This window comes from Macrosteles quadrilineatus, unplaced genomic scaffold (assembly GCF_028750875.1).
Source record: "Macrosteles quadrilineatus isolate MER2022 unplaced genomic scaffold, UCM_ALF_1.0 Scaffold_1__1_contigs__length_201487025, whole genome shotgun sequence".
NCBI classification, from domain to species: Eukaryota; Metazoa; Arthropoda; class Insecta; order Hemiptera; family Cicadellidae; genus Macrosteles; species Macrosteles quadrilineatus.
In genome coordinates, this window is record NW_026542594.1 from 80,046,360 (window position 1) to 80,163,842 (window position 117,483).

General features: G+C 35.2%; 1 protein-coding gene across 1 annotated transcript; it reads left to right on the forward strand.

The window, feature by feature from the left end:
• Positions 1-20,056: 20,056 nt before the first annotated feature.
• LOC129005637 (protein glass) lies at positions 20,057-115,150 on the forward strand. The gene is made up of 8 exons (XM_054434599.1): positions 20,057-20,121; positions 40,690-40,892; positions 82,149-82,341; positions 102,016-102,183; positions 106,538-106,795; positions 107,428-107,561; positions 111,710-111,814; positions 114,691-115,150. The coding sequence occupies exons 2-8, from the start codon at positions 40,690-40,692 to the stop codon at positions 114,935-114,937; spliced, it is 1,308 nt and encodes a 435-aa protein (XP_054290574.1). The 5' UTR covers positions 20,057-20,121; the 3' UTR covers positions 114,938-115,150.
• The last annotated feature ends 2,333 nt before the right edge of the window (positions 115,151-117,483 follow it).

Genomic DNA, 117,483 nt, shown 5'->3' on the forward strand with positions numbered 1-117,483 from the left:
CGACATTATATAGATCCAATTTACTATGGATCCCAACCGTGCGGACCATTTCCGAACGTTGGGCCAACAATAACAATGTGTGCTTCTTGGGCGGACATCCGGTATGTTAAAAGTTTACTTTTATCAGATAGTCTAAACATTTTGTTTAACTGTTTGGGGAAAAAGTATTTTTTTTTGTTGTGATTTTAAGATATCTTTAATATACGGTACATGCGATAGGCTACTTGAATTATTTTTAAAAGTTTTATTTGTCATGGCCCTAAAACAATTCTTTAAGGAAAAAGAGATTTCTTGTCAAAATATATGTTTTTATATGTGTGGGAAATATATTTTACCCAGCTCGGTTGAAACAAATTACCAAAATATATTTTAAAAACTTAAACAGGCTATTTATAAAATATTTCTATAATATTCTTTAAAAATATTCTTAAAAGCTATGTTTTTTTTGGCAAATAAAATATTTTAAAAATATCTTTTACTAAATTATTATGTCTTTAATATATTAAAAATATTTTTTAAATATATTCAACTGAAAAATAAAAAAATATTTACAAAGTATATTTTTAAGACCATTAAAAAATCATTTTAAAATATTTTAAAACTATTATGTTAACATATTATTCAAAATTTAAAAAATATATTTAAAAAATAATATTATAATATATAAAATATTTTTAGGATGGATATATATTTTAAAAAAAAAATATAAAATAGCCTTATGCTGTCTGGGTTGTATAGATTGCAGGACAGTATTGCAGCACCAACCCATTAATGTACAGATTGTGGGTGGATTTAGATTGTCTTATCCTAAAAACATTGGTAAAACTAGATACGTCGGAATACCACTTTGGGAATATTTGTTCATTCAATCAACTTGAATCGCTAAAAGGACTTAATTAGTAAGAAAATCTTGTTTTCAAAGAAATTTATGTTTGACAGTCGCCATTTAATAAGAAAGTTATAAGTATTAAATAGCAGGGAATATTTATGGATGCATATTTATAAATGTAGAGAACAGCGATTTATTGTTTTATTACAGAGAGACCGCTTTTACTTACTTACTTACTTTTACTTAGAGAAGCTCTTTAGCTTTAACTTGATAACCAAATCAGCAATCACCTAATTTGGCAACTACAATTAGTTTTTCCTACAGTCACCCGACAAAGTTGGCTTCCTTGTACTGTTTATAGTACAGAAAGCTGCTAATTGCTGCATATTTATACTTTGCCGTACGGTTTATACTTTGTCGTACGGTTTATACTTTGCCGCACATCAGGATTCCAACGAAACAACACTAAACAGCGTGGTTCTATTATGCACGTAAAGCGGCCTACACACTACACGTGCATTGCACGCCGTGCCATTTTTTATATCGGCACGACGTGCTTTGCACGGCACATTTTGCCCACACACTTGATCTTCAGTGTAGCCTGCAACGTGCTAAATTACATCGTCTGTTCGTACAAATGAAATGCAGAACACACACATGTTTTAAGAACATTGGACATGATTAATTGATTAATCATTAAAAATAGACACAAGGCAGCAGCACTAAGCCACCTTAGTGCCTAGGTTAGTCCAGACCTTGCACCTCGCTGCCGTACAGATATATGCCGGCAGGGCACTTGGTTCACAATACTGTGGTGGAGGATGTATGCTCTATGATATATTATATAGAGATCTATGACTGCGTCTCAGCTCACGCATCACATACAGCGTGCGATCCATTGTGTTGTAATCTCGATGGTCGTGCCAATTATCAATGATCAATTATCAATTATCAATTATTTAAGGTGGGGACGCCACTATATGCGTATTTAATCTGTGTTGCAAATGGCCAAGACAAAATGCCGTTGATTCACCAGGAAAGTACTATTATAGGGTCAAACCCTGTCAAAAGTGGTTGAACTACTAGCACGTGGCACGGGGACCGCCTACACACTAGCACGTCAGAATGGCGTGCTTTGGCACGGCACGCCAAAAATCAAACTCGTCTTGATTTCCACCGTGCCATGCCAATGCACGCCGTGCTTGCATGGTGTTCACCACACACTTGCACGTTTCGTCAGTTTTTGGCACGACGTGCTTGCACGGCGTGCAATGCACGTGTAGTGTGTAGGCCGCTTAATCCGTGTACGCTTGGAAATAGGTTGGCAACACTTAAATATAATAATACTATGAACAGCTGATTGACTATTATAACTACGATTTAACCTGTCATTTCGTGTTTATAGTTTCGGTATTTCTGAACTTTCTGGACTTTTCTTTTAAACGTTTTTAAAACATTCCTATGATCTTAATAAACAAGAAAATACCTTTTCCTACAGTCACCCGACAAAGTTGGCTTCCTTGTACTGTTTATAGTACAGAAAGCTGCTAATTGCTGCATATTTATACTTTGCCGTACGGTTTATACTTTGCCGCACATCAGGATTCCAACGAAACAACCCAAAACAGCGTGGTTCCATTATGCACGTAATCCGTGTACGCTTGGAAATAGGTTGGCAACACTTAAAGATAATTATACTATGAGCAGCTGATTGACTATTATAACTACGATTTAACCTGTCATTTCGTGTTTATAGTTTCGGTATTTCTGAACTTTCTGAACTTTCTGGACTTTCTGGACTTTTCTTTTAAACGTTTTTAAAACCTTCCTACGATCTTAATAAACAAGAAAATACCTTTTAAGCATTTTTTTTAGGCGCGGAAACCACTTCAAATTACAAAAACATACGGAACTATATTATCAAAACGCGGAGCACATTTCTTGCCGAGGAAAAATAGCGGAGTGATATGGACCGCGGGTACTACTTTCTCTAGGGCACCATTTGTGTTGCCAGCTGAACCTAAAAACGTGTTGCATAGTGTTTGAAAGACTAATTTTTTATATGCTTTATAGTGACTGTAGGAAAAATATAATGTGTAACACGAGTGAAAAAGGCCTTTGCTGCACTCGAGATCATTCCACACTCGCCTGCGGCTCGTGCGTAAACATTGCTCTCGTGTGCAGCAAAGTGCCACTTTCACCACTAGTTACACAAATAACTATTTCCTACAGTTACCTAACAATGTACATGTTCTCTCACTGATTTGAGAAAGCAAAGTGGCCAATTCGCTCATCAGTGAGACAATGTTAACATTGTCTCACTCTAATTACTTTGTCTCACTCCAGATTTGCAACGTGAAGGCACGAAATAGTGAGCGCGTAACATGTAGGCAACGTCGTATGCGCGCGAAATACGTTGGCAGCACTGGCTGTAAATCAGCTGGTCAGCTGGTCAGCTGTTGTACTGTTGTATTTGTCAATTGATTAAATGTTATATTAAAAGTTCACTTCTGTGTAAAAATAGGTTATGTTTCTTCACCAATTTATTTGTTTTATGGTAACTGTAGGAAAAGTATAATGTGCAACTCGAGTTCAAAGTAAAATTGCCTCACTCGAGAAACCATTCCTCACTCGCCTACGGCTCGTGAGTAAGGATTTCTCTCGAGTGAGTCAATTGCTCACTTTTCTCACTAGTTGCACAAATCTATAATATTATATAAAAATCTAATGGTGTCTGTATGTGTATTACTAATAGGTGCAAAAACTACTGAACTAACTGGGCTTAAATTTTACAAAAATATAGTTACCATACCAAGGACCATTATAGGACTATTCACATTTCGATACTAACCGTAGGCTTTGCCCCTTTGGTTTTAAAAGTTCTTAGGTGAACATTTTAAAAGTAAATATTGATTGGTCTCCATGGCTGTGATGAGAACACTAACAATGTTTGTTTACATTTGCTTTGACATTTAAATATAAACAAGAAGAACTGCTAAACTGCATATTTCACTATTTCAGACAGCTGATACAAAGAAATAATATTTTCCATAAATATGAGGTAGGTTTATTTTGATCTAACATTTTATCATGGATTATTTATTCTAAAACTATGTCCATGAATATAGAAAAAAAAAAGATTTTATAACCGTTGCTGTATCAACTCCGGCTCTGCTTTGGATTTTTTAAAGCGTCTTAAGTTAATAATCTTAAGTGAAAATAATGTTATTGATATGTTTTCATGGAAACAGTGTGAAAATTACAATGCATAGATGTTTTGTATGAATTTGGAGGCTACTTTAAATAAATTCAAACTGCTTCACATGTGTTAGATTAACTATAATTTGCACATCACATTGTTTTTTATATGTATATTTAGGTAAATTAAGTTATTGTGTTTTGCTAAACCTATGCTTAAATTAAACTAAGGAATACCATCAATAACTAAATTGTCTTTGATTTTTGTTTTCTAAAATCTATAATACAAAATACTCTTATTTTATCTTAACATAGCTTTCAGTTCAAATTTTATTTTATTTGATAAATTTATTGTTTGTGTTTTGCCACACCACTGATTAAATTAAACCAAGGAAAATATCATAAAACTAAGCAGTACACAGTGTTCTTTTGTTTCTAAAATCAATGAAATATCTGTTACTATGTTTTCCTAATGGTAAGTGTGAAAATGTAAAGGCAATGGACGATGGAACTGATTAAAAGAACTGGTTTGTATATTAAGTTGTTTGTTGATATTTTTGTATAGTAGAATCAGAGATGCAATGAAACATATTCCGTATTTGCTATTACATTTTTTAGTCCTTGATGCTTTGATAATCATATTAGTTTTGTCTGCTGTCTTTAATGCTAAATTATTTGTTTGAAATTTTTTATAGTACCTATGGATATAGTTTCTTTAATATTTCAAAAGACTGTATTGATAAGGCACAGCAATATTTATAAAGTTTATAACAGCTGACTTAGTTTTGCTAATGATTTATTGTGAGTGAAAAAACTGAAGATGAAAGGATTTGTGAATTAATATAAATAAGAGTTTAATATAAAGATATTTAAATTTAATAATTAGTATTTTTGCAACTTCAAAATTGAAATTGAAAATGTCAATAATAAATCAAAAGATTTGTAATTAGGGGAGTTGAAGGTAAATCTGGAAAATCATGTTCAAGTTTTACTCGAAGATTTGGTCAGTTTTTCTCATGTCAGCCTCCACAAGATTTAAAATTAATCAAAACCAAAATGGTGGTATCCACTACTTACCAGATTTAAAAATCATAACTTGAACGTTTCTATTAAGGCTATAAAAGTTGAATTTTTGTTTCTAAAAGCGTTGGCGGATCTGTAACTATTATATGCAAGAGATAATGATTAAAATGTTTCTATTTTGTGTCCTCTTCACGTTGCAAAGCACGGGTACAACAGCTAGTAACTATTAAAGCATTTTTTTAGGTGCGTAAACCACTTCAAATTACAATACCCCCGCCGCAGCAAACCAGCAGACTAAGCGAATTTCCATTTGACTGATTTGATTTACACTGAAATGTCTACTTAAAAATATAACATTTATTCCCGATTTAAATAGAATTAGTTTAACAAGTACTTAGGTTTGCTGCAACAGGGAGTGTAAAACTTTTTTTTTTTGTAAAATGTTAATAGTTAGTAAGAAATAAAAACATTTTCCAAATTTGATCGAAATATGTTCATAAACAAGCAAACTACAACAGTTTACTTATTCTCCATAAGAATAACATGGGAATTTTAAATTTACAATTTTTTGGAATTTTCTCCGTAACCATTAGGCGCATAATAACGCTTCAATATACTAAATAATTTGTTTTTTTAAGCTATACAAAATGGTTTGGAAAGAAATTGCTAAATTTTATGTTTTTTGGGTCAAAAATGGGAAAACCTATTTTTACCCAATAAAACCCCCGTAAATCCCCGTTTCCATGGTCCGATCATGCTGGATCGCGAACTCGTTCGAATAAACGTAGGTTTACACGTTTGTACCAAATTTCATCATAATCGGATCATTTTTGCTCGAGTTATCGTGCTAACGGACACACACACACACACACACACACACACACACATATATATATATATATATGAATTTCAACGGATGGTGTTTTTGGCCTCTAGGGACCTCAAAACGAAAAAAAAAATCGGTCCCGCGTCCAGGTCTTACCATGAGTACTACGGTAATAGCTTATTCCCTAAAAACATTCGCTAAAAACATCCATCGAAATTCGCTAAAAACATACGGAACTATATTCTTAAAACGCGGACACATTTTTTGCCGAGGAAAAATAGCGGAGTGATACGGACCGCGGGTACTACTTTCTCTAGGACACCATTTGTGTTGCCAGCTGAACCTAAAAACGTGTTGTATAGTGTTTGAAAGACTAATTAGTTATATGCTTTGTAGTGACTATAGGAAAAATATAATGTGTAACACGAGTGCAAAAGGACTTTGCTGCACTAAACATTGTTCTCGTGTGCAGCATAGTGCCACTTTGCCCACTAGTTACACAAATAACTATTTCCTACGGTCAACCGACCAAGTGGGCTTCCTTTCACTACTTATAGTACAGAAAGCTGCTAATGGCTGCTTTTACTTACTTTTCGCACAGTGTTTACTTTGTCACACACCAGTATTCCAACCAAACAACACAAAAGAGCGTGCTTTTAATGCACGTAATCCTCGTCCGCTTGGAAATAGGTTGGCAACACTAGATACTACGACTACAATCATCTGGTCCAGTGTTTCCCATTTCGTTCAGTGTTTGGAGTTAACCTAACCTAAAAACGTGTTGTACAGTGTTTGAAAGACTAATTATTATTTATATTATTTATAGTAACTGTAGGAAAAATATAATGTGTAACACAAGTACAAACTGCCTTCACCCACTAGTTACTAAATAACTATTGAAGAAAACAAATTGTTTTTATCACAGGAACCGAATTGTACACGACATGTAACGAATTACTGTAGTCCGTAGGCCTACTGTTGCATATGGAGTGCCCACCCTCTTATTTCAGATGTTACAATAATAACTGAATGTATCCAACCTGTTTGCGCTGTGAATAATGTATTCATATTCAACCCAAACTTGACGCAGTGACGGAGAAAAGTTTCCTGGGAACGGAAGCTCCGGCGGAAGGACGGACACCTAACACCGCAAGGTCCAGTCACTACTTACTAGACAGAGCGGCTCCTGCAGACACACGGCAGAGTCTTTGTCACATTCGAGGATGTGGCAGAGAAAGGAAAAGACATAATTGAGATTGTATTAGATATTACATCTTCGTCACTAACGATACTAGATGTAGTACTAGCCCATAACACATAAAACATTCACAGCTTGTGAGAATATTTGCATGAAATATAAATAAACTTTGAATGAGACCTTAAATTTAAATAATGAAAAAGTTACTGAATAAACAACAGCCATACCTATAGCCTACGGTTATTTTAAAAAATCAATAGCATGTTTGACAAACGTTGTTCAAAAAATAAAATGCTGTATAAAAACTACTACAAAGAGCGTGTGGGAAAATTACAATGATGTAAGTCGACAAACTGTGGACCACCTGCGAGGGGCTTCATGATTCAATCTTTCCGGGTGCGACACCCCTGCACCACGCATCACGCACCAGCTTTTCACTACAAAGGTGTTTGCCCACGGATCAGCACACCTGTGTTTGCGATGCGGCACCACTCCGACAATCATCAGAACGGACGATCTGGAATCTGATACCCTGGCGAAACACGTCAATTTGCATGTCTTTGAGTTTAATGTTCTCTTGCTGATAAAGTTAATCTAAACGATGTTACGTGTAACTGCTTACAAAACCGGTTACACGCGGAATGTTAGTTTTAGCGAATTTCCCTATAGGGAAGTAGGTGGCACGGTAAGACCTAGGCCCGAGACCGATTTCCTTTTTCATTTTGATGTCCCCAGAGGCCAAAAACACTATTTGTTAAAATTTGTATATATGTATATATATATATACCATATATATATATATACGTCCGTGAACGCGATAACTTGAGTCATTGTCCGATTTTGGTGAAATTTGGTTTAAATGTGTAAGGCGGGATAAACTTGAATGAGTTTGCGAACCAGCATGATCGGACAATGGGAACGGTGTTTTACGGGGGCTTTTATGGGGTAAAAAATAGGTTTTCTCTTTTTTGACCCTCAAAACACAAAATTTCCCAATTTCTCTCTAGAACTTTTTAAAGAGCTTAAAATACAAATAATTTAGTAAAAGTTTTTTTGTACAGTAATGGAGAAAATTCAAAAAGTTGTAAATTTTAAATTCCCATGTTATTCTTATGGAGAATATTGTAAAATGCTGTAGTTTGCTTGTTTATGGATAGTACCTGGGGACCGAGCTTTGCTCGGGGAAATCTTTAGTTTACTGTGAAAGCAGTCTTAGTATTGCAGATATATAAATCCCAAACTCCAAACTGCTCGCCTTTACTACTTCCTTCAGCACTCTCTACGTCGTGGACCTGTTTCTCTCCCTTCCCATTGCATGTTAAGATTGCAGATACATTAATGTAATTATACCACAGACAGTTCCCACACTCTGCACTGCTAGCCTTACTACTTCCTTCACTACTTCCTATGAAGCGGACCTGTTTTCCTCCCTTCCCATTGCATTTAAAGATCGCAGATACCTTAATCCAATCGTCATAAACAGTTCCCACACTCCGGACAGCTCGGCTTGACTACTTCCTTCACCACTTCCTACGTCGTGAGCCTGTTTTCCTCCCTCCCCATAGCATTTTAGGATTCCAGATACCTTAATCTAATCGTCACAAACAGTTCCCACACTCCGGAGAGATCGCCTTGACTACTTCCTTCACCACTTCCTACGTCACAGACCTGTTTCCCTCCCTTCCCATAGCATTTTAGGATTGGAAATACCTTAATCTAATCGTCATAAACATTTCCCACACTCGGGCCAGCTCGCCTTGACTGCTTCCTTCACCACTTCCTACGTCGCGGACCTGTTTTCTTCCCTCCCCATAGCATTTTAGAATTGCAGATACCTTAATCTAATCGTCATAAACAGTTCTCACACTCGGAATTCTCGCCTTGACTACTTCCTTCAACACTTCCTACTTCGCGGACCTGTTTTCCTCCCTTCCCATAGCATTTTAGGATTTGAAATACCTTAATCTAATCGTCACAAACAGTTCCCACACTCCGGACTACTCGCCTTGACTACTTCCATCACAACTTCCTACGTCGCGGACCTGTTTCCCTCCCTTCCATAGCATTTTAGGATTGCCAATACCCTTATCTAATCGTCACAAACAGTTCCCACACTCCGGACAGCTCGGCTTGACTACTTCCTTCACCACTTCCTACGTCGCGGACCTGTTTCCCTCCCTTCCTATAGCATTTTAGGATTGCAGATACCCTAATCTTATCGTCATAAACAGTTCCCACACTCCGGACAACTTGCCTTTACCACTTCCTTCATCACTTCCTACGTGATGGACCTGTTTCCCTCTCTTCCCATAGCATTTTATGATTGCAAATACCTTATTCTAATCATCATAAACAGTTCCCACACTCCGGAGAGCTCGCCTTTACTACTTCCTTCACCACTTCCTATGTTGCGGACCTGTTTCCTTCCCTCCCATAACATTTTAGGATTCCAGATACCTTAATCTAATCGTCATAAACAGATCCCACAGTTTGTACTGCTTGCCTTTACTAGCCTACAATGTATCGAGCAATCTTCAGTATAATCTTTGCTCAATAGTAACAAGTGATGCTTTCCCATTTGTACTGTATTTGTAATTTGCTAGTTTACTGTGGGTAGTTGCCTTATTATGAACACATGCTACAACTTCAAGTCTTTTGTTTACTTTTTCCTTGTTATTTAATTCAACCTAAATGGTTACTAAGCAACCCATAAGACTAATGTTAAAAAAATGTGACTTTCAGTTCCTTTTTCTACGTAATTAGATTTTTGTTGGCAGTTCTAACTGCATGAAACTCGTTTTTAGGCCAAAAATAAACTATTTACAAGATTTGAAGAAAATTGTCGGGGCCGTTTTCGAGATCTTTCTGCAAGCAAGCAAGCAAGCAAGCATACATACTGTACAAGCAAACATTGCTCGTATTAGAGTATAGGATATTTTGATCAAACTTGGCAAATTTAATTATTTTATACTAAGCTATTAATATTTTACTAAAAGAAAATACACTTTATTAGTTTCCTAGTAGCAGCAAACCTAGGTACTCATTAAACCTAATGTTATTGAAATAGATTACCACACCGGCTTGCTGCGGTTGTCTTGTCACTGTGACGAGCGTACTGTTGTACTATTGTACAGCGCGGTTTTCCTCAAGTCAACCCACGCTACGGGTGTACCGGCTTGCTGCGGTTGTCTTGTCACTGTGACGAGTGTACTGTTGTACTATTGTACAGCGCGGTTTTCCTCAAGTCAACCCACGCCACGGGTGTACCGGCTTGCTGCGGTGGTCATGTCACTGTGACGAGTGTACTGTTGTACTATTGTACAGCGCGGTTTTCCTCAAGTCAACCCACGCCACGGGTGTACCGGCTTGCTGCGGTGGTCATGTCACTGTGACGAGTGTACTGTTGTACTATTGTACAGCGCGGTTTTCCTCAAGTCAACCCACGCCACGGGTGTACCGGCTTGCTGCGGTGGTCATGTCACTGTGACGAGTGTACTGTTGTACTATTGTACAGCGCGGTTTTCCTCAAGTCAACCCACGCCACGGGTGTACCGGCTTGCTGCGGTGGTCATGTCACTGTGACGAGTGTACTGTTGTACTATTGTACAGCGCGGTTTTCCTCAAGTCAACCCACGCCACGGGTGGTACACATTTATTGTGTACTAACCTACAGCCGGTACGGCTTGCTGCGGTGGTCAAGTCACTGTGACGAGTGTACTGTTGTAATATTGTACAGCGTAGTTTACCTTAGGGCCATGGCAACATTACGGGTGTACAGTGACATGACAACCACAGTAAGCCATCATGCTGTGGTTGTCTTGTCACTGTGACGAGTGTAATGTTATACTATTTTACAGCGTGCGTTTTTCTCAGGTCTACGGGTACACCACGGGTGTACCGGTTTCTGCGGTGGTCTTGCCGCTGTGAAGAGTGTACTGTTGTACAGTTAATTGTACAGCGCGATTTTTCTCAGGTCCACACCACGGGTGTACCGGCTTTCTGCGGTGGTCTTATCGCTGTGACGAGTGTATTGCTGTGCTATTCTACAGCGCAGTTTTCCTCAGGTACACCCACGCCACGGATGTATCGGCTTACTGCGGCGGTCTCGTCGCTGCGACGAGTGTACTATTGTTCTATTGTACATATGTAGAGGAAAACCTATGGCGTGGGTTTACTCAGGTCCACGCCACGGGTGTACCGGCTTGCTGCGGTGGTCTCGTTGCTGTGACGAGTGTACTATCGTACATCGAGGAAAACCTATGGCGTGCGTTTACTCAGGTCCACGCCACGGGTGTACCGGCTTGCTGCGATGGTCTCGTTGCTGTGACGAGTGTACTATCGTACATCGAGGAAAACCTATGGCGTGCGTTTACTCAGGTCCACGCCACGGGTGTACCGGCTTGCTGCGGTGGTCTCGTTGCTGTGACGAGTGTACTATCGTACATCGAGGAAAACCTATGGCATGGGTTTACTCAGGTCCACGCCACGGGTGTACCGGCTTGCTGCGGTGGTCTCGTTGCTGTGACGAGTGTACTATTTTACATCGAGAAAAACCTATGGCATGGGTTTACTCAGGTCCACGCCACGGGTGTACCGGCTTGCTGCGGTGGTCTCGTTGCTGTGACGAGTGTACTATTTTACATCGAGGAAAACCTATGGCATGGGTTTACTCAGGTCCACGCCACGGGTGTACCGGCTTGCTGCGGTGGTCTCGTCGTTGTGACGAGTGTACTTTTGTACATCGAGGAAAACCTATGGCGTGCGTTTACTCAGGTCCACGCCACGGGTGTACCGGCTTGCTGCGGTGGTCTCGTCGTTGTGACGAGTCTACTATTGTACTATTGTACATTGAAAACCTATGGCGTGCGTTTACTCAGGTTCACGCCACGGGTGTACCGGCTTGCTGCGATGGTCTCGTTGCTGTGACGAGTGTACTATCGTACATCGAGGAAAACCTATGGCGTGCGTTTACTCAGGTCCACGCCACGGGTGTACCGGCTTGCTGCGATGGTCTCGTTGCTGTGACGAGTGTACTATCGTACATCGAGGAACGCCTATGGCGTGCGTTTACTCAGGTCCACGCCACGGGTGTACCGGCTTGCTGCGGTGGTCTCGTTGCTGTGACGAGTGTACTATCGTACATCGAGGAAAACCTATGGCGTGCGTTTACTCAGGTCCACGCCACGTGTGTACCGGCTTGCTGCAGTGGTCTCGTTGCTGTGACGAGTGTACTATCGTACATCGAGGAACGCCTATGGCGTGCGTTTACTCAGGTCCACGCCATGGGTGTACCGGCTTGCTGCGATGGTCTCGTTGCTGTGACGAGTGTACTATCGTACATCGAGGAACGCCTATGGCGTGCGTTTACTCAGGTCCACGCCACGGGTGTACCGGCTTGCTGCGGTGGTCTCGTTGCTGTGACGAGTGTACTATCGTACATCGAGGAACGCCTATGGCGTGCGTTTACTCAGGTCCACGCCACGGGTGTACCGGCTTGCTGTGATGGTCTCGTTGCTGTGACGAGTGTACTATCGTACATCGAGGAACACCTATGGCGTGCGTTTACTCAGGTCCACGCCACGGGTGTACCGGCTTGATGCGATGGTCTCGTTGCTGTGACGAGTGTACTATCGTACATCGAGGAACGCCTATGGCGTGCGTTTACTCAGGTCCACGCCACGGGTGTACCGGCTTGCTGCGGTGGTCTCGTCGCCGCGTCGCTGTGATCGCTGTGACGGGTGCGCTGGTCCGCTACACTTCCGACGTAACCTGACTCCCCTCCCCACCCTTTCATAGCAGGACATGGTACATCCTTAATCGATAAGTTATAAGCGTCGTCGGACCCATTCATGGACAGGCGGGAGGAGTCAGAAAACGTCATAATTTAGAGGCATAATTATCGCAAATGGAGTGACTTACCATACGGGGAAGCAATGCATTTATTTTGTAAATCAATAAAATTAAGCCCTTTATCCCCGTACATTATACGACGTTATACAGCCTAACTAGCCAAGACCCCTAGTAAGTTAATCTTCTTAGTCAAAACGAACCTCCAGTACACTTACTTGTCCACTTCAATGGAAAAATTAACTAAATTACATGTAAATTAAGTCCATTATTCTCATTGTAACAGTATCAGCATCAGCCGATAAATGTAGACTACTGATTGTGGTTTAGTTCTAAATTAACCTTTAAGACTCTCATATTTCCACTTGTTTTTTATCTTAACAGTTCGTCGTATTAGTAAATCTGTTCTAGGATATACGCGCTTTTAAAGGGTATAGGTAGTCAACATTGTTTATTTGAAATGAAATTGAAATTGTTCCGGTTCATGTGTCCTTTTATATTTCTTTTGTACTGGTAATGTGGGTATGTGTTCGTGTGTAGTGTATGATTATGTGTTATGGTGCTTTTGTATGAGAGGTTATGTTTAATGTATGATTAAAATTGTATGTGGTCTTGTAATTGGTTATGCTTTCTTACAAGTGACAATTCAAACATGAAATCCATTCTATACAAGGGACAAGAGACATATAGAGAAGTTCCTATGCATTTAAAAAGAATAAAAAACACAAGTATGATATTTAGATTTGTTCAAATTCGTCTCTGATGATATGTCATTTGAGAAACTAGAAACCATAAGATCAATCTGGAAAACTATAATCACAACATGTTTTACTACTTGACTTCATACTGTTTTGATGTCATGCTTAAAGTTACCACAGTTCAAATACAAAGTATACAATGATAATGAATGGAATAAGCGGTGGTTTTACATATTTAATTAAAATACATAATTTATAGTCTCTTTGGAATGCTTATGCAATTTTTAGACTTATGTACTCCTATAAGTCATTTTTTCATAGGCTGTAACTTTACGAGTAGCTTCATAGGAAAAATGTCATGAATAAAAACGTTTTTAAATTGCATGTCCTATCCGAAAACATGATAAAATAATGTAGGGTGTTCCATAAGAAATTTAAAAGTTGGCCACCATGTTGCAAAATGGCAGATGAATTACGAAAAACTAAATTCATATTTTTAACTGCCACAAAAAATTTTGGAATTCAAAGTGTCCTCTTCTTACCGTTTCCAATATCCAAATGATGGCCTCAAGGCTAGCATTGTTTCTTGAAAACCTTTTCTCTCAGCTCGTGTGCATCGCAGGAAAAATATACGCATACTGTTAGAAAGAGATTTTCCTGTAGATATGCATAACCTTTTAATAATTAAATGATGTTCAAAAACAAGCGCAACAAATTAATTTAAAATTAAAAAAAATTACACGGGTCTTATGGGTTGCCATGCTGGTGACGAAATAACAACGAAATATAAACAGAAAATCAAATCAAATGAAAGAAATTCTCTAATCCCATGTTTTATTTACAGCGTGGTTGAAAATAGAGAAATATGTACATACCATAGACCAAGAAGCTGGTGACATGTCGGCAAACGTGGAGGAAACTGACGGTCCTTTTACCGATGACCTTTTTGATATCGTACTTGACAGTGAGCAAGTAATAGCAACCTTGAAAGTAAGACTCGATTCCTTCAACATGAAAGCTATCAGCGATTATGAAATAATAAGTTAAATGGTCTTCCGTCTGAGCAAGTGTTGAAGAATCCACGCAGTTTAGTATAACTGCATGAAGTAATTTAACCTCAATATTTGACGGTAACATTATTTAATGGCAAGATTTTTGGATCTCGTACAACTCTGCCATTCATGGTCAGCAATTTTTATAATTTATAAACCGCTTATAATTAATTAACATTTCAAAGCCTTGATGAATTCAAGTCCCTTAAAATCTAACGTCACTGGAAAACTTAGAACCTTATTTGATGCTATTGACAAACACATCAGGTGTCTACAAAACTTCGGCGAAGATACCAATTCGAATTGCTTTTTTCTCTGATTATGAGGAAACTTCTTAAAGTTATAAAAGTAGAGGAAAGCAACGTAGATATGCTTGATACCACTAATTTATCTAGCATAGTCAGAAATACATTAATCGAAGCTAGAGAAAAGACGCAACTGTTAGTAGGTTTGGGATCAACAAAAACCTCCATCTCTCCATCAGAAAACGGAAACTACCTTTATAACTCTGAAATAGGTAACTTTTTAACTACGCAGGCACTGCAATCGAACGAAAGGAGAACTTCAGTCTGGATTTTCTGCAAAGACGCTCACTGGAACGGCCAGAAGTACAAAACTCTATATTTTTATTGTTTTTATTTATTATATTTGTATAAATATATAAAGTAAGAGTTTTTAGTAATTTAATGTACAATTGTATTGATTACCCATGGTTTTGATACCTTTTTGAATTGATATAAATGTTAATATATTAACATTGTTCTAATGTTTCAATACCCGGAAAAAACGTCTTGCGTCACTTATCGTGTTTTGAAATCAAGGACACAAATTAACGGTTAAAATATGCTTTGCATATGGGCTTGACATTAGAAAATTCCACAGTCATTACATTGGACGAATCATGTTGGTTAACACCAAAAGCACCAAATAAAGAATGCACTATTCAAGTGACAGAGTCCTGTCTAATTTCATTAAACATCAATTTACTTTGATCCATGGCAAATCAATAGAAAAAGTAGTTTGAAATTTAAATAAATATTTCCTATAAACAATACGAAGGAATTTATGAAGTTTATAAACGCACTGGCTACAACGTTGTGTTATCAATACGTATAACGTTTTTCGTCCTAGGACGCTAGGCACGAGCCCGGGATTGTTTTCACATTACTTCAGGCTAGACCTAGAGGTTACGGCATTATCACTTAGATAAATAAAATCCATTGATGATTTGGCGGGATTTGAACCCGGGACCTCAGGGACCGAAGTCCCGCGCTCTAACTACTAGACTAGCTCGGTCCCCCGTATGCATATAACATATAAAACAACATATTACACAATAATTTAACCCTTTAAACACATATTTTACCAAAAAGCGAAGGATAATACCCCCGCTGCACAAAACCTGCATTCTAAGAAAATTTCCGTTTTCCTAATTAGGTTTACACTAAAATATCTCAATAAAAATATCACATTTATTCCATACTAGCTGTGTACCCGTTCTACGCACGGGGATCTTATAATAATCAGTTGAAACCTTCTTAAATAAAGAACAGCAATTGGTTTGCATATTTTCAGATATGCTGGCCAAACTATTTATTATACATAACTTCATTTTATGATGTTTGTTGTTGTTCCGGATCGGTATGACAATCAATAAAAGGTTAAATTACCTGTGTCCGCCGGTCGATCCTAATGTATCCTATTACAGGAGATGCATTTCGGCGAAATTAAATCGCCATCAGCAGTCCTAATATAAGGTCTTGAGCTTCCCCATTAGGTGCGTCTTGGAGTTTTTGAAACACATACACGAACTGTACACTTATATACATGACGAATAAAACATAAATACATGGTAGGCCTACTTTTATTTTTACTATGGACAAATAGACGTGCGTCGGTCGTGTGCCGAGTCTCGACTGAAAACGCTCTTTTAAAAAATGTAAGTTTCCCAGGAATGTACAACACTGATTCAAAGTCTATTTCCCGGTTATCAAAACTCAAGAACAATTTTATACCCAAAGAATCTCTATTTTCATTTACTGTTACCCTACATATTATTGCACTTGCGATTAATTAAATCCGTTATGTAAGGAAAAACGTTTTTAATCTTAGTTGGTTTGGATTTGCTTTCAAAACGTGATCGGAAATGGTTGCGGTATTTGTAATCAACATCCAATGTATACATATCAGTTAGACAGCTAGAAGAAAAATAATCTTGATTTGAACAGCTGTTCGTTATTTCATAGAAGAATATGTGCTAAACATTGGGAGAAAACTTTACAAAAAATCGCACAAAATTGGGTTTTTAAACGTCCGTCATTTTATTTACAAAGTGGTGACGCCATATTTTAATGGCTAAAGACAATCTCGCCAATCCAGTGAATACATTAAAATGATTTGGAACTTGATAGGTACTCTAGTTTTTCAGGAGTAGGCCGCGTAAAATGGCTCTTGGGTCGTAACAGACAGGAAGACAGACAGAAATTTAGATGAGACTTGTTTCGGTTTCTCTAATGTATAAAACGTAAAAATAACCTAAAAGTTTATGATTCTGAGCAATGTACAGACAAAACTCTAATTTTATTTATATAGATTTAAATAACACTAGTTTAACAAGTTTATTTATTTATTGACGGACAAACCATTACATACAGAATACAATTTTTGTGATACAACTATTGAGTTGATGAGTGATGAATAATAACAAAAGTGCAAACAGTAATAACAATAACAAAATGAATAACAATGAAGTAAAAATAAGGACGAAGATAACAATAAAGAGCAATGAGGATAACAAAACATAAAAAGGATTTAACAAATTTAATAAGAGATTGACTTGTCTTATAGTCTTGAAGAAGATATGTCATCTTCACTGACCAAGTGGAAGGGAGCTGATCAATCTTCTGAAACCAGTGGTGCCACTGTTGAAGAAATCGATATCAGGCGGCAGAGAGTTTCCCAGGGCTTGTATGCGAACGATGGCACTGTGCTGTTCGTAGAGCGTAGCATGGTGGGACCTAGCAAACAGCTCCCTCGATCTGGTACCCCCTCCTGGGACGTGGAAACTAATCCGCTCAAGCAACTCCGGACAGAGTATCTCTCCGTTGACCAGTCTATATAGGAACATCAGATCAAAGATTTTCCTTCTAGACACCAGCGTAGGAAGATTCAAAACAGCTGCCAAGGCGCATACTGGAACATCCGCGTAGCGGTATCCAAGGCGAAGACCCACTAGGCGGATAAACCGAGTTTGTATTGACTGGAGTCTTTCCTGAAGATAGTGTTGGTAGAGAGACCACACTACTGAGCAGTATTCTAAGTGTGATCTGACGAGGTGACAATAGAGGGTTTTCAGTGCCAATGGTGACGAAAAGGTTCGTGAATATCGGGTAATGAGACCCAAGTTCTTATTTGCTTTTGCGCTTATATAGAGTACGTGTTTTTCTGGACTCAAGGAAGCAGTGCACATAACACCCAAGTCCTTAATCTCGAAGACTCTGTCGAGGTTGCATCCATTCAAGCGATAGTTGTGGAAAACAGGAGCCAAAGTCCGGTGAAAAGTCATGATGACACATTTTGAAGTGTTCAGAGCCATAGAGTTCTTGGCACACCATCTATTCACAGCAGAAAGACTATCCTGGAGTTCATAGAAGTCATCGATAGATTTGATGGTTGAATACAGCTTGATGTCGTCGGCGAACAAGAGGTGCTTGACATGAATGACTCTGGAGATGTCGTTAATAAAGATATTGAAGAGTACTGGGCCGAGATGTGAGCCCTGGGGGACGCCAGATGTAGCAGAGATCGATCTTGAGGTACAGGAGGCAAACTTCACCACCAGTTTCCGGCCACAGAGGTAAGACGAAAACCAGTCCAACAATGGGCCGTGGATCCCGTGAGACGACAGTTTAGCAAGAAGGTGAGGGTGGCTGACCCTGTACTTAGGTACACTTACTTAGGTACAAGTACTTAGTACAAGTAGTAAGTAATTAAGTAAGTAGTAAGTAAGTAAGTAGTAAGTAATTATAGTAAGTAGTAAGTACTCAGGTACAAGTACTTAGGTTTACTGTGACAGGGAGGGTAAAAACGCGTTTTTAGTCAAATGTTAAATAGTTTAGTATGAAATAAATGTATTTTCCAAATTTGATCAAAATATTTTCATGAACAAGCAAACTAAAACAATTTTTCTTATTCTCCATAAGAATAACATGGGAATTTTAAATTTAAAATTTTTTGAAATTTTCTCCGTAACTTTTAGGCGCATGACAACGCTTCAATATACTAAATTGTTTGTTTTTTGAGCCCTACACAATTGTTTCGAAATAAATTGCTATATTTTATGTTTTAGGGTAAAAAATGGGAAAACCCAATTTTTACCTCATACAACCCCCCCATAAACTCCCTATTGTTCCTATTGTCCGATCATGCTGGTTCGCGAGCTCATTTGAATAAATGTATGTTTACATGTTTGTACTAAATTCCATCGAAATTGGATCATTTTTGCTCGAATTATCGTGCTAACGGACATAAGTATATAAATTTGAACAGGTGGTGTTTTTGGCCTCTTGGGACCTCAAAATGAAAAATTAAATCGGTCCCGGGTCCAGGTCTTACCATGAGTACTACGGTAATAGCTTATTCCCTATATTGGAAATTCACTAAAATTTAATACACTAATTCGTATTCCTTTAAAAGCTAATTTAAATAGTAAAGGGAATGAGACATTTTTTAATATGTCGGTGGAAAATAAACATATGATATTTAGGAACCCCACTCCCTAAAAATCTTATCCCGATGTTCCCATCAGATGGGTATGCGAACTCATTCAAATTTATTTTAACGATACTCACAGTTTTATGGTGTCAGATGCGTTCACAAGTAAATGCCTACGCTATTTTGCGTTAACTCAAAGAAAACTTAAGCCGTTCCCCCAGTGGTTATTAATATGAACTTCCATGACAAAAACACATTGATGAGTTTTCTGAGTTATGAGGACCACCGTTTAGCTTTAAACGGGCATTGCAGTCTCAAACTGGCACTGAGAGACAGACAAGATTTGAATTTTCCTGTCTTAAAAATAAGTTCCTTGTTACGATTATGTAAATTGCAATTTCAAAAACAGTAAAACAATGTCGATGGCTATACACACACATGTCCCAAAGCATGCAGGCGTTTTGTAGACATCATGCACTTTAAATCGAGGTGCGATAGTTTTCTCATTCGTGCATAATGTTTAGTTACAGCAAAAAACCAGATTTTTGAATGAACGACGGGTAGTGTAACTCAAAACTCAACGCTACCCCCACTGTGTGTGTGTGTGTGTGTGTGTGTGTGTGTGTAGAGATCAGCTGACTCTAGGAAGGGTTCGTCAGTCAGTTTCAGTGTGTGAGAGTGCCGCGGTCCGAGCACATGTGCAGGATTACAAACTGTGCCCGACATCCCTGGATAAGGTGAGAACTTCTGTCAAGTACAGCAATGCTTACTGCTTAGTCATATTTCTTTACTTGCTCACTGAAATCATTAACAATTTTTTTCGGTAAAAAATGTTATTAGTTCAAAATATAATTAGGTAAAATAATATGTATGTTTTCTTTCTTGATTGAAGGATGCAATTAACCCATAATTGTCGTATATTTAATGATCTACGAATACATAGGCAACTAATTAGTTCTTCTCGTCCCTTAAAAATTCCTTGAAATTCGAATTTGTTTAAAGATAAGCTGTTTTGGCTGTCTAAAGGGTTGTGATAGTTTCTTGACTGAATGATAATAATTAAAGATCTAGTCAATCTGTTTTGACCAAGTAAAAAAATAAAAACACTGGAAATCTACCAAATAAAAAAAATAAAAAAGTCTCCAAACTTTATCTTTGGTTCTTATCTTTGGTTCTTGGTTGGTTATCTTTGGTATCTTTAGTTCACGTTAACGGCATTTTCCTATTTTCAGTACCTATTCAAAATCTGCATTAATGGTACATCTTGTTCACGTAAATGGCAAGTTAACTTGTAGTATCCAAACTCACACATATTAGACCTATAGTTGGTTCACATAAATGGGATTGCTATTTGGAGTATTTACAAAAAAGGTGCATCAGCCTAGTTCCAGTGACCCTAATTATTCATTTTGTAAATTATGCTCAATGATATTAATCCGATTGTTCTTCTTATTTTCTCTGTACGGTATTTGTAATGTTCTATTTTAGATGATTCGTTGACTAACATATTTTGCGACTCTTGTTTACCTTTCTTATTATCTCGCAAGAAATGCCATAGCGACCTGTTAACCTATAAAACCCATGTTAAATTTCTAAAAGTTGAAATTCACGTAGGGAAGAGCCCTGTGGTCCGATTTGTACCATTCTAGATTTATACCTTCCCATGGTTGGTTACTATCACTGTGCTAAATCTCATGTAGATAACTTCAGCCGTTCAGGAGGAGTAATTGTAAAACAAAATCAGGAGTAGAGTATGAGTGGTAATGATAATGGTGATGATATCTTCAAAAATAATATCATTTTAGGTCTTCACTTACAAAATAAAGATAGGTTAGGTGACTAAGGCGTTATCAACATTTTAAAATGACATTAAATCAAACTAGTGTGTTTAAATAAAGAAGAACCTATATAAGAAATTTGAGTTCTGACAGTTCGTTCTGTATAATAATATTTAAAATCACATAAAAAACTACGTCAGTTAATCAAAATTTTTAAAGAAACGAAAAACATTATTTTAGATTGCTAAAGATAAGGATTAATTGATTAAGATTGATTATACTGAATTACTGGTTGGTTCACAACTTTTTCATTAGTCCGTTTTAATAATTGAACTTCGTTAGTTAAAAGTTAAAAAAGGTAAGTTAATCAAACAAATATTTACACAAATACTAGCGAATTCCCCATTTAGGGAAAATGAAAATTACTTAATAGATTTAGAACAACATGGTTCTCAAGCAGGGTACATCAACAGTCACAGCAGTTATTGAATTTATTCAAAGTAATAAATGCAGTGGATAAGGGAGGGAAAGTAATTGGAATTTTTCTTGATTTTGATAGTGTATTCCATAAAAAGCTTATGGACACTTTATCAGGGCCGGATTTCCCAATAGGCCCAGTAGGCCCGGGCCTATGGGCGCAAGGTACCAGAAGGCGCACGGCCGAGAGTATTTTTTTATACCTAGGCTATCTAAAAATAAAAATAAATAGTCATAGTTGATAAAAAAAACTCCAAAGCATTGTGATTCTGAAGTTCATAAGAAGAAAGAAATGTTATGAAATTTAAACTATATTTTCAGAATTACGCATCAATTTCGTTACAAAATTGGTAACGAACATTGGTTATACGGGAGTAGGCTGTAGGGATGTTGACGTTGACGAGCGCCCAAGGGGTACTCATCGTAATGCCACTGCACTGCCACTATGCTGGGTCGGGCTCGGCACTACTGATCAGAGTGATAAGGGGCGCATGCGTGCTAGACATGACATTGTTACCACCCTCACATCACAAAACAAAAGTTATGGTAACTAATCTTTTGATTAGTTTACAACTATCTGCAGGATCAAGTTAAATATATCATAAGTTTTTTTTTAATATTAAAACAACAATAATTTATTTACCTTTAAAATTAACGAAAAAAATATTAATCTCAGTTTGCATTCGATTTTAGAAAAAATTCAATACCCTCCAAAGAACCATTAATGCTGTCATTTTCTCCTCAGGCCTAAGGATCGGTACGGTTGGCCGGAATATTGCTCTGTTTTGCTTTGGAAATATAACCTAGATGCAGTACGACCATGGATTAAATATATCTCAAGTCGACTTCTCATAACATTGTTAATTCAAAATTTTTCCATGTGTAGTTCATGTTGGTGACACTGGACGTTAGTTTTGACGTAATTTTGTTTCTATTATTTTAGGGTTAGTTCTATAATGTGTGTTTTAATTTCTTGTAATATAAACAGGACACGACCTATTGTTGATGATTAGATCGTTTTATTTTGGATAAACTAGATTTAAACATAGATAAACATACCCCTTAAATAATAAGAATTGTTTTCAGCTAATCCAAAATAATGACAAATCTACTAAAGGAGTAGGCCTACGTATGTTTAATCTATGGTGTCACGTACTGTATGGAGTTCATGTTTTTGGGCCTGGAATAATTGGAATCAATAGCCATGTTTTTTGCAGGAATGCTCGGTGGGTTCAGTTGTTTTGTTTCAGTCCCACCCCCACGGCCACAAACATGAGCAATTATTAAAAAAAAGCATAAAATTCCTAAAAGTGTTTAAGACGGTATTTTGTTAATGCGAAACAAGTCAATTCTAAAAAAAAAACTTGCAATGATTCCAACGAGGAGTGGTATTCAAGCAATTAACTTAGGCCTATGGGCATGATATAGTTTTTAATAAAGGTTTGAAGGAAAGTAACTGTGACCAGACTAGGGGGCGGAAAATTATTTGGGCCTAGGGGCGCAAAAATGCTAAATCCGGCCCTGCACTTTATCAAAATTAGGTATTCATGGCAAAGAATGAAATTGGTTTAGATCCTACAGTACCTCACTCGCAGGCAACAATATGTTGTGACAGAACATTAAAAATCTGATTATTCAAGTAAATATAATTACATTCGAAAATTCAATTCACATGCAGACAGTCCACCATGGAGGTCCGCAGGGGTCGGTCATGGGTCCCTCTTGTTCCTAATATACTTGATGAGTCTGCTAGACTTTATGCCTCTGGGCTTGTCTGTATGCTGATGATACCAATATTACCGTTAATGGAAATTCAAAAGAAATATTGGAGCATCATCATTTGTCAGTCTCTCCATCATAAAACAATTTTTAGATAGCAAAAACTTTCTTTTAAACCCTAAAAAATCTAACATTGTATAATTTTCTACAAAACAAAACAAAAGCAAAATAAATACAGACATTATCTTAAAATTAAATGAAATGAAATGCTTTATTGTCGTTAAAACTAAGTACAAAGTTCATGACAATCGTCAAAAGAAAAAGAAAAAGAAAACAATCAAGATGGCTCTGGCAACTAAAATAACTAATACGCCTAAAACCTAAAACTCTAAACCAAAGTACTCTTCATGTTTCTACAGGCAAGCCTGGATTAGAGTAGTTTTTAAAACTTGTTTAAATTTTGAAACACACAGGTTTTTTATGGATGCAGGCAAGAAATTGTACATTTTTACACCTTGGTACTCTATTTTGAGTGGCTGTATACTTATGCCTTAGTGTAGACGGATTATCTTTAGATCTAGTACAATAGTTGTGAACATCAGATATCTTTTCAAAGTGAGAAATCTTTTCTTTTACATACAACAAACTTGCCAAAACGTACAAGGATGGAAATGTGAGAATGTTAAGACCCACGAAAAAAGGCATACAGTGTGTTCTTCTATTCACACTACAAATTAACCTCACCGCCTTCTTTTGTAAAGTAAAAAGCAACCTGTTAGCATAAAAACTGTTGGCTCACAGTAAGGTACCATAGGACAAATAGCTATGAATGTGGCCATAATATATACAAATAAGGACATCATCTGAAACAGTGGACATAAGTGCTCTTATCATAAATACGTCTTTTATACTTATAGATTATATTATATTTTTATTATATATTATATATGGACGTAGTTTGAAATAGTTTTTAAGGTTAACCACAGACTGCAGGACTTCCAAAGCAAAACTAGAATTTATATTTTGTTTCAATCAAAAACAACAAATTGTTGTAATAGTTAAATTTATTTACCTTACATCGTATTTTACTACATTATCATGTATTTTTGGTTACAGTTCGGTGTGATGAAGTGAATGTTTGAAAGTGATTATTCACAGTGGAGTTACCTGTTAAATTACCATATTATCATGTAATTTACAGTGTGTATAAAAATTCATTTGTAGTGTTTTCTGTTGATTGGTTAACTTTCATATTTTAACTAAATTTAAAATTAAATGCCACCAGTAAGACGAAGAACTGTGAGTGGCTGGAGGGAACGCAAACGTGACCACATGCATCAACCTCCCAATTTGACGGATACAGAGTGGCAGTACCGCCGTGGTGATACATCCAATCTCGGACAAATGAACGTTAAATGTTTACATTGTGGTGGCTTACATTTCTTTGTTGCCATAAATGAAAGGTTCGATTACCTCATTTGCTGAATTCACCATATACGTTCAGGAACTTATCGGAAACTCCCAATCTTAAAACAGGGCTGTGAGGCTTGGATCCAGAAATTATCTGGATAAAATACGTCAATTCAATTCCGCCTTTGCCATGGTCATCTCTGAAGCACATTTTGACGAGAGGGTCACACAGGGGAACTATAATTTCAAGATCCATGACAAGTTTTACCACCGAGTAGGTAATCTAATTCCTCAAGAAGGTCATGATCCTGAATACGCACAGATCTATAAGTACGACGTTGGCACTGGAACCCAACAGCGCATGTAAAACAGTTAAAACAAAGACTGCAATGAAAAATATGCGGGAAATAGGGTCACAATGCAAACCCATTTTCCCAATCTTATAAAACTGTGGCAGTAATTTGTCGGAACGAGAGCTACGTGGAGTCAAGTTAGATTCTTATGTGCATAGTAAGAGACAAAAGAAGTGACTTCCCTCGCCACAATGATGATACATGTATACACGCTAAAGCTGAAAACGGAGCATCACCTGGCCAAATAAATATTTGTTTATTTATGTTTTATTTTCAAAAACTAATTGTGTTAAACGTGAATCCGTTCTAGATACGTCCCCAACCGGAGACTTTGGTTAAGGGCACGTAATTTCAACACGCCTAAAACAGAACATATCGTTGAAATATTTTAACAGTGCTATAGTACGTGTCGTACTTGGTCATTTCGCTTGCTCCATTAGGTCTGAAAAGCTCACTTTACGGTGTGTGGTTAACATCTACGTTCTCACAGAAGGCACCCGCCTACAGTACTTAAGAGATAACCAAAGCAGTATGATAACGGATTTATATTTAAATATTGTAGGCCTGTCGTAGATTATTTTTATAATTTCTTTTCACATTTCTATAATCAGTCATAGAAATTACTTTAGAGTGACTCTATGATTGAGGTTTTGCTGTTTATGTTTTATGTTCTTTATTATTTTATTACTTTGCTCGATTTCGAGCAACAGGTTATCTAGTTTATTTAAAGCCCAATGATCAGGAACAGCTGGGATAAATGGTACAGTTGCATTCCGGTTCTGAATTAAATGGTGGATGTGAAACCAATTTCTACGGCATTTTCAAAGAACCAACGTTGTCTCGTACGCACCTTGACCCCGTTGCAAAGCACGGGTATATCGGCTAGTAATAAAATATTAATCACTTCAACCAAACATTAATTTGACACGTTGATGGCTACTTAAATAAAAAATATGTACTAATTTTCAATATTTTCATGAAATAAGTTAGAAAGAGTTAACTGTTTGAATGAGTTCTAACAGTTTTTTTAGTTTCTGAAGGATATTATCCAGATACAGTAAATTTGGGGGTGAAAAGCTATAAAACTTTTCAATTCTATTTCTCAATTCTCCTTAATATTCAACAATCAAATAACTAGTGTAGAAATGTTTACTAAAAATAAAAAATGGTAACACCTTTTTATTGACGAGTGAAAAAAATGTCTGAAATCCCAATGTATAATGGTTCAGTTTTTCATATAGGCCTACCGGTAGAGATAACCATTTACATACGTTTTTTACAATGAACGAATTAGTTTGGTAATTAGGTACGTCTTTATTAAATGAAAACCACTACTTATTTAATAGGACCTAATACAAATAATTTAATACATATTTTTAGTAAAGCGGTTATGAAGGGAGGTATCTAGAGCCATGATGGTGAGGGATAGGGAGGGAAGAGATTGTTTTAGCTAACCAATGAGCGCCTGCCAAGGGGAGGGGTTGCCACGGAGACAGACAAAATGGCGGGAACCCTGATAACGATCGTCGACGAGCACATGAATCAGGATTGCATATGTACGATTGTAGGGTAGCCTATTTTATTTTGTGTAAGTTCCCTAAAATTATACCATGTTGGAGTTTACTACGTTCAAGTGTACGGTCTTAAGATCTAAAAACAATATGACTACTAAATTGTGATGGATTCTAATGATAGTGTAATTTACCTAATACATTAAATCTTCATTCATTATATGATTGAGACACTTTCCTTTATCTGTTAATAAAACATCAGTCAACATTTAACACCAACACTAACAGCAGTCCACACATCTTACCTTACGCACATCATACAATTTGGAAATAACCAAACGATAAAACTTGATTTTCAACATCCTCTTTTATACAGTGGAATGCATTGTTTAACAACCTTACTCATCAACTTAAGCTAGATACTGGTTTACTCAAATTCAGCAAACATCTGAAAAGCATGTTGGCAACAGAGATCGTGATTCTTTCGTTGAATCTAGTCAGTTGCATTTCTTTTATATTCAACCAAACAGTCCAATTATTTCAGTAAGTTAATTGTTTTTTGTAGGCTACTTATTACTTAAAACAAGAGATTTAGATTTCATTATATTGTGTAGCTCGATTTTTTTTTTCAATACTATATATTTTGGAATTTTGGAATTCATACTCATAACTAATCAAACTTTATTTCAATTTAAAAAAAAAAATGTTAACGATCATAAACCTAACTCAACCAAATTACACAAGAATGTATTTATACTAACTAGAGATCATCCAGTGTTAAAAAATCAAATACTATGTAATGTACAGACTTCTCTATTTTCACCCCACTCTGTAAATAAAACATGTGATTAGAGAATTTCTTCCATTTCTTTTGATTTTCTGTTTATATTCTATTGTCATTTCGTCACCAGCATGGCAACCAATTAGGCCTATGTTAACTTTTTTACAATCTTAAATTCATTTTTGTGTTTATTTTTTAGTCTGTTTTAATTCATATAGGTGTTCTGTACATCTACAGGAACATGTCTTTCTAACGGTATGCGTGCATTTTCCCTGCGATGCACACGAGTTGAGAAAAAAGGTTTTGAAGAAACGTGCTTGCATATTAATTAATATATAGATATAGATATAGATCGAAGTTTTGAAATATAAAATTCTGGACCCTGATGCCATTTGTGATTGGGTTATCAATTAATTATGCTATTTAACCAAATGGCAACGTTAGATATTAGCAATGCCAGGGCAGGGTTTGGAAAATGGACATTCTCATACTTAAAACACAAAAAAATACGAAAAGTGTGTATGGTATAAAATACATAATACCCCCGCCGCAGCAAACCTGCAGACTTAGCGAATTTCCATTTGCCTGATTGGATTTAAACTAAAATGTCTCCTTCAAAATATCACATTTATTCCTTATATAAACAGAATTAGTTTAATGAGTACTTAGGTTTGCTGCAACAGGGAGGGTAAACAAGTTTTTTTATGTAGAATATTAAAAGGTACTGTGGTTTAGTAAGAAATTAATGTATTTTCCAACTTTTATCAAAATATGTTCATAAACAAGGAAACTACAACAGTTGACTTATTCTCCATAAGAATAACATGGGAATTTTAAAATTACAATTTTTTTGAATTTTCTCCGTAACAATTAGGTGCATAATAATGCTTCAATATACTAAATTATTTGTTTTTTTAAGCTCTAAAAATGGTTTAAAAAGAAATTGTGAAATTTTGTGTTTTTAGGGTCAAAAATGGGAAAAACCTATTTTTACCCCATAAAACCCCCCATAAACCTCTGTTCCCATAGTCCGATCATGCTGATTCGCGAACTCATTCAAGTTTATCCCGCCTTACACCTTCAAACCAAATTTTATCAAAATCGGACAAAAATTACTCAAGTTATCGTGCGGATGGACACACACATATATATATATATATATATAGATATATAAAAATTTGAACGAATGGTGTTTTTGGCCTCTGGGGACATCAAAATGAAAAAGTAAATCGGTCCCGGGCTTAGGTCTTACCATGAGACCTACGGTAATAGCTACTTCCCTATAGGGAAATTCGCTAAAAGCACACAAAGATATCTGAAAAACAGTAGTTTGTATGTAATTATCTCCTTGTAAAATATATGGTTATGCTGCTTGCTGTCAATGACCTGTGTAATACAATATGATCGTTTGCACACCAAGAGAAAAACACTGGCTGGTATAATTGTAAATGAGGTTGCTTTATTATTTTTTTAAATTTATTTTACTGCATAACGGCCAAGAGCCAATTTAAAATAAATAACTTATACAAAGATGACGTATTCTAAATTATTTAGTAAATATGAATTATTCGTTGAGATTGACATACAACAACGAATATAACCAATAAACTTACGACGATTAACAAAATAACCTTAAAATAAACTGGATAGTAATGACATTTTGTTGGCATTTTATAAGAGCACAAAAATAGTTGCTTTTCAAGTCAAGAGGTCATGTAGTGACTTTTGTGCAAATGTTGTAGGCCAGAATATACATCCGCAGAGAACAGAGTAAAGTCAAGAATAACCAATTACAAAAGGAATGGATTTTTTTCAGCGATATTTGGATCAGCACTTTTCATCCAAGATTTATAAAATAAAGTTTGACTTCGCAGAGCTCAACATTTGCGTTGGATTTTAGATTATATGTACACAAATACCCCCACCGCAGCAAACCTGCATACTAAGCGAATTTCCATCTACCTGGCTGAAATTACAGTAGGCAAATTATTCCCTTAAAATTGTCAGATTTATTTTCTATTTAAATATCATTAACTTTAAAGAGTACTTAGGTTTGCTGCTACAAGGAAGGAAATAGGTGGATTTTTATTGAAATATTGATAGCTTAGTATGAAGTAAACAACATTTCAACATTTCATTAAAATATGTCCATTGACAAGCAAGCTACAACAGTTAATTTATTCTCCATAAAAATAACATGGTAATTTTAAATTTACACTTTTTTGGGATTTTTCCGTAACCGCTAGGCATACAACAATGCTTCAATATACTAAGTAATTTGTTTTTTGAGCTCTACAAAATTGTTTGGAAAGGAATTGCAAATTTTTTTTGAAAATAATTGATTAGAAAGATAAACAGAGACTAAAGAAACCTCCCCCCCCCCTCCAGTGCTAAGGTACGAATGTCAAAGTATTTTTGCGTTAAGCAGATACATGCCATAGGATACGCCGAGTAGGTCTATGTCTAGCTTTGAAGGAGGTATGCAATGCAGGAGAGTTGGTTTAAAACATCTTTTATATAGGAATATGCGACGGCGCAACACAATACAATACAGATACGCAGATGTGCGGCGGGCTGCTGCAAGCGCCGCGCCGTGTCAGACAGTACTACTGCTAATATATAAACAGTTATTATTACGAGAACTGATATTTCACTCAAGTACTTTGATAAAAACAAAAGATTGCCATAAGTAGTCATTTATTTTGGGCATTTATTGCTCGTCTTCATTTTCTACACATATCAGGTAGTTTTTGTAAATGGATTCAGAAATTTTCCTTAATATTACACTCTTGTCCTTAATATTACACTCCTTAAAATACGAATTGTGTATTTTCTTGTAAAAAGAAAATAAAAACTCTTTTAGGCTTACTACCTGGGGAAATTTGTATACCTCAAATCGTTGCGAACATGCTGATCAATACAACACGACGATAAAGTGTGTTGCCAACATGATACTATCATCAAAAAGATTTCAAATTTTACATTAGGTGGGGAAGTATAGAACGCGCTGTTTAAACTCTGTGGTAAGCCATGTTTTGTTAAGAATGTTTTGTTGATAATAACCAATATACATAAACATTAATTTAACAATATGCTTTATTAGTTCACAACAGCTTTTTAAAATTGTTTGTTTTAACTCTCATTTACATAAGATCAATATTACTCGTATATTTTTGCTATAAAACACCCGTAGTAGCCATCATAGTCAACATTGGCACACTCAAACGTTTCCACATGAAACAAGCATTAATTAAATAGGGTTTAAACCTCACAATAGAATAAGAAGTTTAATTGCACTGTTTAAATCAAACTAGTGGTCGTACAGTGGTTGAAAGTTCGACCAAAAATATGTAATGTACACGCATTGACTATTGGCATATTGACTATTGTTTTACTTAGGCTATTATGGATACTGAAGTAGACATCCCATCTATATGGACCAGCCGTTGCCATTTTATTAGATCTATATATATAACTAGCTGTTTGCCCGTTCTACGTACGGGAATCTTGTAGTAAGTTGAAACCAGAACTTCAGAAAAGGAGTTGGTTTAAACTTTCTTTTTATGTAAATAATTAGAGAGTGAGACCCTGGGGTCCTTTAAAGTTTCGTATTCCTCCATAAGATTAACATAGGAAACACACATTGTTTTGAAGATCCAGCTGTTGTCAGAAATTAAATATTAATAATTAATTGGTCTCCATGGAAGTATGAGAAAATTCACAATGTTTACATTTGCTTTGACATTTAAATGTAAACAACCAGAACTGTCAAATGCATATTTCACAATTTCAGACAGCTGATATAAAAAATAAAACAATTATGCGGTAGGTTTATTTAATCTTAAAGTTTATGATGGATTATTTATTACTAGTGTAAGTGTTGCTCGAAATCGAGCAATTGCAAGGAAGTAAAGTAGTTTTTTACTAGGGTTGCTTTCAGAGAGGTGAAACCCAGTTGAGCGGAGCAAACGTGATTTGATATTTGTATAGTTTTGCTATGGTCAAAGGTCCAAATCCAAATGTTCTTTTCATTTGGTTTTTATGTAGTAATTTGCTAGAATCATTGACTTTATACAAAGTCAATGCTAGAATACTGTAGATGACCATAATTCAATCATTTTTGAAATCGTTTCACTGTTTAACCAACTATTCCAAAAGATAAAAATGATATGGTGCAACACAAATAAACAACCCGATCACCTATCTAACCTACACTCACCTTACACCACCTACACCTACACCTTACCTTCCTAATCTAACCTTACTTCAAAACACTTAATGTAGTCACGAATACTCATAAACCCTGACCTACCTTCCCCACATGCCTAAATTAGATCAGTGTTCAATCTGCGTTTTATTGAAAGTGTAATAACTTACTGCACCGTCGATGTAATTCAACATAATATAACCTGTGAGGTATTATCGGATTAAATATCGATTTCGATGCGGTTCGATATATCGCTTATTAAATCCTGATTTCTAACATTGGCTGTTTCTAATCAGCTGGCAACAGTGGCAACAGAAATAGGTTCCCAAGAAAGTAGTCACCGGTCCGTATCCCTCCGCTCCTTGTTTATGCTCCGCGCATTGAGAAATTAGTTCCGTATATTTTCTCAACTTTCAGTGAATTCCGCGCTTTAAAAAATGTTTTAACGGCATTCTCTTGTTTATTAAAGTCATAGGAATGGTTTAAAAACGTTTAAAAGAAAAGTCTAGAAAGTTCAGAAATACCTTATGATTCTCTTGTTTACATTTTTATTGTAAACAAAAAAACTGTCATGGCTACTTTAGCCCCATAAGCCTAATGTTAAATATTGGAAATTTTAAGTTCGTTTTAAATTGCATAAGCATTATCTAATTGAAATTTGTATGTTTAAAAAGCATCTCACTATTAGTCTAAGTTATTTTGTTAAGTTTGGCTGAAATGAGTTCAGCCGTTATTGAGTGATGTTTCTCTATTTGTTGCATTGAAGTTGATCCCAAAGAGCTTCGCTCGCTTCACTCGCTCCGCTCAAAAAACAAATAACTTATTTAAAAACGAATAAAAGTCATAATTTCCGATGAGTTTAAAAGACTCAACTCATAGATTACGTACCTAACAGTTCCATATAACAAACATTTCTTGTAAATATTTTGTCATTTTTCAAAAGCTGATCTGGTTTTTAGTGAATTCTACAAATGTTTCCCATTTATAGCCGCATTAGGTTGTCCATGTTGATCTTCGTCAATGATAATGTAGTCTCCACGGTACTACCATTTACTTTAGATTATAAAGTCAATGGCACTACCCATTGTCGCCAGTACGTTTAAAAATTTCAGTAATTTTTTATAAAATTTTGTTTACATTACTTAAGAACTGTCTGATTTTCTGCATAACCTCTCTGTCATAATTTCATTTGCTTCAATTGGCATTAATTTGGCTGGTTACTGTTATATCGTAAATTATATTTACCTGATAAAATGCAGAATTGAAAGGCCTAATGTTGTTCAGACGGTGTTTTGTTTCCCTTGAATGTGAATAATGCGAATCCTTCAATGACATTTTTATTAAGGTTTCTTGGTTGTAGTCATATTATTTTAAAATCATTTAACCTTTATGAAAACATATATTTAATGTCCTTGCCGTAACAGTTTAATTCGGCCTCAAAAGGGGTTTCTTTTGCCAATCATCATAAAGTTAAGTCCGTGTTTCCTACAAAATAGTAGCACTTTGGCTAACATCATTGTTCATAGTTTGTGGGAATCTTCATATTGTAGGTGTTCTTCATTATATAGGATGGTAAAGTATTTAAAAAAATCTATTTCTTCTACTTGGTGGCGTTCTATTACTTTCCTATGTTTCCATGGGTAACAAATCGGTTCTTTCAATGATTGCTCAAGAATTACAGTAACCTGTAAATTTATTTTTCTTATTTGGTAAAATATATCAAATTGCCCAGGCTTTCTCGATTTTTTACATTGTAATATGTACGAATGTAAATTAAAATAGTAAATATTTAATTTCAACAAAATCAGTAAATGTACCCAATTAAAAAATAAATAACAGCAATTAAATTATACAGCTGATTAAAATGTAAACAATTATGTTCTTCATAAGGATAACATGGGAACTTTAAAAGCCACTGGGACAGAGCCCAAGGCACTTAAAAAAATTTAAGGCCAGTTTGCAAATCTACGCGATACGCTCTTTCCAATGAGACGTCAATGGATAAAATCGGTTAAGAAATGGCGGAGGAGATCAACCGTCAAACTTCGTGATCACGTATTAATTATATAGATATAGATAAATCTATTTCAATGATTATGAAACAGATTTTTCCCGTTGCGAAGCAAAAATTAATTGTGAGAAGAAGAACATATTTTAATTGTAAACATTCAATTGTGTAAATTAGCTATGTTGTATAAAAAATGTGTATAGTTTTGGATGTTGGTTTGTGTTTAATGATATAAGTTATTAGTTATTGAATTTTTATATTTGGCATATGAGTAAGCCTATGATAAATAACACTATTTCAGAGTTCTGCCAGTTTTTGCTTAACTCTGTCCTGTAGAGTTTAAAGTAGCCTACGGTACTTTATAAAAGCTGAGAGCCTTTTCAAATTCAAATTGTTTATTTGGCCATTAAACATTACATAATAGGCTATGTCAATACATAATTCAATCAAATAAAAATAAAACCATCATCATAGATTGGTTAACAATAAAATCAAATCATGCTTAGTTCAAGTCATATTACAGGCAAAATAAAAAGTTAAATAAATCAGATTTAAAACCATGCACATTTGGAGAAAAAAAAAACCAAAAAGCAGTTAAAAAAAGCACACACCATGCATTACCTAATTACAGGTGGACCCCTGTCTTAAGGAACTCACTAGAGTCAAATAAAGGCGTTTCTAAGAGCCAATTACTTAGAAAGGCTTTGAATTTTGGTAAAGGCAAACGCCTCACTTCAAGAGGCAGATGATTAAAATACTTGCAACCTGTAACAGGAAAACAATTAATTGATTTACTCAGTCTGTGCCTTACAGTGAAAATATCAAACCTATTTCTAGTGTTATGGCTATGTACATGCTGATTTCTAGACAGGTATATTTCATTGGACTTAATTTCTAGGAGACATTGAAAATATATACATTATATACAGTCATGACTTTGTTTTGGATAAACAGTGGTTTGGAGTGCGCGAGATCCTGGGCTCCACTAAGTACCCTCATCGCTTTCTTTTGCAGAACCAGAATTTTGTTGACTTTAGGCGAGTGACCCCAGAGTCTCGTTCCGTAGACAATAATAGAGTGAAAAAAAGCAAAGTAAGCAACACGTATGAAATCTTTTGGCAGGTAAAAGCTCAGTCTTCTCAATAAAAATATAACCCTGTTAAGCCTACAGCACAGCGACTCAATATGATCTCCCCAGTCAAGGTGAGGGTCCAGAGTAAAGCCCAGCAGCTTTACATGGTCAGTGCACTCAGCAGACTTTTCCAAGCTAAAGGTGATTGCCTGAGTCTTAGATTCATTTAGGATCAATTTGTTAACATTGAACCAGGCAGTAGCAGTAGAAAGAAAACCCTCAACTTTGGTTTTTGAGAGCTCCAAGTCAGGATCTTTGGCAAACAATGTAGTGTCATCTGCATAAATAATAACATTACCTGACACTTCATAGTAGAGATAATTAATGGCCACCAAAAACAAGAAAGGGCCCAATATGGAGCCCTGAGGGACACCATGATTTACTGCCAAAGGGGTGGAATTTCTACCATTCCAACATACTATCTGCTGTCTGTTGCTGAGGTAAGATCTGAGTACGTCGAGTGCACCACTCTGCAGGCCATATCTTTCAAGTTTCATAAGAAGAATTGGTGAGAGACACAGTCAAAAGCTCGTGAAAGATCACAGAGCAAGACAGAAGTGTTTTGTTTGGTTTCAAAGCAATCAAGCACAACCTGAAGAAGGGAGTCCACTGCCGAAACAGTGGATCTGCCCTTCCTAAAGCCGTACTGCGCAGGCACAAGCAGGTGATGGACTTCAAAGTACTCATACAGTTGTTCCAGCATAACAGCCTCAAACACCTTTGCCAGAATGGGAATTATAGCTATAGGCCTATAACTAGACAAGTTATCATGAGATCCCTTTTTAAAAACTGGTACAACTCTGGAGATTTTCAAGGCGTCAGGAAATACCCCCTCATACAAACAGGTGTTTATGATGGTAGCCATGGGTGAAGCAATTAGATGAATTATACCCTTAAGTAGTTCAATCGTCATGTCAAAACAATCTTTACTCTTTGACAGTTTGAAGCTATGAACAATGTTTATGATAGCAGTTGGCGTCACAGACCTCCAAGAAAAGTTAAAAGGTACAATTGGGTCTGATTTAAGACTATTTTCTACATTATCGGTACTAGTTGGCGGTACTTGGCGTTAGGGATGTGCTACAACCCCCTATGAGTTCCTCTACAGAATTTACAAAATATTAATTAAACTCTTCGGCTTGGGCAAAGGTTTTGCCACTAACAGTGGGCTTTGATTTGGTGGCTTTAATAAAATCCCAAGCTGCTTTACAAGGATTTGCTGCATTTGAGATAGAAGCAGCCACTGAAGCCTGCTTAGCCTCTTTTACTTTTGTTTTGTAATTTGTTCTTAAATTCTTTAAATAAGGAATTAGAATAGGGTTGTTCTTTGACAGATCACTTACAAATATAACCAAATTCCTTAACCTAGATAGTTCAGGACCAAACCAGTCAGAGGAGTGTGTTTTTCTATTACTATTTACAACACCTGCCTGAGAAGTTTTCCTCTTAAGAGGAATTCACAAGTCAAAGGCATGTTTTATGTTGTCAAATAAACAATGAAAGGCCTCATTAGCAGTAAGGTAGGGCAAAGTCTCGCACCATAAGTCAATATGCGTTGATACCATATCATTGAAATACTGGACATTAGAGGGGTTAAATACTCTAAAACTAACCTCAGGGCTAGAATTGGTGTCTAATAGTCTGTTTTCAGCAATAGTACCACTGGATTCAGTTTCAATGGAAAGGAAGACTAAATGTGCTGGTGATCTGCAATCTGTTCCCGGCTGACAGCTGCTTTGTAGTTCCAGCGATCAAAATTGGAGATAAATGTGTCCAACGAAGCTTTCTCTCTTGTAGGTTCAATTATGGTACAGTAGAGATTATAACTACGGAGTAAATTTAAAAAATCGGTGACCTCGCTTTTTTACGTTGACTTAAATTGTAAGCTTACCTTTTTCCGTCCATGGGCAGTTTGATTGTTAAAAATTAACCCTTTAAACTGGAATAGGACTGTTATGTAAATTGTGAATATTTCCATGAGTTAATAATATTTTAGCCGACTCTTTTAAAATCATCGGAAATTATGACTAAGTTAGTCAAAATTAAGTTAGTCTAAGTTAGTGGAAATTATGATTAAGTTAGTTTTAAACAAGTTATTTGGTTATAAATAACTCCTGTACTTCTTTGCAATTGCTCGATTTCGAGCAACACGTACACTAGTAGGGAATAAGTATGTCTTATTTATGGAAATATTTAAGTAAAAATGTAATCAGACAAGTTGTAATTCGCTTAGTCTGCAGATTTGCAGCGGCGGGGTATTTTAAATCTTTATTAGTTTGGGCAGGATCTTCCATCAAAGTTGGGGTTTCTCCCATAAGATTAACATGGGGGAATCTCAATATTTAATTGGCCACTTTGTCTCCACTAAATTGAGAGTAGGTCTGGGCGTAGAAACTTGGTAGAGGTGTCCAAAGAAAGGTCTCGGCCTGGAGATGAGCCATCAAAAGAAAAACGAGGTAAATTCCCTTAGGCATCTGCCCCAGAAGCCTTTAAAGCTCCCTTCCCAGATTTGTTTACATTATTGCCATATGGATAATTTTTCACTACTTATTAATGAAACAGCTGTTATCTATATGAAATCTATCTATCTATCTATATATTAATAGGCAAGCATGTTTATTTCAAACCTTTTTTCTCAGCTCGTGTGCATCGTAGGGAAAATCTACACATACCGTTAGAAAGCTATATTCCTGTAGGTGTGCAGAGTTCCTTTATAAATTCAAATAGGCTCAAAGATAAGCACAAAAAATGAATTTGAAATTAACAAAAAATGTACATGGGCTTTATGGCTTCATGGGCCATGCTGGTGACGAAACAACAACTAAATATAAACAAAAAATCAAAACAAATGTAAGAAATTCCAATCACATGTTTTATTTAGAGTGTGAGGTGAAAAATCGACAAGTCTGTACAGTGCAATTGGATTTTTTTAGCTAAATGTGGTTAAGGTGTGCTGGAATATCTTTGAAGATGAACCTTTTTAGTGATATCACGTGTTCATTACGTGTCAAATTTTGAGGTTAAATCAAAACAAAAAAACTGGCATAATATGTTCTTGGAATTTGACAATACAATAGTTAAATATACTTACTCTACTTTAATAAAATCCCTTTGTCATTAGATAATATTTACTGTGAAATAGAGACATAATTCCTAACTCCAAATCAACTAATGAATAAATTGTTATTTAATTATTTATTTATTTAATTAAGTGATGGTTGCTTTGAAAATAAGTAATTTAACATGAGCAGATATTAAAATATTAAATCTTCTTGCAAAATTAATGTTGATCATTAAATTAATAGAATAATATAGTTGCTGTGGCTGGGATACATTTAAAATAACTGTTGGGACATAATGATGATTTAAGATTCGGAAAACATTATAGATAGGCCAAGGAAGCAAGTTTCGAGTTTAGTTTAAAAAAATGCAGTGGACTAAATAGTGAATGTTTTCTAATAAATCAGACAATGACATATACTAAATTAATTTATTTGATCTTAAATGTAATTTTTTTCTTAAGTAATACAATATTGTCCCCAATTGACAACATGCCAGTTTGTTTGTATTGATTTGATTTGACCTCAAAAATTTACATTTGAACATTGAACACATGATCGCACCATTGGTGTATATAACCTAACACAATCGATGTTAGTTTATATACATCGATGGATCGCATTCTCCACAGCCTACAGCTAAAAAGGTTCATCCGCAAAGATATTCCACCATGATACCTCAACCACTTCTAGCTAAAAAAATCCAACTGTATATATTTATGGTCGAGTTTTTGACCACTGGACGACCTCTAGCTGTATTTTAAACCACACACATTAATAGAGAGTTTCTGAATTAGCCAAAAATAAGTATTTGCAATGTTATTTCCTTCTTCTTCTTCTTTGATTTTAAAATTTATTTTCTTCTGCATCATGTCATGTTTTGCAATATAACGTGCTATTACGAAATCTGTGGAAAATTCTTAATATCACAGTAACTCTTAAGATTATTTCTTATTGAATTTTCTTTGATCTATATCTGTTTTAAGCAGCTATTTTCATGACAAAAAGGTCATGTTCCTTTTAAAATAGATCTCATCGTCCTTTATGAGATACGTTGGTTATCAACAATGCATGTAAACGTCGCTAATTATGTAGGCTAACACCTATTTTACAGGTATTTGTTTTTTTGAAATGCATCATTGCTATGTCATTTCAAATCAAATCAAATCAAATCAAAATATCTTTATTTTCCTTATATTATGTACCTGTATTTGCATTATTAATTTTGCTGACAATGAAGCCACCCGACAATATGAACGAGGCCCCTAACGTTTAATGAATAAAAGCCAGCATCACTGCAAGTATAGTAACTACACCTAACTTTCCGAAGAGAGAGATTATATTGACAACTTTATGTAATTGATAAAGCTGAGACGGATTGAGATAGTTAAGAAATTATTGAGACAGCTGATATCCGCATGTCAAGTCATTTCAGCCAGTAACCGCACGACCAATTAATTTATCAAAACAATGCTAGAGGGTTATTCATTGGCACAGAAGTACCGTCGTGACGAAGGAAAAAATAAAACTTACACAGCTTAAGGGTGGTAAACATTGCTCTCGTGTGCAGCAAAGGCCTTTTGCACTCGTGTTACACATTATATTTTTCCTCTATAAAGCATATAAATAATTAGTCTTTCAAACACTATACAACACGTTTTTAGGTTCAGCAGGCAACACAAATAGGTCCCCTAGAGAAAGTAGTCACCGGTTCGTATCACTCTGCTATTTTTTCCTCGGCAAGCAATGTGCTCCGTGACTTGAGAAAATAGTGCAATATGTTTTTGTCATTTGAAGTGGTTTCCGTGCCTAAAAAAGGTATTTTCTTGTTTATTAGGATCGTAGGAATGTTTTAAAAACGTTTAAAAGAAAAGTCCAGAAAGTTCATAAATAACGAAACTATATACACGAAATGACAGGTTAAATCGTAGTTATAATAGTCAATCAGCTGCTCATAGTATTACATTGTTGCCAACCTATTTCCAAGCGTATACACGGATTACGTGCATAATAGAACCACGCTGTTTTGTGTTGTTTCGTTGGAATCCTAATGTGCGCCAAAGTATAAACCGTACGACAAAGTATAAATATGCAGCAATTAGCAGCTTTCTGTACTATAAACAGTACAAGGAAGCCAACTTTGTCGGGTGACTGTAGGAAAAATAATTTTGTATATTGAAGTGTTGTTGTATGCTTAATGGTTACGGAGAGGATTAAGACAATTGTAAATTTAAAATAATTCATACTAAACTATCAACATTTCAATAACAAAAAGAATAAACATAGTATAACATTCTGTTTTTGTCCTCTGAGGGCAATAAAAACATCTAAAACCATAGGTCTTACCACGAGACCTGAAGTGATTGCTTATTAATTGCTTGAAGATGTACAGTATATAGTATATTATATATATAAATATATATGTATGTGTGTGAGTGTGATGATGTGATGATATATATATATATATACCCTATATATATATATATATATATATATATATATATATATATATATATACATCATCATGGACGGTGTGTTTTTGAAACCATTTCTATTTTAAATGCTGACAGCCTCTTTTACCGGTGCTCATAATTCCATGAACCTGTCAGGTAATTGACAATAAACCATTTCAAGAATGTGGCTATCTACATCATCAGAAATATGATAATAGTTTTAGCACATTAATATAGGGTTTCTTTAGACACGTTACTACATGGAATGTGAGCGCAAGATGTAGACTGGCGGCCCTTGAACGGATATGATAATACTTTTTGAAATATTTATTTCGGTTGCTGCCCCCACTCATCATTGTGTACAGTTGCCAAGTGATCAAAACACGCCCATTGTATACCTGTGATTTTGTGTGGCAGATGGAGGGCTGCTATGTGCCCAACAACCCGGCGCACTACGGGCTGGAGCCGCACGGGGGGTGTACCGCCCCCGGTGCCGTCTCCGCCATCCCCGCCGCCTCCGCTCAGTCGCTCTGGACCGACGACATGGGATCCTTCTCGCTGCCGCCTCTCGATCTGGACCCGCTACCCAGCCTCTTCCCCTTTAGTCCCAATAACTACAAGTGAGTACTCAGTAGGTCCATTATTGCTATATGTATCCAATGCCCTGTTATTGCATTTATGTATTTTGTTATTGTTCTTTTATCTATTAATTACAATTTTAAGGCTTGAATCGCCAATTAAGGCTCACATTGGCCCCTTTGTTAAGCATCTTACCATCTGACTCATAAAACTCGTCGGGGCGATGTTGAAGGGATTCGCAGCTCGGTAATCCTCTCATTTATTATCTCATGTACTGTATGTCACAGGTCTTTAAGCTCAATGATATACCAAAATGTTAAATTGATGAAACCTTAAAGTTTGTAATTTTAACTTGAATGGTTTATGAAATAAGTTGTTTATGTATCAATAGTTCGTATTTAGCTCGTGTATCGTTAATTACCTAAACCTTTTATCGGACCTATCTATTCTATCTAACTTCATTTGATGTACAGTATTTACAACACCATTTTGGCAATTTTTCAACACCACGGTATAATAACTGCACGCTGAGTAAAAACAAAATAATATTGTAATGCAATTTGATGACAATGAACATATTATTGTAAAGTGTGAAATAAATTGGCCAAATTTGATCAAATTCTAAACAAGCTAACTACAACAGTTTACTTTTTCTCATAGAAAATAACATTGCAATGATAAACGTACGGGTTTTCTCCGTATCTTTTAATCCTTTAATGACACCCTAATTTTGTACAATACAGATAATTTTGTAACAATATATACACAATTACCTGTTTATATAAAAAAAACTCTGCAATGGTTGTAATGAAATTTGGTCATTCATGTTTTAAAATTTGAAAAAATAACCCATTATTTCGAAAATACTTCAAAACCCTACAACACCCCGTTTCCATGAACCGACCTGGCTCGTTTGCAAACTCATACAGCCCTGCACAGTTCACATTTATGGTAAATTTCATCAAAATCGGAACCAAAATTACTTGAGTTTTTCTGTTCAATGGCACACCCACACACACACACACACGCATATATACACGATGAGTCTCGTAATATGTCTACCATTTATTTCAGACAAACCTACATTATATTGTTGGAACACCGATAGTTTACCCTCTAAAGAAACCTAAACGAACGGTTTGTACCAAGTGTTTTCAAAATCGGATCACTTTTGCTCCAGTTTTGTTTTATATATTAGCCTATTAGTCCAGTCAGCAGGTGGTTTTAGATGGAAAAAGGTCGGAAGTTAATGAAACTTGGGGATGTTGTTCAGGGATGATAAATCAACATTTTCCCAAGTTTTGGACCTCGAGGACCATGTTAAATTAGATATTTGGGAAAAACTTCAAACATTTCAATTTTTTTTCTTTTACTTCAATAACTTTTTCTCTTACTTCCTACCGAAAAAGCATACCTTACACTTTTGCAGAGCGTTAAATTTCCTACAATTCTATATTTCAAACATTTTTGTACGATAATTTGTTACCGAGCAATAGTATTTTCATATTAATGTATTTTTTTTTAAATCCAACAAAATATGCAAAAAACAGAACTCCAACTTTTTTTCTATTACACACAAATTATCACGAAATCTTTAAGTAATTATGGTTCCTAGTTATAAGAACCATCCCTGGATACCCCCATATCCCACCTGACCAAGGTGGCTTCCTACACCCATGTTTGGTGCTCCCTGGGCCCCACGGTTTCACACTACCACAATATTACATTATCTTCTACGTATTATAGAAGATTTCACAATTGTAATTGATTAGTATGTATATACCATCACCATCACATCCATCAGTCTGCAAGGTCGTTAGATGTTTATTTTCTGTCTTCACTCATTTTTGCCTTATATACTCTGCCGTGTTGCCACACTGCCGCGCTGTGTAGCTTACATTTATATATTAGTTTTAGTCTCGTTTGGTTGGTAGTCTACCAGAAATGCTCTTCACGCGGGCTATGAAGAGCTATGGAGGACTCACTTGTGGACGCGGAGTAAGCGATTCTGTGCTTTGTGTACATTGGGCACGCTATGTCTTTAACGCATTTGTGACCAAGTAGAATTGTTTGCTGATGTTCGCTCAGAGACAGCTGAGCAGCATTTATACATGATACCAACCCATGTAGTGAGAGACAACATGGGCATTGATAAACTGCTCGCATAGTTGACATTCCCAATTCCCTCACATCCAGGAGATTTATTTGAGCACATGAATCATTGGTCCTGGCGAAGTTGACTGTCACTAAGCCCGGAAGATCGGGAAATCATGCATGAAGAAAATGGTGATGTTCAGAAAATGGTGAGTGAATATTTTGAAGAATTTAAACTTAAACAGAAGGATAGGTTACTCTCTTACTTCCGTTTCATGCTCGTTGAAATTGCTGGTAAATAACTCACTGTCGATCCTCTCACTCTTTTCCATTGTGTCTGCATCGCAAAAAGATCTGAGAAATGTATAAATAAGCTCTTTAAGATTGATCTCGACCCCTTCCCTAAATAAATCATTACCGAGGAAGGAATGCGCAAGGGAACAAAGTCCGTAATGTACACACTCTTCATTAGGCGAGCCTGATGATGTTTGGAGTGTCCAATCGAAATCGATCACCACTTACCATCTTTTTTGTATATTTACCGTCTTGTGAGTAACAGTATAAGCGTAAATATATGTTTTAAGTGTTATAAGACGTTTCTTTTATTTACTTTCTGTAATACTTAATATTATTGATATAAACCACGTGATTAACAATTTCTCTGTTTGTACTTTATCAAAATTGTGGACTTTTATTGATGAGTTAATACATGTTTTAACAGCATATCTATAGAAAACTATCATTCTCTTAAAGCGTTCTCTTCCCGTAGCGGAGCACGGGTATGGCGGCTAGTATACCCATAAGCAAGCAAACTACAACAGTTAACTTATCCATCTATCTATATATCTATCTATCTATCTATCTATACTATTATAAAATCGAGGTTGGGTCTGTAGCTGTCACGACTAAAATACTAAACCGATACAGCAAAACTTAAGCACAAAAATATGCTCCACATGTCTAGGAATATCTTAGACCTAATTCACTTCCCCGAGTTCCTCTCAGGCTACGCCCCTTGGATGTCCAATGTTTTGAGGTGAGTTCCCAAACTATTTAGTGGCTTGCAGGGACATAAGCCTCTAAAAGCTTAAATGAAAAGCAAGTCGTTGTAATATTTAAACAAAATAAGAATCAAATGATCTTTGGGTCACGATAGATATCCCTCTACACCAATCTTTTGTAAAAAAAAACAACAAAAAACAGTCTCTTTGTTTGCTTTGTGTGTTGTTATTTAAAAAAAAGATAATTTAACTTCTTCCAAATGTTATCTGTGCTAAAAGCATAAAAACTTAGACTACAATTTATTTATTCATATTGAAGTTTTCCGGAATCGTTAATCAATTATAACAGGTTGACGTCCACAATTCCTCAGTCTAACTTCCGTTGACTAGTTTCGACTACTAAGTAGTTATTTTCAAAACGAACGTTAAAATATTCGATTCATTGAATGTCGTCAAATTTTCTTAAATACATTAAACACACATACGTAACACGTAGACATTTAACATAGTTGTGCCGGCCGGCACACGTCACTAAACTGGTCGACGATTTTACTGTTCTGTTTACACCACTCCAATCCGCTTATCAGCTGTGCCCCCAGGACTCATGTTTATTTATTTATTTTATTTTTTTACAGCAAACACCATTTTTTACAATCATTTTACATTGTGATTCATGCGACAAGATGCTTATTACATGCTGATAATGTTGTACAGATACATCAGTGATACATGCAAAGATTAAAATGAAAAGATGAAAAACACGTTCAATGAAAATGACATGCAGTTGTGATAACAATTGAAGAGCGAAAGTTGAATTATCTAGGTAATCATAATAATTAAGTAACATGCTCAGCGAATAACAGACTATAACTATAGGTAACAATAACAAATAAAATATATAACATGCTTGGCGATAAATAATCTATAACTAGTTAACAATAATAATTGGCAACAATACTGACAGTGGTGATAGATGCAATACGGAAACGAGTAATAGTGATAACAATAACAGACTAGAAATAGATAACAGTGATAATAAATGAAGTAAGCAACAGTGATAAAATTTATTAAAAAAATAACAAAAGATAGACTCTGATGCAAACAGCAGATAAATCGAAACAACCACCCGCCCCACAATGTGGTTGTGACCCTTTAAAGGCGCCACCAATAACAAAACACAACACTGTTTCATGACCAGAACACTGTAGCGAGGTCATTTTAGTGGAGTAGCCTTCGGACGTCTCGCTTAAATGAAGCTGGTGATGGCCCGAAGAAGTCGAGACGAGAAGACACATATTTGCTGGTTCTCAGGAGTCTAGAGATGCCGTGGTTACGAGCATAGTTAGTCGGCTGGTATCTCCTTGTGAAGACTGCTCTTGATCGAGTGCCCCTGGGAATGGTGAGGTCGATGTCGTTTCATAACTCAGGACAACCAATGATTCTATTTACCAGTTTATACAAGAAGATGATGTCACAGACCCGTCGTCTCACTGGAAGGGGTTGTATATCAAACTGTTGGGCCAGGGCTGTCACTGGTGCTTGCAGGAAGGGGAATCCAAGTTTAAGACCTAGCAGTCTGAGGAAACGTGTCTGGATTCTGTTTAGGATGTCCATGATATGGACACCAACTACTTGATATGGAGACCAAATGACGGAGCAGTATTCTAAAATTGGCCTTGCTAGTGACTTGTACAGGGTGACTAATGTCAAAGGAGATTTAAGGGGTCTCGTAGAGTGGTAGATAAAACCCAGCAGAGAGGATACTCTAGAAGACAAATACACCAAATGTTCAAGTGGGCCAAGTGGGCAAAGTGAGGGAGTGGTAATCACACCAAGATCCTTGATTCTCTGGACCACACTAAGACTGCTGCCATCAAATGCAATAAACATTTTCATGCACCACGCTACTTCGACTGAAGAACATGACCACACATTTCGAGACATTGAGTTCCATAGCATTCAATTTACACCAGGTGCTAATGTTGTTGAGCGAGAGTTGGAGTTCTTTTTGGTTATCTGTCGAAGTGATTTTGTTGAAAACCTTTATGTCATCAGCAAACATAAGGAACTTTGTTGTAATCGAATTGCAGATGTCATTGACGAACAGATTGAACAGCAGTGGGCCAAGGTGAGAGCCTTGAGGCATTCCCGAAGTGACTGAGAAAGGGGGAGACAGGCCTCCGTCACATTTAACAATGAGGATGCGACCTGTGAGGTAACTCTTCATCCAGCAGAGTAATGAGCCACATATGCCATATCCTTCTAGTTTTGCAATCAGCAGTCGATGGTCAATCCTGTCGAAGGCCTTACTGAAGTCCAGATAAACGCAATCTACTTGAGAGTGTTCAGTAAACGCTGTCATTACGGCATTTTGAAAGATAAGGAGGTTGGTACTGGAGGAGCGATTTTGCATGAATCCATGTTGTTCGGTAACAATGTGTTTGCTGAGCTGAAAACTTAAGGAATCAAGAATGAGACTTTTGTAAATCTTGGATAAGGCAGGCTGAATGGCAATAGGTCTGTAATTTCGTACGTTGTTTTGCAGCCAGATTTGAATATGGGGACAACATAACTTTTCTTCAAAGACGAAGGAAAAACACCCACTTGGAGAAGTTTTGCAAAGTAAATATAGAGGTGAGGGGCAAGAATAGGAGCACAGTATTTGAGTGCAGCAGGTGGAATGTCATCCGGTCCAGCACTCTTGTTTGGATCAAGTGCCTCCAACTTACTTTGTACGTCTATAGCTGAAAAGTTGCAGCAGTTTATTGACTGATTCAACCCAAAGTCATAAGTTGGCTGTGGTATGTTGCTCAGGTTGAATACGGATGAGAAAAATCTTGAGAAAAGGTTAAATCTTCCTCCTGCGTCAGTAGCCTCATCGGAATCAAGAAACATGGAAGATGGAAGAGAAGTGGAGCTTTTTTGACAGTTAACATAACACCAGAAGGATTTTATATTTGATGGATTGTTTGCCCTTCTCTTGTTGCTCTTTGTGCTTGTGTCTTTGTGCTCTTGTCGTTCTTTGTTGCTCTTCTCGTTTTTTTTTTAGATATTCAGAGTGACATTGGCTGGTAAGTTGATTGCAGATTCTTCTTATATGTTGAAAGTTGATGTAGTCTTGTTGGGACAGGGATGACTTGTATTTTTTATGCAGAATCTTCTTTTGAATTACCAAACTTCTAAGATGCTTTGAAAACCATAGAGGAAATTTACAACTGTCGACTTTTCTCATGGGCGTGTACTGTTTGATCACAGATTCCAGGTAATTGCAGAAATTGTTAAATTCATCTTCAATGCTCTGGTGATCGGTAAAAGCGGGATAGTTTAGTCGGAGCAGACTATCAAAAACAACACTCATGTCGCAGCGACGGAAATCATGGATGTATGTGGGGCCTTGAGAAATTGGGTGGTCAGTGACCCTGAAGGAGAAAGTCAAAGCAGGGTGGTGTTTATATTCTTGCAGCAATATATCCTCTGCAGTCTTCACCTCAGGACCATCATCAGATGAGAAAACTAAATCAAGGCAAACCCCTCTGTGATTCAGGACTGTGTTGACTTGTGTGAGTCCATGGGATGAAAAGGTGTCCCTGATGTAGCGCGAAGAAGGGGTTAATATCAAAGACTTTGGGTCGGTCCAGTTGGCATCCGGGAAATGGAAATCGCCCATTATGTAAGTTGAAGTTGGATTCTTGGTTAAACTCATAATCTCATCAAAAACGTCACACAGTATGGAGTAGATGGGAGTAGGCTGGCCTGGTGGTATGTAGACGTTACCAATAAGAATTGAAGTTGAAGATAACTTGCATAGCACAAACAAGCATTCAATTTAATTTATAGTAGATATGATTTGTTGACACGAAATATGGTTTCTAACAGCAATTAGAACTCCACCACCACTTGATTTGTTACTAGTGGCATCGGTCCTGTCATATCTGAAGGTAGTATAATCCGAGAGTCCGAGCTCACTGTCATTTATATCAGATGTTAAATTGGTTTCAGTGAGAGATATAATGTCGTATGGACATACTGCCACAGTTCTTGAAGCCTACTTAGATAATAGACCCAGGGATAGGACACACTGGCTGGTCGGCGACATTAACTGCTGCATTTTGCCAAATAAAGTAGACAATCTCTCACAACGCTACTTAGATGTTTTATATGGTTCAGGTTTTATTAGCTGTATCAATTTGCCAACCAGAGTTACAGAAGATACAGAAAGCTGTCTGGATCATTTTTTCACCGACTGTAAAAACACTAACTCCATTAAATCCGCAATTATTCAATGTGCTCTAACGGACCATTTTTTCACAGTTGTTCAAATACAAGGTCCGAAAGATTTCTCAGATGCCACTCCTAATTTACAAGCCAAAACAGAGAAAACGTGTTTAGATTTTTCTATTGCAAACCGCCTTATCTCTGATACGGATTGGTCTGTTATCACGGATGTAAACGACGTCAATGATAATTTAATCTTTTTGCTCATAAGTTACAAGAAATTATTTCAATATCTACTACTAAGAAAACAATTTCATCTAAGGAGTTTAAAATAAAACCTTGGATTACGTCTGGAATTGTCAGATCGATCCGTGTCAGAGATGGGATGAGTAGACGTTTAAAAAATCAACCCTTTAATGCAGTTCTGAAACTACGTTTTAAAAAATACAGAAACACTCTTAGTAAGATAATTGCTTCTGCTAAACTTCTTTATTATCGCAGGAAATTAAGTGAATCTAGGAACGACAACAGAAAATTATGGAACAATATTACTGAAATCATGGGTACAAAAAAGATTAAGGAGGATTTCCCTATCAACCAGTTTCTAGGTAAAAGGAAGTGTACAGGCACAGATGATATAATTGAAGTTGCGAATACTCTTAACGAATATTATGTCAATGTAGGAGCCGACTTAGCCAGTTCTGTCCCCCCTGTGTCAGAACCTATCGTGAGAGATGAGGATTACCGGACGGACTCTACCTTCCAGCTGACGCCTATTTTAGAGGTAGATTTAGTAAAATTGGTCAATAATATGAAAGGTGGCTCTGCCCCAGGTGTAGATGGAATTCCAACTAAATTAATCAAGCAAAACATAAATATACTTAAATCGCCACTTCTTCATATTATAAATATGAGTTTGACATCTGGGGTTTTCCCAGATTTTTTCAAATTAGGGAAAGTAATTCCAATCTACAAGAGTGGACAGAAAAACCAATGTGTGAGTTTCAGACCAATTACATTAACGAGTGTGTTGTCTAAATTATTAGAAAAGTGCGTTAGGGAGCAGCTAGAAAATTATTTGATGGTTAACGACTTTTTATTTGAAAACCAATTTGGCTTTAGGAGGGATAAAAATTTAAATGATGACCTTTTTCTACTCACTAAAAATATTCATGACGCAGTTGGGAGAAATAAGAAACCTCTTTTAGTCTTTATAGATTTGGCCAAAGCTTTTGATACAGTTGACAGGGAAATTTTATTGAACAAATTAAGCTTAATAGGCGTCCGTGGGGCTGCACTGGAGTGGTTTAGAAGTTATTTTAGTAATCGTTTTCAAGTTGTGTCAATTTTGGGCCACTCCAGTGTACCTCAATTGATCGAATTTGGGGTTTTCCAAGGAAGTTCGCTTGGACCTCTGTTGTTCCTCATTTATACAGGGTGACACAAAGGAACCGGACGTTTTTTAAACAGCTGTTCCATTGTTGTCGCACGTGGTAGGAAGATTGAAGTTATGTCATTTGCTTCAGTGAGGCTTGCCATTTTTGTTGAAATGGCTCAGTGGACCCTAGACCATTGCGTTTTCGAATACGATACTTTGGTCCGAAAAGGTGAATCCGTCATCAAATCCAGCGGGAATTTAGTCGACATTTTAATATTGAACGCCATGGAACGGTTCCAAGCCGGAACACGCTATTAAGATGGGTTTCAGGGTTCCGAACAACTGGGAATATAACAAGAAAGAAACCACCAGGCCTTGTTAGAACTTCGAGAACACCCAAAAACATCGCCAGAGTGAGAGCAGCATTGAATGAATGTTTCCTAACAAGGTGATCTCGCTTTGGAGACATACCGTGGCCGCCAAGATCACATGGTTTGTCCATGTCCACTCGTGATTATATCCTTTGGGGGTTTCTTAAGGAGCGTGTTCATGCTCACAAACCACGCACTCTAGAGGATTTGAAGTTTGCAATCACAGAAGATATCAATGACATTGAACAAGACCTCCTGACCCGAGTTTCAGATGATTTTCAGATCAGAATGAACATTTGTAGATAAGTATATGGCCGCCATATGCATGACGTCATTTAAAAAAAATGACTGTTTTGTAACAAATGGCAAATGTTTACGTCACTATGTACAGTATTAAAACCATTTTATTCCTTTTAACTACTGTGTACTACTTATTTAAAAAACGTCCGGTTTCTTTGTGTCACCCTGTATAAATAATCTAGGTAGGGTCTTATTGGACGGTGGAAATCTTTTCCTTTACGCCGACGATTCCGTTTTACTTTTTGAAGGCGACAGCTGGGAGCAAGTGTACCGTGTGGCTGAGCGGGGTCTTCGCACTGTCAAGCAGTGGTTCGACCAGAGTCGGCTCTCAGTCAACATATCCAAAACCAAATATATGCCTGTGTCTGTGAGAGCCGACCACGACCCGGTCGGCCTGCATCTGCGTTTGCACACGTGCGGAAGTGCGAGGCTGTATGAATGCGTGACGTGTGATTGCATTGAGAGAGTATCTGAATATAAATATCTGGGTATCATCTTTGACAACCGCTTAAATGGAATTGCCATATTAATTATGTAAGAAATAAGTTGCGCAAAGTATCTTTTATCTTTTCACGCATCAACAGGATACTTCCCCCCGACTTGATTAGAACTGTGTATTATGCCTATGTACAATCTCTATTGCAATATGGAATCTTAGCTTGGGGTGGTTGTTATCAAAATGTTTTAACGCCACTTGAAATAATTCAAAAATCTATTATCAAGATAGCACTAAAAAAAAATCGCCGTTATCCCTCAAATGTTTTGTTCAATGAATTCAAAGTTCTTAATATACCCCAACTCTTTATAAAAAATATTATTCTGTATATTCATAAAAATGAAAATTTCTTGTTCCGACATATTACACATCAATACCATACTCGATCAACAACTAACCATGGAATTATTACCCCTAGATTAACGAAGTCAATAAACAGCACTTCGTCTTTTTATCTTGCAAACATAATTTATTCCCAACTTCCACTAATTGTAAAATCCCCCCCTCCTTGCAGTCTACGTACATACAAAAAAATTATTGACAAATGGCTACTAAACTATTTCACCTCCATGTACTTATAGATACTACTATCATTTCATCAACAACTGCAGTATATCTATGCCGTTGCGTGCGTGTATGTTTGTGGGTTTTGTGTGTGTGTGCGTGTGTGTGTGCGTGTGTGTGTGGTGTGCCATGGGTACCCCGTTAGGCTGGACCACAGGGACAGTGCAGTGACGGCTTTTTTAATAAGAGCTACCAGCCGCCTGTGGATCCCGGGGCGGGTACTATGGAAGGTAGTGGCTGTGAATGCATGTTGTGGTGAGTGTAGGTTTTTTGTGAGTTTGTGAGGTATGAGTGGTATGTGTGAATGTGTTAGGGCTTTGTGTGTGGAATGCATGTGCCAAGTCTCGGTCAATTCTAATTATGTGTATTTCCTGTAATGGGATAATTTCCTACATTTTTAACGTGCAAACTGAACGCGTGATATATGCGTGCATTAACTTTTCATACACTGTATCGTTTTGTATATATTTATCTTATAAACTAGTTTTTTCTTATTTATCTTTTTCTTGTATACTAATTCTGTGTACAATATGTATATATATAAATTTTCCTTTTTGAATGTAGCCTAAATTATTGTTTTTTGTGCGGATGATTGACTCAATCCCCAACCACAGGCATATAGCCCATTTGGGGATTCATATTTCATAAATCGTTTATGTACCATTCAATCTGATGTTCTGTATTGAAATAATAAAGAATTCATTCATTCATTCATTCATTCTTGTGAAAAGGTTAAGCTTGCTCCTGAGACCGTTGACATTTTGGTAATAGCATGCTAACTGGTTGCGATGATTAAAAACTAAACGTTTTTTGGAGCTTCAACTATGGATGGGACATTGTTCTTGAATTTAATAGTTAGGCTTTTTTCTCCATCAAGTTCTCTTTGCTTCAGTTCATCTTAAAGGGATTTAAGGTAATTCTGTTCCTGAGGTGTTTTATCCCTGCCAATCGATACTGATGAAAATTTTGAATTTGTTCTAGCTGAAGGGTCATGAGGGAACATGGAGAGGATATTCCGGGCTTCGTGGGCATTACGGAACAACTTGAGGGCTCTTGGTACATGTTGCCAACATAGGCCTAATTGTTACAAAAATAATCTAAAACTGTGTTGAATAATTTATTTGACCCATAAGGCTACGGCCACACGGGCGTTTTTTCACGCAAGAACACAGCGTGAAAAAACGCGAGAAATATGGGCAGCATTAAATGTAATGAGGTATGCCACACGGAGTGTGTTTTCACGCAGATTCGGCGCGTCTTCAAAATCGACCGCCGCGGGGCCCGCAGAAGAATGGACTGGGGTGCATTTTTGAAGCTTGTTTTCACGCTCTGTCCCTGGCCACACGGGCGGGACCAACACGCAGCTTTGATCAAGTCGTTCTAGCAAGTTAAAATAAAGATAAATGTATCTAATTTTTTCCAGGATAGCGTAAAATATTTTTGGGTCTAGCCAATTACAGTAGGATCTTAAACATAAGTCGACCTTACTGGACCACTTAATAATTTATTACTAAAAGGAAAGGCATTTAGTTGGACTAAAAAAATGTAAAGAGGCATTTATGTAGTAGAATATTCAAAGATCTGATGAAAATCTTGTCATAAAAATATTTATATTATATTTATTTTTTTATACTAAATGTCAAAATAAAATAATTTTAGTATTGTTTTCCTATCGAAAGCAATATACCATTCATATTTCTTGTTCACTAGTCAGAAACAAGTTACAATTCCGGCCATGAGGAAGATATATAACATAATTACGTGAATTCGTCAATCAAATGCGGGTTCCCATTGCATTTTGCCGCTCCTGGACTTCAACCGGCGTGAGAATAAGCAATATTTTACTGCGTGAAAAAAGCACGTGTGGCATACAACAGAGGGAATTCAAGCAGCGTGAAAATAAGCTACATTTTAGTGTGGCCGTAGCCTTATTGGGTTTTTTCATTAAGCATGTTGTAAAGGCCCGATTTAGTGTCTTGGTACATCTCGAATTCTACGAGTGTGTCTAGCATGAAAGCCTTTCTTACAAAGGTGACATCTCGTGAGTGAGCGGCGTGTGGGTTGAGCGGCGACTCTCAGCACAGAAAACATACTTTTAGTAAATTATATTAAATTATATATTATATTAAATTATAGTAAATTTTCTAAATTATATTATTTTTATTATGCCAAACAATAAAAATAATTTTATAATAAATAGTTTTTCTCTTAGATATAGGCCTACTAGTTTAACAAAAGCAATTAATTGATTTTACTTTGTAAACAAATTTACGACAGAAATTACTAATATAAGTAGGGCCGGGTGAGGTTCATTTGTCCGAGTTTTCAACTGTCCGAGTTTGTTAAAAATTACAAAATATTTGAAAAATCATTTGTCCGAGTTTTTAACTGTCCGAGTTTTGATAAATAACTAATAATAATTAGATAAATCAACTGTCCGAGTTTTCATCTGTCCGAGTTTATTAAATTATTTAAAAAAATATCGAAATATCAAGTGTCCGAGTTTTCAACTGTCCGAGTATGGTTTAAATAATAATAATATTTCGTTAAATCAACTGTCCGAGTTTTCATTTGTCCGAGTTTTTAAATTATTTTAAAAAATATCAAAATATAATTTGTCCGAGTTTTCAACTGTCCGAGTAGGGGCAACATCAAAATGTGACACTGCGCGCCGAGACTAGCGTGGTTAAAGCGCCTGATCAGAAGTCGATGTGAACCTCTTCTGCGAAGAAGTCGGGTATTGTGCGAGCCGCGAGAGTCAACTTAAGAAAAATTATATTATTTTTATTATAAGACTAATTTTACAATTTTTAATTATAAAACTAAACTGTCATCACCAAACACAACCAACCAAACTTGCTGATAATATAATAATGGCGGGGGTATTTTATATTGTCCTATTAGTGTATCTAACAATGTTAGATACAATAAAATAAGTAAGCACATTGATGTAAAGACTTGTCCTAAAACAAATGTAACACTCTGCTCTGACAGCCAGGGTAAAAACATAGCTCACAAAATAGAATCTTACAGCGGTACTAGAATATCTACTTTTGGATACGTTAGAGCAAATACGACTCTCCTACAAGTATTAGACTCAGCATCAATAGTTGAGAAGACCCCTCTTATCATCTTGGGAGGAACTAACGATAGCCTCAAATGTGACTTCTCAGGTATATACCGAGATTTGGAGAGTAAATTAATAGATACCTGCAAATCAAGGTCAGTTTTTCTATGCACTATACCTACTAGGTTCGACTTACCGCTCAATCACCCAGTGAACTTGGATTTATTACAAGTTAACAACCATCTTAGAAGATTGAAAACTAAGATTAATAATCTGTTTCTGATAGACCTGGAGGGGAGCTTCATAGGTTCCACTTTACGAGACACGGACTTCACTTCAACAACCATGGCAAGTCAAAGTTAGCATTTTTACTGATTGAAGCCATTACAAAATGGTATAACAATACTAGTACTGCAGCGGACACCCTCTCTCAAACACGCAAGGAGTCAACTGAGTATTCTCAGTTCAACACCAGTACTACTCAAAGTGAAGTTCGTATTGTCCAAGCAGATATAACAGAATACTTTGAAACATATAGAGATGACCCTGAAACAGCTTTTGCCCACACTATATCAAGGGATTTACATCACCATAGAAATATGACAGCTGGTGTGGCAGTGGCCTTCCGTAAGGCTTTTGGCAGACCCAAACCATCTGATTGCCTGAGTGATTATTTGGCATGCCCAGTACAGGATAATGGTGTGACAGTTTGGAGTCTAATTACCAAATCCACCTACAACAGTAAGCCCTCAGAGCATGAGTACAATGCTGCTTTCGATGAATTGAAGAAACACTTAAAGGAAAGAAATTTCTCCAGATTAGTATGCTCTCCAATGGGCTGCGTAAGGGACAACGTAGATCCCAAGCTTTTTGCCGCCAGGATTATGGACCTTGGAAGAAGTACGGGAGTGTCTATTGTCATTGTAACAAGGGATCAGCCGACAAGAAGAAGACCTTTATGGAAAGGGTTGTCTCACATTGAGTTTGTTAAAACTCTTCAAAACTCCATCAACGAATGCCAGCCTTCTAATATCCTTCCACAGTGCGTTAGCTCAACACCTAAAATAGGTTCTTTGACTGAATATCCTCCAATACCGAATTATGCAATGCGTAGAAGTTCACCAGTGACAGAAGACTTAATCACTACCGCTTCTAACACTGTACCTACCTCCATGCAACCTAAGATGACTGCTGCTCCACCACAACCTGATGTCCCCAAGTTTTCTGACTCTCAAAAATCGCCTGCAACAGCCCATTCCAAGGTAAACGAAATCTACTTCTCTGATCCTGCATCTGGAACTTCTCTAGAACAACCCCTCGAATTCGATGTCAACAACACAAGTCTTGTGTCCAGTGATAATTTGAGTGAAAAAGGCAATCAGTGTTCTAGAAGTGTGAGTGATGAGTCTCTTATTCCTCTTCCATGTAGCTTAAACTTAACTAATGTACCAGATAACCCAAACCATTCTATATCATATCTATCTGAAGCCTCTCTGTTAAAAAACTTGATCCATGTGCCAATGGAAATTACTTAGAGTTAAATAGGCGTAACATTAGTAATTCATCTCTTGGGAAAGTTAATGACACAGCTAAAATAGAAATAAACAATTTAACTATTTTCCACCTAAAAATTTAACACCTACCATCCAGAATTGATTCCTTGTTGATAACTTTAGAAGACAAGACAAGAACAAAAACACAACAACAAACACACACAAGAACAAACTTTTGTTTGTTTTCTTGTTTTCTGGGTACTAAATCCAGATTTAATAGTTTTAAATGAACAAAAAATGACTGTAACAGAGTTATCTCGTCTAAATCTGTCTAATTATCAAATTCACTCCTCATTTTCCAGGAAATTTGCAGGAGGTGGTGGTGTTGTTATCCTTGGTAGAAATGATATAAAACATAAAACTATTAACTTTTCTGTAGAGAATGTAATATGTGAGAAGGAATTTGAATGCTGCTTAGCAGAATATAGATTCAATAAGTTTCGGTTTTTGCTGGTTGCTGTTTACCGTTCCCCCAGCACTAAAATTTGCATTTTCTTGAGAAACTTAACTATTTATTGACTTTATTGATAAAAAGATTTAAAAATATTGTAGTAGTTGGAGATATTAATATAAATGTTCTGGATGTGACAGAAAGTTGTAAGCTTCTTGATGTACTTGAAATGTTCAGCATGAGATATTTGGTTAACTTCCCTACGCGCATTGCATGTTCATCAGAGACTGCATTGGACAACGTTCTCACCAATATTACAGATTATAAGCTAAAAGTAGATGGTATTAATACACAAATTTCTGACCATGATGGATTGCTGGTATTTATTGAATGTGATAATGTCAAAGATGTAAATTCAAGTAAAAATAAACTAAATAAACATATATTAAGAGATGCTAGGGATTTTTCTAAGGATAATTTAGACTTGTTTGTAAAATTAGTGAGTAAAGAAAAGTGCATGCATGTTTATATGGCTACAGTTGAAGAAAAGTATTCTGTTTTTTACAATATTTTTAAGTTCTATTTTGATCAATGTTTCCCTAAATTTAAAAAACGCTGTAAAATCAAATACAACAATTGGATTTCACAAGAGTTAAAAGATGAAAAATCAAAGATTATTAGACTGAGTAAGACTGCTCGGGCTTGTAATGATAAAGATCTTTATGATAAGGTTAAGAGATTAAATAAGGAGTTCAGAAAGAAAATTATACATGCCAAAAGACAGTTTTACGCTAAAAAGGTTAGTAATGCTGAAAATGTATGTAAAGCTACTTGGAAATTACTTAATGCTGAAATCTCAAGTAAGAAAAAGAATGTTAGCAATATTGAAATAGATTTTGATGGAATCTTGTACAGAGACCCTAAAGAGATAAGTTGTATTTTTAATGACTTTTTTAATAGCTATGTTAATTCATCAATTATTCCTCAGCTAGCTCAAAATGATAGTTTGCATGGGGGTGAGACTTGTCCAAGCTTTCAGTGTCCTCCAACGGCTAAATTTAAATTGAATGCTGTATGTGATAATGATATATTAAGTATTCTTAACTCTTCGATAATAAACTATCAACCGGTTACGATGAAATACCTATGACAGTATTACAATATGCTGGCAAACAATTGGTCAAACCACTTGTTCATATAATAAATTCCTCTTTCTTGAGTGGAATTTTCCCTGAAAAATTAAAAGTTACCAAAGTTAGTCCTCTCTATAAAAATGGAGATCCAAAAAATATAACAAATTATCGACCATTATCTTTACTGTCATAATTTTCTAAATTATATGAAAAAGTTGTTTATAACCAATTAGTAACTTATCTAGAAGAAAACCATTTGCATGATGATGAACAACATTGATTCAGACCTGGTAGATCTGTTATAACTGCAGCAGTAGATTTTATCGATTCAATAATAAACTCAGTGGATAAAGGGGATAAAACAGTGGGCATATTTTTGGACCTGACTAAGGCCTTTGACAGTGTCTCACACCAGCTTCTTTTGGGGAAGATCCGAGGTTTGGGTGCCGACAGCAGCCCATTGAAGTGGTTTCGATCCTATTTAACTCAGAGATCTCAGTATGTTGAAATGAAGCAATTAAAAAATAACGTTTTTTCAACCTCCTGCTCAAAGTTATCTATTATTCAACATGGGGTCCCACAGGGTTCGATTTTAGGACCTGTTTTATTTCTTTGTTACATCAAAGGAATGCCCGGGTCATTTCAAAACAATATATTTAATAAAATAAGTTTGTATGCAGACGATGCAAGTTTAAAAGTAAGCAGTACATCTGTTTCCGGTTTGGAATTTAACTCTTTGAATTGCCTAAAATCAATAGATGCTTTCTTAAACTATCATCAATTACTTTTAAATTCCAGTAAAACCAACTTTATGGTATTTTCAACAGGTAAACAAAAAAATCCAATTGATCCAGTGATTAATTTTAAAAATTCTAATCTTAATCAAGTTACTACAACTAAATGTTTGGGCTTAGTTGATGAAAATCTTTCATGGAACTCCCATGTTGACCATGTTGTCAGCAAAATCACATCTGGAATTTATGCAATTTATAGAATGTCTAAATTTTGTTCAGCAAATATTTTGAAAAAGCTTTATTTTGCTTTCATTGAATCCGCAATATTATTTGGCATAAGTGTTTATGGTGGAACATCAAAGAAAAATTTGGACAGAATTTTAATTTTGCAGAAAAGAGCAATAAGACTAATGTTAAATTTAAACTGGGATGTTTCCGTACGTGATCATTTCTTAGCCATGGGTATAATGACTGTGTACGGCATTTATGTTTTCCATACCGTTCTTTTAACTAAAAATCTTTTGTCTGAAAGTATGTTACCTAAACTAGGGGATAATCACGAATATGGCACCCGGCATAGAAACAAAATTGCTGTTGGTGCCCATAGATTGGAATTTTATAACAAAAAACCGTCATGTGCTGGAAGAAAATTTTTGGAAGGGCTTCCAGAGGGGTTGAGGAAAATTGATGATTGTAAAAAATTTAAATCCCAGCTTAAAATATACTTAACACAAAAAGTACTGTATAGTTTTGACGAACAGTACAGCTGATATTATGTTGTAAGTTTAAGTAATTCAAGAATTTTGACGCCATTCAATGTACATACTTGTATGATTTATGAATAAAGTTATTTTCAATTAAATTCAATTCAATTCAATTCAATATTATCAGCAAGTTCGGTTGGTTGTGTTAAGTGATGAGGATTTAATTTTACAATTAATAATTAATTGTAAAATTAGTCTTATATAAAAATAAAATAATTTTTCTTAATTCTACGTGAGGGGCTCTCGCGGCTCGCACAATGCCAGACTCCTTCACAGAAGGGGTTCACATCGACTTCTGAACAGGCGCTTTAGACACGCTAGTCTCGGCGCGCAGTGTCACATTTTGATGTTGCCCCTACTCGGACAGTTGATTTAACGAAATATTATTATTATTTAAACCATACTCGGACAGTTGAAAATTTGGACACTTGATATTTCGATATTATTTAAAATAATTTAATACACTCGGACAAATGAAAACTCGGACAGTTGATTTATCTAATTATTATTAGTTATTTATCAAAACTCGGACAGTTGAAAACTCGGACAAATGATTTTTCAAATATTTTGTAATTTTTAACAAACTCGGACAGTTGAAAACTCGGACAAATGATGTGATCCCGTAGGGCCTATGTTTTCTGTGCTCTCGGGTAGACGAGGGTCAGAAGGGATTAACCGGTTTACAACCCTTCCTGTGAGTGGTTCGGGTATCTTGGGAGGGTTATACTAAACACTTTTTTTCTGAAATGTGGCCGGCTATTAGTGTTAAACCCAAATAACGTGCATTTGATAGGAAAATCAGGTTTTTTTTTGTTATTTACACTAAAACTAAAAGAGATACGAAGTAAGTGTAAATTACAAATTTGTTCAAAATTAAAAAGAAAAACTATAAAATGATGTTTTTGACGTATGTTTCCATTTAAAAATTTTGAACAATGGGCATTTGCAAATTTTCAAAAAACATATTTGTTTAGAATTGTTGTCTTTTCAAAACACCTTTACTTGTAGCATATCAGAGTAAAGCTAATTTCATAACAAGTAAGAAAATTCAACCGGAGAAGGGCTACCTTCTCATTCAACAGGCTATTCTCAAAATTCAACTGGCTGGCTACCTGTGTGAGTAAAAGCATTTCCCCTCCTCTCCCTAAAAAACGTATATTTTATCATGCCCAAGTAGTTGTAATGTCTCTTATATAATCTATGTGTTCAGTTCTCATTTAACACTGTGGTCCCAAAACAATTAATTTCTTTGGTTAATACGTCATTTGAATTATTGATTAAATAAATATTTGTGTTTTATAAAGGGTTATAAATTAGACTAAGTAAAGTGAAATAAAATTTTGTATTTCATTCATGGTGTCAGTTCAATCAGTTTCCTGAGTTTTCTGACATTTGTGAAGCGAGTATACTGAGCTATTTCACGTTATTTGTCATTTTATATTTTTCACGTTTAACGTAATGTTTAATACCACCAAAAGTTTACATTACAAAATTTAGATACGCTCTCATACTGCTTTGTTTATCTCTTATGTACTGTAGGTGGGTGCCCTCTATGAGCACGTAGATGACCACACAAAGTAAACGTAAAGTGAGTTTTTCAGACCTAATGTAGCAAGCTAAATCGCTCTCTTGACGCCAACCAGTACGACACGTACTCTAGCATTGTAACATTATTTCTACGATATGTTCTGTTTTAGGCGTGCTTAAATTAGGGGCCCCTACCAAAGTCTCCGGTTGGAAACATAAGATGGTAAGAAAGTGGATCTATGACGGATCTAGAACGGATAACTTACGTGTTATTAGTAAAAAAAATATAAAAAAATAAAAATAAAATATAATATTTATTTGGTCAGGGTGAGTTGCTCTGTACAGGTAGCATCATTGTAGCGAGAGAAGTCACTTCTTTTAAGAATCTCACTTGACTTGCCTACATTTTGTTGACTAAATGTTCCGTGTCCCGTGTTGTATTTTATGTTTAAATTATTTGATGTTTTTGACGTAAAGCTCCGACGATGTTGCAGTGCAACGAAACATGTCAGCTTTGATCAACATTAGTTGAAATAAGACACAATGTTGGACTATTGACCAGCCTATAAAGTCATTATTCGTAGTCCAGGGGCTATCAGAATGAATAATATCATGCAGTCTGTGGGTAACCATAAAACTATTTCAATCTACCTACATTATTATGTTAAGTTGTACTGTAAACAGAGGGAATTGAGTTTGATTTAATGTCAACAGATAGTGCCACCGTTCCCAAACTTTAGCCCTTAACTGTACTTATGAACTAACTATACTTAAGTGTAGCCCTATACTAATACTCTCGACGCATTTGCACATCTACGTGAAAATACCTTTAATTTGACTCATCAAACGTTAAAATCCGTCAAGCCGTTATCGAGTTATGACTGTGAAAAGAAAACTGCTTACGTTACTGTATATAGATTTGTTTATATGAAGATTTGTTGAATTAGACTTTTGCATTTACTTAAAATGCAATACACTATATAAAGTAATGGTAATACATTAAGAAATCTGCATTTTAATAATCAATAAGTACGATTGAGCTTTGCCTATATGTTTCCTGGTAAGTGTGTTGTAACCGTATCTTATAGTAGATTTAATAAAAACCGAATTATTCTTTTCTGCATTCTCACCCCGTAGCGGAGCACGGGCAGAGCAACTAGTCCGCATATCCTAATATAATATAATACGTGAAGGCGATTTCTACGAAACACTACGCCTCCGTTAAAATTGGACGGACTTTTTACAAACGATGTGTCAACTTTAAGTATTTTTTGTGTAGACGTCCCCTTTCACCAATTCCTGTAATAAAAGTCCTCGGGCTTTGGGACCACCAAAATCAAGATGTATTTCTTATGAAGAAAAGATTTTGTTTACTTAAACAAACAGACGAATAATTTGTACTAGAGGTAGTCCAGTGGTCGAAAACTCGACCAATCCATATTTACCCCAAGCTGTAAATAATACGTGTGATTGGAATACCTTCCATTTGTTTTGATATTATGTTGTTATTTTGTCACCAGCATCGCAATCAATAAGGCCCATGTTGATTTTTTAAATGTTATGTTCATTTTTCGTGCTTATTTTTTTAGCCTATTTCAATTTATAAAGTTATTCTGCACATCTACAGGCAAATATCTTTCTAACAGTATGCGTAAATTTTCCCTGCGATGCATACGAGCTGAGAAAAATGGTTTTAAAGAAATACGCTTGCCTATTAATATACAGCGTTAGTAAAAAGTGTGGACACCACCTGTTATTTTTTTAACGGCCCATACTAGAAAAACTAAACTCGGCACACCATTATGGCATGTTATGAAGTACTTTTTGGGCATAACCGCCACTTGGTGTTTATCCCCAAAATAGGTGATTTTCGGGGAAACTACAAAATTTTAAATACAAAGACCAATCGAGTGACCCCTCATTTTGAAGGGTCTGGTAAAAGAAAACAAACAACGCAAATTAGAGGTCTCTATCTCAGTTCAGTACAAAATGGCAGCCAATTGAAATTCTCATAAGTTCCCAAACCCAAAATGGGGGATTTCGGGAGAAACTCAAACATTTTAAATGATAAGCCCCATCGAGTGACCCCTCATTTTGAAGGTCATAATATAATAAAACGAACAATGCAAACTATAGATCTCTATCTTAACACAGTAAAATATGGCAGTCAATTGAATATAAAATTGCAAGTTATTTCCGATTTCTAAATATTTCAATCAGCTTCCATTTTTTACTGGATTGAGATAGAAACTTCTAGTTTGCGTTGTTGGTTTTCTTTTACCAGGACCTTCAAAATGAGGGGTCACTCGATGGGTCTTTGTATTTGAAATTTTTCCCAAAATCCCCCATTTTGGGGATGTACACCAAATGACGGTTATGCCCAAAAAGTACTTCATAACATGTCATAAAGGTGTGCCGAGTTTAGTTTTTCTAGTATGGGCCGTTAAAAAAATAACAGGGGGTCTCCACACTTTTTACTAACCCTAGATACCTAGATAGATTAGTTGCATACTAAAACAGATTTTCATAGTAAATACTTGATACACACAAGAGCGTTCGTTTTCAGAGTGAGTTCGTTTTCAGTTTCGATAACTGGAGTGGAGTGATTGATTATATTATGGTATCTTTGAAAATTATGACTGTTATTCGTTTTGAAATAACACCAGTAATACTTTGCGATTGCTCGAATTCGAGCAACAGGTACACTAGTATCTATATATTAATAGACAAGCAATAAGCATGTTTCTTTAAAACCTTTTTTTATCAGCTCGTATGCATCGTAGGGAAAATCTACGCATACCTATTGTTAGACTGATATTTTCCGGTAGACGTGCAGAACCCCTTTATAAATTTAAATAGGCTCAAAAATAAGCACAACAAATGTATTTAAAATTTAAAATAATTAACACGAGTCTTATATGCTGATATGCTGGACTGGTGACGAAAACAATTAAATATAATTAACAAAAAATCAAAACAAATTAAATAAATTATTCCAATCACATGTTTTATTTACAATGTGGGGTGAAATTGAGAAGTCTGGACATTGCATATTTTTGGTCAAGTTTTCGACCACTAGATGGCCTCTAGTATATATATTTATATATATATATATATAAGCCGTTTTTTGTTAATCGAACTCTTCCGTTATTATTCTCCCGATTTTAACGTTTGAGGTCTCAAAATAATGGGTTAAACATGTTGTTGTGCCCAATGGTATTAGATTTTTGATAAAGCCGTTAGTAAGGGCGGAGCGGCCCACAAAGTCAGTCTTTTCTCCTGAAGAATAACATGGGAGATAATTTTTTATTTAAAGAAACATAATTATGTTTGTTAGTTGAAAATAGTCAAAGTCTACTAAATAATAATTGCTGTGTAGTTTTGTGATCAAGTTTACTCATAATGGATACCACTACTTACTTTAATTTAATGTTGAGAATAGTAAAATTTAGTTGAGAATAATGATTTATAAAACTTGACTATCTATCTATTCTATATATATAATACGCTAAGCCGATTTTTGTGAACAGAACTCCTCCCTCATTTTTAGACCGATTTTTATGATTAAAGTGTAAAAAAAATGGCCCTGATCTGTAGTTTTGCAAAATGTTTTTCATTTTTTGAAATCTGTATTAGTTTGGGCAGGATCTTCCATCAAAGTTGAGTTTTCACCTATAAGATTAACATGGGGGAATCTAAAAATTTAATTGCAGACGTTGACTCCACTAATTTTAGAGAACGGCTGGGCGTAGAAACTTAGTAGAGGTGTCCAAAGAAAAGTCTTGGTCAGTAGATAAGTTATCAAAAGAAAAACGAAGTAAATTCGCTTAGGGCTCTGCCCCAGAAACCTTTAAAGATCCCTCCACAGATTTGTTAACATTTTGGCCATGTAGATAATGCTTTTTAATGAAACAGCTGTTAATTTTTTAATTGTTTTTTAAACAACACACATTAATTGGGAGTTACTGAATTATCCAAAAGAAGCATTTGCAATATTTTCTGATTTTAAAATTAATTTTCTTTTGTATGATATCATGTTTTGCAATATACAGTATAACGTTCCATGACGAAATCAGTGGTAAATCCTTTTATCACAGTAACTCTTACAATTATTTCTTATTGAACTATCTTATATCTATTTTACTGGTAGGTGTCTGCCCTCTACACAATTTTTGCCTATATTTTATCATATTATTCTAGACAGATTATCATAGGTTCATTAATTATTGTCATACATGTTTTCAATCATTGGAAAAATCTTTGATTGCGTAATATACGATAAAAGATAATACAAGTGCAGAAGGGCACGGTGCCTATTTGAGCCATATCCATATATTGTTAAATTAATGGTAGTTTACAGCAACTGGATAAAACCTTTTACAATATTTATGTCGAAATATATGCAGGATTTAGAAAGTCATTAAGCTGGAAAACTGAATTATACTGCAGCCTTTTCAGAGAGGTTACTTCGATGTATTCAATTAACATAGTGAAAACATAATATGGATATGTATACAAATATAAGAACTTGAACTCTTATAGAGCCTTTGAATGTAATTAGACTAACGAAAAGAATTGTGCATGTTTACTAGCGCTACTCAGCAACAAAAACCATTTAATTTATCTCTAGAATGTATATTCTTAAAGTGCACCGAGCAGCAGCTAAAAAAATCGATGTAGCTTACCTATATATTTACAAAATGCTCAAACTCGCATTGTGGCATTATTTATAATTCGGCTTTTATTTCTCCAACAGAAAATTCATCTACAGAAGAATGTTATTGTGCTCTTACCATGTCTAACAACATCAAAACACAGAAACCTTGCCTAAAATGGTACCTATCTTGACAGATTATTTGCAGTGGTCTATATTACGGACCGTGGCCCATTGGGTTGGTAACATTATTGAAAATAACAGACATTTTGGCTGTAAAAATTGCCTATTGAGTAAATACTATTTAAGCAGCTAATCTCATGACAGAAAGGTTATATCCCTTTTAAACTGGCTATCACCTCATCCTTTATAAGATACGTTTATTAACAATGCATGGAAACTTCAATATTTACGTAACAGCCAATTTGCAGTATTTTTTGCTTTTTGGAAATGCCACATTGCTATGTCATTTGCATAATTTTTTGCTAATGAAGCCGTACGACCATATAAACGAGGAGGCCCCTAACAGTTTACGAATTAAAGCTAACTTCACTTCAAGTATATTCCACTACATCTAACATTCCGTAGAGAGATTATATTGACAACTTTATGTAATTGATAAGGCTTAGACAACTAACTGACACCCCCCATGTGAAGGAATTCCAGCTTTAACAGTACCGGTAACCTCACAACAAATTTCTCAAAACTGTGCTAGAGAGTTATTCATTGGCACAGAAGTACGATGTGAACTGACGCGACGTGACAAAGGAAAAATCAAACTTACACTGTATCGGATATACCTCCCTTTGAAGTTAGAACGTGTCTTCCTAACAAACAGATATTTTCTTTCAAATAAAATCATAGATTAATCTGCATTACACTGATTCAAATGATTTATTAGGCCATTCAGTGCATACAGGACAATAGGCTACGTCAACAATACAATAAATAATAAATAACATGCCAAGCTTCTTCTAGCATTCTTGACTAACAAAATTAAATTAAAAGCTGAAAAAAAACATGCAGGATCTCAATCAATATAAACATACAAAGCAATGCATGCAACTAAAAATAATAAAAAAAATGAAAACTACATGCTGCAAGCCATGCAAGGCAGAGAAAAATAAATAAATTTACATTTTTGTAATACCTCTACTGGACTACTGTGGGTTCAACCCAATAGTAACAAGCTGTGCATTCCAAAACTCTTTTATGGAATAGAAAGGATTGGCAAGCATCCAAGCTTTTAGTGTGGTCGCAGACTTGTTCGGTAAGAGTTGTCTTACAGTTATGGGTAAGGCATTGTAGAACCTTATTCCTGCAACAGGAAAGCAGTTGAGAGTTAAATCTAGTCTAACTCTATCTCTAAAAATATTTTCATTGTTTCTAGTGCTATAATGATGAACATTATTAACCAATGGAAAAGCTGAATCATTGTTCTTAATCTCTAACAGGCATTGGTAAATAAATACATTGTGTACAGGCATTATACCATGCTGAACAAACAGAGGTTTACAATGCTCAAGCTGATGGACTCCACACAAGACCCTGACAGCTTTCTTCTGTAGTTTGAGGACTTTTTGCACTCCAGGGGAGTGACCCCAGAGCCTAGTGCCATACAGAATATGAGCATGGAAAAAAGCAAAGTACGCAAGTCGAACAAATTCAAATGGCATGTCAGCCTTCAACCGTCTGAGCAAATGGATTACACGACTTAGCTTACCACACAGGATTTCAATATGATCGTTCCAATCAAGCTGAGGGTCAAGGGTGAAGCCCAGCAGCTTTACAGTGTTTTCTTTCCTCAGTTCCCTAGAAAGACTGAAAGTGATGTTTTGAGTTTTGGCTTGGTTCAGGCATAATTTATTGTTGCGAAACCAGATAGAAGCTACATCTAATAATTCCTGCACAGCAACTTTAGATACAGAAAAATCTGAGTGACTAGAAAAGAGAGTTGTATCATCTGCATATAGCAGGACATTGCCTGCAACACTGTGATACAAGTCATTGATTGAGATTACAAAAAGGAAGGGACCCATAATAGACCCTTGCGGGACTCCATTGTTCACCATCAGAGGACTGGAAGAGTTACCATTCCAAGTCACAACTTGAGACCTCCCTTCAAGATAAGATTTAATCAATGAGAGAGCATCGCCTCGTACCCCGTACCTTTCGAGCTTTGACAACAGGAGACTATGTGACACACAGTCAAAAGCGCGGGATAGGTCACACATTATAACAGAAGTAGAATTTCTAATCTCTAGACCATTTAAGATTTCTTGAAAAGACAGTCCACAGCCTGAACGGTGGACTTTCCTTATTGGAAGCCAAATTGAGCGGGCACAATAAGGCGATGCCTCTCAAAGTAGCTGTACAGCTGCTCAAACATGACTGCTTCAAGCACCTTACCAAAGATGGGGATGATAGATATTGGTCTGTAACTTACAGTACTGTCCTTTGGTCCCTTTTTGTACACAGGTACAGTCCTACTAATCTTCAGAGCCTCAGGAAAGACTCCTTCTCTCAGAGATTTATTTACAATATCTACAATGATTGGCGCAACTACATAGATACATCTTTTTAAAAGCTCAACAGACATGTTATAAAAATCTTGACTCTTAGAGGATTTAAAGCTACTGACTACTCTAAGCAGCTTATCAACAGTAACAGGTGTCCATGAAAAATTAGTGGGAACAAATGGAACAGAATTAAGGCAATCATAAGGAACAGATGGATCAGGTTTACAAGAGAGGATTAATTCATCAACAGAATCAAGAAAATATGAATTAAACTCATCAGCAGTGCAAAAGTCTTTAGCAGGAACAGTAGTGGGGGTTTTATGCCTATTGATGTAGTTCCAGGCAGCCTTGCATGCATTTGGAGATGTAGCAATGGCAGTAGCAGTAGCAAATTGCTTCGCCTCCCTTACCTTCAAACGATAATGCTTCCTGAGATCACGGAGGTAGGACAGCAATTGTGGGTTACTCTTGCATAAGTCACTGATACCTAGGATAAAGTTCTTAAAGGCAGAGAATGAGCAAGATTCAAAAGATGCAGAGATGAAATCGCGGAAGTGTTTAACAACAAAAGATCCACCAATACGATGTTTAAAGGTTCTTCCAAAGGAAGAGATACCAGATAACATACTAATAATAACTCCGATGACGTACGGTATGGGAAATATGTTATTCATTGAATGATCAACCATACAAACGTAATTAATTTCATTATTGTTTTTACAATTATTACTATTTAAATAGCGCTAAATGCTCAACATATGCATTAAAAAAAATAACTCATCCATCTTCATTCATCTTCAAATCAAATCAAATCAAATCAAATAATCTTTATTCATTTTTTTGTATTTACATGAATACATTGAATAGAGTCACAATTCTTATAACTAATGTCCTTAATTAAAATATGATGGTTACAAATAAAACTTTTTTATGTTGTTGTATGACAATGACACTAATAATTCTTTTTTTTATTTTACATTCCTTGAATTAAAAAAATCTTTACTTGAAAAGATAGGATGAGTCAATAGGTATTCTTTAAGGCGGGTTTTGAAACTGATATATTTTTCTTCACATAGAATATTCTTCGGTAGATTATAAAGAAATTTAGTACCAATAAAAGTTGTTTTATTTCCAAAAATCTGTAATTTATGCGGTTCTACATATCTGTTATTTCTCAAGTTGTATGTATGTGATTTTTTACTGTATTTTTGTGTGTTTAATTTTTTTACATATAAAATGGTTTCAAATATATATAGGTCATAAACCGTCATGATTCCTAATTTGGAAAAATATGGTTTTGTGGATTTTCTCTTTTTTATATTAAAGATAATTCGTAATGCTTTCTTTTGCTGTTTCAGAATTTTTTTAAGGTTTTTATTGCTAGTCCCGCCATATATAGCAATACCATAAGCCATATGCGAGTTGATCAGAGCAAAATAGATTGATTTGAGAGTGTTAATATTGCATACATGAGACATTCGTCTCAAAGCATGTATGCCAGTTGACATTTTATTTACTACATGATCAACATGCTTATCCCAACTCAAATTCTCGTCTAGAATCAATCCAAGGAATTTTGTATGGTTTACTTGAATAATTTTTGATCCATCTAGCTGAACGTTTGGTTGTGATTTTAATCTAGCCTGTTTTGTATTGAATGATAAAAAATTTGATTTATTTGAATTAATTAAAAGATTTTTACTGTTTGAAAATTCACTGACTGATACAAGATTTAAAAATGTTTTAAGCTCTATTTCTTCCTGGGATTCCCCTGTAACTATGATACTGGTATCATCAGCATACAGACATACAGAACCTCCTGCATTTATAGCTTTTGGCAATCCTCTCATGTAACAAAGGAATAATAGAGGGCCTAGGATGGATCCCTGAGGAACCCCGTGTTTTATTGTTTTAAAATCGGAATAATAGTTTTGAGTATAAGTTTATTTACTATTGGGATAATTGAATTTATGTTGAATTTGGACACATTGTTGCCGATTTTTTAAATAAGAAGAAAACCACTTGTGCTCTTTATTATCAATATTCAAACTAGAAAGAACATCAAGCAGCTTATCATGAGTCACACTGTCGAATGCCTTTGAAAAATCAAGGAAGATCCCAATTACTTTTTCATTTTATGTTGATTGAGTTTATAATCGATTCAATAAAGTTTATTCCCGCAGTAATCGTAGATTTACCAGGGCGAAAACCATGTTGTTCATTGTCAAACAACAGATTACTTTCTAAAAAGTTTAGCAGTTGGTTGTACACCACTTTTTCTAAAATCTTTGAAAAAACCGGTAATAATGATACTGGTCTATAGCTCGAAGGTTCGAATGCATCCCCCTTTTTATAGACTGGCACAATTTTAGCAATTTTTAATTTACAAGGAAAATGGCCGGAAATTAAAGAAGAATTAATAATATGGGTTAATGGTTTTGAGATAAGTGGGAATGCCTGTTTAACTACAGCAACTGGAATTTCATCTATACCTGTTGAAAGTTTATTGGTTAAGGACCTTATTATTTTTTCCACATCCCTTTCATCAACCTGCTTGAATTTGAAGTAGCTTGTGGGTTTAGGTGGATCATCAAAATTCAATTGTTGAAGTTTATTGTTGTTGAAGTTTGGAAGAACTAAGTTATCAATTACATTATTTATAAAATAATCATTTATTACATTTCCAACCAAAACAGGATCCGACTCGGGCTTACCATTTGATCTGATTTGCATGTTACTGTTTGGTTTTTTTTTGTTGTTAATCTCAGAATTGATTATTTTCCAAGTTGATCTAATTATATTTGTAGCTTCTGAAATCTTTTTATCAAAATATTTTTTTTTCTCATTTATTAAATCAAACTTTAACTCTTTTTTTAACTGTTTAATTTTGTGTTTAGTGTCATCATTTTTAAATAATCTGTATTGTTTTTCAAGCTCCACAATGTTCAGTTTTTTTCTCTTAATGTCAAGCGATATCCATGGATTGTTGTTGTTAATCTTTTGAGTTTTTAACGTTTTAGGAAAGCTATTTTCAAATGTGTGTAAAAAAATTGAATGGAAGGTGTCATACTTTGTTTCTACTGTTGCTTGGTAAACTTCATGCCAGTTAACTTTTGCCAATAGTGTAAGGAATACGTTTGTATTAGTATCCGAAAAGCTTCTTGTATAAACTTTGTTTAAACAGTTCTTACAACTATTTACATCAACCATTTCAAACAACTGTGCATCATGATCAGAAATACATGTTATAATACCAGATATTTTTAATTTCTTATCCTTAATATTAGTTATAATGTTGTCTATGGCACTTTCTGTTTCTGAGGTAATTCTAGTGTGAAAATCTACTTTGTATTCCATATTATAAGATTTTAGAACATTGACAAAGGATTTGTAGGTTTTATCTTTGTTTAAAACATTAATATTAATATCTCCAGCTATAACAATATTTTTAAAATTTTTACTCAACAGATTACACATTAAATCCAGTTTATCTAAGAAAGTGCGGCTGAAGCAAGTAATTGGGGATCTATACAAACAAACTAATACAAATTTATAGGTATTTACAATAATTTCAGATATGCAACACTCAAACTCCTTTTCAACAATAAGATCTTATATAGCGGGAATTTTAATACTTTTACTTTTTATGCTATCTTTGACTAAAATTAAAACTCCTTCTCCTAGAAAATGTTTTCTCGTGAAAAATGAACATTGTTTATAGTTTTGGATATGTAGGGACAAAATTTCGGATTCAATCATCTTGTGTTCTGATATTGCTACTATATCAGGCTGTATTTCTTCCAAATTAATTTTTATTATATTTAATCGAGAGGACAGATGTTGAACATTCTGATGTAGTATTTTTAAAGTTGTTTGAGAGTTGCTATTTTTAGTATTAACTAAAAAGCTTTGTTTACATGCAGAATCTTTTTCTTTGTCATGATTATTTAGTTTAAATCACAACTCAGAACGCTCACTCCACTGACACTATATTGCCCATGATTTTGAACACTTACACTTGACACAGATGTTGGTGGTGAAGGTACAGTTGAAGTCTGAAGCTCGAGAGGGACTATTCCGTGGGTGGACGTGGGCTTCCTGGACTGTTGCAGGTCTTGGCAACAGCTTGATAGGTTTGGCACTTCGCAGGAACTCGCTGTGGAGTGGACCATCCTCTCCAAGGGGAAGTTTCTGAACTGACAGAAATATTCATTGAAGATGATGCTGGGGTCTGATTATTCGGTTGATTAGCTGAAGGAGTTTGTGGATGCTCTACTCTTGATAGTTGGAGATTGGCTGTGTTAGCTGAGCGTAAAAGGTCTTGAAGTTTATTTTTGAACTCCAAATGTGAGAGACCATTTCTCAGTGACTTATTTTTTGTTGCTTCGTTAATCAGAACAATGTAAACTTCAGCACCTGTGGATCTTTGGAACTGTAAGATATTATTAATAAAATGATTAGGTGTGATCTTATCTCTTGTACAACCCATTGGGGTACATATTAATCTTCTTAGTCCTTTTAGTCTGAAATCCTCTATCAGGTGATTGAAGGACATATCATAGTCTTGTAGAGATGGTTTGGAATTGTAGGTGGGTTTTGTCACAAGGCCATATGTCATAGCCCCCCCCATTCAAGCGCTGACATGCCAGATGATCACTAACTAAATCTGCTTCTGAAGGACTTCCCAGATGAACTTTGAAGACTTTTGCTACACCAGCAGACATGTGTCGATCACTCTCAAAGTCGCGCGAAATACAATGACCAAAAGCATTAGTTCCTTCAGAATGAAATTGTTGTATTATGTCATTCATATTAGCTTCAATAATTTTTATTGGGATGTTGTCCTCTCTAATTGCTGTCTTTTCTTGAAGATTGGAATCATCAGTATCTTTCATGATTGACGGTTTGTTGGAATGTATCCTGATGTTTGGCTGAAGATTTTTCATTATTTTTTATACGATTATATTTTTACCAATATTGTTGAAGTGGATTCCGGATTTCTCAAAGCATTTTCTAGAGAAACCTGTTAGGTCCAGGAAATTTACTCCCTTGAGTATGTGGCAGATTTCATGAACAAATAAGTTATAGTTCATTATGTTTTCATTTATCTGGTCAGAAAGGAGAAGATCGTGCCTAAAAGGAACACTAGCTACAGTCACCTTACAAGGTTTCAAGGATGTTACGAGTGATTTTAATTTTTTGAATAATGACTCAGTTTGTCCATTATAAATATTATTTGCCCCAGCAATAAGTACGACATGGTTGTTTTGCGTACGCACAACATGTTGAGATTTCTCTATGATGCGATCTATCACTGCACCTGGCCTTATAATACTATTAATTTCAATATTTTCATCATACTTGTCTTTCAAAAGCTGGTCAATCCTCCTTCCATGGCTGTCACTTAGAATAGTAATAATTTGCCTTGTTGTTTTTTGTTTGAGACATGTATTTTCTTTTTGCTTCTTCATTAAAGAATCAGTTTTACCTGATGCAACAACTTTGGAGTTATCAATTCCAGTAGGTTCTGACACAATGTCTGTTTGCACCGCAGAGTCAATACAGCTAGGTTGTGGTGTTGAATGAAGGTCTGTCTGGAGAACAAGTGACTGAATAATGCTCTTTGGTGTTGAAAAGTTATTGATCACTATGTAAGCAATAATCACTCTCTTTTGTATACAATCTGTTTCAGACAAGTTAGGGATATTTAGAGTTTTGAAGAAATCTTTGCTTTTATAGTGCTTGAGAATATGCTCAGCAGCATGTAGCATGAAAACACCACAGTCATATGAATTCCTTTGTACTGGTCCTTGAACAGCTAAGATATTAGATTCTTCCGTATTTTGCAAGTACTTCGAGAACTTACTACACACTAGCTTTGCAGTATCTACACTAGAGCTATTTTTAATTGAGTCGTAGTAGTAGTAATTGTTTGATTGCCTTTCATACGCAATTAAACTCCAGTGTGAGCCTTCTACGGTTTGTAACTATCTTTATTTGTAGGATCATACTTAGCGTTGTTAATAGGGACAAGTAGGATGTTTTTTTTCTTTTAGGAGTAAAGGATCCAATATAACGTTGATGTCTTCCAACCCTTTAACTGCCTCCACTAGCACTGGATTCATCAGATAGACATCACCATTATTTCCCATAATATTCATTGTCAAAACTTCAAAGTAAGTAGCAATGGTTTCATCCCATAGCCATGTTTGACCCATAATTTCAAGTTTCTTTTCTTTCTTTTCAACACTTTCTTTTAACAACTGATTTTCTTTTAACAATGATTGATATTTATTCTCCAAATCATTTAAACTTTTCACAGGACAAGTTTTATCTTCCAATGTACTATCTATATTTGTCTTACAGTTCAATAAGGAAATATCATTTTGTACAAATTTTTTTGATACTGCCTTTTTTAGCAGTGCCGGTGACACATTTTTTATTTTTTTAGTTACATTTGCATCTGGTATAGGACTCTTTTTCAGTCCTTGTTTTAATAAATGGGCTAGGTTTTTTGTTATCAAGAGTCATGTTCTTAAACCAAATAATTCAATCAATGAATTGAAACAAGAAACATAAATAATTTGTCAATGGTGACAGTAGTATAGATGTATCTGAGACAAATCGATATGAGGTTTGTTTACATTGGCTTATCAGCATGTGATAAGCCGTCTGCTGGTGTACCTTGATTCCATAAATGAACCTGAGTTGTGGTGGTGGTGGAAGCATACGTCATAAGGTCCAAGTAGAACAGGAAAGTGTCTGCTGAAGTCAAAGATGAGTGCTTCCTTTCTGTCTTCAGTTTTAATATTTATTATTTTGTATCTATAGTTATGTTTTAATTTGTTGAAACTGTGTAATAGCTGTTAACTCGATTGTTGAAATATCTCTTAAGTTGAAAATTGTTTGTGAATTGTGTTTAAACTTGAAAACTTGTATAGTGGAAAAACATGTGCTTTTTGAAAGGAAAAGTGGTAAGCTTTTAAAAGTTAAGTTTTAGATATTATGAGCCAATAAAATACATCAGTGGTTGTTACAGTTCATAAAACTTACTTCAATGTTCTGTATTGCATGCACATTACCGACAATAACTTTAAAAAAACTGAACTTTTTAAAAGAACTTGGGGAGACAATTTAACCAATGTTTATAAACTTGAAATTATATTATGTACCTTCAATCTTTATACATCTTTATTTTTTCACTCACTTTGCACTCATCTTTTAACTGCGATAAATTGAGTGAAATTTTTTAGTGTCCCCCCCCCCCCCACCAAAAGAGGGGATTTGGGGGGCAACTAAAAACTTTCCAATGTAAACCCCTATCAAGTGACACCTTGTTGAAGTGTTTACAAAAACTTAAAGAATGGTGAAAACCAGAGTTCGCTATCCCTTCTCTATCCAAAATGGCAGCCAATATTACCATTACGAACCAATACAGTATTACCATCGATTTTCCACAACATTTGACGGGCTACCATTTTGGATAGAGAAGAGATAGCGACCTCTAGTTTTCACCATTCTTTAAGTGTTTGTAAACACTTTAAAATGAGGTGTCACTTGGTTTTGTGTTGAATTAATTGTTAATTGTGAATTAATTGTGTTATTGTTCTACAATAAAGTTTACCAATTAATTTACGTGTATTTTGTATATTTTATGAAGATATATCAATGGCGACGAGTGATAAAAGTGCAAATGAAACTAGAAAATGAAAACAACAAAGAGGAATCATAAAGTGTCAAATTACAAGGACTTTACATGTGCTGAAAACCAAAGGTTCGTCTATATACGATGCTTTGGGCAGACAAACTCTACTGGATGAAATGTGGAAAAGATTCACTTTGTTACATGAAGAGATTATAACAACTACAGACGATGAAGATGAAATTGAAAGAGAAGAATATTACCGTACAGATGTAGAGGAAACATACGTCGAGGCAAGAGCTTTATTACAACCATTCTTTGTCACTATTAAGCAAACAGAGGTAGAGAGGAATGACTCTAGTGAACGAAATAATCCGCATAAGTTGAACATACCGAATGTAAGTTTCACACCCTACACAGAAAATTAAACCTTTCGGAATTCCCTAATGCGGTTTACAAATTTCTTGGACCTAAAACAAATCACAGAGTCCAAAACCAAAACACAACTGTTTCTTAGTACTCTTACACCCGAAATGCATCAGACATTATGTGATGCGATTGCTCCCGAGGCACCAGGTGACAGATCGTTTGAAGAACTTTCAGATATACTGCAAAACTGTTTGGAACCTACTCCAAGTGTACTTGCTAACCAAAATAGGTTCATCAGTAAAGTTCAAGATACTGAAGAGGGAATTTCTACGTACGCTCGAGAACTAAAACGTTTGGCAATTGTCTGTGACTTTAAGTGTTACAACTGTGAACGTTCAGTTTGTGATATGTTCTTGAAGATGCAATTCATACGCGGATTAAGAGATAATAAAGTGAGAGTTAGGCTTCTTCAAGAAAATGGAAGTACACTATCATTTAAAGAAGTGGTAGAAATGGCCATTTCTATTGAACAGTCCAAACTGGAAAGTTATGCAATAAAACCTAAGTACTCTCATTTCGTTACAGAACAAACTAAGGATGTTAACTATGTGAGCAAACAATCTGGGTTAACAAGAAAGTGTAGAAATGAAATCAAACCACATATTACCTTTCAAGATTTAAGAGGTTGCGAGTGTTAGGGGTTTCTGGTTGGTTGTGATTTTGATGGGTTTCTTGATTTAAGTTTAACGAATTAAAGCTATGTAACAATTGTTCGTGTTCTATTATTGACCTGTTTTCATAAAGGTTTTGTGAATGTTCAGGTTCAGGTTGTGTTTGGTCGTCAGAAGTGTTTATAGTGTCATATGTTGGTTCTTGAAGTATTTTCTTGAATTTTAGCAAATCTCTAAACTGTTCTTTTGTTTTGTCTTCTAGTATGTTGTTAAAGAACAAGTCTGTTAATGCCTCAGCCAAACTAGGATGTCTAAATGCAGTCTTGAAAACATCTTTGGTGAAAGCTAATTTTGTTCTTAGGTTGGCTAGGGTTTCGGTTTCAGGGATGGGTGGGAGTTGTATTTTATATTGACAAGCTAGTTGTAAAGCCTCAGTTGTCAATGTTAACAATTTCAAAATCTAAATCCATAAATTATCTTTTAAGTTTTAGTAATGTGACAAACCTACATAAACTATTGTTACATTTGGTGGTTTTATGAAGGTTATGGGCCTAGCTAAGCTACGTGTTTTTAGTTGAGTTAGTAGCCTATATTGTTTTGTTCATAATATTTAAGTTTTATCTTAAACTAACACCCTGTACATTTTACGATTCGTGAGTCTGATATTAACTTAAGTGACTATAATTGACTATAAATAAACTAAATAATTCACAAGTCATATAATTTGTTTCAAGATAATTTATTAAAATAAATGTAGGATCGTTACTGTTTAGTTAAAATGCAAAGACAGCCTTCGCCGTGCGGCTGCCTCCACCATGCGAGTCCCATGCCTCACTTTAAGTTTAAGTTTCCTAAAATGATTCACTCGCTTAGCTTAGTCAAGAGGTGTTAGGTTAATGAGACATAAGACTGCTTAAGGGTGTTACTCAACGTGTAATGAACAAAAATTTAAATTTAGAAAAACTACAAAAGTTACAAAGTGTAACAACAGCAAAAGAAAACTTTGAAAAGGCAAAAATCAACAATAATAAGATAAATTAATTTACAACGTTAAATTTACAAGAAAAGAAAATCAATTGAAAATATAAAAGAATTAGTTACTGACAAATTACATGACTTGTTTGTTTTACAAAACTTTAGTTATATAATTTATTATTTTTACATACTGTTAATTGTCCCAGAAGCACACACACCGATACACGCACTCCCAAACTCCCGATCTTCTTTCTCCGGTGGCCCGTGGTGATCTCCTCGATTCTTTCCTTCAGATCCTCCAGCTCCAAGAGTCTTGACCCCTCCATCTTCTTCATTAGCCCTTCTCATTGGCTGATTACCGATAGGGTGTGTGGCTTATAGGTTAACGGTGTTTCTTGGAAGTCAGCCCTACCGGTCATCGCCTAGCTCACGTCAGCTGGGAAAGGAATTTGTAAATCGATGCTCATGCTACTGTTCAACTCTGTTCACACCAACTGGTCGACTAAGTGTAATGTGAACAGAGTGTCTGCATAGATGAGCACCGTGGGTACGGGGTTAATCCCCTTTCTTACAAGGTAAATGTTACAGATGCGGCAGTACTCAACATAAAGCTGATACTTGCAAATTTAAAAATGAATTTTGTTGGAAGTGTAACAAGATTGGACACATTGCGAATGTTTGTCTCACACGCATAACAACTTGAAACACCAAAAACAAACCAGCCAAAACAGTGACACGTTTTTCTCTAACGTTTAACCAGAGAGTCCTGGTTATAAGTCAGGAAATGTTTGTAGAAAACATTAAAAAGCAATACCAGGTATGAAACATGATACAATATTTACAGGAAATGTTGATTACTGTTATATACATCGTGAGTATCTCCATGAGTTACACACCGGTAAAACTTTGAGTTGATTCTTTTAAACTCATTGTAAATATGATTGTTTTGAAATAACTCATGTAATACTTTGCAATTGCTCGAATTCGAGCAACATGTACACTAGTAAAATCATTAATCTGCATTACACTGATGAAATCATGGAAGTGTTTAGCTACAAAAGATCCACCAATACGATTATAATACTATTTAAAGGTTCTTCCAAAGGAAGAGATACCAGATTACATTCTAAAAACCCCGATGACGTACAGTATGGGAAATATTTTATTCGTTGAATGATCAACCATATTTGGTAACTAACGCAATAAATATAATTATTGTTTTACACTTATTAATCTTTAAACAATGCTAAATGCTCAAAATGTGTATAATTTCACTCAATATATCACATTTATGGTTAGATGAATTAGCGTAAGCCTTGAATGTAACCGTCGATTTCGACGGGTTTCACATAGTTACTAATTAATACTAAAAATACCCAATTATAACATGTAGAAAACCATATGGAACACTCTCATATCGTTTGATTGTCTCCGTACAAGTCATAGAGCCGGCAGTGAATACAGAGATAGGCCTAGCAATCAGCCCTTGTACTGCTGTGTTTGGCGAACGCCATGTGGGCCTTTACGGTCCGTCCAGAGTGCACGCCGATTCAGATTCAGATTAAGATTTTCGGCGCTTGGTTAATCTGAGTCAGATATTTTGTTGGTGACCACAGCAGAAACAGGAAATACGCCTCGGGTTAAACACGGTTAGCAATGAAACAAGCCAGTCGTTGTTATGGAATTGTGGGATGTAGGCGCCTTAAAATAAGAAAAAAAATAGCTGAACCTAGAAATAATTAGAACACAGATAAAACCATTGTTGTTTGATAGTGAAAGGTATTGTGAATGACATATCAAAAGTCTCCAAAAATATCTTTGGTGGAACACCACCATTTTTCCAAAATGGCGGCCAAATCCAGTTTTTTTTGCTTTTTATTAAAATTCGGACTTTCCAGTCAATATTGGTGAAAAGTCGTAAATATATTTAATGTTCCTCCTGAAATTACCTTTAAAATGATACCAAATACATGTGCCAACAACCAAAAGCAAACCCCGTAGAAATAATAAAATATTTCAAATTATAATATTTTTATACATTAATGTAATAGTTCAAGCAAACTAAAAAAAATAGACTCAGGGATCGTATAAAAAATTGCAAGAGAACTTTTTATGGTTTTATTTTTATTGTTGGGTATGCAGAATAACATACTAAAAGTTGCCAAAAATCAGTCCTCGGGAAACCCTTGAAATAATTATTAAAAATGGCGGTTTTTCCCAACATCGGAATTATTTTGAAAAAAAGGCCACATGCTTTATGGCAAATTTGTCGAGATATTGAGTTAGGATCACCACCAATATTTATTGGGTGGTCAGTACTTCATTTCGATAGTAAACACGTTTTTGGCCGCCATCTTAGATCCGACATATTGGATATAAATATTTTTATATGTAATTATAGTGTTGTGACACAACATTATGAACTAGATTTCCATGCTGATTTCAATGCTGAAATCCGTTTTTAAATACTTTTTTTTTCTTAAAATATATTATAACAAAAACTCTCTACCATTCACTACTTATAATTTGAATACTTATTATTATTATTATTAAATTACACTACTTATTATTAGGGACGTTTCGTACTGTGAATAGGTATGTGTTTAGATTATTTTTCTCAGATTCTTATTGATGCTTGCAGTTTGTTCTAGCATTTAAATATTCAATGATATAAGAGCTTTTATTTTAGCCATTGATAGTTAAAAGCATGCTAGTTAGAGACGAGGTACAAACCCCAACACAATATTAAATTTACCTTTTTTTAAATCAGTTTTTATTAAAGATTTATATCTCGGGTTGTTAATATGTCTCCAAGTTCGTTCTAGTATCAAAGTACTCAGTAAAATGATTGGCTTTAATTTTATTGATCATTAAATGACATCTGACAAATTTAAAACGAATTATGTAGGCCTACCTTCAATGAACCTTAAAAATTATTATTTTTTAATTTGTCTTTAGTTAAAGACATATACAGGGTTAGTAAAAAGTGTGGAGACACCCTGTTATTTTTTTAACGGCCCATTCATACTAGAAAAACTAAACTCGGCACACCATTATGGCATGTTATGAAGTACTTTTTGGGCATAACCGTTACTTAGTGTTCATCCCCAAAATGGGAAATTTTGGGGGAAACTCAAATGTTTTAAACACAAAGACCCATCGAGTGACCCCTCATTTTAAAGGTCCTGGTAAGAGAAAACCAACATCGCAAATTAGAGGTCTCTATCTCAGTTCAGTAAAAAATGGCAGCCAATTGAAATTCTCATAAGTTCCCAAACCCAAAATGGGGGATTTTGGGGGAAACTCAGAAATTTTAAATGATAAGCCCCATCGAGTGATCCCTCATTTTGAAGGTCATAATAAAGGAAAACCAACAACGTAAACTATAGGTCTCTAACTTAAAACAGTAAAATATGGCAGCCAAATGAATATAAAATTGCAAGTTATTTCCGATTTCTAAAGATTTCAATCAGCTTCCATTTTTTACTGGATTGAGATAGAAACCTCTAGTTTGCGTTGTTGGTCTTCTTTTACCGGGACCTTCAAAATGAGGGGTCACTCGATGGGTCTTTGTATTTGAAATGTTTAAGTTTCCCCCAAAATCCCCCATTTTGGGGATGTACTTCATAAGATGTCATAAAGGTGTGCCGAGTTTAGTTTTTCTAGTATGGGCCGTTAAAAAAATAACTGGGGTCTCCACACTTTTTACTAACCCTGTATATCCCCAATTCCAAATAATTTCCAATAAGGAATCCATTGCTAAAATAAAAGTTAATACTTTAACGAATAGCTACAGTATGAGGAGTTTTTCCCGTTTTCACTCTGCACACCCAACACTACAAAATAAAACCATAAAAAGTTTTCTTGAAATTTTTTATACGATCCCTGAGTCTGTTTTTGTACTTTTCTTGGACTATCACATTAATTTATAAAAAATATTATTATTTGAAATATTTTATTATTTCTACGGGGTTTGCTTTTGGTTGTTGGCACATGTATTTGGTATCATTTTAAAGGTAATTTCAGGAGGAACATTAAATGTATTTACGACTTTTCACCAATATTGACTGGAAAGTCAGAATTTCAATAAAAAGCAAAAAACTACTGGATTTGGCCGCCATTTTGGAAAAATGGTGGTGTTCCACCAAAGATATTTTTGGAGACTTTTGATATGTTATTCACAATACCTTTCACTATCAAACTACAATGGTTTCATCTGTGTTCTAATTATTTCTAGGTCAAACCATATATTCAGGGGCCTAATGAGGAATTAACGTGTACAGTAAAATTATAGCGTCTGAAACGGTTATGAAGTTACAGCAGGTGAAAACTGGTGTTCATGATATTAGGCCTACATATCTCTTTTCCTACAGCTAGAAATGATATAGCTTCTTTATATATTGCGTTGAGTGGGAACCACTGAAACATATTATTAAAATTGGACATCGTATTGTAAGAAACTGGTGTAACCGAAGTTTCGGCTTTGCCAATTCTTATATTTTTTAGCGTATTTTCCATTTGACCGAAATGGACTGGAATGGAATTCACTGTATTTATGAATTTGTTTTATATTTAATTTAAATTATTTCATAAATAATTGTAAAATCGTAAGGACAGTGGGTGAGTCTCTCAATAGGAAACACACGCACGTAAAATTGAAATATTCGTGGTCAGTGATCACTGGCCACTTTGTCAGTTGTAAAGAAAGGAGAATTGTAATCAAAGAAACAATGTGCTGAGCTTGGCACCTTCTATTTTGTTTTCTATTATGTGTGGTCTATTCTCCAATCCTGGTAGTTATCGATAGAATGTTCACACTTGCCTAGTTTAAGCATTATTAGTGTTCTTACCAATGGTGTACCAAAGCTATGCTTGGCAGGTCAGACTTTGGGCCTCTGTTTGAGCCCAAGCACGAGCCCAAGCAGCCCCATGATGTCGCTGATGTGCTGCTGTCCCTGAAACACGCTGTGGTACATCCAGGACAAGCCTCGCCCACCTACTACCCCCAGGCACAGTGTGGGGTTGCTCCTAGTCCCACTGCTTCTCTCTCTTACACAGTACACCCTCATCAGGTAGACCCATAGAATCATGAACCAGTCAAAATAATCTAACTAGGCAATGTCATTTTACTCTGTATTGTTTGGATTAACTTAGGTAAGGAAATAACGAATAAATCAATAAATGGATTGGCTATAGAGTTCATAGAAGAGAGCCATATGATGCCAAAATACCATTGCTTAAGGCTTTATTAGGACAATGATGAGCAAAGAATGACTATTGAATGTATAAGATGATATAGTCAATGTTGATAGCTTTGATACTGTGGTCACTGGTTTTTTAGCCTGAAACATATATCTATCTATCTATTCTATCTATCTATCTATTCTATCTATCTATCTATTATATCTATCTATTTATTATATCTATCTATCTATCTATTCTATCTATCTATTTATCTATCCATCTATCTATCAATCAATCAATCAATCTATCTATCTATCTAACCATCTATCTATCTATCTATATATATATACATCTATATACAGTATATATATATATAATACGGTAAGCCGATTTTTGTGAACAGAACTCCTCCCTCACTTTTGGACCGATTTTGATGATTAAAGTGTCAAAAATATGGCCCTGATCTGTAGTTTTGCAAAGTGTTTTTATTTTTTTGAAATCTTTATTAGTTTGGGCTGGATCTTCCATCAAAGTTGAGTTTTCTCCCATAAGATTAACATGGGAGAATCTTAATACTTATTTGGAAACTTTGTGTCCACTAATTTAAGAGAACGACTGGGCGTAGAAACTTGGTAGAGGTGTAAAAAGAAAGGTCTTGGTCTGTAGATGAGTTATCAAAAGAAAAACAAAGTAAGTTCCTTTAGGGCTCTTTTCCAGAAGCCTTTAAAAGATCCCTCCGCAGATTTGTTTACATTTTGACCATATGGATAATACTTTTTAATGAAACAGCTGTTAATTTTTGAGCGGAGCGAGCGAAGCGAGCGAAGCTCTTATACGTCGACTTTTATGCATTTCGTAATACGCAAACTCCTCCTAGACGGCTGAATCAATCGTTTTCAAATTTTGCATGGTGATAAAGACCATACCGGTGAGTGCCAACATCTATATAGCGTTAAAAAAAGTCTCTCAGGAATCCGCCCCACCGGGTCTCAAAGTTTCAATGTAATCCTTATGGAAGCAGTATTTGACACATAAACAACATATGATCAGCTGTTGACTTTTGAATGCAGTCGATAAATAAATAGCTGATAGCATTATTCCACAGTCATTAGAACATAAACGGTGGTATGGATCATAAATATAATCAAATGACGCCACTAGCTTGAGGTCCGTGACGTAGAAAGTGGTGAAGGAAGTAGTAAAGGTGAGCATTCTGGAGTGTGGAAACTGTTTAAGATTATTAGATTTAGGTAGGTATCTGCATTCCTAAACTTCTATGGGAAGGGAGGGAAACGGTGTATGACGTAGGAAGTGGTGAAGGAAGTAGTCAAGGCGAGCTGTCCGTAGTGTGGGAACTGTTTGTGACAATTAGATTAAGGTATCTGCAATCCTAAAATGTTATTGGAAGGGAAGGAAACAGGTCTACGACGTAGGATGTGGTGAAGGAAGTAGTAAAGGCGAGATGTTTGGGGTATGGGATCTGTTACGACCGTTAGATTAAGGTATTTGCAATCCTAAAATGCTATTGGCTATGGGAAGGGAGGAAAACAGGTCCGCGACGTAGAAAGTGGTGAAGGAAATAGTCAAGGCAAGCTGTCCGGAGTGTGGAAACTGTTTATGACTATTAGATTAAGGTATCTACAATCCTAAAATGCTATGGAAAGGGAGGAAAACAGGTCCGCGCGATGTACGAAGTGGTGAAGGAAGTAGTAAAGGCGAGATGTTCGGGGTATGGGATCTATTTATGACCATTAGATTAAGGTATTTGCAATCCTAAAATGCTATGGGAAGGGAGGTAAACAGGTCCGTGACATAGGAAGTGATGAAGGAAGCAGTAAAGGCGAGTTTTTCGGAGTGTGGGAACTGTTTATGACGATTAGATTAAGGTATCTGCAATCCTAAAATGCTATGGAAAGGGAGGGAAACATGTCCGTGACGTAGGAAGTGGTGAAGGAAGTAGTAAAGGCGAGTTGTCCGGAGTGTGGGAACTGTTTATGACGATTAGATTAAGATATCTTGGTATCTACAATCTTAAAATTCTATGGGAAGGAGGGAAACAGGTCTGTGAGGTAAGAAATAATTTGATAATTTGATAATTTATTTATTTATCCTGCCCTGGCTTAGACCGAAGGTCCACTCTTCCGCCAGGACAGGCTCCACAATTTTACAATGTTTTTTTCTAATTACAAACTGTTTAGGTTTAACCACTATTTATAGAAAACACAAATATAACATATTATACTATATTCTGATTTAAAAATAAAATTAAAGTATTCTTCCCTTTACTTTCTAAATAATACAACACTTAATAAAAAGAAAATATCGTTTCAGTTAATGTTCTACTTTACAGATTGTTTTGTTCTTAACTAGTATCGATTCAGCATTAACATTTTTACCTTTTTTGTAAAACTGTTTTCTGATTCTAAACTTTTAATACTATTGTCTAGTCCATTCAAAAGTCTTATTGACGTCACAACAAATGAATTTGTGTATGTTTGAGTCCTATGAATGGGAAATTGTAAGATTTCCTGTCCAAATCTAGTCGTCCTTTGATGAACGTTATGCAATGTTCGATAGTATTCATTTAAGTATTCAGGCTTAGAGTATTTAATTATTTTAAATGCTAAACTCAAAACTCTTAACTCTCTTCTTTCTTTTACTTTGAGCCAACCCAATCTCTTATAAAAAGGTGTAACGTGTTCGTCATACCTCATTCTAAATATGTACCGAATACAAGCGTTCTGTGCCTTTTGTAACTCATTAGTTAGTTCATTATTAATATCACAGTATGACACAATAGCATAATCAATCACAGGGAATACAAGAGTAGAAATCAGTTTTTTTCTTATATCAAAGGAGGGTTGAAACCTGAGTCGTCTAAACTGGTACAGATGTTTATAAATAGTCTTAACAACATGATTTACTTGGCTACTCCATGATAGGTTACTGCATATTCTTAAACCTAAATTAACCACTTCGGACTCCAATCTTAAATCTTGATTGCTTATCTTAATAGGAGATATATTTTCTAATATAATTGAATTTAGTAACCTCTGATTTCCTACAATCATTGACTTACACTTACCTACATTCAAGTTCAAACCATGGTCTCTACACCACATGTTAATAGTTTCTAAATCAGCATTAAGCTTATTTACAGATTCGTTAATCTTAGTTAGCTCACAATGTATGTACAACTGCATATCATCTGCATATAGCATAGTTTGGCAAAACATTATATTATCACTAATTCTGTTTATATATAAACTAAATAACAAAGCAGACAATGTAGAACCTTGTGGAACCCCTACAGAGTTCAACATCCACTGTGATACATTTCCACTACGAGTTTTAATCTGTTGCAATCTATTAGATAAATAGGATTCAAACCATTTAACTGAGTTAACATTAAAATTATATGACTTTAAAATAGCCAACAACAAATCGTGGTTAACACAGTCGAAAGCACGACTGAAATCTAAAAGCGTAAGTACAGTTACACGTCTACAATCTATTGCTTTTCTCATATCATCGGTCACTTTAATAAGAGCCGTTTGGGTACTATAGAACTTTCGGTAACCTGATTGGTATCTAGACATAATATTATTACGATCTACAAAATCTCTTATTTGTGAGTACACTAATTTGTCCAACAGTTTTCCTAATACACATAAAATATTGATTGGACGATAATCTTTACATAGCAACGGATTCTTATTTTTAGGCAAAGGCACAATTAAAGCTTTTTTCCACTCACTAGGATAAACACAACAAGAAATTGAGTAATTGAAAATATGACACACTACATGTTTAATATCATCAAATATCAACTTTATAAATCTAACATGAATGCCATCGGATCCAACGGCATTCGATGATATCTGATTAAGAGCATGTGAAATTTGATCTACAGTAATATTATCAAAAACAAAAGATTCCCTATCTGCCCTCCATTGAGTGGTACACTCATTGATAAGATTATTATTGACTCGATTCTCAATCCCGCAAAAATAGGTATTCAAACCGTCTAAGTTTACAACTGGATCCTGTACAATATTAGCTTGTTTACCAGTTCCATGTGTCTTTAGGGCTGTCCAAATTTGCTTGTTGGTCTTATCAGGACTAAGAATTGAATTTAAATGTCTATTGCGTTCATCTCTAATCATACGCTTAATTCTATTCCTTAATAATCTATAGCTTTCCCAAATGTTTACATTTTTTGACCTTAAGAAGAGGTGAAGGAAGTAGTAAGGTGAGAAGTGTGGAGTTTGGGAACTGGAAACAGTTTGTAGCAGTTAGATTAATGTATCTGCAATGCTGAAATGCTATGAGAAGGGATGGAAGCATGTCCACGACATAGAAAATGGTGAAAGAAGTAGTAAAGGCTAGCAGTGCGGATCGTGGGCAATGTTTGTGACAATTAGATTAACGTATCTAAATACTAAAATGCTATGGAAAGTGATGAAAACAGGTCCACGATGTAGGAAGTGGATTATGAAGTGATGAAGTATGGACATATTGTGAGAACCGTCTGTGGCAGTTAGATTAATGTATCTTCAATCCTAAAATGCTATGAGAAGGGAAGGAAACAGGCCCCACGACGTAGGAAGTGGTGAAGGAAGTGGTAACGGCTGGTAGTGCAGAGTGAAGGAACCGTTTGGGCAGTTAGATAAATGTATTTAATACTAAAATGCTATGGGAAGGGAAGGAAACAAGTCTATGACGTAGGAAATGGTGAAGGAAGTGGTAAGGCTTGCAGTGCATAGTGTGGGAACTGTCTTTGGCAATTACAATGTATCTGCAATCCTAAAATGCTATGGGAAGAGAGGGAAACAGGTCTACGGCGTAGGGGTGGTGAATGAAGTAGTAAAGATGGGCAGAGTTGAGTGTGGGAATGGATTAATGTATCTGCAGTGGTAAAATGCTATGGGAAGAGACTGGTTAAAATGATTATGAAGCACGAATCGTTACATATTTCGATACGTATTCAATCGTTTACAATCTAAATTTACAACTGAGTTGACAACAGCTGAGTTTTACTCCATAGAGGCACAGAAAACGTACTAAGTACGTTTTCTGTTATAGAGGCAAAGAAAACGTACTACTAGTACGTTTTCTGTGATAGAGGCTAAAAACGAATTTTATTTCCTAAAGAGTAAAAATGCTACTTTAGACCCGGAACGCATGCATCAATGACGACTGTTTTTACTGCAGTATGACAAAAACAATATAATATGAACCCTTGATGACTCCGCTCAATTTTGTGGATGCATCTGCGAACGCCACCTAGTTAAATTGTATTCTAAACAACACATTTATTGGGAGCTACTGAATAGTCCAAATGAAGTATTCGGAATGTTATTTTCTGATTTTAAAATTGATTTTCTTCTGTATCATGTTATGCTTTGCAATATAACGTTCCATTACAAAGTCAGTGGGAAATCCTTTTATCACAGTAACTCTTACAATTATTTCTTATTGAACTATCTTATATCTATTTAATTGGTTAGTGTCTGCCTTTTTCACCACTTTTGCCTTTATTTTATCATATTATTCTAGACAGATCATCATAGGTTCATGAGATTATTGTCATACATGTTTTCAATCATTGGAAAAATCTTCGATTATGTAATACAATACAAAATAATAAAAGGGCAGAAGGGCACGGTGCCCATTTGAGCCGTGCCCATATTTTGTTACTAATAGTGGCTTACAGCAACTGGATAAAACATCTTACAATATTTATGTAGAAATATGTGCATGATTTAGAAAGTCATTAAGCTGGAAAACTGCAATATACTGCAGATGTTTCAGAGAGGTTACTTCGATGTATTCAATTAACATAGTGAAAACATAATATAAATATGTATACAAATATAAGAACTTGAACTCTTATAGAGCCTTTGAATGTAATTAGACTAACGAAAAGAGTTGTGCATGTTTACTAGCGCTACTCAGCAACAAAAACCATTTAATTTATCTCTAGAATTTATAGTCTTAAAGTGCACTGAGCAGCAGCTAAAAAAATCGATGTAGCTTACCTATATATTTACAAAATGCTCAAACTCGCATTGTGGCATTATTTATAATTCGGCTTTTATTTCTCCAACAGATAATTCATCTACAGAAGAATGTTATTGTGCTCTTACCATGTCTAACAACATCAAAACACAGAAACCTTGCCTAAAATGGTACCTATCTTGACAGATTATTTGCAGTGGTCTATATTACGGACCGTGGCCCATTGGGTTGGTAACATTATTGAAAATAACAGACATTTTGGCTGTAAAAATTGCCTATTGAGTAAATACTATTTAAGCAGCTACTGTCATTACAGAAAGGTCACATTCCTTTTAAACTAGATCACATCACCCTTTGTAAGATACGTTGTTTAACAATGTATCTAAACGTCAATATTTACGTAACAGCCAATTTACAGTATTTTTTGCTTTTTGGAAATACCACATTGCTATGTCATTTGCATTATTTGTTGCCAATGAAGCCGTACGACCATTTAAACGAGGAGGCCCCTAAAAGTTCAAGAATAAAAGCCAACTTCACTTCAAGTATATTCCACTACACCAAACATTCCATAGAGAGATTATATTGACAACTTTATGTAATTGATAAGCCTGAGACAACTAACTGACATCCCCCATGTCAAGGAGTTCCAGCTTTAACAGTAACCCCACAACAAATTTCTCAAAACTGTGCTAGAGGGTTATTCATTGGCATAGAAGTGCGATATGAACTGACGCGACGTGACGAAGGAAAAATCAAACTTACACCTTAACAGATATACCTCCCTTTGAAGTTAGAACGTGTCTTTCCAACAAACAGATATATATATTTCTAATAAAGTCATAGATTAATCTGCATTACACTGATGAAATCACGGAAGTGTTAACTACAAAAGATCTACCAATACAATTTTAATACTATTTAAAGGTCCTTTCAGAGGAAGAGATACCAGATAACGTACTAATAATACAGTAACTCCGATGATGTACAGTATGGGAAATATTTTATTAATTGAATGATCAACCATATTTTGGAAACTAAACGCAATTAATATCACTATTTTTTTTAAACTTATTACTCTTTAAACAATGCTAAATGCTCAAAATATGTATAATTTCACTCAACTTAGATTAATTAGCGTAAGCCTTGAAAGTAACCGTCGATTTCGACGGGTTTCACCTAGTATATGTATAATACGCTTAGCCGATTTTTGTGAACAGAACTCCTCCCTCATTTTTGGTCCGATTTTGGTGATTAAAGGGTTAAAAAAAACCCCTAATCTGTAGTTTTGCTAAGTTTTTTTTTCATTTTTAAAACGTTTTTATTAGCTCGCTTTCTTGTCCGGTACAAATTTTGCAATCAATTTTATACTAACTTCCCGATGAGCTTGAGACTTGAAACTTGAAACATAGCTCACAAATGGAAGACAATGCAATATTATATCATTTAATTTTCATATTTCCCTTGGGCTACGCCCCACGGGCTTGTTTTTATAAACTCGCTTTCTTGAAAATTTTGATACTTCCCGATGAGCTAGAGACTTGAAACTTGAGACATAGCTCACAAATGGATAACAATGCAATATTATATCATTTAATTTTCATATTTCCCTTGGGCTACGCCCCATGGGCTTGTTTTTATTAGCTCACTTTCCTACAAATTGTGATATCAATTTTAAACGAAGTTCCCGATGAGCTAGAGACTTGAAATTTGAAACATAGCTCACAAGTGGATGACAATGCAATATTATAGCATTTAATTTTCATATTTCCCTTGGGCTACGCCCTACTGGCTTCCAAATTTTTCATGTTTACATTTTGAAAGAATGTAAATATATCAATTAATTAAAGTCAGCTGTAAATACTTAAATTTGACAGTTCAAAAAGCAGAGGTTAAGAGGTACAGGTTCTGCTCCCAAGAGATTCTTTATACAAATAAACATTTCAAAATAAATATAAACAATCTGATTGCAGATATAAAGGTGTTTCTTAATAATGTCATTTGTTATTTATTTAATATTCTATAAAGTAAACAATAAACGATTGATATATTTATAGTTAGTAGGTAGGCCATACATTCAATCTAATACATAATTATATGAAAAGAAACTCAAATAAACCTTAGATTTCCCACATGCATCTGTCCTAATCTGATATAGATGCATGAAATAGATTTAACATCCACACATTAAAAACTAAAAAGTAGAAAATAATTTATAAATAAAAAACTTTTTTAAAACAAAACGTTTTTAAATGCACTAAAAAGTAGAAAATAATTTATAAATATGTGGAGAGTATAAATACTTGTAAGATTTAAAACGAAAAACGTGGGGTGCATGCAGTTGATAATAATACATTAGTTCAATAGGTGAAGGTAATTGTAAATTATCTATTGCATGCACCCCACGTTTTTCGTTTTAAATCTTACAAGTATTTATACTCTCCACATATTTATAAATTATTTTCTACTTTTTAGTGCATTTAAAAACGTTTTGTTTAACAAAAATTTTTTTATTTATAAATTATATTAAATCTTTTTTTAGTTTGGGCAGGATCTTCCATCAAAGTTGGGGTTTCTCCTGTAACTATACAGTACTACAAAAAAGGTTCAGGCCAGAGCCATTTTAATGTGCTTGGATTGTGACATTTATTAATTCGGCTTATATTTCTCTTAACCAACGGATTATTTATCAACAGAAGAAGTACATTGTTATCTTATCGTGTCTAATAACATCCAAACACGGAAACCTTGCCTAAAATAGTACATCTTGACAGATGGTTTGCAGTGGCCTATTACGGACCGTGGCCCACTTTGACGACCTTAAGTGAGATTTTTGAAAATAACACTAAACTTCGACTGTAAAACAAATGTCACATAGATACATTACCATTTAATCAGTTACTGTCATTACAGAAAAGGCATGTTCCTTTTGAACTAGATCTCCTCATCCTTTCTAAGATACGTTGACTAACAACATGCATGTAAACGTCACTATTTACGTAGCAATTTAAAGTATTTGCTTTTTGGAAATACAGCATTTCTTTGTCATTTGCATTATTTGTTTCCAATAAAGTCGCTTGACCATATGAACGAGGTCCCTCATTTCAAGAAAAAAACCAACTTCACTACAAGTATATTCCACTACATCTAACATTTCGAAGAGAGATTATATTGAACACTTTACGTAATTGAACACTTTACGCTGAGACAACAGAACTGACATCCGTATATCATGGAATCAAAATTATGCTAAACAAAATTATTATTGCTAAAATTAGAGGGTTATTCATTGGCAAAGTAGGACGGTATGATGACCGACGTGACGAAGGAAAAATAAAACTTACACAGCTTTAGGGTGGGTCTCCCTTTGAAGTAAGGACGTGCCTTCTCAACAAACAGATATTAAAAAAAAATTAACAGAGCTTTAATCTGCATAAAAGAAGATTTATTCATCAAAAAGAAGAGAAACCAGTTAACATAGGAACAATGATCCCTATGCCGGACGGTATAACAAAATATGTTATTCATTGAATGATCAACCATATTTTGTAACTAACGCAATAGTCACTACCTATTGTTTCAACACTTATTTATTACTCATTAAACAATGCTAAATGATCATATTTTAGATACCTATACAAATGGAAATTTGCTTAGTTGGCAGGTTTGCTGCGGCGGGGGTATTTTTAAATTGCATCTGTTTTGTTTATGTTTTGATTGACAATTCACTTTAAATAAAGCAGCTGATCTGATGATTTGTTCACATTTTAGCTCAAATCAAAGCTGATAAATTATTTTACTAGACTATATGAGTGTTTCTAATGAAAACGACAATATGGTTTAAATCCTTATATACTGTATAATACGTGAAGGCGATTTCTACGAAACACTACTACTGTACTCCGTTAATAATGGATGGATTTTTACAAACGACGTGACAAAATAAAGTATTTTTGTAGAAGACGCAACCATTCACGAATTCATGTAATAAAGGTCCTCGCGGGCTTCGCCCCACAGGGAGCTCAAAATCCCAATTAGTCAGGTTGGGTAGCAGGAAAATATTTCAGTTCTGGCAGAGAGGCTGCAATTTTAGGTGGTTATAGTATACAAGTTTCTGAACCTAAAACCGCCCAGACCCCAATTTTTAAGGACCTCGGTCGTCCGTAATGACGTCATCAAAATGGCGGCCGTAAGAGGATGCTGGGTCCCCATGAATTGGCTATAACGACCGAATGCCTGAACCGATTTTCATGAAATTTGGCACACAAGTGCTTGAATACATTATCTCGGCCTGGGTTGAAAATGGTCAAGTTTCATTAAGTCATTTCAAAATGGCGGCTGTTCAAAACTAAAAAAATATGAGGAAAATAATTGTGAACTGTTTTATACAGTGTAAGTTTTAAATGAGTTCCCCCCTACTTTTTTATACATTTCTTAAGATATCAACTTTGAAACATGTCAGATCTTTGTAGAACCACCTAAAATTGCAGCCTCTCTGCCAGAACTGAAATATTCTGCCACTATTCTAAATACTATACAATCCGATGTGTAACTGACTGGGGATACAAATTCTAGACCACTTCTAGATGAGCTAGAGACTTGAAATTTTCGGTGGTTGTAGGTCTAGTGCCCAAACCACCCATAAAATTCCAAAAAGTCGCGTTTTCAAATTTTAACCCCCCCCGAAATTTCAAATTTCCCCCCCATGTTATTCTTATGGGGAATAAAATTAAAAATGGCTGACTTTCGTGTTCCCATCTGAACCACTTAGAAACGTGCTAGAGACTTTTGCGTAGTATTGTAGTATGGGACCTTACATTACCGGTGAAATTCCCAAAAGTCCCATTTTCAACCCCCCCAAAAATCCAAAATGGCGGACCTCTGAAAACGAAAAAACACTTTTTCTTTCAACCGGATGTAGCTCGAAAACGGTAAGAGCTAGAAAAGATTTGAAAGTATATTCAGGAACAGGAATTAAATTTTATACAAAACCCTCTTAGGCGTTTTCCAAAAATCGGACTCCTTCAGCTTCAAAAAACGGCCTACTTTCAAAATTTTGTAAATTTCATTCGAATTTTTTACGGTTTTCGCTATTTTTTCATATTTAAATAATTTCTTTTTGAAGATATTATTAATGCTCTGTATTCTTCTTGATTTACTTTATATTTTACTCATTTAATGTTTTTTTGTATCTTTACTCCTTAACCCCCAAAACTTAGGTTTGTTGACAAAATTTAAAGATTTTTACAACTTTTACAAGCCCCATGTTATTCTTATGGAGAATAACATTGAAAAATGCCGACTTTAGTATGCTCATCTGAACCACTTAGAAACGTGCTAGAGACTTGAAACTTGGTAGTATTGTAGTATGGGATATTACATTACCGGTGAAATTCCCAAAAGTCCCATTTTCAAATTTTAACCCCCCCTAAAAATCCAAAATGGCGGACCTCTGAAAACGAAAAAAACACTTTTTTTTCAACCGGATGTAGCTCGAAAACGGTAAGAGCTAGAAAAGATTTGAAAGGATCATAGCGAAAGGAAATTAAATTTTCTACAAAACCCTCATCGGCGTTTTCCGGAAATCACACTCCTTAACCTTCAATAAACGCCCTACTTTCAAAATTTAGTAAATTTCTTTGCAATTTTTTACGGTTTTCGCTATTTTTTCTTACTTAAATAATTCTTTTTTGCAGATATTGTTAGTGCTCTGTGTTCCCCTTAATTTACTTTAAATTTTACTCATTTAATGTTTTTTGTATCCTCACTCCTTAACCCCCAAAACTTAGGTTTAATGTCAAAATTTAAAGGATTTTTACCACTTTTACAAGCCCCATGTTATTCTTATGGAGAATAACATTGAAAATGGTAGACTTTGGTGTGCTCATCTGAACCGTTTAGAAACGTGCTAGAGACTTGAAACTTGGTATTATTGTAGTAGGGGATCTTATATTAATAATGATGAAATTTGCAAAAGTCCCATTTTCAAATTTTAACCCCGCCAAAAATCCAAAATGGTGGACCTCTAAAAACGATAAAACAAGTTTTTTTCAAACGGATATAGCTCGAAAACAGTCTCTGAAAACGACAAAACACGTTTTTTTCAATCGGCTATAGTTCGAAAACTGTAAGAGCTAGAAAAGATTTGAAAGATTTTTCATGAACAGGAATTAAATTTTCTACAAAACCCTTTTAAGCGGTACCCGAAAATCGCATTCCTTCAGCTTCAAAAAACGCCCTACTTTCAAAATTTGGTAAATTTCTATAAAATTTTTACCGGTTTTCGCAATTTTTTTTACTTGAATAATTTATTTTTGCAAATATTATTATTGCTTTTCTCTTACTTTGCTTTAAATTTTACTCATTAATTTTTTTTTCGTAACTTTACTCCTTGACCCCCAAAACTACGAGCCCAATGTTATTATTATGGAGAATTACATTGAAATTTAATGACTTTGTTATGGTCATCAGAATCGTTTAGAATCGTGCTAGAGACTTGTAATTTGGCAGTATTGTAGTATGGGATACTAAGTTAAGGGTGAAATTTGCAAAAGTCACATTTTAAAATTTTTAACTCCCCAAAAATCCAAAATATCTAAAGACGATACAACACGTTTTTTACGTCTATAACTAAAAAGCAATAGGAGCTAGCCAAGATTTGAATGGATATTCATGTTTAGGAATTTAATTTTCTAGAAAACCCTTACACGTGTTTTCCGAAAATTTCTCCCCTTCACCCCTAAAAAACGTCCTACTTTCAGAAATTGGTATTTTTCAAATTTTTAACGGTTTTCGCTATTTTTACATACTTAAATAATCACTTTTTGCAAATGTTATTAATGCTTTGTATTTTCCTTGGCTTAATTTCGGTTTTAATCATACATGTTTTTTCGTAACTTTACTCCTTGACCCCCAAAACTTAAGTTTAATATCAAAATTTAAAAGGTTTCACCAGTTTCACGAGGTAATAATAGACTCTTTACCTTTTCTGTATGCACAAGGTTATTAAAACTATACAAAGTTTACTGTATTAGAGCTAACACCAAGGTATGAATATAATAAGGACCATTTAAAAAGTCCCCCCTCTCGAAATCCCCCTTATATCTATCCTATAGCCACCACAGATTCATCGGTCTAAATCACGTTTACCAATTTCTAGATTAGCTAAAAATCCTGAAATTTGCACCCTGTCCCCCTGTGGCACATTTGTACTTACAAAATTTTACCCCCAATTTTCGCTACTTTTCCCAATCTAAGTAAATTCTTTTTGCAAACATTATTAATATTTTGTATATACTCTGGTTTACTTAAAGTTTAATCCCCCTATCGTATTTCCAACCCCCCCCCTCCCGATTATTATATCCTCCCCCGCCCCAATGTTATTCTTACAGGTGCGTAAGTCTAAATCACGTTTACCCATTTCTACATTAACTGGATGTCTGAAATTTGGCCCGATTGTAGGTCTTGCGCCCTGTCCCCCGTGGCTCATTTACCCCCAACCAAAAAAGGGGGCCTGGAGCCGAAGGCGAGTATGCAGCTATACGACCCCACTAAATCTAGGTATTTACTCAGGGGAGGTATAGAAGAGGCTACGATGACAGCTGTGGGCTTCTTATTAGCTGAGGGAACGCCATTACGGTAACAAAACGGTCGGTAGCCATCGGCTTCAGCGGTCTAATGGTTAGCGTACCGGTCTGATATACTGTAGTTCCCGGGTTCGAATCCTGTTGGTAGCATTACCTTTTTGACCAAGATTTTTTTATTATCAGCAAGTTTGGTTGGTTTGGTTCGGTTATTACAGTTTAATTTTATTATTAAGTCATTATACAATTTTAATTGAGCAAATTCTAGTTTTATTTAATAAAAAGAATTATTTTTCCGATTACTAAACTTTTGTTATGTTATTTCTTTATCAGCAAGTTTGGTTAGTTCGGAAAGGTTATGATAGTTTAATTTTATAATTAAAAAATTATGAAATTGAATTTGAGACATTTATAATTTTATTTTATGAACAGAACTATTTTTGCGATTAGTAAACCTTCATTGCCAAAGTGCTCTCTACTACAGCGCTGTTCACGGAGGAATTTTGAACTAAATGCCTCATTCGTACCTCCCCTAAGTCAGACCCTAAAATCTATTTCGTATGAAGAAAAGATTTTGTTTACTTAAACAAACGAATAATTTTGTATTAATTACAGCTGTTCATAGTAAACACATGATACACAAAAGAGTGTTCGTTTTCAGAGTGAGTTCGTTTTCAGTTTTGATAACTGTAGTGGAGTGATTGATTACACATTATCTTTGAGTTTATTTTTAAGTAATTGTTAATTATGATTGTTATTCGTTTTGAAATAATGCCTGGATACTTTGCAATTGCTCAAATTCGAGCAACAGGTGCACTAGTTTATAGCGAATAGTAGAGTAAATGGTATATATGGTTTCATGTGTGTTTTGGTTTTGTAATTAATTTATTGATTTTAATTTCATTATTATTTTGTTAGTGTTGTGTTTATCATGTTTTAAATTTTTTTTGGGGATATATTCATAAAGATGAACAAACAATCAAACTTATATACATTTTATTGACTGGAATTTATCAACAGTAAATACCATGGTAAATGTTAGTGGCAATATTTTACAAAACACAAGAAAATGACCTTACGAGTAGGACCTATGTATTCAACGGTCAAGTTCATCACAGAATTGGAATAACACCTAACAGTCACTACGGTCAAGTTTATTTTTATGATTCAGAAGAGGCAAGTAATATACGCCGCCCAATAAGAGAAAATAAAAATCCTTATCCAAATCTAATGCAAGTTATCTAACCTATTTAAAAAATAGATCCATTTAAAAACATTGGGTCAGGTATCAAGAGAAAATCCACTTGAACAACGTGAGAATATGCGGATGCATGGCATATAATCTGACAGACAACAAAATAAAATACGATTGACCAGCTTCCAATGATCAGCTATATTCAAATCAGATTATAGCTGCCTAGTTAGTAACCCAGCGGTTGTGGTATACCTAAAAATGAAATGAAGCTCCTGAAATGGTTGATGGCACCCCACTGTTTATCCGATGGCCTACCATTTACTTTTCCCGTCTGGAGAAAAGAGTGCTGAAAGAAATAAAGTGACCCAAGAATTTGCTTCACGCAGATTTTCGGAAAGGCAACAATTAATTGTCTACAGTTCTTTATACTGTAAAAGCTTTGTTGCAATATACAAAAGGCGAATACGAATATACAGAAGGCAAAATACGAATTTTGCACTCAGACCTTCACTTTCACCCATATAAAATAGCAATCGTCCAACAACTTCAGCAAAATTTGTCGAATAGAGCGCTCAGACATGCCATGAGCAGCAGCTTGTCCACGCGCCGGGCAATGCGGGCTCGTTAGCACAGTTTGTCGCACTCGCTCCACGTTCTCCGGCGTCCTCACTGACCTTGGACGGCCTGTAGGCCTACGTTTTGCAGTTGATCCTGTGGATCTAAAGGTATCCGATTGTGTTTCGGGATGGGATAGGTTCCCCACGAGCCACATTAAAATGCCTACGAAACTTACGTTGCTATCAACAACAAAATCGCCATTTTTAAAATACGCCTCAACGACAAACGCGCGATGTATACCGGTCCACTGCTCTATGGCGACTAAAATTGTCACACTTGGCCTTGAGAATGAGCCGCTCCCCACCACCCTCCTCCACTTGGCTGCCGGACGGTACTCGCTTGAAAACCGTCAGATATTTCTGCCGCTCCCTGTATTACAGACATGTTCATTTGAATTTTAGGAGAATGAATGTTTAGGCATTCATTAGAAGTAATCAGTCAACAATGAGAACAGAAATGTGCGTAAACTTTCACGGCACAGATATATTTAAACTCAATTTCTATCCAGTTTTCAGATAACTATAATAATCTTCCTGCAATTTACTTGAATTCAAGCAGCAAGTTTTCCTCAACGTTGTGTTTTTTACTATGCGGCTCATTGAACCGCACGGGTTTCCTAGTTAATCATTAATACCCCAATGAGAATGACCAAGGAGACTTCGTACCCATTAATCCACTGTTTTTTTTTATCTGGATCGAATTGGTATGTAGTAAATACATATTTGGACCTTGTTAAAAATTATACCAATTTTTCTTAAGGCGTTGCATATTACTGATGATCAAACAGTTTTGTTATGTTAATGAATTATTCCAACGGAGATCAATTGTTAGCTAACCCCCCCCCCCCTCTTAAGATAGCAGCACCCTTCTAATTTAACCCTAGTCCACTAACAAATACGAAACCTAAAATGTCTGATTGTGTATGGCCACATGGTTCATTTCATGTAACCAGTAAAGGCGTAGTGCATTTTGAAAAAAAGCTGCAAGCCTCCGCCACTGGCCACATCTATATATCTAATTCCGTAAGCCCAAAATTTTACGATGAAATTTTAAGCGAATGGGAGGCCGTAAAGCTGGGAGAGGTCTCATTTTAAAGTTCTGGGCATGAAATTTTGGGGAAAATTATTCATTTTTCTTAATGCACCAAAAGGTTGTTACCTTACGGAATAAAATAATTCATACATTTAAATAGCATGGGAATCTAATTTTATGTATTTTTATTTAGTGTAAACACAACACACACAGCTATGATTAAATAAATTCTAAAAATTATAACCATACCTGAATGTGCATTATTTTGTTATTGTAAAATGCTTAGTAAAGTAGTAAGCAACACAAAGTGAAAATTAGAAAAAATATTTTGAACAAACAGTTTGATAGGCCTACTTTTAAACTTAATACTTTACAATGGATTGTTCTTTTGCACAGTAATAATGTATAATGTCGGAAGACCATCAAGCAGAGGTAGGCCACCACGCACAGGTATTGTTGGCACGATATTGGAAGAAGAATAAAATGATCATCAGATGAACATGAAGTTATTTCTGTGTATATATTACTACTGTACTTTTAAATGAGATAGCATTACACAGCGTAGGACCAATGAACGATGGGTGCATTCATTGTGGTGCATTGCGCAATTTGATTTGGTGAAATTGTGGCACAAGACCGAACCTTCACAAAAGTTGGCATTTATTTACTGTATTCGTATTTGAAAACCCCAGTGTTTACCCATGGTCATCTTTATGTTGCGTTCAGCCGGGTAAAGCGGCCAGATGGTGTTAAAATAGTACTAGAACCAAATAAAACCCAAGGAATCGACCAAAATGGATACTATACAACAAATGTTGGTTTCAGAGAGATTTTGTTATAGAATTAGCGTTTTACAATTTGGATTATGACATTAGGGCCTAATTATCTCTATGTGTTTTTCTAAGTGAATTTTTTTATATTAAAAGAAATCTATATAGATTTAATTAAAATAGTCATGAAGATTATTGTTGGAAAATGTACCTTAGTTGTATTAGAAACTTTATATTATAAACACACCACATATCCTGTGGAATTTCTATTTTGAACAGAGCAGACATCATAAATGCATTATGCAGGTATGAATTAACTATTATACATCATGTACTAATATTATAAATGTGAAAGTTTGTGTGTTTGTTTGTTTGTTTTTTTTGTTTGTTTGAAGTTCAATCATGCATTAACTACTGGTCGGATTGTGTTGAAATTTGGTATGATGATAGCTCACATTCCCAATTAACATATAGACATATTCTTACCTCAAAAATCCTTTCGGGCTCCGCCCCAGCGGCTCTAGAGTTCCCCATGTTAACCTTATGAGTATCTATATATTAATTTGAAACTGTTTTTCTTTGTCACAGCTATTTTGAGAGAACGGCTGGGCGTAGAAACTCGGTAGGGGTGTCTAAAGAAAGGTCTTGGTCTGTAGATGAGCCATCAAAAGAGAAACATGGTGAATTCTCTTGGGGCTCTGCCCCCGTGGCCTTTAAATTCCCATCCCATGTTATTCTTATGGAGGAAAACGGGGTGTTTGTCACAGATAATTTGAATGAACGGCTTGGCGTAGAAACTTGGTAGGGGTCTCTAAAGAAAGGTCTTGGTCTGTAGATGAGCCATCAAAAGAGGAAAGAGGTAAATACCTTTGGGGCTCTGCCCCAGAAGCCTTTAAAGTTGCCTCTTCAGATTTGTTTACATTACGACCATATGCATAGTTCTACACTACTTTCTAATGCAACAGCTGTTAATATTTAAATTGTGATTTACTGAATTTGTCAAAATGAAGTACAGTATTTGCAATGGATTTTTCTGATTTTAAAATTGATTTTCTTCTGCATCGTGTCATGTTTTGCAATATAATGTTCTATTACCAAATCAGTGGAAAATCCTAATATCACAGTAACTTTGGAAATTATTTCTTATGGAGTTAACTTAAATCTATTGTAAGTTATTGGTTGGTTTCTGCCGTTTTTACCACTTCTTGGAGATTGTGCGTAGGTGATATTCTTTGGCATATTGCATCTGTAGACGAAACTTGGGTTGGTGTAATTATTACAATGGAAGAGTGAGAAATCCTGGACAATTTGATATAGGATAAAAAATAAAACTAAATTAACACTGTGCTACATTTCTTGAGCAATCATTGAAATAACCGATTTGCAAACAATGGAAACATAGAAAAAGTCATAGAACACAACCAAGTAGAAGAAATAGAAATAATGTTTTTTTTTTACACTAAAAACACAAAAAAAACAAGATCAGCTTTTTGAAAAAGATAAGATATTTACAAAAGATTTTGAGTATATCTAATTGTTGTTGTATTTCCATAATCTTTGAGTCGCCTTTAATGCTTTGCAATTGCTCGAATTCGAGCAACAGGTACACTAGTTCATATTGAAAAGGAATTAAATAAGTTTTCCAGCTGTTTCAACTACACAATTTGTTTCTATGATATTCAATAGCATTAAATGGTTATACGGTTTACAACAGGGTGCAGCACCATTAATTCTTCATACATTTATGACAACAGCTAATTTGAACCAAGCAGCAACAAAAACCTGAGTGTGAGAACTTTACTTCTTTCTATTGTTTAGGTGAAGTGGTAGAACATTATGGCTATGTTCAATATACTATAGTATCCCGTAGATTATACTAACCCAAATTTTCTCAAAACGTGTCCTCTCTCATTGCAAATGCAAAGCACGAGTATTTAACTACATGCAATAAGCATTGTATACCAACCCCGTACGAAGGACGGGTACTCAGCTAGTATTATAATATACAAAAATGTTGAACAATAATTCAAGATAGCCATGAGGCAAATAATTTGTACAAAATAATTACTAGAATGTATATAGGGGCTGTTGCCCCAATAAGCCACTAGTTACAATACTGTTTATAATAAGTTTCTTGTTTCATTCTCAAAACTACATATCAGCATCTAATGTGCTAAGAGCCTAGGATTTAAACACAGTATGTTAGTATGTTACGAAACAAATAAACTTAAAAACACCCTTTAATGTTACAACAGAAGAGAAATAGGCTTTCAGTACGTATTTTCAGCCCTTTAATGTAATAAACAGATACTGATATTTTACAGTAGTTGTATCATGTTGCAGCAGATGATGTCTCCGGGTGGTAGTTACGCAGCATCACAGTATGACCAGAGTTACCACCAGACGCCAGTGTTCCCCAGCATGAGTGTGAATGTGAGCATGAACATGACCATGCACGGCTACCCTCCCACCATGACTGACAATCTGCAACACCAGATGACATGTCCTCAGGTGCGTCAGACATGAGCAAATTAAACTAAAGAGTTGAGAAAGGTGTATGTTAAGTCAATCTTGGAATCTGTAGTCAGTTGGTTAAAACTGGACTATTTAAAAACACTATAGCTATCACTAAGGTATCACTAACGTAATCTGTGGCACTATGGAGTGTCTGATGGAGTTTTCAAGCTAAAAAGTAAGTTTTTTTAGCAGGGCTTGGACCATAGTTTGAATATTCTATTCTGAGATTAGTTTTTCATTTTCCAATAAATATTTTTTACAATCATCATCCAATATTTTATATTATTTTACTATTTATGTCAATATGTGTCATAATATTTTCTTGTTTCATACAACTACTTTCGAATTGCCATTGGTTTTAATCTTTGGCCTTAATGACTTTCTGTCTATGTAATTTCAGATTGAAAATAGCTGCAACAGTAACAAGTATAACGTTGATTGGAATATCATAAAATCAAACAAACAAAACCTTAGAAATGAGCCTTCGCCCTTTACCTTGGATCAACATATTACACTATCTTAATATAATGGGGTTTGTTGAGTCAGTTCAGACTATAAAACACAACATAGACAACTCTAGTTTTATCAAATCATTTTATGAATGATATTCAGGCTGTTCAAGTAAAATTCAATTTCAGATCAGAAAATATACAAAATGTTTTAAATGCAGTTACAACATTTAAAAGCTCAAATTCTTTGGACTGTTACAGCTTCTCATATAATACTCTCAAGGAAATAACCCCTGATATTGTACACCCTTTAAAAATACCATTGCCAGGCCTCTCTGTTTGACCTGAGCAAGCATTTTATGGTGTGGACAGGACAGCCAGGATCTTGTAATGAAACTTGAACACTATAGCCTCAGGGCTATCCATTTTTTAGCGAATTCCCCTATAGGGAAGTAGCTATTACCATAGGTGGCATGGTAAGACCTAGGCCCGGGACCGATTTACTTTTTCATTTTTATGTCCCCAGAGGCCAAAAACATTATTTGTTCCAATTTGTATAAATGTATATATAGATTTATATATGTCCATGAACACGATAAGTTAAGAGTAATATTATTTGTCTGATTTTGATGAAATTTGGTTTAAAGGTGTAAGGCAAGATAAACTTGAATGAGTTTGTGAATCAGCATGATCGGAACATGGGAACGGGGTTTTACGTGGGAACAATTGGATTTTCTTATTATTGACCCTCAAAACTTAAAATTTCTCAATTTCTCTCGAGACCTTTTTAAAGAACTTAAAAAAAATAATAAATAATTTACCATACCAAAGTGTTTTTGTACAATAATTGGTAACGGAGAAAATTCAAAAAATTGTAAATTTAAAATTCCCATGTTATTTTTATAGAGAATATTGTAAAATGTTGTACAGTATTAGTTAGCTTGTAAATCGATATATTTTGATCGAACTTGGGAATTTTATTTATTTAATACTTATTAATATTTTACTAAAAGACACCGTTTATTAGTTTCCTTGTAGTAGCAAACCTAGGTAATCATTAAACCTAATGTTATTTGGATAGATAGAAAACCAATTCAGACAAATGGAAATTCGCTTAGTCAGCAGGTTTGCTGCAGCAGGGGTATTTGATCTTACCTCAGTAATCAAGACTTGGGAGTCAACAGACAGAAAAATAAAAAAAAATTTAAAAAATAATAGTGCTGCACCCTGTTGGTAAACCTATTAACTCTTTAATGCTAATGAACATCACAGAACTTGTTTAGTTGAAACAGCTGTTGAGATTCTTTAATTCCATTTAAATATGAGTACTCAAAAGGTTAACATGGGAAACTCCAGAGCCACTGGGGCGGAGCACGAAAGCCCGATCAGAATAATGATAAAAACTACTTAGTTTTCCTATTTAATGCCCAAAAAGAATCGGTGTACTTTCTACTTTTTTTTCTTTTCTTTTCTTCCTTTTCTTTCGGTGTAATTTCAGCCTCCTAGGTAAATGGGAAGTGGGAGACTTAGTGATGAGTGAGTGAGTCAGTGAGTCAGTGAGGGCTTTGCCTTTTATATATTTAGAAGATTCCCTCTCAAGATTTTTCTAAGGGATTGTATTTTGGTTTGTAAGCTTTTTATGGCCTTTAATTAGTTATTCTTGACTGTTGCTAATACATGTATCAATGGCAAGTACAGATTTATACGAAGAAGCCAAGTGTGACTTGTCTAAGACAATCGTATTGTAACATATCTTATATGTATTTATCATCTTGTGATGAATATAGTAGAAGTGTAGATATATGGAACAGTGTTGATTTAAAATGATTTATGAATTTTTTGTTGATTGATGAGTGTTGATGTACGGTTTATTAAATCTTTATAATTCAATTATTTTGAATTGCATATTTATCTATTTTAGCGAATTTCCCCTAAAGGGAATAAGCTATTACCGTAGTACTCATAGTAAGACCTGGCCCCGGAACCGATTTACTTTTTCGTCTTGAGGTCCCTAGAGACCAAAGTCCGTTCAAATTCATATATATATATATATATATATTTATATATGTGTCCGTTAGCGCGATACCTCGAGCAAAAATCATCCGATTTTGATGAAATTTGGTACAAACGTGTAAACCTACGTTTATTCGAATGATTTCGCGAACCAGCATGATCGGACTATGGGAACAGGGGTTTATAGGGGGTTTTATGGGGTAAAAATTGGTTTTCCCATTTTTGACCCTGAAAATTTAAAATTTAGTAATTTCTTTCCAAACCATTTTGTAGAGCTTGAAAAAAACAAATAATTTAGTATATTGAAGCGTTATTATGCGCCTAATTACTAAGGAGAAAATTAAAAAAAAACTGTAAATTTAAAATTCCCATGTTATTCTTATGGAGAATAATAAAACTGTTGTAGTTTGCTTCTTTATGGACATATTTTGATAAAATTTGGAAAATGCATTCATTTAATACTAAACTATTAACATTTTACAAAAAAAACTCCTTTTTACTCTCCCTGTTGCAGCAAACCTAAGTACTTGTTAAACTAATGCTATTACATCCTATAATCCTACTAATATTATAAATGAGAAAGTTTGGATGTATGGATGTATGGATGTATGGATGTATGTTTGTGACAAGTGAACGCGAAAAACACTGGTCGGATTGTGCTGAAATTTGGCATGATGATAGCTCACATTCCCGATTAACATATAGGCATATTCTTATTTCAAAAATCCTTTCGGGCTCCACCCCAGTGGCTCTGGAGTTTCCTATGTTAACCTTATGAGAAATGGAATTATTGAATCTTAACAGCTGTTTCAATTAAACAAGTTGGTTCTGTTCTATGATGTTCAATAGCATTAAAGTTACAAGGATTACCAACAGGGTGCAGCACTATTATTTCTTTTACATTTATTACAACAGCTAATTTGCAACCAAAAGGTGAGTGAGCGTAGCGAACGAACTTCAACCTGAAAGCGAGTTAGCGTAGCGAACGAGCTAACCTGAAGGCAAGTGAGCGCAGCGAACGAGCTCCAACCAAAAGGTGAGTGAGCGTAGCGAACAAACTTCAACCAGGACGTGATTGAGCCATGCGAACGAGATAATCTTGAAAATTAAGAAGTTAAACGGGGCAAAGCCCGCGGGTTACAGCTAGTAATATTATAAATGAGAAAGTTTGGATGTATGGATGGATGTATGGATGTATGTTTGTGACAAGTGAACGCGAAAAATATTGGTCGGATTGGGCTGAAATTTGGCATGATGATAGCTCACATGCCCGATTAACATATAGGCATTTTCTTATTTCAAAAATCCTTTCGGGCTCCGCCCCAGTGGCTCTGGAGTTTCCCATGTAAACCTTATGAGAAATGGAATTTTTGAATCTTAACAGCTGTTTTAGTTAAACAAGTTGGTTCTGTTCTATGATGTTCAATAGCATTAAAGTTACAAGGACTACCAACAGGGTGCAGCACTATTATTTCTTTTACATTTATGACAACAGCTAATTTGCAATCAAAAGGTGAGTGAGCGTAGCGAACGAACTTCAACCTGGAGGCGAGTTAGCGTAGCGAACGAGCTAACCTGAAGGCAAGTGAGCGCAGCGAACGAGCTCCAACCTAAAGGTGAGTGAGCGTAGCGAACAAACTTTCTACCAGGACGTGATTGAGCCATGCGAACGAGATAATCTTGAAAATTAAGAAGTTAAACGGGGCAAAGCCCGCGGGTTACAGCTAGTAGGGAATAAATTCAATTTTTAAGGAGACATTTAAGTGTAAATCCAATCAGGCAAATGGGAATTTGCTTAGTCTGCAGGTTTGCTGCGGCGGGGGTATTTATTTAGAGTATATAAGGGTTCCACAAGAACAGTTCATGAACAATTATTTTCCTTTTAGATGCAGTGGTCAGCTACCGCTCCCTCTAATCTGTCCCCAGTTTACCAGAGCCAAGGACTATTGAGTCCTCAAGCTGCTTACCCCGGTGGTGCCACCTACTCCTTCACTGCAGACTTCCGACCACCGCCAACCGATCAGTCATTTCTCTGTGCCTCAACGCCATCTTCTTTCAAACCTGTGCTCAATAAATCTGTACATTTTCCACCTGCTGGTGCCTGTCTTAGATCTGCTAAGAGACCTCCGTCTAGTTTAGGAAAGGTAATGAGCATTACATGACAGGCTACCCTTAAAAAAAGTATATATTTAGTGGTGACCAAATTCAAAATCATGAACAACATTATTCCAACTATCCTCGATTTAACAATTAAATCGCCTCCCCCTTTGGAGCATTTAGAGCATTTCAAACCCGAACTGTGAACAGCTAATTTATCATAAGTATGCTATTAAAATAAGTATTAAGTATTAAGCTGTTCCAATGTTTAATACTGGGTGGAATAAATTTAACCCAAGAAACAGGTCATAACTGAAAATTCATTAACAAATACAATGTTGTGCAATACAATACAAACATACAAAACTTCCTAGATATGGACAGACGGATTTATTACTCACCCAATCCCATATTTTAGTAAGTATTTTTTTGCTTATCTTGGAGGCCCTCTTGGGCCAGGGGGCGGGCCTTATCTCACTCAAAGAATACTGTCAGAACCCTTATTTCTGATCTCCTTAAGTGTTTTACATTTTTCTTGTAGAAGTAGTGGATGTGTTCTATTCTAAAATGAAAAAAAAATTAAATATAATTTAAAAGAATTTGCAAATGATTGGATGACATTTAGTGAGTCTTTAGTAATGTTGAACTAATTAGTTATTGAATGATGATTTGTGACCAGGTTCCTCCATCAATGGGCTCTCTGGAAAATGATTCGTCACGGCCCAACCTCTGTCGCATCTGTGGCAAGACATATGCCCGACCTAGCACACTCAAGACTCATCTCCGAACACACTCAGGAGAAAAGCCCTACAGGTACACCACCATGACTACAACTATATATAGTATCTTGCCATAGATGAAGTGATTTCATCTCCTCATCAATGTTCTATGCTTTTACTCGACTGAGCACATTGTATATTTATATGAAAAAGTAGATATTGGTGACATTAAGCTGTCAAAGGCATTAGAACTACAAAGGACTAGCAACCAAAAATCGTCCTTGTTTGCTGTCTGTCACCCACCTAGATCTAACCGGAATACAGCTTCCTGCTCCACAGCACATTAATCATAAGTATTTTAATATTAGTAGTTAAATTATCAGGTGAACCTAATAGTAATTATGAAATAGTTTAATCTTTAGTTAGGGGTTGCCGGGTATATACCAGGGACTTTAGGATATAATTTTCCAATTTAAAATGTCGGTTTCTCCTGAAGAGGAACCGGCATTCAGATTCAGCTTGTTGAAACAGTCACAAATTCACATAGTTCTAAATTGTTCAATTATTCTCTGCTGTCAATCAGAGTAATTTATTCCCAAATTACTTTACTTCCATCAGGTTTCTTATTCCACAGTTAGTTCATTAGTAGGTTATTCATGTCAACGCAATTCCTTGCATTTTCAGTCAGGTAGTGGTTTAGTTATAAGATTTTCATGTAATAAATTAGTAAATCACAGCTCATTAAAAGCTGGCTTAGGGTGTTTACGGCAATGAGCACGATCAACCTCAGGGTAAAATCTTTCCTTTAAAATAGACAGTTACAGCCCTTCCTAATTCCTCAACCTTATAGTTAATTTATTATATACTAGCACTAGCAGAGTACCCGTCTACGTCCGGGGTTGATGTATGTTTAAATAGTGCTTTTTGAAATCTTAAATGAAAAACAGTGTAAAATAAGATTCAATTCCAATAAATGTACCTATCAAAAACTGTTAACTTACTAATTACATAAAACAACTTTTTCAAACAATAAAACAAATAAAAAACTCAAAGCTTTTAAATGATAAAATCAAACATAGACAAACAATAATTTATAACATCTGGTTAATATTACGGTTTGAATGAAAAGAAACATATGTGATCTTGCTTCTAAAAAGCATTGCTCACTTAACATTGATTATAAAAATATCTCATTATATACGATGTGAACAAACAAAAACTGACACTCTTGACTCTTACTACTAAAACAAACAGAAATCAAGGGCGGTCCCGGGGGGGGGGGGGTCAGGGGGGTCATGACCCCCCCAAAATATTTTTTTTTTATATAAACTATTATACCAGGGGAACTTTAATAATTTGTATTGCAAATCGTTCTGCCAAATTGAAATTCATTGTAGTCTTTACAGTTGTGGCGAATGAAAGGTCTAATTACAAACTCTAACCTAAAACTCATCGTTCGAGTCTGACTGTTTTTTTGTACTTTATGAAAAGTACCTAGGGAAGATCGGCAGACGACGAACGCTTTTTCAGCCATATACAGCAACGGCAGTGTCCGATGCTGACATTCGACGTTCGACCGCATTCTTCTTCTTATTTAATTTTTTGGCATTTAATGTTATCATTCATTTTAAACTAGATGATTGAAAACTTGAATTGGGTTTGGGTATTGGATAAAGAAAATAAGTTGTATCAATAGTCAAAGCTTGAAAGGTAGTTGAATATTAATTTATCTGAGTTGAGCGTTAGGAATTTGTAATTACAGCAATGTTCAATGATTACCGTAGCAAATTTCAAAACTTTCAATATTAAATAGTATTCATATTTAGAGCACCTGATATCATATTTAAGAATAACACAACCCAATTGGCATGTTGCTAGTCATAAAACAACAACAAAATGGTAGTGTCTCAGACTTAGATGTGGAAGGGACAGATTTAATTTCCAGCACAACCACCAAAATCGTTGCACAAAAACTTTATTCTCACGTTGACCCCTGTAAAATGAAACTGGCACTGGCGTAGAAAAAATTAGAACACTGAGAACCAATTCTCCAGGCGGTAGCAGTGACGGGACACCGACGGCAACGTTAGTTGGGTAGTTTACTTTGTGTACTACTTTGTGTATTGGGTATAATGCAGTCGTTTTGGGTCCAAGCTCTTAAACACTTCTTAGATAAAATAAGTTCTCTGGTTCGAAATCTTGGTCTGATTTTGGACATTTTCCGTTTAGCATGCACATTGGCACCAGTTGAAAGCATGGTGGAAGGAAAATACATCCACCATGAGTTGAAAGGGTGTTTTCGTAAATCAATAATGCTTGAATGTATTGTAATGTTGCGGTATTCCTTTGATATTAAAACCCCAAGTCTCAATAATACAAAAACATGACATTATACAAGTTTATTTTTAAACATTTCTCTGACCTTTAAATAAACTGGGAAGCTTGAACACAGTAAACTAGGCCCACAAAATAGCTTCAAAACCACTCGTTTTAGCACGTTATTTCCAAATTTTCCCCCGGGGGGGAACCCCCAGTACCCCCCCCCCCTAAATATATGTCTAGGACCGCCCTTGACAGAAATATACCTAGCCCTACTATTTATAACTCCTACTATTCATGCATCAAAGGCGCATATACAACTTAGTTTTTTTATTGTTGTTTTTAAATTGAAATATTTGTATATTAGCTTAGAATTAGTTTAAGTTTACATTTGGAGTAACTAAAAGACAGAATCAAAATGAGCTAAATACAAAATACCTTATATTAAAAATCTTTCATTCAGGATTAAAAAAATGTCCCTCTATACATTATTAACACTTGACACTTCCACCAAATTTGAAAATCAAGAATTGAACACTAATTAGGAATAATATGTCAGGACAAATATTAATGATCTAATTATGGGTAAACAATAGTTAATACAAACCTAGAAGAACCTGGTGTGCTGCAAGTTAAATGTTAACAAAAAAAGGCGGTTTTCTTCAAAGATAATCCCTATCAGGACCAGTTTTGTTTCATTGTCGGGATAAATCTGAACAATGCAATCAGTTTTGTGGTGCTGTTTTTCTGGATCACATATAGTAAAACGTTTACAATACCTTTTTCAGTCTTATGATCCTGAAAGGATTAACTCGCCTAGTAATCAGAAGGCTGCTGGTTACCTGGTTTGATCCTGAGAGAAGTTAGTAGCTTCATAATGGTTAAATACCCCCGTCGCAGCAAACCTGCATACTAAGCGAATTTCCATTTACCCGGCTTGATTTCTACTAAAATATTCCCTATAAATTTTCAGATTTATTTCCTATTTAAATAACATTAATTTTAGTGAGTAGTTAGGTTTGCTGCTACGGGGAAGATGGTGAGGTGTGTTTTTTCAATTGAAATATTGATAGCTTAGTATGAAATAAACCAAATTGCCAAATTTGATTAAAATATATCCATAAACAAGCAAACTAGATCAGTTTATTTATTCTCCATAAGAAATTTAAATTTACAATTTTTTTAATTTTCTCCGTAGTCAATGAACATTCAAAAACACTTCAATATACTAAATTATTTGTTTTTTTAAGCTCTTCAAAATGGTCTAGAGATAAATTTAGAAATTTAAAGTTTTTATGGTCAAAAATGAGAAAAACCCATTTTTACCCCATAAAACCCCCCATAAACCCCTGATCCCATTGTCCGATTATGCTGGTTCGCGAACTCATTCAAATAAATGTAGGTTTACACGTTTGTACCAAATTTCATCAAAATCGGATGAATTTTGCTCGAGTTATCGCGCTAACGGACACATATATAAATATATATATATATGAATTTGAACGGATGGTGTTTTTGGCCTCTGGGGACCTCAAAACGAATAAGTAAATCGGTCCCGGGTCTAGGTCTTACCATGAGACCTACGGTAATAGCTTATTCCCTATATGGGAAATTCGCTAAAACTGGGCCCTGCTTCTTTAATCAATGATCCTGATAAATGAATCAGCTGGTCTTAGACAATAACCAAGGTACTCACTTCTAACCATCAGACTCCATTCTATACTCTTACCTTGCCTGGTATTCAGCTTAGAATACGCACCCTATTGTGTGACACCGTCACAAATTGATGAATGAATAACAGGATCAAAAGGTGCTGAGTAAGGTGTTGTAACCTTTGTATTAATTATCTCAGGAATAAGAGGAATTGGAAATGAATTACTGTTGTATCAAAGACATTTTGGATATTATCAGTGTTTTGTCAAGGTGTGACGACTGTAACAAGTCATTCAGCCAAGCCGCCAACCTGACAGCTCATGTCCGCACTCACTCTGGAGAGAAACCCTTCCGCTGCCCCATCTGTGCGAGAAGGTAAACATTCAGACACGCTTGTCTTCTAAATAAATTAGTCTGCTTGGTTTTGTATTTAACAAGAACACCAGGGGTAAATAATTTAATAATTTTATTTAGTTACTAGCAGAGTACCTACCCGTCCTTCGAATGGGATTGGCATATAAGTATTGCTTATTGCATTTATACTCAAGCTTTGCGTTTACAATGGGGGAGGACACAGTTTAATAAAATTTGCTTCTTTAAATTTACGGTATTCTATAGTATTACACATCTACCATAGCCATAATGTTCTACCATTTCAGCTAAAATTAGAGGAAGATAAATTATCAATGATTCGCAAAATATCACAAATTATTCATGAAATTAAAAACATAATAAACATAAGTGAAACAATCCAACTTTGACAGTTCTCATTGGGCTTCACGGTTTTATGTTGCTGCTTGGTTCAAATTAGCTGTTTTCATAAATAAAAAAATAATACTGCTGCACCCTGTTGATAAATCTTATAACTTTTAATGCTTTTGTATATCATAGAACCAACTTTTTTAGTTGAAACAGCTGAGAGTCCAATCTTTTGAAGTCATCAAAAATTATGACTGTGTTATTTGTTTTAAAATAACACCTGTAATACTTAGCAATTGCTCGATTTCGAGCAACACAGGGATACTAGTTATTAAATGTTTTTATTAGCTCGCTTTCTTGTCCGGTACAAATTTTGCAATAAATTTTATACTAACTTCCCGATGAGCTAGAGACTTGAAACTTGAGACATAGCACACAAATGGATAACAATGCAATATTATATCATTTAATTTTCATATTTCCCTTGGGCTACGCCCCATGGGCTTGTTTTTATTAGCTCACTTTCCTACAAATTTTGATATCAATTTTAAACGAAGTTCCCGATGAGCTAGAGACTTGAAATTTGAAACATAGCTCACAAGTGGATGACAATGCAATATTATAGCATTTAATTTTCATATTTCCTTTGGGCTACGCCCCACTGGCTTCCAAATTTTTCATGTTTACATTTTGAAAGAATGTAAATATATCAATTAATTAAAGTCAGCTGTAAATACTTAAATCTTACCAAGAGATTCTTTATACAAACAAACATTTCAAAATAAATATAAACAATCTGATTGCAGATATAAAGATGTTTGTTAATAATGTCGTTTGTTATTTATTTAATATTCTATAAAGTAAACAATAAAAGATTGATATATTTATAGTTAGTAGGTAGGCCACATTCAATCTAATACATAATTATATGAAAAGAAACTCAAATAAACCTTAGATTTCCCACATGCCTCTGTCCTAATCTGATATAGATGCATGAAATAGATTTAACATCCACACACATTAAAAACTAAAAAGTAGAAAATAATTTATAAATAAAAAACTTTTTTAAAACAAAACGTTTTTAAATGCACTAAAAAGTAGAAAATAATTTATAAATATGTGGAGAGTATAAATACTTGTAAGATTTAAAACAAAAAACGTGGGGTGCATGCAATTGATAATAATACATTAGTTCAATAGGTGAAGGTAATTGTAAATTATCTATTGCATGCACCCCACGTTTTTAGTTTTAAATTTATACTCTCCACATATTACTCTCCACATATTTAAAAATTATTTTCTACTTTTTAGTGCATTTAAAAACGTTTTGTTTTAAAAAAGTTTTTTATTTATAAATTATTTTTAAATGTGAATACTCATAAGGTTAATATGGGGAACTACAGAGCCACTGGGGCGGTGCCCAAAAGGATTTTTGAGATAAGAATATGCCTATATGTTAATCGGGAATGTGAGCTATCATCATGCCAAATTTCAGCCCAATCTGTCCATGGTAGTTAATTAGTGATTGAACTTCAAACAAACAAACACACAATAACTTTTACATCTATAATATTAGTAAGATAACATTCACATGAGACTACTGTTAATGTCACTATCTGACTCTAATCTTTTCTTACACAATTATAATCCATATCCATCTTACCATTGGCACTATTGACAAGTATTTTAGAAATCAGAAATTGTAAATAAAAAAGTAATATAAAATACTCCCGCCGCAGCACACCTGCAGACTGCTAAGCAAATTTCCATTTGCCTGATTTAAAATTTTCACTTAAATTTATTTATGTAACATTAGGTTTAATGAGTACCTTGGTTTGCTGCTACAGAGAGGGTAATAAAGTGCTCTTTTGTAAAATATTAACAGCTTGGTATAAAATACAAAAATTTGCAAAGTTTGATTAAAATATATTCATAAACGAGAAAACTACAACAATTTATTTATTCTCCATATGAATAACATGGCAGGTAATTTTAAATTTACATTTTTTTTTATTTTCTCCATAAAAATTCCTCAATAATTTTATTTTTATGCTCTACAAAATGGTTTGGAAATAATTTGCAAAATATTATGTTTTGAGGGTCAAAAATGGGAAAACCCAATTTTTACCCCTTAAAACCCCGTTCCCATGGTACGGTCATGATGGTCCACGAACTCATTCAAGTTTATACTTTTATTAGTTTTATTGTTGTACTCAAGAACATATTGACTATGGAAAGCAAGGGAAAATGAGGGATGGTCATGGATGAACATGAGCAGAGCTCCTGGTAGTTTCTTATTCCTATAACATATCCTGGGGATCTGGCTTGTTCAATATAATGCTGATCAATATATAATACTAAACACTCAAAATATTATAAGAAACACTATAACATTACCTACATAGTAAAACTACTAAACTACAGCTAAGAAGGTTTTAAATGAGTTTAACAAACTTTTTATGTAAATTATTTTGTAGTTGATTATTAAAATGATTGCTACATAATAATCAGATCAAATGATAGTAAATAACAGCATTCATTAAATGTTGTAGGTTCTCACAATCATCGTCAGTGACAACACACATGCGGACACACTCGGGTGAGCGGCCGTACCGCTGCAGACTCTGCAAGAAGGCATTCTCCGACTCCTCCACACTCACCAAGCACCTCAGGATACACTCCGGGGAGAAACCTTACCAGTGCAAGCTTTGTCTGCTGCGGTTCAGTCAGAGTGGCAACCTCAACAGACACATGCGCGTGCACGGCAGCGCAGCCGGAGGACTGTTACTGCCTGCGTGACAGTGCAAACCTGCCTGGCTGTCACACCTCAACTGTTGGTGCCAGAACTGACAATAGCAGTAGAAACTAGAAACCACCACATCACTGAATGATCCCCAAAAGTCGATTGTTGTGTAATACATTGCTATTTTAAATATTTATTACTTTGTGAGGTGTTCTAAGCCACCAAAAGCTAAATAACACTATGTATATGAGTCAAACAGGTTAATAATGTTAACTATAAGATTATGGATGAGAAATGTTTGTAAAATGATATTATGTAATATATTATTCCCTTTAATTCAGTGGAACATTTGAATTAAAAATGTGGTTCTGCTCTTAAAACAATCATGGAACGATTATTAATTTTACATTTTATATGAAAGTTACAGTAGGTACCTCTTTTTTTTCTCAACCAATCTCATTGACCATCATGTATACTATTCCTCACCTGGAAACTTTGGTGTCAAAACCTAACATGTACCTAGTAGAAAAAAGTCTCATTACAGTTTTATTGGGAACTTATTTACAATATCTATAACTGAGCCTGATGGAAACTTTGGCGCCAAAACCGACCATGTGGTGAATGTCATATTCAACAGTTAGTCTGTTGGGGATGGCTGAGTTTTCTTACAATTTTCTAACAAAGAGCTATCAAGGTGCTATGAATTGTTTTTATCATTTTAAGTAAGTTTGTTTTAAAACCACGCTAATATAAATCAGCTCATACTTGCATGAAATATACGAGGGGTGTTCAATAAAGACTGACAGTACTATTTCAATACCTTTAGTATAAAAGTTTAGACTTAAACACTTGTATCTCATTCTAAGTAGTTGTCATTCAAAGCCACACACTTGTTCCGGCATCTTTGCCACTCCTTGAAGACATATTCAAAGCCATCCTTAGACAGAACCTTCAAAATAGCCTCCAAAGTCTTAACAGCGGCAGTAGCAATTGGAAAAAAACACTGGCCTTTGAGCTCCTTTTTGACCTGAAGGTACAGACTCAAGTCATTTGGAGCCAAATCAGGGCTGTAGGGTGGGTGTAACACAGTTTTGATTCCTTTTTTGGCAAGAAACTGAAGCACAGTATTGGCAACATGGGAGCGAGCATTCTCTTGTTACAGTTTCTAGCGTCTGACGAGGTCTGTCCACTTTTTTGGGATGTGGTCTTGGATTATTTGTTTCAATACTAAAATGTAGTACTAACTCGTAATTCGTCTGACCCTGTGGTACAGTATGGGTATACACCATACTACGATAATCAAAGAACGTAATCATCATTGATTGCTTTTTGGCGTCAATCCAACTTCCAAGTCACATGATTCCCGTCCATTTTTAGCAAATTTCCCTATAGGGAAGTAGCTATTACCGTAGGTGGCACGGTAATACCTAGGCCCGGGACCGATTTACTTTTTCATTTTGATGTTCCCAGAGGCCAAAAACACCATTTGGTTAAAATTTGTTTACATGAATATATATATATATACGCGGTGACAAAAAGGCTGGAAACGGCTTAATATCTTTTTATTTAGAACCTTTAAAAAAACTCAAACCTTTCACATCAACTTATATGTTTAAAAATTACTTTTTTAGGCATTACCATCTTTTGATCTCTACCAGGGGGATGACCCATGAGGTCCATAATCTTTAATGTAAGCATAGGTTGATATGCATATCATTTTACAAGGCTTGTCAAGTAGAGTTCATTGCCGGAAACCACTTCTCAAAAAGGTTAATCTGTTACAAAATGGCGGTTGTCCAAAGTTCTTGTGAAAAATACCTGTGGAAATTAAAAAATCAATTCAGACAAATGGAAATTCGCTTAGACAGCAGGTTTGCTGCGACGAGGATATATTTAAGTCTTTGTGCCACCTGAAACCGGTTCTTTCACTCATTTTATCCCCACCAAAAGCTTTTTTTCAAGTAGCTGTAAGTATCCCTAGCATTTTCCTCAGTTTTACGGTTTTACACAAAACTTTATTCCATATCTTTGCTCACAAAAATCAGCCATAATAAACTTTAGAGGCAAAAATGTACAACTGTTTATTAATCGGTTGCCACGACAACAATAAGTATGCTACAATGTTAACAGCTGATTTGATTGTTGCTAATACTTCAATGTTTAATACCAACTTGAAAAAAAAATAATGATCGTACTTTGTTTGTTTGCATGTTCGCTGCTGTCCGTATTTATTGCACACCCCTCGTAGTTTTGTTTCATGCTACATAGAAAAAAATTTAATATGTGTACAATTAAATGTTAAATATATAAAAAAAAAACTGTAACAGTTATACAAGAATTAAAAAAAAAAACATTAAAAATATCACTACTGATTGCATAAGTGAAGTTCCTTATGAGTTTGGTAAGGAGGTCCATGAAATGTGAGTGAATAATCATTAAAAGTCCAACTCTTTGAAATTAGACTGATCAAACTTTTATGTAGTAATGTAAACACAAAATACTCAGCCGAATATGTTTTATGGAATTGCAATTTTATTTTTTACAATAGTGTGACAAAAAATACTCAATTATGTAGTGTGTATCCAGGAGGGGGGTTAGGGGT

Coding starts and splice junctions, on each gene's coding strand:
- LOC129005637 (XM_054434599.1), top strand. CDS start 40,690: ATGGAGGGCTGCTATGTGCCCAACAACCCGGCGCACTACGGGCTGGAG. Junction 106,796..107,427: donor CTCCGTCTAGTTTAGGAAAG/GTAATGAGCATT, acceptor ATTTGTGACCAG/GTTCCTCCATCAATGGGCTC. Junction 107,562..111,709: donor TCAGGAGAAAAGCCCTACAG/GTACACCACCAT, acceptor TGTTTTGTCAAG/GTGTGACGACTGTAACAAGT.